The sequence below is a fragment of the Oncorhynchus tshawytscha genome, linkage group LG01 (genome assembly GCF_018296145.1).
Source record: "Oncorhynchus tshawytscha isolate Ot180627B linkage group LG01, Otsh_v2.0, whole genome shotgun sequence".
Taxonomy (NCBI): Eukaryota; Metazoa; Chordata; class Actinopteri; order Salmoniformes; family Salmonidae; genus Oncorhynchus; species Oncorhynchus tshawytscha.
Window position 1 is genome coordinate 93320133 of NC_056429.1, and position 144179 is coordinate 93464311.

The 144179-nt window shown below is 43.1% G+C and overlaps 2 protein-coding genes and 1 pseudogene across 3 annotated transcripts in view; 2 read left to right on the forward strand and 1 right to left on the reverse strand.

Moving 5' to 3' along the window:
- Positions 1-35751, forward strand: part of LOC112260213 (protein phosphatase 1 regulatory subunit 21) — a 48013-nt gene extending 12262 nt beyond the window's left edge. Inside the window, exons 12-21 of one of the 2 annotated variants that reach the window (XM_024435150.2) lie at positions 7411-7503; positions 9762-9889; positions 14182-14334; positions 14584-14676; positions 14855-15118; positions 18658-18693; positions 18983-19099; positions 22175-22273; positions 22641-22769; positions 33721-35751. In XM_024435150.2, coding sequence (XP_024290918.1) covers positions 7411-7503; positions 9762-9889; positions 14182-14334; positions 14584-14676; positions 14855-15118; positions 18658-18693; positions 18983-19099; positions 22175-22273; positions 22641-22769; positions 33721-33753 — 1145 coding nt within the window. In that variant the 3' untranslated portion in view covers positions 33754-35751. The remainder of the gene's footprint in view (positions 1-7410; positions 7504-9761; positions 9890-14181; positions 14335-14583; positions 14677-14854; positions 15119-18657; positions 18694-18982; positions 19100-22174; positions 22274-22640; positions 22770-33720) is intronic. The other variant, XM_042327435.1, reaches the window with a different exon arrangement.
- Positions 35752-58021: 22270 nt separating this feature from the next.
- Positions 58022-77200, forward strand: LOC112261495 (annotated as a pseudogene).
- A 2123-nt stretch (positions 77201-79323) lies between these two features.
- On the reverse strand, positions 79324-112413 carry LOC112260207 (lutropin-choriogonadotropic hormone receptor-like). Its single transcript, XM_024435138.2, has 14 exons — positions 112022-112413; positions 111670-111741; positions 95811-95885; positions 94999-95073; positions 94755-94835; positions 94351-94428; positions 93890-93958; positions 93265-93339; positions 90332-90520; positions 90180-90242; positions 89801-90025; positions 89046-89157; positions 81493-81750; positions 79324-81175 (listed from the first exon to the last, which is right to left on the reverse strand). The coding sequence occupies exons 1-14, from the start codon at positions 112237-112239 to the stop codon at positions 80609-80611; spliced, it is 2157 nt and encodes a 718-aa protein (XP_024290906.1). The 5' UTR covers positions 112240-112413; the 3' UTR covers positions 79324-80608.
- Positions 112414-144179: the final 31766 nt, after the last annotated feature.

A 144179-nucleotide genomic window follows, 5' to 3' on the forward strand; every position in this document is an offset into this window, starting at 1 on the left:
TCCCACTGGCCTCAGCTTAGGGAGTTGCGTCGTCCCACTGGCCTCAGCTTAGGGAGTTGCGTCGTCCCACTGGCCTCAGCTTAGGGAGTTGCGTCGTCCCACTGGCCTCAGCTTAGGGACTTGCGTCGTCCCACTGGCCTCAGCTTAGGGACTTGCGTCGTCCCACTGGCCTCAGCTTAGGGACTTGCGTCGTCCCACTGGCCTCAGCTTAGGGACTTGCGTCGTCCCACTGGCCTCAGCTTAGGGACTTGCGTCGTCCCACTGGCCTCAGCTTAGGGACTTGCGTCGTCTTCAGAAAGGATTCACACCCCTTGACTTATTCCACATTTTGTTGTGTTACAGACTGAATTTCAAATGGATTAAATTTAGATTTCTTGTCACTGTCCTACACACTACCCCAAAATGTCAGTGGAAATATGTTTTTAAACAGTTTTATAAATTAATTAAAAATGAAAAGCTGAAATGTCTTGAGTCAATAAGTATTCAAGCCCTTTGTTATGGCAAGTCTAAATAAGTTCAGGAGTAAAACGTTTACTTAACAAATCACATATGTTGTATGGACTCCCTCTGTGTGCAATAATAGTTTTTAACATTTTTTTTTTTTAATGACTATCTCATCTCTGTATCCCACACACACAATTATCTGTAAGGTCCCTCAGTCGAGCAGTGAATTTGTAACACAGATTCCACCACAAAGACTAGGTAGATTTTCCAATGCCTCACAAAGAAGGGCACCTATTGGTAGATGGGTTAAAAATAAATAAAGAGTAGACATAGAATATCCCTTTGATAATGATGTTATTAATTACACTTTAGATGGTGTATCAGTACACCCAGTCACTACAAGGATACAGGCATCCTTCATAACTCTGTTACCGGAGAGGAAGGAAACAGCTCAGGGATTTCACCATGAGGCCAATGGTGACTTTAAAACAGTTATGGCTGTGATAGGAGAAAACTAAGGATGTGTCAACATTGTAGTTACTCCACAATACCAACCTTATTGACAGAGTGAAAAGAAGGAAGCCTGTAGAGAATAAACATATTTCAAAACATGCATCCTGTTTGCAATATGGCACTAACATAATACTGCAGAAAATGTGGCAAAGCAGTTCACTTCTGTCTCGAATACAGAGTGTTATGTTTGGGGCAAATCCATCACATCACGGAGTAACACTCGCCATATTTTCAAGCATAGTGATGACCAAATTATGGGTATGCTTGTAACCATTAACAGCTGGGGTGTTTTTCAGGATAAAAAGAAACTGAATGGACCTAAACACAGGCAAAATCCTAGAGAAAAACCTGATCCAAAACATGCACCTGGTTTACAATGAGGCACGAAAGTAAAACTGCAAATAAAATGTGGCAAAGAAATCTACTTATGTTTGTTGCAAACCCAATACAACACGCTACTGAGTACCACTACATATTTTCAAGCATGGTGGTACCTGAATCATGTTATTGGTATGCTTGTCATTTGCAAGGACTAGAGTTTATGATAGAAATAAACAGAGTAGAGCTAAGCACATGCGAAATCCTAGAGGAAAACCTGGTTCAGTCTGCTTTCCACCAGACACTGGGAGAGGAATTCACCTTTCACCAGAACAATAACATAAACACAAGGCCAAATCTATACTGGAGTTGCTTACCAAGAAGACAGTGAATGTTTCTGAGTGTCCGAGTTAAAGTTGACTTAAATCTACTTGCTAATCTTTTGCAATAGCTGAAAATGGTTGTCTAACAATGATGAACAATCAATTTGACAGAGCTTGAAGAATAATGGGGGAAAAATGTTGCACAATCCAGGTTTGGAAAGCTCTTAGAGACTTACCCAGAAAGACTCAAGCTGTAATCGCTGCCAAAGGTGCCTGTACAAATTATTGACTCGGGTGTGAATACTCATGTAAATGAGGTCTTTCTGTATTTAATGTTCAATAAAGTTGCAAACATTTCTAAAAACATGTTTTCACTTTGTCATTATAGGGTATTGTGTGTAGATGGGTGAGGGGAGAACATTATATTTAATACATTTTAAATTCAGGCTGTAACACAACAAAATGTGGAATTAAGTCAAGGGATATGAATACTTTTTGAAAGTACTGTATCTCAGCCCACTGGCTTAACCTAGGAAATTAGTGCTTTCAGAAAGTATTCAGACCAATACACTTCCACATTGTGTTACGTTACAGCCTTGTTCTAAAATGTATTTTAGACAAAGCATCAATACAGGACTAAGATCTTAATTTTTTCTCTAGTCATACTACTCTGACACTCATCAGATGTGGCAGGGCTTGCAAAATATCACAGACGACAAAGGGAAGCACAGCCGAGAGCAGCCCAGTGACACGAGCCTACTAGACAACCTAAATAACTTCTATGATCGCTTCGAGGCAAATGACACTTAAACATGCATGATGAGAACATCAGCTGTTCCCGGATGACTGTGTAACCACGCTCTCCACAGCCGAAGTGAGTAAGGTCTTTAATCAGGTCAACATTCACAAGTCCACAGGGCCAGACGTATTACCAGGACGTGTACTCCGAGCATGCGCTAACGTCTAGCCATGAAATGCTTTGAAAGGCTGGTCATGGCTCACATCAACACCATTATCCCAGAAACCCTAGACCCACTCCAATTTACATTCCGCACCAACAGATCCACAGATGCTGCAATCTCTTGCACTCCACACTGCCCATTCCCACCTGGACAAAAGGAACACCTATGTGAGAATGCTATTAATTGACAACAGCTCAGCATTCAACACCATAGTTCCCTCAAAACTCATCAATAAGCTAAGGACCCTGGGACTAAACACCTCCCTCTCCAACTGGATACAGGGCTTCCAGACGGGCTGCCCCCCAGGTGGTAAAGGTAGGTAACAACACGTCCGCCACGCTGATCCTCAACACAGGGGCCCCTCAGTGGTGCATGCTCAGTCATCTTCCTTCCACTCATGACTGCATGACTCCAACACCATCATTAAGTTTGCTGATGACGACACAATGGTAGGCCTGATCACCAACAACGATGAGACAGCTTATAGGGAGGTCAGAGACCTGGCCGTGTGGTGTCAGGGCAACCACCTCCCCCTCAATGTGATCAAGACAAAGGAGATGATTGTGGACTACAGGAAAATAAGTACCGATCACGCCCCCATTCTCATCGACAGGGCTGTAGTGGAGCAGGTTGAGAGCTTCAAGTTCCTTGGTGTCCACATCACAAACAAATTAACATGGTCCAAGCACACCAAGACAGTCGTGAAGAGTGCACGACAAAACCTATTCCCCCTCAGGAGACTGAAAAGATATGGCATGGGTCCTTTGATCCTCAAAAGGTTTTACAGCTGCACCATCGAGAACACTGGTTGCATCACTGCCTGGAATGGCAACTTCTCGGCCTCCGACCGCAAGGCACTACAGAGGGTAGTGCGGACGGCTCAGTACATCACCGGGGCCAAGCTTCCAGCTGTCCAGGACCTCTACCAGGCAGTGTCAGAGGAAGATCCCCGCACGGCAAGCGGTACCAGAGCGCCAAGTCTTTGTTCAAGAGGCTTCTAAACAGCTTCTACCCCCAAGCCATTAGACTCTTGAACATCTAATCAAATGGCAATGCATTCACTTTGCATAGTCATTTTAATAACTCTACATGTACATGTTGCCTCGACACCGGTGCACCCGCACATTGACTCTGTACCACTACCCCCTGTAAATAGCCCCGCTATTGTTATTTACTCCTGCTCTTTTATTTCTTACTATCGCTTACTTTTTTGTTGTTGTATTTTCTTACAAGCCCTTACCCAACAATGCAGTTAAGTAAGCGTTTCACTGTAAGGTCTACACCTGTTGAATTCGGCGCACATGACAAATTACACTTGCTATCAGACCCTTTGCTATGAGACTCAATTGAGCTCAGGTGCATCATGTTTCCATTGATCATCCTTGAGATGTTTCTACAACTTGGTTGAAGTCCACCTGTGGTAAATTCAATATATTGGACATGATTTAGAAAGGCACACACCTGTCTAAGGTCCCAGAGTTGACAGTGCTTATTGTTGGGGTAGGTTCCTTTTTGTTTCTTGTCAATCATTGGCTTATTGGTGAAATCAGCAGTCAGACAATATATTTAAGTAAATCAATAAAACCTTTATTAATGCAATTGCAGACAAGTTGACAACGGAAACACAGCACGTATGTTTCAGAGTAAGTTCTGCAACATAAAACAGGTCAAAGTTGCTTTAATATGCTTGCAGTCAACCGCTAGTGATGTAACTGCCTACGCCAACACCTTCTACTCACGAGACCAAGCCCATGCATATACAGTTATACAAACTTGCAGGGGAAAACAGTCCTGTGTTTTCTAAGGGCTCAGCAGTAATCTTCCATTCCCGTGTGGCTTACAATGGTATGTCTGACTTGCCTCTTATCTATTTGCACCCCTGCAGGGGTCTGTGTCTATGTATCTCTTTTAGTCTCGAGGTGCTTTCTCAGACACCAATATCAGAACAAAAGCCAAGCCATGGGGTTGAAGGGCTTGTCCATAGTGTTCTGAGACAGGATTGTGTTGAGGATACAAACATTTCTGCTGCATTGAAGGACCCCAAGAACACCGGGGCTTCCATCATTCTTAATGGAAGAAGTTTGGAACCACCAAGACTCTTCCTAGAGCTGGCCCTCCGGCTAAACTGCACAATCGGGGGAGAAGGACCTTGGTCAGGGAGGTTACCAAGAACCCGATGGTCACTCTGACTTCCATTTCTAGACCTCTGTATCTTCCATAAGGACAACCATCTCTGCAGCACTCCACCAATCAAGCCTTAATGGTAGAGTGGCCAGACGGAAGCCACTCCTCAGTAAAAGGTACATGACAGCCCACTTGGAGTTTGCCAGAAGGCACCTAAAGTCTCTCAGACCATGAGAAACAAGATTATCTGGTTTGATGAAACCAATATTGAAGTCAAGTCAATGCCAAGCTTCACAGCTGCAGGAAACCTGGCACCATCCCTACGGTGAAGCGTTGTGGCAGCATCATGCTGTGGAATGTTTTTCAGCAGCAGGGACTGGGAGACTAGTCAGGATCAGGGAAGGATTAATGGAGCAAAGTACAAAGCTCCTTGATGAAAACCTGCTCCAGAGGGCTCAGGCCCTCAGACTGGGGCGAAGGTCCACCTTCCAACAGAACAATGACGCTAAGCACACAGCCAAGACAGCGTAGGAGTGGTTTTGGGACAAGTCTCTGAATGTCCTTGAGTGGCCAGACTTGAACCCGATCGAACATCTCTGGAGAGACCTGAAAATAACTGTGCCGCAATGCTCCCCATCCAACCTGACATCTTGAAGTTCTGCAGAGAATGTGAGAAACTCCCCAAATACAGGTGTGCCAAGCTTGTAGTGTCATTCTCAAGAAGACTCAAGGCTGTAATCACTTCCAAAGGGGCTTCGACAAAGTACTGAGTAAGGGGTTGAATGTAAATGTGATTTATATATTTCCAGTTGAAGTCGGAAGTTTACATACACTTAGGTTGGAGTCATACCACTCAGGAAGGAGACGCGTTCTGTCTCCATGAGATGAATGTACTTTGGTGCGAAAAAGTGCAAATCAATCCCAGAACAACAGCAAAGGACCTTGTGAAGATGCTGAGGAAACCGGTAAAAAGTATCTATATCCACAGAGTCCTATATCGCTCAGCAAGGAAGAAGCCACTGCTCCAAGACCCGCATAAAAAAGCCAGACTACGGTTTGCAACTGCACATGGGGACAAAGATTGTACATTTTGGAGAAATGTCCTCTGGTCTGATGAAATAGAACTGTTTGGCCATAAGGACCATTGTTATGTTTGGAGGAAAAAGGGGGAGGCTTGCAAGCAGAAGAACACCATCCCAAACATGAAGCACAGGGGATGCAGCATCATGTTGTGGGGGTGCTTTGCTGCAGGAGGGACTGGTGCACTTCACAAAATAGATGGCGTCATGAGGGAGGAAAATTATGTGGATATATTGAAGCAACATCTCAAGACATCAGTCAGGAAGTTAAACCTTGGTTGCAAATGGCTCTTCCAAATGATCAATGACCCCAAGCATACTTCCAAAGTTGCGGCAAAATGGCTTAAGCGCAACAAGTCAAGGTATTGGAGTGGCCGTCACAAAACCCTGACCTCAATCCTATAGAACGTTGGTGGGCAGAGCTGAAAATGCGTATGCGAGCAAGGAGGCCTACAATCCTGACTCAGTTACACCAGCTCTGTCACGAGGAATGGGCCAAAATTCACCCAACTTATTGTGGGAAGCTTGTGGAAGGCTACCAAAAACGTTTGACCCAAGTTAAACAATTTAAAGGCAATGCTACCAAATACTAATTGAGTGTAATGTAAATGTGTAACCCACTGGGAATGTGATGAAATAAATAAAGAATTCTCTCTACTATTATTCTGACATTTCATGTTCTTAAAATAAAGTGGTGATCCTAATTGACCTAAAACAGAATATTTACTAGGATTAAATGTCAGGAATTGAGAAACTGAGTTTAAATTTATTTGGCTGAGGTGGATGTAAACGTATGACTTCAACTGTGTATTTGCGAAAATGTTTAAACCTGTTTTTGCTTTGTCATTGTGTGGAGATTGAGGGGGAAAAACAATTTAATCCATTTTCGAATAAGGCTGTAACGCAACAAGGTGGAAAAAGTGAATGTATCTGAATATCCGGATGCACTGTATCATCTTACTGGCTTTACAAAGTGACTAGGGACAAACTGGAGGAACATTATTTGCTGTGTCTTGTATACGATCTTGAATCATGTATTTGTAATCTTTAGCCTTTAACTAACCTGTAACAAATTGAATAGCTACTGTCTGTAGGACTAGAGGAGAGGGAACATCCTTTCCTCGTGAGTGATGGGGAACATCCTTTCCTCGTGAGTGATGGGGAACATCCTTTCCTCGTGAGTGATGGGGAACATCCTTTCCTCGTGAGTGATGGGGAACTTAAGGAGAGGGAGGATTCAGAAAGGTTGGGGTAAGGCAGCAGACTCATTTCAGTTTCCTTCTGACAATGTAATGGTCTAGAGGAAGCTGGGCTGAGTTGGGGTAATTTTCTCTGGACCCTACTGGGTCTGATATTACATCTGGTAGCTCCAGTACAGTTTCAGGTTGGAAGTTGGGTATAGGCAGTAGTTTTTTTTATTTAACTAGGCAAGTCAGTTAAGAATTTGTTCTTATTTACAATGACGGCCAAACCTGGACGACGCTGGGTCAATTATGCACTGCCTTATGAGACTCCCAATCACAGTCGGATGTGCTACGTCCTGGATTCGAACCAGGTACTATAGTAACGCCTCTTGCACTGAGATGCAGTGCCTTAGACCGCTGCGCTACTCTGGATACGCTACAATGTTTTCACATTGTTTTCCAGGTGTTCGACAGGACGCCATGCCACAGAGCAGTTCCTCTGCTGTCTTCACCCAGCTGGCTGCCTGTCTACACAGTCTTCACGATGCCGTCAAAGGTGAATTATTACTTTAAAAAAATGTTTTTATTAGAAAATATTATAGACTAATGTTCAAGCCACTCTCCTTCGAAATGTTAAGTTTATTGGTTGCGTACACAGTTAAGCAGATGTTATAATGGGTGCAGCGAAATGCTCATGTTACTAGTTCCTAACAATACAGTAAAATGTCACAGGTGTACACACACACAATCCATTTAAAAAACTGAACAAGAAATGTCTGTTCTTCTGTGTTCTGTAGAGATGTTTAAAAGCCCATTTTTATGCTTGATCCGGGAAGCTAGAGGCTGTGTACAGAGGGTGTGACGCAATTGCGGAGCCTCCAGAGGCTTGAGGAGGGCAAATCAAGCTCCCTACCATATCGCCATTTGCCTCCCAAATGTTGAAACAATGCGTAGTGCTTCATATAGCGCCCTACGATTTGTTGACGTGTGTGGGGGCGGTGCATCCTGTACAAACACAAACTCACTTCCTTGATAACTTTATTCACAACAGCTCTGATCTGAGAAAGCAGAGTAAGTGTGAATGTGCTGACTTCTGCTGAGGCCGCATCGCAGTAAATGCTCTACGGCCAATGCAGGCACTGGAATGGCCATAAATGGGCTTTAAGTTGAACCGTTATAAAGCAGTATACATGCTGTCTTCAAGTAAGGTGGAAACGATAAATGTGTCCCCTGTTCCTTTCTTTATGTATGTAGAGATGTCTAAACCCCATCTCTCCTTTCTGTGTCTGTAGAGATGTTTGTGTTCAGTGCCTTCGGAAAGTATTCAAACCTCTTTACCTTTTCCACATTTTGCTACGTTACTGCCTTATTTTAAAATGGATATATTTAGTTTTTTCCCCCTCAACCTACACACAATACCCCATAATGACAAAGCAAAAACATGTTTTTACTAATTTATATAAAAAAATATATTTATAATTTAGATAAGTATTCAGACCCTTTACTTATTACTTTGTTAAAGCACCTTTTTGCAGCGATTTACAGCATTGAGTCTTCTTGGGTATGACGCTACAAGCTTGGCACACCTGTACTTGGGCATTTTCTCCCATTCTCTGCAGATCCTCTCAAGCTCTATCAGGATGGATGGGGAGCGTTGCTGCACAGCTATTTTCAGGTCTCTTCAGAGATGTTCGATTGAATTCAAGTCTGGGGTCTGGCTGTGTCCCTCAAGTACATTCATAGGCGTTTCCCAAAACCACTCCTGCATTGTCTTTGCTGTGTGCTTAGGCTCGTTGTCCTGGTCCTGAGCCCTCTGGCGCAGGTTTTTGTCAAGGATCTCTACTTTGCTCTGTTCATCTTTGCCTCGATCCTGACTAATCTCCCAGTCCCTGCTGCCACCACCATGCTTCTCTATAGGGATGGTGCCTGGTTTTCTGCAGCTGTAACGCTTGGCACTCAGGGCAAATTGTTCAATATTGGTTTCATCAAACCAGAGAATCTTGTTTCTCATGATCAGAGTCTTTAGGTGCCTTTTGGCAAACTCCAAGCAGGCTGTCCTGTGCCTTTCACTGAGGAGTGGCTTTCATCTGGCCGCTCTACCATAAAGGCCTGATTGGTGGATTGCTGCAGAGATAGTTGTCCTTCTGGAAGGTTCCCCCATCTCCGCAGAGGAACTCTGGGGTCTTGGTCATCTCCTTGACCAAGGCCCTTCTCCCCCGATTGCTCAGTTTGGCTGGACAGCCAGCTCCTGGAAGAGTCTTGTTAGTTCCAAACTTCTTCCATTTAAAAATGGAGGCAGTCTGTTCTTGGGGTCCTTCAATGCTGCAGAAATGTCTTGGTACCCTTCCCCAGATCTGTGCCTTGACAAAATCCTGTCTTGGAGCTCTATGGACAATTCCTTCGACCTCATGCCTTGGTTTTTGCACTAACATGCACTGTCAACTGTGGGACATTACGTAGACGGGTGTGTGCCTTTCCAAATCATGTCAAATCAATTGAATATACCACAGGTTGACTCCAATCAAGTTGTAGAAACATCTCAAGGATGATCACTAAAAACAGAATGTACCTGAACTCAATTTCGAGTATCATTGCAAAGGGTCTGAATACTTATGTAAATAAGGTATTTCTGTTTATTTTTAATACATTTGCAAAAATTTCTGTTTTCGCATTGTCATTATGCAGTATTGTGTGTAGATTTCTGAGAATTGTGTGTGTGTGTGTATATGTATATATTTATTTATTTATATATTTATATATATATTTATTTATATTTATTTATAGATTAAGTCAGTCTCTCGCTCTCCTCTATAGAGATGTCTAAGCACTACAGCCAGAAGGCCGGTCTGGAACAGCAGTTGCCTACAGTCACTCAGAAGCTCTGCACCACTAACGAGTGTCTGCTGGCTTCCCTGGGCATGCTCACCAACAGCACCGACAAGGTAGGACCATGTACCACTATTTAGTTACACAAGTGAGATGCTGGGTGTGCTCACCAACAGCACCGGCAAGTTAATACTTAGCAGATACACTGTTATCCAAACCAAGTAACAGCGCTGCCAATGAGTGTCTGCTGGTCATCACTAGTTACCACAACCATGAAGTCATAAACCCTCCCTATTTCTAAAATGTGATTTTAAACCTACCCTTAACCACACTGCTAACCTTATGCCTGACCTTAAAGCAATACTTCAGGATTTTGGCAATGAAGCCATTTATCTTCTCCGGAGTCAGATGAACTCGTGGATACCATTTCCATGGAGAGTGGTAATGTGTTGTATGTTTGGGGCAAATCCAATAACACTTGGTATTCAGGACAAAAAGTGAATTGCTTTGCCACATTTTAGGCAGTATTATTTTAGTGCCTTTTCAAACAAGATGCATGTTCTGGAATATTTATATTATGTACAGGCTTCCTTTTTCACCAGCTCTATTAGGTTAGTATTGTGGAATAACAACAATGTGGATCCATCCTCAGTTTTCTCCGATCACAGCCATTGAACTCTGTTACTGTTTTAAAGACATCATTGCCTCAGGGTGAAATCCCTGAGCGGTTTCCTTCCTCTCTGGCAACTGAGTTAGGAAGGACGCCTGTATCTTTTGCAGTGACTGGGTTTATTGATGCACCATCCGAGGTGTTTATTAATAACTTCACCATGCCTCATAGGGATTTTCCATGTCTGTTTTTTTTATATTTTCACCCAACTACCAATATGTGCCCTTCTTTGTGAGGCATGGGAAAATCTACCTGGCCTTTGTGGCTGAATTTGTTTGAAATTCACTGCTTGAGTGAGGGACCTTACAATTATCGGTATGTGTAGGGTACAGCGATCAGTCATTCAAAAATCCTGTTTAACACTATTATTGCACACTGAGTTCATGCAACTTATTATGTGACTTGTTAAGCACATTTTTTAGTCCTGAACTTATTTAAGGGGAACACAAGGTTTGAATACTTATTGACTCAAGACATTTCAGCTTTTCATGGAGAAGTCCATGGAGAATAAGGGCACCTCCTCCCAGCTGCTCACTGCACTGAGGGTAAGAAACATTGTCACCACCGATAAAACTACAATAATCAATAGTTTCAATAAGCGTTTTTCTCCCGCTGGCCATGCTCTCCACCTGGCTACCCCTACCCCGGCCAACATCCCCCCTGCTTCTCCTTCACTCAAATCCAGGCAGCTGATGTTCTGAAAGAGCTCCAAAATCTGGATTTTCCAACAAGTCAGTTTGTAAAATGTCTACCTTGCTAGAGCTGCCCCGGTCAACTGTAAACTCATAGAACAGGACTGCCGAGTGCTGAAATGCGTAAAAAATTGTCTTTAGGAGCTTCATGAAATGGTTTTCCTCGGTCGAGCAGCACCACACAAGCCTAAGATCACAATGCCAAGCGTGGACTAGAATGGTGAAAAGCTCACCGCCATTGGACTCTGGAGCAGTGGAAACGCGTTTTCTGGAGTGAATCACGCTTCACCATCTGGTAGTCTGACGGACGAATCTGGGTTTGGCGGATGCCCGGTGAACGCTACCTGCCCGACTGTATAGAGCCAACTGTAGTTCGCTGGAGGAGGAATAATGGTCTGGGATTGTTTTTCATGGTTCAGGCTAGGCCCCTTAGTTCTAGTGATTGGAAATATTAACGCTACAGCATACAATGACATTCAATACGAATTTGTGCTTCCAACTTTTTATATATTTTTGTTGTTGATATGATTAGTAGAGTTTAAGTAGTGTCTGGCTCATCAACTGTGCTGATTGGTTGACCACAGAGATGGAGAGCTCAGCTGGGGCAGATGGGAAATGTTCACAGATCCGCACCATATCAGAGTGTTTGCTGCTGGGTTGTTGCCCTCTTACGACCTCCTCCATGTCTCCTGATGTACTGGCCTGTCTCCTGGTAGCGCCTCCATGCTCTGGACACTACGCTGACAGACACAGCAAACCTTCTTGCCACATCTCTCATTGATGTGCCATCCTGGATGAGCTGCACTACCTGAGCCACTTGTGTGGGTTGTAAATTCCATCTCATGCTACCACTAGAGTGAAAGCACCGCCAGCATTCAAAAGCGACCAAAACATCAGCCAGGAAGCATAGGAACTGAGAAGTGTTCTGTGGTCCCCATCTGCAGAACCACTCCTTTATTGGGGGTGTCTTGCTAAATGCCTATACTTTCCACATGTTGTCTATTCCATTTGCACAACAGCATGTGAAATTTATTGTCAATCATTGTTGCTTCCTAAGTGGACAGTTTGATTTCACAGAAGTGTGATTGACTTGGAGTTACATTGTGTTGTTTAAGTGTTCCCTTTATTTTTTGAGCAGTATATATAGTATGTGTATGAGCCCTGCAGGAATTGAACACACGACCTTACCAACTGATCCACACCGAGGCCTTGGAGCGTTGGGCTAACCAACTGATCCACACCGAGGCCTTGGAGCGTTGGGCTAACCAACTGATCCACACCGAGGCCTTGGAGCGTTGGGCTAACCAACTGATCCACACCGAGGCCTTGGAGCGTTGGGCTAACCAACTGATCCACACCGAGGCCTTGGAGCGTTGGGCTAACCAACTGATCCACACCGAGGCCTTGGAGCGTTGGGCTAACCAACTGATCCACACCGGGCCTTGGAGCGTTGGGCTAACCAACTGATCCACACCGAGGCCTTGGAGCGTTGGGCTAACCAACTGATCCACACCGAGGCCTTGGAGCGTTGGGCTAACCAACTGATCCACACCGAGGCCTTGGAGCGTTGGGCTAACCAACTGATCCACACCGAGGCCTTGGAGCGTTGGGCTAACCAACTGATCCACACCGAGGCCTTGGAGCGTTGGGCTAACCAACTGATCCACACCGAGGCCTTGGAGCGTTGGGCTAACCAACTGATCCACACCGAGGCCTTGGAGCGTTGGGCTAACCAACTGATCCACACCGAGGCCTTGGAGCGTTGGGCTAACCAACTGATCCACACCGAGGCCTTGGAGCGTTGGGCTAACCAACTGATCCACACCGAGGCCTTGGAGCGTTGGGCTAACCAACTGATCCACACCGAGGCCTTGGAGCGTTGGGCTATTAGTTAATGGTGTATAATGTCAATGTGTGCTGATGTTTAGTAACGAGAGACAATCTCTCCAGGCCTCTAGGCTAGAGGTTTATGATCAGTTGTGAGGACACTTTAATGGACATGTGCGCATGTGGGCACACACACGATCAGAATACTTGTAGAGCTGTGGTCATCCTTCACGTGATCTAGCTGTGTGTGTGGAGGCTATCATCACCAGAGCATTTTATAGATTTATTTTCTAGGATCTAAAGTAAAAGTCCTGTCCTCAGCTTGACAGGTCACTACTCCAGGAGAGGGTTACAGTGTGTAGGCAGGTGTTCAACAGGGACACACGCTGTTCACTCAGAGGACTGTTTTATTTTGAAGTTAACAAAAGTTATAGATTTGGGTAATGCCTTTTACTACTACTTTAATGTGTTTTCCAAGTTGCCTGAGGGTGTGGATGAGGTAGATACGCAAGCTGGTCTTTTTTGTTATTATAGTTTTAATAGTGAAGAGGGCTGTTTTTAGTCTGCAGTTGCCTGGCTGGTGAATGCACCAGACACAGACTGTGTTTGAGGTATGAGTGATGGAATGCTCAGGGCTGGCTGCTGAGTTGGACTTCCATGACTGTATTCCAGAGTTTTATAAGAAGGATGTTTACCATGAGGTGATCAGACTGGCTCAATTCATCTTTCTCAAGGACCCTCGGACCATCTTCTCCAATATATTTTGAAAAGGAGGCGAGGAGATAAGATGGGTGGAGTCAAGGAAAGATTGAGAAAGAAACTGGGTCAACAGTGGTAGGAGTGTGTGAGATCTGTCTATTCTGTCAACCCTTCCTTGACTTCACCCACTGATCTCCTTAAAGGAACAGTGAAGTTCTGTAGGATAAGTCTGTAAAGGAAAGTTTGTCATGAATGAGATTTTATCGTGAATCTTTCACATTTTAAAGGCACTTTTTCGGCACCATATTCTGGAGTATACAAACTTGATAGATTTGTTGATATTCAAATAGCAGTCTGGACTGCAAAATATAGACCTTGAAGACTCTGTATATGGCTCACCAATACTGTCTTAACACATGAAGGCTTATACATGCTTATAACAAATTTATAAAGCATTGTGCCTATACCTGTCTGCTATAAAGTCTTACCTTAATATGAATGCTGTACCTTTTTACTACAGATTGCTACGTTCTTCAGCAACAACCTGGATTTCTTTACATCTTCGACAGGCTATGGTCCGAGAGGGGGGGTGGGGGTCTTCAACCCCCTGCAGGCAGAGAGCATGCTGGGTAACAAGAAGAAGGCTTCTGACTACATGCAGGCCATCAGAAAGGTCAGTTGTTGCCTGGCTTCGCTGGCCACATCACAGACCTGGGTTCAAATACTATTCCAAAATAACTTACTTATGCTGTGTTAGATTAAGCGTGTCTGGTGAAATAGGATGTGGGAACCAATAGAATAATCCCAAAAGTATAAAGCTCACTCATCTGACACTCCAGGCAGGCTAAAGCAAACCGTGGAACATACACTGTAGTGTTTCAGTATAACAGTGTGTATTTGACTGTCCTGTCTGTGTATCCAGCCCAGAGCTGAGTCTGTTCCATACAGAGAGGCCCTGTTGAACCGCCGTGTTCTAACCAGCTCTACAGAGAGCAGACAGGGACTCACACAACAGGTATTGATTGTATTTCCATGTTCCTTCCTTCTACTCTCCTGTTTGTAAGGACACAGGCCCTAAGTCTGCCTCTATTCTCAAGGTAACCCATTTGGTTGCTGACTAGATAAGTGTTATAGAGAAGTATATAAGTCCTCTTACACCTTTCCCTCCTCCCCTTGACCGTTACCACCGAAAGGTGGTGGCGAGCCAGGAGAAGATCGCTCGTCTGGAGCAGGAGAAGGAGCACTGGCTGCTGGAGACCCAGCTGGGCAGGGTGAGGCTGGAGAAGGAGAGCCAACGCATCCAGGACTTGGAGACACAGCTCTCCTCTGCCCTGGGAGGAGGCAGCCCAGCCTCAGCCCTCTCCCTGGGTCTGGGCAGACCAGCCCTCACCAGCCTGGATGATGGCGAGCTGGAGGAGAGAGGAGTAGAGAAGGATGCTATGATAAGCACCCGTCTGGTACTTACAATCTTCATTTGTTTTTTAAATTTTATTTTGAGTTGCAAGAATCCATCAACAGGGATTTCATAAAGACTGATAACTTTGGAATTTTGCATCCTTATTTTTCTCCAATAGTGTTTTTATTAGGCTTCATCCATGTTTCACTACTTAGTTGTCTGCTGAGACTGGCATGATGTGAGATGAAATCTAGGGTGATCATTCCTCCCTTTCCAACCCTCCCCTTTCCCACCAAATGAGTCACACGTCATCGCGGGAGCACCCATAAAATAGGTTTTAGTGTTTTGGCTTCAGTGAGTTGTAGGGTTGCATATTTTGGAATATTCAGATGTGGGAATTAACGGGAATGTATTAATGGAAATGTATGCAAATACCATTTTAAATGTAGATGTTTTTTGCATTGGACATATTTACCATATTGTATGGAGACAGAAACATTTACCTTGTCATAAGTAGACATAATTGCAAATGATTAAATCATTCCAATCAATTTTTAAAACTATTTAGTCATGACTTGAACTTCCATGTCTTCTCCCTGGACCTCCTCAATGTCCTCCTCTTGAACATCAGACTGAGGCCTCATCTTCACTGTAACTTTCCAAGCTTGTTGAGGGTGTTTCGTTGTCAGGCTCAAAAAGCCTCAAATTTGCCCGGATGTCCACCAATTTTTCAACCCTTGTATTGGTCAGCCTGTTCCATGCTTTGGTGTGTGTGTGTTTCCAAACAAGGACCGGTGTGCTCTGAGGTGGCTGATGTTGGTGGGATTTGGAGGATGGAGGCAACAGGGGAAAGAGCATCAGATCTACAAAGTCCCTTCCACCAGGTGGCTGATGAGATATGTTGGCACAACTGCCATATTGCATCTCCATCCCAAAACCCTTACTTGGAAGTGTACTTCGCCAGACTGTCAAGAACCTTGCCCTCATCCAGGCCAAGGTGGCGAGACATGGTAGTGATGACACCATAGGCCTTGTTGATCTCTGCACCAGACAGGATGCTCTTACCTGCATACTTGGGGTCCAACATGTACGCTGTGGCGTGTGTGGGCTTCAGGCAGAAGTCTTCACGCTTTTTGATGTATTTCAGAATGCAGTTTCCTCTGCTTGGAGCAACAGTGAAGTGTGCAGGGCAGTACGGATTTCTTCTCTTACATCTGTAAGCAGAGTCTGAACATCAGACAGGATGGAATGGTCTCCCTCAATCTGTGCAATGGCTACTGCTATAGGTTTCAGGCTGCTTACCACTCTCTCCCAAAATACATCATCCAAGAGGATCCTCTTGATGGGGCTGTCCATATCAGCAGACTGTGACATGGCCATTTTTTGGAGAGACTCCTTCCCCTCCAGGAGACTCAAACATGATCACACCACCACCCCAACGGGTGCTGCTGGGCAGCTTCAATGTGGTGCTCTTATTCTTCTCACTTTGCTTGGTGAGGTAGATTGCTGCTATATCTTGATGACCCTTCACATACCTAACCATTTCCTTTGTTCTCTTGCAGAGTGTATTCATGTTTTTCAGTTCCATGATGTCCTTGAGGAGCAGATTAAATGCATGAGCAGCACAGCCAATGGGTGTGATGTGAGGGTAGGACTCCTCCACTTTAGACCAACTGCCTTCATGTTTGCAGCATTGTCTGTCACCAGTGCAGATACCTTCTGTGGTCCAAGGTCATTGATGACTGCCTTCAGCTCATCTGCAATATAGAGACCGGTGTGTCTGTTGTCCCTTGTGTCTGTGTTCTTGTAGAAAACTGGTTGAGGGGTGGAGATGATGTAGTTAATTATTCCTTTCCCATGAACATTCAACCACCCATCAGAGATGATTGCAATACAGTCTGCTTTCTCTATTTGCTTGACCTTCACTTGAACTCTGTTGAACTCTGCATCCAGCAAATTAGTAGATAAAACATGTCTGGTTGGAGGGGTGTATGCTGGGCGAAGAACATTCAGAACTCTCTTCCAATACACATTGTCTGTGAGCATCAGAGGTGAACCAGTTGTATACACAGCTGTAGCAAGACATTCATCAGCATTTCTCTGACTAAGGTGTCTGATTCATCATTTTCACCTCGAATACATGTTGAGGAACTTTTGTCAGAGGTTGCTTGTTGTGTGCGCTGAGGGAACTTTATGCACTTGACCAGAGGATTCTGCATCTTTGTTGTGTTCATCACATATGATTTGGCACAGTATTTGCAAATGTACACCACTTTTCCTTCTACATTAGCTGCAGAGAAATGTCTCCATATCAGGTAGTGCCCATGGCATTTTCCTGTAAAGAATAGACAAAAAAAAATACAATTATATGTACAGATAAATAGTTAAGCAGTTAGATTAAACAACTCCTTTGGTAAGATGCATGTTTTAAAATGAAACATGTATGGAAACAGGTGAATTAAGCTAGCTCAGTTAGCAGGCTCAAGCAAGTTAAAACCCACATGGTAGCAAAAACTAGCTAGCAGAAACTTAACAAGTTAAATTATTTAAACACGCTACTATTTGCTAATTAACAAAAAAAGAACGTGCGCCATATAATATATTCACCCCAACCAGTACTGTAATCAAAACTTACAAGACGGCATGTAGTCCTTGGCTCAGCGTAGTAGTGTGGGCTCAATAGCATCTCATTAGTGTGCAAGATCTTGAGAATCAGCTGTACATGTGATGGAAGAATGCACTGTGCATGTAGAGGGATAGTTTAACCAAAATATGCCACAAGACCTAGAATTGCCTTCTGTGTATCCCAATAAAAAGTGTCACTGTTAAAGCTAACTTTTTTGATGAATTTAAGCTACACTCCCAGGCATAACTTCCCATGGAACATTTCTGGAAAGTTTCTGACCCTTTGCAACTCCAGCGAGTTGTATTATCAGTCTCTGGCTCTATCCCAATCATTTCTCCTTTCCCCCCCAAGTATGCACTTGTTCACTATCCTTCACTGATTTGAAAATAACTGATGGGTATAAGAAATGTTGGAAACTCCCTCTAGCTCATGCTTTCACCAATCCAATGTTTTTAGATTTTTGGGAAGTAGTGAACTAGTGTACAATTAAGGAAAAAAATTGATATTATTGGGATGCGTCCCAGATCGATTTGTGTTGTCCTATGGTGGTTCTCATTGTTTGGCATAACAACGACCATAAGAGCTGGCAAGACAGCACAAACAGATCTGGGACCAGGCTAACACCCACTCACTCAGGACACGGTTTGTGCGGTAAGTCACTGGACACTGTTGTCATGTCATTAACAACCAGCTACACTCTTCATTCACAGGCTTTTATAGATGTTATTCCTTTCCAATCCATTTTTGTCAGTGAATATTAGGGGGACCTGTAGTGTTTTATAGGATTTCAGTGGGAGGGAAATGGATTTTATTGGCCTGAGCCCTGATTTGTTTGTGCTGTATCTCCAACAATGACTGTAGAAGTTGGCAAAACAGCACACACAGATCTGGGACCAGTCTTACATTTTATAGCTTTCTCATAGGGAGTTAGTTACTAACTAATGTGTTTCTGTGTTTTACATCTCTCGCATTAGGTTGGCATGTTGACCACAACTCCTACCAACGAGGAAGTAAGTTTGTCTTGTTTTTCTTGACCCAACTATTCTTTAGTCTGATCCTTTTCCCCTCTTTCACGCAACTAGTCTCATTGCTTTCCTGAAAAGATGGACAAATGAACTCATTAATGAACAGATTGTCATACTTTGGAAAATTACACTGACTGCTTGAATGATTGAATAAATGCTTGAATGAATAATATGTATTAACATGCTAATACAACCTTGTTATACTAGTGTAATTACAACACAGATATAACAGCCACTTGATATAAAGTTGTCGTTGGTCTGTCTGTGTGTACAGGTGAGAGACGAGGAGTCCAGAGAACAGCTGATTAAGACTCACTACATGGCCAGAGTAGGAGAACTCACCACACAGCTACAGGTCTCTGACAGCAAGGCGGTTAACTTCCATGCTGAGGTGAGACATGATACACACGTGCGTAAGCACACACTTCTTAAGGATATGGAGCTGTTATTTTGTCGGTGGACACTGGGGAGATATATGGGGAACAAAGTTACACAGTCAAGCTCCATTGAGATGCGGCTCTACAGAAGACCAACTTACTAGTTGGATCAGTCACTCAAACATTTCCCATCACATCTTCCTTCCTTTAATACATACGTACTTTGACTCCAAGTATCGTTTTGTTAAAATAAAAATAGTCTGTGTAGCTGCGCCAAAACTATGGTATTTTTCATCCTATAACTTATCTATTTAAAAAAAAAATAGTGAGCCTAAATGTTTTCAGCTAATTTATTTCCATGACTGATCAAATCTCATTTTCTCATGGCTCTCTCTGTCCCTCTGCAGCAGACATGGTGAGCAGTATGTTTGGAACGTTGAATCGCAATAAAATCACAGTATCGAATCACAATACATATAGGATTGACGCCTAAGTATAGTAATAATATCTTATTGTGAGTTCCCTGGTTATTCCCAGCCCTACATGATATACACTGAGTGTACAAAACATTAATAACACCTGCTCTTTCCATAACAGACTGACCAGTTGAAAGCTATGATCCCTTATTGATGTCACTTGTTAAATCCACTTCAGTCAGTGTAGATGAAGGGGAGGAGACAGGTTAAACCTCTTGCGACAAGCAATCCCGTATCCGGGAGCGTAATCATAGCCTCAAACGCATTATCATAACGCAGCGGACATAAATACCCCTAGAAACTTTTCCTATTCATGAAAATGAAATTAAATGAATATATTCAAACACAAGCTTAGCCTTTTAACAATACTGTCATCTCAGATTTTCAAAATATGCGTAACAGCCAACGCTAGACAAGCATTTGTACAAGTTTATCATGGCATAATGCTATGCTAGCTCTGCTGGCAGCAGGCAACATTTTCACGAAAATAAGAAAAGCAACCAAATTAAATCCTTTACCTTTGAAGAACTTTGGATGCTTTCACTCAGGAGACTCCCAGTTAGATAGCAAATGTTCCTTTTTCCCCAAAATATTATTTTTGTAGGCGAAATAGCTCCCGTTTCATGCTTGGCTGAGAAATCGACCGTAAAATGCTACAACTATAACGCCTAACTTTTTTTCAAAATTTGCTCTTATAACATCGACAAACACGGCAAACGTTGTTTAGGATCCACCCTCAAGGTGTTTTTAACAAATATATTCGTTAATATATCCGTCGAGGCAATTGGTTTCTCATAAGAAGCGATTGGAAAAATGGCGACCTCAGTATTTTACGTGAGATTTTCTGCGGGAGACACCATGTGACCACATGCTATATATGGTCCCTTACAGCCATTCTTCAATGGAAATGCCTAAAAAGACGTCACAATGCTGTAGACACCTTGGGGAATACGTGGAAAACAAAAGCTCATTCGTAGCTCATTCACAGCCATATAAGGAGTCATTGGCAATGAGGCGGTTTTAAAAAATGCGGCACTTCCTGGTTGGATTTTTATCTGGGTTTTGCCTATAACATCAGTTCTGTGGCACTCACAATATCTTTGCAGTTTTGGAAGCGTCAGTGTTTTCTTTCCAAAGCTGTCAATTATATGCATAGTCGACCATCTTTTCGTGACAAAATATCTTGTTTATCTTCTTGCGTCAAGCAATCCCGTATCCGGGAGCGTAATCATAGCCTCAAGCTCATTACCATAACGCAACATTAACTATTCATGAAAATCGCAAATGAAATGAAATAAATATATTGGCTCACAAGCTTAGCCTTTTGTTAACAACACTGTCATCTCAGATTTTCAAAATATGCTTTTCAACCATAGCTACACAAGCATTTGTGTAAGAGTATTGATAGCTAGCATAGCATTAAGCCTAGCATTCAGCAGGCAACATTTTCACAAAAACAAGAAAAGCATTCAAATAAAATAATTTACCTTTTGAAGAACTTCGGCTGTTTTCAATGAGGAGACTCTTAGTTAGATAGCAAATGTTCAGTTTTTCCAAAAAGATTATTTGTGTAGGAGAAATCGATCTGTTTTGTTCATCACGTTTGGCTAAGAAAAAAAAAGAAAATTCAGTCATTACAACGCCAAACTTTTTTCCAAATTAACTCCATAATATCGACAGAAACATGGCAAACGTTGTTTAGAATCAATCCTCAAGGTGTTTTTCACATATCTATTCGATGATAAATCATTTGTGGCAGTTTGGTTTCTCCTCTGAACCAAATGGAAAAATGCACGCAGCTGGAGATTACGCAATAATTTCAACGGAGGACACCAAGCGGGCACCTGGTAAATGTAGTCTCTTATGGTCAATCTTCCGATGATATGCCTACAAATACGTCACAATGCTGCAGACACCTTGGGGAAACGACAGAAAGTGTAGGCTCATTCCTGGCGCATTCACAGCCATATAAGGAGACATTGGAACACAGCGCATTCCAAATCTGGCGCACTTCCTGTATGAAATTTCATCTTGGTTTCGCCTGTAGCATTAGTTCTGTGGCACTCAGACTATCTTTGCAGTTTTGGAAACGTCATTGTTTTCTTTCCAAAGCTGTCAATTATATGCATATAAAGCATCTTTTCGTGACAAAATATCTTGTTTAAAACGGGATAGTTTTTCATCCAAAAATTTTAATAGCGCCCTTTTACTAGCGCCTTGAGACAAATGAGACATGGATTGTGTATGTGTGCCATTCAGAGGGTGAATGGGTAAGACAATGGATTTAAGTGCCTTTGAATGGGGTAGGTGCCAGGCACACTGGTTTGTGTCAAGAACTGCAACGCTGCTGGGTTTTTCACGCTCAACAGTGTGTATCAAGAATGGTCCACCACCCAAAGGACAGAGTGTCTGACAGAGGGAACTGGCTTAGGAAGTGTTTCTAACAAAGTGTATTTAATGTAGCAGTCACTCCAGTTCAAACCCAGACTTGTCTGCCTAGATCTAGTTTCAGTGAAGAGCACCCCATTTACTGACTTCATTAGTTGAAGGAAGTGATCGTCTGTGGATATCTGTTAATTCTCCGTATCTCCTGTGTTGTAACCCCCCCCCCAGTGTCGAGCCCTGGCCAAGCGTCTGGCCTTGGCAGAGAAGTCACGGGAGACACTGACTGAGGAGGTCAAATTGGCTAATCAGAACATCACACGTCTGCAGGTAAACGTCTGTTGTGTAATTTCCAGACTGAAAGAAAGCAGCTTATCCCAGATCCATCCATTCAGCTAGAATACAATCAGCATTATTACATTGGTAGTTGTGTTATGCATATTTGTCCTGAACTTGGTCCTCAATTTATTTGCTGTTTTTTTTGTAAGATTTCCCATTTATTCAATGAAATGCCATTTAGCAGACGCTTTTATCCAATGTGACTTTTAATCGTTCATACATTTTTAAGTATGGGTGGCCCGCGAATTGAACCCTGGCATTGCAAGAGCCATGCTCCAACTGAGACATGGCAAATGAACTTGAACCTTGAACAATCATACTGGCTCTAACTAACCACAACCTGTTCCTCGTCTTTCAGGATGAGCTTGCCACGACCAAGAGGAGTTACAAGGAACAACTTAGTATGATGAGCGACCACCTGTGCAGCATGAATGAGACTCTCAGCAAACAGAGAGAGGAGATTGACATACTCAAACTGAGCGGCAAGGTACAGAGTCCCCTCACACCGCTCCCCCAATGAGACTAACCTGGATAAATTAAGGTTGAATGAAAATGTGCCACCCACGGGTCTAGACAGACAGAGAAGCAGTACTAGGTGAGGTTATGCTGACATGCTGTGTAGACATATCCCAATAACAAACTACCATCCAGTCTGAAGGAAACAGGGAGGCTGGGGATGGGGGGTGGAAGGGTCTGAGGGGAACGGGGAGGTGGGGGATGGGGGGTAGTCTGCTGTTGCTGTTCCCACATGCTTCAAGAGGGCCACCATTGTTCCTGTTCCCAAGAAAGCTAAGGTAACTGAGCTAAACGACTACCGCCCCGTAGCACTCAAATCCGTCATCATGAAGTGCTTTGAGAGACTAGTCAAGGACCATATCACCTCCACCCTACCTGACACCCTAGACCCACTCCAATTTGCTTACCGCCCAAATAGGTCCACAGACGATGCAATCTCAACCACACTGCACACTGCCCTAACCCACCTGGACAAGAGGAATACCTACGTGAGAATGCTGTTCATCGACCACAGCTCGGCATTCAACACCATAGTACCCTCCAAGCTCGTCATCAAGCTCGAGACCCTGGGTCTCGACCCCGCCCTGTGCAACTGGGTACTGGACTTCCTGACGGGCCACCCCCAGGTGGTGAGGGTAGGCAACAACATCTCCTCCCCGCTGATCCTCAACACTGGGGCCCCACAAGGGTGCGTTCTGAGCCCTCTCCTGTACTCCCTGTTCACCCACGACTGCGTGGCCACGCACGCCTCCAACTCGATCATCAAGTTTGCGGACGACACAACAGTGGTAGGCTTGATTACCAACAACGACGAGATGGCCTACAGGGAGGAGGTGAGGGCCCTCGGAGTGTGGTGTCAGGAAAATAACCTCACACTCAACGTCAACAAAACTAAGGAGATGATTGTGGACTTCAGGAAACAGCAGAAGGAACACCCCCCCCTATCCACATCGATGGAACAGTAGTGGAGAGGGTAGCAAGTTTTAAGTTCCTCGGCATACACATCACAGACAAACTGAATTGGTCCACTCACACAGACAGCATCGTGAAGAAGGCGCAGCAGCGCCTCTTCAACCTCAGGAGGCTGAAGAAATTCGGCTTGTCACCAAAAGCACTCCCAAACTTCTACAGATGCACAATCGAGAGCATCCTGGCGGGCTGTATCACCGCCTGGTACGGCAACTGCTCCGCCCTCAACCGTAAGGCTCTCCAGAGGGTAGTGAGGTCTGCACAACGCATCACCAGGGGCAAACTACCTGCCCTCCAGGACACCTACACCACCCGATGTTACAGGAAGGCCATAAAGATCAAGGACATCAACCACCCGAGCCACTGCCTGTTCACCCCGCTATCATCCAGAAGGCGAGGTCAGTACAGGTGCATCGAAGCTGGGACCGAGAGACTGAAAAACAGCTTCTATCTCAAGGCCATCAGACTGTTAAACAGCCACCACTAACATTGAGTGGCTGCTGCCAACACACTGACACTGACTCAACTGCAGCCACTTTAAAAATGGGAATTGATGGGAAATGAGGTAAATATATAAACAATGCTACCTTATATAATGTTACTTACCCTACATTATTCATCTCATATGCATACGTATATACTGTACTCTATATCATCGACTGCATCCTTATGTAATACATGTATCACTAGCCACTTTAACTATGCCACTTTGTTTACATACTCATCTCATATGTATATACTGTACTCTATCAGCTACTGTATCTTGCCTATGCTGCTCTGTACCATCACTCATTCATATGTCCTTATGTACATATTCTTTATCCCCTTACACTGTGTATAAGACAGTAGTTTTGGAATTGTTAGTTAGATTACTTGTTGGTTATTACTGCATTGTCGGAACTAGAAGCACAAGCATTTTGCTACACTCGCATTAACATCTGCTAACCATGTGTATGTGACAAATAAAATTTGATTTGATTTGGTATGGAAGGGTCTGAGGGGAACAGGGAGATGGGGGGGGAAGGGTCTGAGGGGGATGGGGGGATGGGTCTGAAGGGTCTGAGGGGGATGGGTCTGGAGGGGGGGGTATGGAAGGGTCTGAGGGGAACAGGGGGGGGGGGGTATGGAAGGGTCTGAGGGGAACAGGGAGGTGGGGGGGGGGTATGGAAGGGTCTGAGGGGAACAGGGAGGTGGGGGATGGGGGAGTATGGAAGGGTCTGAGGGGAACAGGGAGGTGGGGGGGGGGGTATAAGGGTCTGAGCAGGGTCTGGAGGGGGGGAACAGGGAGGTGGGGGGGGGATGGGGGTCTGAGGGGAACAGGGATGGAAGGGTCTGAGGGGAACAGGGGTGGTGGGGTATGGAAGGGTCTGAGGGGAACAGGGAGGTGGGGGGTGGATGGGGGCAGGGTCTGAGGGGAACTGGGAGGGGTGGAAGGGTCTGAGGGGAACAGGGAGGTGGGGGAACTGGGATGGGGGGGGTCTGAGGGGAACTGGGATGGAAGGGTCTGAGGGGAACAGGGAGGTGGGGGATGGGGGCAGGGTCTGAGTATGGAAGGGTCTGAGGGGAACAGGGAGGTGGGGGGAACTGGGAGGGGTGGGGTATAGGGTCAGGGTCTGAGGGGAACAGGGAGGTGGGGGATGGGGGGGGGAACTGGGAGGGGTATATATGGAAGGGTCTGAGGGGAGGTGGGGGGTATAGCAGGGTCTGAGGGGGGAGGTGGGGGGGGTCTGGATAGGGGGGTATAGCAGGGTCTGAGGGGAACTGGGAGGGGTGGGGTCTGATAGCAGGGTCTGAGGGGAACTGGGAGGGGGTGGGGTATAGCAGGGTCTGAGGGGAACTGGGAGGGGGGGGTATGGGGAGGGGAACTGGGAGGGGTAGCAGGGTCTGAGGGGAACTGGGAGGGGTGGGGTGGGAGGGGTATAGCAGGATCTGAGGGGAACTGGGAGGGGTGGGGTATAGCAGGGTCTGAGGGGAACTGGGAGGGGTGGGGTATAGCAGGGTCTGAGGGGAACTGGGAGGGGTGGGGTATAGCAGGGTCTGAGGGGAACTGGGAGGGGTGGGGTATAGCAGGGTCTGGGAGGGGAACTGGGAGGGGGGGTGGGGTATAGCAGGGTCTGAGGGGAACTGGGAGGGGGGGTGGGGTCTGAGGGGAACTAGGGGTAGCAGGGTCTGAGGGGAACTGGGAGGGGTGGGGTATAGCAGGGTCTGAGGGGAACTGGGAGGGGTGGGGGTATAGCAGGGTCTGAGGGGAACTGGGAGGGGTGGGGTATAGCAGGGTCTGAGGGGAACTGGGAGGGGGGTATATAGCAGGGTCTGAGGGGAACAGGGAGGTGGCGGATAGGGGGTATAGCAGGGTCTGAGGGGAACTGGGAGGTGGAGGAACAGCAAACACGCCTTCTGTCCTGAAACTGCCCAACATACACTTCTGTTAAAACACAGATGAGTATCTTTAAGGGATACTCTGGTATTTTTGCAAAGGGGCCCTAATCTCCTTCCCCAGAGTGAGATTAACTCATGGACACCATTTTTTATGTCTCTGCATGCAGTTTGAAGGAAGTTGCTAACTAGCGCTAGCGCAATTGCTAACAATGGAAGTCTATGGGTATCTGCTAGCATGCTAGTGTGTAGATGGTTATTCCCACACTAGCATGCTAGCAGATACCCATAAATCCACTTCAATTAGTGTGAAAGGATTTAAGCCTTGAACTTGAGACATGGATTGTGTATGTGTGCCATTCAGAGAGTGGATGGGCAAGACAAAAGATAAAGTGCCTTTGAACACGTTATGGTAGTAGGTGCTTGGCGCACCAGTTTGAGTGTTTCAAGAACTGCAACACTGCTGGGTTTTTCATGCTCCACAGTTTCCCGTGTGTATCAAGAATGGTCCACCAACCAAAGGACATCCAGCCAACTTGACACAACTGTGGGAACTATTGGAGTCAACATGGGCCGGCATCCCTGTGGAACACTTTCGACACCTTGTAGTCCATACCCTGACGAATTGAGGCTGTTCTGCGGGCCAAAGAAAATAGCTTCAAGTGTTTTATCCAAATACTGGTGGATTCAACTAATAAAAGAATTGACAACCTGAGGTCCAGGACCTGAAGAACAGTTTGCAGTTCTCCCAGGGTCAGCTCGATGAGTTGAAACAGGAGAATGGCAAGATGTAAGTCAGTGCGATAGGACATCAGTTCTGTGTGTGAATACATGATAACAATGAGGGACAATCAAGGCAGAACAACATGGTTGTGGATGGACTTTCAGAATCTGGATGGAGTGATGATTTCTGATTAAATTGAAGACCACAGGCAGATTGAGGTGAAGTACCGCCCACAGGATTGGAAAACCCACCACCGGCCCAGGTGACAGGCCCAGGCCGATAGTTGTCAAGTTCCTGAGTTTCAGGACAATGTAGCTGTGTGTGAATACATGATAACAATGAGGGACAATCAAGGCAGAACAACATGGTTGTGGATGGAATTTCAGAATCTGGACGGAGTGATGATTTCTGATTAAATTGAAGACCTGGTCTGGAAAGAGCCAAGAACTTGAGAGGAATGTATATCTTCCTTAACTACTACTATCTTGAAGTTGTGTGACAGAAGAGGAAAGAGGACAGCCATGAAAGAGTGTGGGGACATTGCTTACATCTGCTATGACAGGCTCATTGTCCACCCTCCCTCCCAGAAGCCAGGAAGGGGTGAGGGAGCCTATGGGCTCTTTGCTTCAACCCCGCAGCGCGCGCGCACATTTTTTATTTTTTTTATTTTATCTTTATTTAACTAGGCAAGTCAGTTAAGAACAAATTCTTATTTTCAATGACTGCCTAGGAACAGTGGGTTAACTGCCTGTTCAGGGGCAGAATGAACCTTGTCAGCTCGTGGGTTTGAACTTGCAACCTTCCGGTTACTAGTCCAATGCTCTAACGACTAGGCTACCCTGCCACCCCGTGTGAGGTTTAGGAGTATACAGTTGAAGTCAGAAGTTTACATAACTTAGGTTGAAGTCACTTAACTCGATTTTCAACCTCTCCGCAAATTTCTTGTTAACAAAGTTTTGGCAAGTCAGTTGTCATGCACAAAGTAGATGTCCTAAGTCATTTTTCCAACAATTGTTACAGACAGATTATTTTGCTTATAATTCACTGTATCACAATTCCAGTGTGTCAGAAGTTTACATACACTAAGTTCACTGTGCCTTTTTAAACAGCGTGGAAAATTCCAGAAATTGTCATGGCTTTAGAAGCTTCTGATAGGCAAATTGACATAATTTGAGTCAATTGGAGGTGTACCTGTGGATGTATTTCAAGGCCTACCTTCAAACTCTGTGCCTCTTTGCTTGACATCATGGGAAAATCTAAATAAATCAGCCAAGACCTCTGGAAGTCTGGTTCATCCTTGGGAGCAATTTCTAAACACCTGAAGGTACCACGTTCATCTGTACAAACAATAGTACTCAAGTATAAACACCATGGCACCACGCAGCCGTCATACCGCTCAGGAAGGACAGGCGTTCTGTCTCTTAGAGATGAATGAACTTTGATGCAAAAAGTGCAAATCAATCCCAGAACAACAGCAAAGAACCTTGTGAAGATGCTGGAGGAAACAGGTACAAAAGTATCTATATCCACAGTAAAACGAGTCCTATGTCCTATATCGACATAACCTGATAAGGCCGCTCATCATAGAAGAAGCTACTGCTCCAAAACCGCCATAAAAAAGCCAGACTACGGTTTGCAACTGCACATGGGGACAGAGATCATACTTTTTGGAGAAATGTCCTCTGGTCTGAAAAAAATAGAGCTGTTTGGCCATAATGACCATCATTATGTTTGGAGGAAAAAGGGGGAGGCTTGCAAGCTGAAGAACACCATCCCAAACGTGAAGCACAGGGGTGACGGCATGTCGTGGGGGTGCTTTGCTGTAAGAGGGACTGGGGCACTTCACAAAATAGATGGCATCACGAGGAAAGAAAATTGTGGATATATTGAAGCAACATCTCAAGACAACAGTCAGGAAGTTAAAGCTTGGTCGCAAATGGCATACTTCCAAAGTTGTAGCAAAATGGCTTAAATACAACAAAGTCAAGGTATTGGAGTGGCCGTCACAAAGCCCTGACATTAATCCTATAGAAAATGTGTGGGCAGACCTGACCTACAAACCTGACTCCGTTACACCAGCTGTCAGGAGGAATGGGCCAAAATTCACCCACTTTATTGTGGGAAGCTTGTGGAAGACTAACCGAAACGTTTGACCTAAGTTAAACAATTTAAAGGCAATACACTCAATTAGTATTTGGTTGCATGTAAACTTCTGACCCACTGCAAATGTGATGAAAGAAATAAAAGCTGACATCAATCACTACTATTATTCTGATATTTCACATTCTTAAAATAACGTGGTGATCCTAACTCACCTAAGACAGGGAATTTTTATTAGGATTAAATGTCAGGAATTGTGAAACATTTACACCTTAGCCAAACAAACTGAGTTTATGTAACTTCCGACTGCGTATTCAGAGCCGTATCCCTGTAATGCTTAGAGAAGATCTTATGTCAAGTGTTATTGAAGTGTTGTGGTTGCAGGTTCACCTGGCACATCTAAAGCCTTTTCTTTTGGGGTGTTGCTATAGGCTAACAGTCCATATCTAAATAATGTGTGAAATGATTGATATTGTATGTGATGTAAACAGAGGTCTACTTTCTTGTGGACCTGAATATTGACTGGTTTTCATCAAGTTGTCCGCTCAAGAGGAAGCTTCTTACTGTAAACAGGGCCTGTAATCTGGTTCAAATGTTTTAATCAATGTACCAGGGTGTTTATAAACCCTACAGGACCAAGATCACCACATGTAATACTGAAGAAATGTGTTCTAAAGCTGTATCCTTACTCATTGGATGCAGTGATCACAATATTGTGGCTATATCCAGGGAAGCTAAAGTTCCAAAAGCTGGGCCAATATTACTGTATAAGAGATCATACAAAAGATTTTGCTCTGACTCTTATGTGGGTGATGATAAATATTATTTGTTGGTCAGATGTGATTTAATAAGGAGAATCCAGCTGCACTTGATGAATTTATGAAATTGCTTCTTCAAATGACTGATTAAACATTCACTTGTTAGAAACTGACTAACAGCTGTCCAGGCTCCATGGATTGAGGAATTGAAAAACTGTGGCTAATACATCTGGCTGCACTGCAAATTGAGAAATTCTGAGACTAAAGTCCAAAACAAAAGAAACTGTACTATGAAGCCAATATCAATGATATGAAGAATGATGGAAAATAAACTTTTGAGCACTTTAAATGAAATTATGGGCAGAAAGACATTCAACTCCATCTTCAATCAAATCAGATGGCTTATCACAAAACCATTTGATGTTGCCATTTCTGATTACTTCATTAGCAAAGTGGGCAAACTTTAGCAGGAAATGCCAACAACGAACAGTGAGCCATCCTTTTCATATACAAGAAAACAAATAATTAAAGAAAAGCATTGCAACTTTGAATATTGTAAAGTTAGTGTGTCGAGGTGGAAAATGGTTATTGATCAATCATGACAAACCTCCTGGGCTTTGACAGCTTAGATGGAAAGCTACTTAGGATGGAAGCTGACTCTATAGCCACGAGAGGTCGACCGATTAATCGGAATGGCCGATTAATTAGGGCCGATTTCAAGTTTTCATAATCTGAGTTTTTGGACACCGGTTTGGCCTATTTTTGTATTTTTTTTTTACACATTTATTTAATCTTTATTTAACTAGGCAAGTCAGTTACGAACACATTCTTATTTTCAATGACTGCCTAGGAACGGTGGGTTAACTGCCTTGTTCAGGGGCAGAAAGACAGATTTTTACTTTGTCAGCTCGGGGATTCAATCTTACAACCTTATAGTTAACGCTCTAACCACCTGATTACATTACACTCCACGAGGAGCCTGCCTGTTACGCGAATGCAGTAAGCCAAGGCAAGTTGCTAGCTACCATTAAACGTATCTTTATAAAAAACAATCAATCAATCATAATCACTAGTTAACTACACATGGTTGATATTACTAGTTTATCTAGCGTGTCCTGCGTTGCATATAATCGATGCGGTGCGTGCTCGTGAAAAAGGACTGTCGTTGCTCCAATGTGTACCTAACCATAAACATCAATGCCTTTCTTAAAATCAATACACAGAAGTATGTATTTTTAAACCTGCATATTTAGCTAAAAGAAATCCAGGTTAGCAGGCAATATTAACCAGGTGAAATTGTGTCACTTCTCTTGCGTTCATTGCACGCAGAGTCAGTGTGTATGCAGTTTGGGCTGCCTAATTTGCCAGAATTTTACATAATTATGACATTACATTGACGGTTGAGCAATGTAACAGGAATATTTAGACTTATGGATGCCACCCGTTAGATAAAATAAATAATTAAATGTCTTGTTTTTGAGATGATCGTTACCAGATTCTACCATATTAATGACCTAAGGCTCCTATTTCTGTGTGTTATGTTATAATTAAGTCTATGATTTGAAAGGGCAGTCTGACTGAGCGGTGGTTGGCACCAGCAGGCTCGTAAGCATTCATTCAAACAGCACTTTCGCCAGCAGCTCTTCGCATTGCTTCAAGCCTATCAACTCCTGAGATTAGGCTGGTGTAACCGATGTGAAATGGCTAGCTAGTTAGCGGGGTGCACGCTAATAGCGTTTCAAACGTCACTCGCTCTGAGACTTGGAGTAGTTATTCCCCTTGCTCTGCATGGGTGACGCTGCTTCGAGGGTGGCTGTTGTCGATGTGTTCCTGGTTCGAGCCCAGGTAGGAGCGAGGAGAGGGATGGAAGCTATACTGTTACACTGGCAATACTAAATTGCCTATCAGAACATCCAATAGTCAAAGGTTAATGAAATACAAATGGTATAGAGAAATGATCCTATAATTACAACCTAAAACTCCTTACCTGGGAATATTGAAGACTCATGTTACAAGAACCACCAGCTTTCATATGTTCTCATGTTCTGAGCAAGGAACTTAAATGTTAGCTTTCTTACATGGCACATAATTCACTTTTACTTTCTTCTCCAACACTTTTTGTTTTTGCATTATTTAAACCAAATTGAACATGTTTCAATATTTGAGGCTAAATTGATTTTATTGATTGATATTATATTAAGTTAAAATAAGTGTTCATTCAGTATTATTGTAATTGTTGTTATTATAAATGTAAAAAAATCGTCATCTGCTTTTTTTGGTCCTCCAATTATCGTTATCGGCGTTGAAAAATCATAATCGGTCGACCTCTAATAGCCACTGCTATCTGTCATATCTTTAATCTGAGCCTAGAGGAAAGATTTTGTACTCAGGCCTGGAGGGAAGCCAAAGTAATTCCACTACCCTAGTGGTAGCGGAATGTGGTGAAGTGGCATGGTAAAGCAGCCTTTACTGGTCCTAACAGCAGGCCTATCAGCTTGCTCCTATCAAACTGTTGTAAAAAATTGTGTTTGACCAAATACAATGCTATTTCTCTGTAAACAAATTAACAACAGACTTTCGGCATGCTTTTAAGAGAAGGGCACTCAACATGTACTGCATTGACACAAATGACTGACTGCTTGAAAGAAATTGATAATAAGAATATTGTGGGAGCTGTACAGTTAGATTTCTGTGCAGCCTTTTAATATTTTTTTTTTTTATTTGACCTTTATTTAACGGCCGGCTGCAACACAGCGCAGGATCGAACCCGGATCTGTAGTGATGCCTCAAGCACCGTGATGCAGTGCCTTAGACCGCTGCACCACTCATGAGTGGAAACCCTTAACAAGAGTTGCAGTCTGTTTTGGAATGGGTGGCCAGTAATAAACTGGTCCTGAACATCTCTAAAACTAAGAGCATTGTATTTGGTACATATCATTCCTTATATTCTAGACCTCAGCTGAATCCGGTAATGAAAGGTGTGGCTGCTGAACAAGTTGAGGAGACTAAATTAATTGACTTTACCTTAGATTGTGAACTGTCATGGTCAAAACAGATTCAATCGATGTAAAGATGGGGAGGTGTCTGTCCGTAATAAAGAGAAGCTCTGCTTTTTGACACCACACTCCTAAAAGCACGTTCTGCAGGCTCTAGTTCTACTTAATTAAGCAGCAGCTGGCCCAGAACAGAGCAGCACGTCTTGCTCTTCATTGTAATCAGAGGGCTTATATAAATACTATGCATGCCGCTCTCTCTTGGCTAAGAGTTGAGAGACTGACTGCATCACTTATTTTTATAATAAATATTAATATGTTGAAAATCCCAAATTGTTTGCATTGTCATCTTACACACAGCTCTGACACACATACTTACGCCACCAGATATGCCACCAGGGTTCTTTTTACAGTCCCCAAATCCAGAACAAATTCAAGAAAGCTTAAGAGTATTGCAGTGCATTCTGGAAAGTATTCAGACCCCTTGACTTTTTTTCATATTATGATATGTTACAGCTTTATTCTAAAATGTATTAAATATTTTTTTTCCCTTCAATCTACTCACACAACCCCATAATGAGAAAGCAAAAAACTGTTTTTTTGGAAATGTTTGCAATTTTTTTTTTTTTTAAAGATATATATATATAAGTATTCAGACCCTTTACTCAGTACTTTGAAGTGCCTTTGGCAGTGATTTACAGCATCAAGTCTTCTTGGATATGATACTATAAGCTTGGCACACCTGTATTTGGGGAGTTTCTGCAGATCCTCTCAAGCTCTGTCAGGTTGGATGGGGAGTGTCGCAGCACCCCCAAAAATTGTAGTTCTGTCCTTGAGCTGTTGTCTATTAATGATCTGTATTATCATGTTTTCTGTGGACCACAGAAAGAGCAGTTGCTGCTTTAGCAAAAGCTAATGGTGATCCTAATAAAATGCTGAAATACCAACTCAATAGTAGGAAGGTGTATAACTTAACACTGTTCTTCCTCTTGCCTTTTCCAGGGAAACTCCAAACTCCTAAAGAAGGGTCGGTAGGAAATTAGTCCATTGGGGAAACTGGTTCCAATTTGGATCAGCAGCGCACCCTTAACTGAGAGAAGGGCTGGACTATGGAACCCCCACCCACTACAGCCCTGCCAGCTCCACACCATACCACCAAGATGGAGGACCCTGTTAGACTTCTCCATCAGAGGGAGGCTATTGGGGAGGGGGTCTCTGATACCACTCTGCTTAAAGGAATTGTCTTTCTGATTGACACAGATAATGACTTTACGTGTCAAGTGCTTCCCAGTGTGTGGCGGAAGCAGCTGCTTGACCCTTTGCACTTTGGTTTGTGGGAGGAAGTGGAAAATGTAAAGGAAAGATTATATATTCCCCCCCACCAACTAGTCAGGTCATGGATGCTGACTAAACGGAATGAAGACCACTTGGCCCTGATGGTTAGTGTGTCTCTTCTCTCTGTGCTAAACAAGGAAATGACAGCGATTTGACATATTCATTAATCAAATTGCTCTTAAGTGGGAGAAGGATATCATGTGAGCAAGTCAAGTGTTAAATTGTGTGCCTGACTGGCTGTCTGGGTTGTTGTCTTTGTCTAATAGGGGGACTGTAGACTGTCATGCCAGGCTTTGAGAGGGACTGCTAATTGTTATAACTTCATTTTATATTTGGACTATTTTTAGATTCAATGAAAGATTATTTGTGCAAAATTGTGACTTTTGAGGGACTATGTTCATTATATTTACCACATTTTACTTGAAGGTCTGCCCCAGATGAAATGAATCAATGAGTGACATTAATTTGACATTAGCCTTGGATGCCCAGGCTTCGCTCTTTAGCGGAGGCCTAAGACGGAGGCTAGACGCACACTTCCATACATTCCCTTAAAGCTGGATCAGCCACATCTGTTTGCGACAACCAACAAAGAAGTTAGTTTTTTTTTTTTTTTTTTACAACGCTCCTCACCTCCGGTTTGTTAACAAAACAAGAACTGCCGTGGGGTGGACAGTAGCGCTGTTTCCCCTACTGAGAATTCCATCTTTATCTAATGTCCCATCTGTCCTCGAACGGATGGAAGAATCTGACAGAATGACAATGACATGGAATAGATCTGACCCGATTACCCAATCAATTCTGACATGAAAGATCTGTTCCACACGTGACATTTCTATTTGAACTAAATGATCTGTAATGTTGCACAAGGTAGAGTTCATAAAATGGTGTCTGTCTGTGATGTTTCTCTAGCAGTTGTAACACGAAAGTGTGTATGGATGTGCACTGAGGAGAACTATGCTTGTGTCCCAAATTACATCCTATTCCCTACATAGTACACAACTTTTGACCATTGCCTTACGGGCCCTGGTCCAATGTAATGCACTAAGGATTAATGCGGTGCCATTTGGGACACAGCATGTCGCACCACAGTCTTCAAACCCATGTATCATGTATGGAGAGAAGGGTTAATGTGAATATAATACATTATTGTACCGTGTACTTTAACAGAAATATACAAAAAAAGAGGCATTCGTTAAAGTTTTCCCATAACTATTTTCCATGATGACCCAATGAAATTACTAGTCGATGATCAATGGAAAAGAGCAGAGAAACAAACTAATCAATCACTCACCTGCATTTAATACTTGATTATTGGGTCCCAGAGAACTGAAAATATTTGCCTATTGCAAGGCAATACACACCCAAAGGTCTGCTCTTTTGAACCTTCTGTAAGACTGATGGTTTGTGTACCCATTACAATTGTATTATCGGCGTGTTGGCAAAGCTAAAGTAGTCTACCCCTTGTCTGACAGTGTAGTGACTAATCTAACAGTTCACAATTAACAGCAGGGTTGTGTTCATTAGGGCACACCGTAGCTAAACTTTTAACAATGGAAAATGAAAGTCCAGTTAGTACGTTGCTGTTTCACTCAGTTTTTGAACATTTGCTTCCATTTTGTACCTCCTGAAAACAACCCTGGATGCTTATTGCTTGTGTGTTCCAGTGACATAGTGTGGCCAATAAAATGTATAATCCTATCCTGTGCATTGTTTTTACCCGTTTAGACTGATTTTTAATCGGCTTGGACAAGTGTCTGCCCAGTGTCTGCCCGGTACTATCCATTCCATTTCAGAATTCGAGGTTTGCCAACATGCCCTATACTACTGAAATCTGTATCTTCACAATGTAATCTGACAGTCCAACAGAATGTACAGTCTTAAATTTACATACACTTAGTTTGGAGTCATTTAAAACTCATTCTTCAACCACTCCACTCATTTCTTGTTAACAAACTTTAGTTTTGGCAAGTCGATTAGGACATCTACTTTGTGCATGACAAGTAATTTTTCCAACAATTGTTTACAGACAGATTATTTCACTTATAATTCACAGTATCACAATTCCTGTGGGTCAGTACTTTACATACACTAAGTTGACTGCCTTTAAACAGCTTGGAAAATTCCAGAAAATGATGTCATGGCTTTAAATGCTTCTGATAGGCTAATTGACATTTGAATCAATTGGAGGTGTCCCTGTGGATGTATTTCAAGGCCTACCTTCAAACCCTGTGACTCTTTGCTTGACATCATGAGAAAATCAAAAGAAATCAGCCAAGACCTCAAAAAAAATGTAGACCACAAGTCTGGTTCATCCTTGGAATCAATTTCCAAATGCCTGAAGGTACCATGTTCATCTGTACAAACAATAGTATGCAAGTATAAACACCATGGGACCACGCAGCCGTCATACCAACTCAGGAAGGAGACTCGTTGTCTCCTAGAGATGAACGTACTTTGGTGTGAAAAGTGCAAATCAATCCCAGAACCACAGCAAAGGACCTTGTGAAGATGCTGGAGGAGACCGGTACAAAAGTATATCCACAGTAAAACGAGTCCTATATCGACATAACCTGAAAGGACGCTCAGCAAGGAAGAAGCCACTGCTCCAAAACCCTCATAAAAAGCCAGACTATGGTTTGCAACTGCACATGGGGACAAAGATTGTACTTTTTGGAGAAATATCCTCTGGTCTGATGAAATAGAATTGTTTGGCCATAATGACCATCGTTATGTTTGGAGGGAAAAGGGGGAGGCTTGCAAGCAAAAGAACACCATCCCAATCGTGAAGCACAGGGGTGGCAGCATCATGATTTTGCTGAAGGAGGAACAAGTGCACTTCACAAAATAGATGGCATCATGAGGGAGGACAATTATGTGGATATATTTATGCAACATCTCAAGGCATCAGTCAGGAAGTTAAAGCTTGGTCGCAAATGAGTTTTCCAAATGGACAATGACCCCAAGCATACTTCCATAGATGTGGCAAAATGGCTTCAGGACAGCAAAGTCAAGGTATTGGAGTGGTCATCACAAAGCCCTGACCTCAATCCTATAGAAAATGTGTGGGAAGAACTGAAAAAGCGTGTGTGAGCAAGGAGGCCTACAAACCTGACTCAGTTACACCAGCTCTGTCAGGAGGAATGGGCCAAAATTCACCCAACTTATTGTGGGAAGCTTGTGGAAGGCTACCTGAAACATTTGACCGAAGTTAAACTATTTAAAGGCAATGCAATCAAATACTAATTGGGTGTATGTAAATTGCTGACCCACTGGGAATGTGATGAAAGAAATAGAAGCTGAAATAAATCACTCTATTCTGACATTTCACATTCTTAAAATAAAGTGGTGATCCTCACTGACCTGAGACAGGGAATTTTTACTCGGTTTAAATGTCAGGAATTGTGAAAAACTGAGTTTAAATGTATTTGGCTAAGGTGTATGAAAACTTCAACTGTACATACAGTGCCTTTCAAAAGTATTCACCCCCCTTGGCGTTTTTCCTATTTTGTTGCATTACAACCTGTAATTTAAATCGATTTTTGGGGGGATTTCATGTAATGGACATACAAAAAAATAGTCCAAATTGGTGAAGTGAAATTAAAAAATTACTTGTTTCAAAACATTCTAAAAAATAAATAACAAAAAAGTGGTGCGTGCATATGTATTCACTCCCTTTGCTATGAACCTCCCAAATAAGATCTGGTGCAACCAATTACCTTCAAAAGTCACATAATAAGTCCACCTGTGTGCAATCTATTTAAGTGTCACATGATCTCAATATATATATGGTCCTCATAGTGCCACTTGCTTAGTGGTGTTGCAGACTCTGGGGCCTTTCAGAACAGGTGTGTGATAGATAGATATATGAGGACCAAGGAGCTCTCCAAACAGCTCAGGGACAAAGTTGTGGAGAAGTACAGATTACGATTGAGTTAAAAAATAACTGAAACTTTGAACAGCCCACGGAGCACCATTAAATCCATTATTTCAAAATGGAAAGAATATGGCACCACAACAAACCTGCCAAGAGAGGTCCGCCCACCAAAACACACGGACCAGGCAAGGAGGGCATTAATCAGAGAGGCAACAAAGAAATCCAAGATAACCCTGAAGAAGCTGCAAAGCTCCACAGTGGAGATTAGAGTGTCTGTCCATAGGATCACGTTAAGCCTTACACTCCACAGAGCTGGGCTTTATGGAAGAGTGTCCAGAAAAAAATAAGCAAACACGTTTGGTGTTCTCCAAAAGGCATGTGGGAGACTCCCCAAACATATGGAAGAAGGTACTCTGGTCAGATGAGACTAAAATTGAGCTTTTTGGCCATCAAGGAAAATGCAATGTCTGGCACAAACCCAACACCTCATCACCCTGAGAACAACATCCCTACAGTGAAGCATGGTGGTGGCAGCATCATGCTGTGGGGATGTTTTTCAACGGCAGGGACTGGGAAACTGGTCAGAATTCAAGGAATGATGGATGGAGCTAAATACAGGGAAATTCTTTGGGGAAACCTGTTTCAGGCTTCCAGAGATTTGAGACTGGGACGGAGGTTCCCCTTCCAGCAGAACAATGACCCTAAGCATACTGCCAAAGCAACACTCAAGTGGGAAACATTTAAATGTCTTGGAATGGCCTAGTCAAAGCCCAGACCTCAATCCAATAGAGAATCTGTGGTATGATTTAAAGATTGCTGTACACCAGCAGAACCCATCCACTTGAAGGAGCTGGAGCAGTTTTTCCTTGAAGAATGGGCAAGAATCCCAGTGGCTAGATGTGCCAAGCATAGAGAGACACCGCAAGAGACTCCCCCCCACACAAATCTATTTGAATTCTAGTCTGTAAGGCAACAAAATAGGAAAAATGCCAAGGGGGTGAATACTATCTTAAGCCACTGTATGAATGAAATAAGAGCTAGCTCAATATTATTTGTTTTGTGTTAATACTGTAATGAACTGGCTAGATCATAAAGGAACAATTGTCCAGGCAGAGGATTGAGTTAACGAATTGACGGTCTATTAACCCAACTTAACACAGGCTACTGTTTGGCCGTAGCCCACGCCAATTAACTGAAAGGTACCCTACAAACCAACCGTGACCTTCTCTTGTGAAGCACAAACGTAATAGAGAGAACAATGGCTAAACGTGGTCTTAGCCTCCAATGCTCCATCCCCCTTCCCAAACCACCCTCCACCAGGATGCCCGGCATCAGAACATTCCAGGCATTCCCGTGATTGGCAGATAGCAGGTTGATTGGCATGTCGGACCCCGCGAACACTTGGTACTGGTAAGTACAACACAACCCACTAATAGCCTAACACATAACACACGGCTGTCTGTGCGGGTCGCTACAACACTAATACGTCTGTTGTTAGGGCTACTAATAATGACTCACCAAAGTTAAACTTCAGGCTTCTTCAGGATATAGTTTTGACAGGCTACTGAGTACTTGTGAGAAAGATAATCGTAAAGGTAACGTCAGCTGTATTTCATCGCAGATTTCGGAACACAGTTGTGTATTTAGGGGGAATTAAGGTGAGTTTCAGTCATCGATTTTCTTGAAAACAATTCCTGTCGCTAGCTAATAATGTATAATAAAGGGCGGTAATAATTTATAGTTAGCTGGCTAAAAAACATTGGCCATGGTGTCAAACCAGCATGACTTCTGCCGTGTACAAAACAACTGGAAACTCGGAACTGGGTCATCTCAGACTTCAGTGAGTTCAACACAACTGCGAACTCAGATTTTTTTTAAAAGAGCTGAACTCCGACTGGGAAAATCCGTTTTGAACGGTCATCCAACTCAGAATTCCATTTCGGGAACTCGGTCCTCTTTCTAGAGCTCTGACCGGAAGAACACTGACATCATGATTCAATCTTGTTTTTCCCCCAGAGCTCCCAGTTGTCTTGAAAGCACCGTCAATCCAGAGAATGCCAGACTTTGATGACAAAAGTTTGACAAAATGTGCCCACAAGGACTGCAGCACCACCTTCCTGTTCAAGTGAGCATAGCACAAGGTGAGTCCAAAAATGTATTGTATGCTGCTGCATAAATTATATAATATGCCATTGAGATGTGTACAGTGCCTTCGGAAAGTATTCAGACCCCTTGACGTTTTCCAAATTTTGTTACATTAAAGCCTTATTCTAAAATGGAATAAATAATATTTCCCCATAATGACAAATCAAAAACGTCTTTTATAAATCTTTGCTAATTTATAAAAATAAACAGTAGGCTAAGTTATGAGGGGGAAAGGGACAAAATTATTTGACTGGACATGACTTGGAAAGGCACACACCTGTCTATATAAGGTCCCACAGTTGACAGTGCATGTCAGAGCAAAAACCAAGCCATGAGGTTGAAGGAATTGTCCAAAGAGCTCCGAGACAGGATTGTGTCGAGGCACAGATCTGGGGAAGGATACCAAAACATTTCTGCAGCATTGAAGGTACCCAAGAACACAGTGGCCTCCAACTGAGCAAACAGGGGAGAAAGGCCTTGGTCGGGGCGGTGACCAAGAAACCGATGGTCACTAACAGAGCCAGTACGTCACTGGGGCCAAGCTTCCTGCCATCCAGGAGCTATATACTAGGTGTCAGAAGAAGGATATCATACTTGAGTGAAAGTGAAGATACCTCAATAGAAAATGACTCAAGTAAAGGTGAAAGTCACAGTAAAATAGTACTTGAATAACAGTCTACAATCATTCTGAGCTTGCTGCTACATCACCATGTCGGTGTCAATGACTGATTTCAACTGTATTCCTACACTTTGCACTTCAAAATAAATCTCAGCTCGGTTAAAAATACACACAAGAATAACTCTTGTTTATCATAGTGATTCAGGAGTAACATTAAAACAGAATAATATTCCCCACCAACATTAGACAAATATACAGAAAACCCTCAAAATACCGAAACAGGTACATGAAGTCAATGATGAGAGAATTTGATATCAATATTATGAGATTGAGATTAACTAAAATAGCAGTGCAGATGGTACTCTTTTGCTAAGTGTAGAGATGTATTATTGGTAATGATTATGTAGGGGACTTCTGAGAATGCTAGCTCCTGAGTTCCTCTGTGGAGATGGGAGAACCTTCCAAAAGGACAACCATCTCTGCAGCACTCCACCAATCAGGCATTTATGGTAGTGGTCAAATGGAAGCCACTCCTCAGTAAAAGGCACATACCAGGCAACTTGGAGTTTGCCAAAAAACACCTAAAGGACTCTCAGATCATAGGCAACAAGATTCTCTGGTCTGATGAAACTAAGATTGAACTCTTTGGCCTGAATACCAAGTGTCACATCTGGTTGAATCCTGGCACCATCCCTACGGTGAATCATGGTAGTGGCGGCAGCATGCTGTGGAATGTTTTTCCGTGGCAGGGAATGGGAGACTAGTCAGGATCGAGGCAAAGTTGAATGGAGCAAATTACAGAGATGTCCTTGATGAAAACCTGCTCCAGAGGGCTCAGGATCTCAGATTGGGGCGAAGGTTCACCTTCCAACAGGACAACGACCCTAAGCACACAGCCAAGACAGCACAGGAGTAGCTTCGGGACAAGTCTCTGAATGTCCTTGAGTGGCCCAGCCAGAGGCTGGACTTGAACCGGAACATACATCTCTGGAGAGACCTGAAAATAGCTGTGATGCAACGCTCCCCATCCAGCCTGACTGAGCTTGAGAGGATCTGCAGAGAAGACTGGGAGAAACTCCACAAATACATGTTCCAAGCTTTTAGCGTCATACCCAAGAAGACTCAAGTACTGAGTAAAGGCTCAATACCAATGTAAATGTGATATTTCATGATAGTTATTTTTTCATGAAAACATTTCTAAAAACCTGTTTTTGCTTTGTCATTATGGAGTATTGCGTGTAGATTGATGAGGGGGAGAAAAATGTTTTAGTCCATTTTAGAATAAGGCTGTAACATAAAATGTGGAAAAAGTCAAGGGGTCTGAATATTTTCAGAGTGCACTGTGTTCCCCTTTCATTTGTCCTACGGTTCTGTCTTGTTGTTATGGGAGAATACTGTAAGAACGGTCCATATTGAATTCGGTTGCTGTACAGTTCAAAAGTGCTAAACAAATAGTTATTGACTACGTCTGCCCTAGCTCACTCATTATCTTAATCAAAATTACGGATTGCCTCTTATCCGCTCGTCATCCCCTTATGCCATAGTTTGTACATCTCAAATGTCAGTAGAAACCAGATTTGTTTAAGCAAGTCAGCCATATCAGCCATGTTTTTTTTTAAAAGGCAGTAAATGAGCCTGAATGAACTGTTTCGCTGCTAGATGAGGCTCCGCTGATAGCCATGTGTAGCAGTGGTAAGGATTCACTCCATGGTGCAGAGAAAGCTTTATGTAAGCCAAAAACAGTTTGTGGGCACCATTTCTCACCGTTATAATGCAATGATGTATTGTTTAGTGTTGTGTAATGGCTTTGCTGGCATGCATCTAAAACATTTTGTTGAGTTTGCCCCACCAAGATTTACATGCTAAAATCATCACCGGATGTTCATACGACTCCATGAGAAACAGGGTAGCGGGTCACAGGGATCGAGAGGGCTGATGCTAGTGTGGGACAGTGAGGCCATAGTGAAGTAGAAGACTGTAGAGAACACTCACCAAGGGAGGGGTCAGTGGTAGGATGGGAGGGAATTTGTAGATAACTGTCATTGAAGAGTACTGTCATCTGAATCTGGTCCCGGCAAGAACCACACCATCTCGCTCTTTCACACGCGCACACATATACACATGCATGCAAAAGGTCATCATACACACTAAATCAAACCAGACATAAAACAATTAGAGGTCGGCCGATTATGATTTTTTTTCAACGCCGGTACCGATTATTGGATGACCCCAAAAAAAAGCAGATACTGATTAATAGGCCGATTTTTATATGAATATTTGTAATAAATGACAATACAACAATACTGAATGAACAATGAACACTTAATTTAACTTCATATATAAATAAAATCAATTTAGTCTCAAATAAATAAGGAAATGTTAAATTTGGTTTAAATAATGCAAAAACACAGTGTTGGAGAAGAAAGTAAAAGTGCAATATGTGCCATATAAAAAAGCTAACGTTTAAGTTCCTTGCTCAGAAGTTCAGCAGTTTTGCCTCCCCCTGCTGCCTCACAGAATTGCTCTCCCCTGTACTGGCTGTGGCCAAATTCTTTTCTTTTAGGCTTGCCACATATCTTGCAGGGGAAAGCAACAGGTATCCTCCTCTTCCTCACAGGTCCATTACCAGCCTTCGCATCTCTCCTCCTCAAATCTGTGGACCTGGCCAGGGGGAGGCCTTTTACGAGGGTGGATGAGGCAGCAATTCTAGCATTAGGGGGTTTGCTTGTTGGTAGGTGCCGCTTAGCTGTCCTCTGAGCTCCCTTGTTGTTTCTGGATGGAGCTGGCTTCAGGTTCTTGTCTACAGAGGGACACACAGGTAGTAGCTTATTATAACACATTACACAAAGGGAAATTGCTATAGTCAAACACACAAATGTGAATTTAAGAGAACTCACCTTTGGGGGGGGGTGTCTGTTCAGAACTGGGGGCAAACATGGACGGCTGAATTTCAGGTGTGAGGGAGGGGAGGGGGGGGACAACCCGGTTGGAGCTGGTATCGGTTTCTTGTCTACAGAAGGACAAACAGGCATTAGTGTCTTAATGAACACAGTATATTGCTATATTTAAACATGATTGTTACAGGTTATTTCAACGAACACATTCATTTTTTGGGTAATTTATTGTTTTTCTTTTCATTAACAAGTTGTATTGATTATTTATTGTTTGAATTGTTTATTTTTATAAGATTTAACTACATTTATGGAATAAAAAAAAATATAATAAAAAAAAAAATAAAGACCTCTCCATTGAGGAGGTTCCTGTTCAGAACTGGAGGCCGCCATGGATGGCTACATGTCAGGTGTGGAGGTGGGTCCTTGTGTTTTCAGAACTGGAGGCCGCCATGGACAGCTACATGTCAGGTGTGGAGGTGGGTCCTTGTGTTTTCCAACACGCCGCTGGGCTCTCTCCTCTCTTTCCCTCAGGTGCCTTTTTATTCTGTCACACTCCAGTTGGGCCTTTTGCGCTTTCCTCCTCCTCCTCCTCAAGGTGTTGAGCTGCCTTATCCAGCCTATGTAGCTGTGATAACCAAAATAAAGAATTAGCCGATACACTGAAAGGGTGGATAACAAATATTCCGATATATAGAAACTAATGTTAAAACATGTTACCTTCTTTGTTTACGGTCTGTAGAGTTATAGACTGCATTGATGATAGTCCCAAAGCCTGCCCTATTGAAACCTCTATTCATCTTGAGTAATAGATCTTGGGAAACTGAGACTATTCTTGAGACTCTCCCTAACTACAACAAGTGAAGATGTGCAGCAACCAATCAGAGATTAGTGGGCATCGCTGGGGTGGGTAGACTCCCTGCTGTCACCTGTAGTATCTGCTGGTCATCTCAAATCTCTGAGTAGAACCTGACTTTTTTTGTTGTGTGTTACAACTCTGTAAACAGTGTGTTTATTGACTAAGACAATTATGACTGATATACTTGTCTTTTTATTTGTTGAACATTAAAGAGTGTATGACAAATAAAAATGAATTTCAAGGGAGAAAAAGTGCTTGCATTGAATTATTTATTTCACAGGGAATAGCATGATGTCCCCTACACCTACTGTACAAGTTAAGGTGATTTAAAATGAGATAAATGTACAAGAGAGTAACAATGAATGTCGTAAAAAATAAATAAACGAGAAATAACATATGTAGAAAAACTACTTTAAAATGTACACACCAGTCAGAGTTTACTGGCCCTGGCTAGCACCATGCTGGGACCTCATGAGTGCCAGCCACTCCTCCACAGTTTGGCTGCCAGAGGTAGTGGCACAGAATTGCACAGTACCATACATACTGTGTCCAAATTCAGAAGTTTGGCTTATGCTCTCTGACTCTAGTCCCAGACTCCACCTCCTCCTCCATTTGGTGGTCCTGGAGACATTGGTTCCACCAGCAGGAGGGGGAAGAGGAGTGGAGGTCAAGGGCAGGTCTTGGGAGACTGGAGTTGTAGGGAGGGAGGTGATAGGCAGACTGGGTGGCGGTAGAGTTGGCAGTGGCTGACTAGTGGCTGTTCTGCCACACTGTGTAGCCTGCCCCATTCTGTCCTCTGGCAGTGGTGATGTGCTCCTGACTGCAGCGTGGAAGGGATCTGACTCCTCCCTCTCTGCAGTCATGCTGTCCCGGGTCTGGAGCAGGGTCACTCTCTCCAACACTGTCAACCAGTGAACTATACATAAAATATACCAAAATATTAAAAAACTTACCACTGTGTCAAGGTCAACTTGTTGACCTCGAACAGTTGCAGCATTGTCGGTATTCAAGTTTGAGCTGCCCAGCATGATGATCTTGATTCTCCTGTAGTCCCCCAGGATGGCAGCCTACCTGCTGACCCGGTTTCCAAGCACCATCTTGCCAGCAGGATGTTTGTGGCACAGCTCAACAAAAACGGCCTCCACTGTCCTGCTGGTGTTGAGCCACTGAGCAGGTCCACAGCCTTGCCCAAGCAGGGAGCTGAAGGTAGATTAATTAACAAAAGGGAACATCACGTTAATGAGAAATACACTCATGTCTTTATGTGTGTAGTGAGTTTAGAACAATGTGCAGTACGTACTGCTTCAAATTCTCTTCCCCCTTCACAGTTGAGGTCTTCGAATTGTTGAAGCGCTCCTGCAGGACTCGGTCCCGGAACGTCTCGGGGTAGGAGACTGCCGCCTTGTCTCTCTCTGGAAGATTTCCCCAGAGAGCCATGATCTCCTCTATGTGCCTATTAGAGATCCATTGCCCCTCCAGCAGCCTCACCAGACTCTTGGCCAGGAGGACCACGTGCTGGTATCCACCCCATCAGGTCCTATGTACTCCTGGAAATAGAAGAGTCATGGGGAAGGGTTGGATTACTAGTCAGATTAATAGTTAACGAATGGAAGGAAACTTAAGCAATGTGAGCTGTTTAGGATGTGGATAGGCAGTCATCCTCTTGTGTCCTGACTGGCAGCGGGTGCAGTGTCCACCTCCTCAGTAGTGTCATCAGGGGGTGTGATGACAGGTACCTGGGATGGGTTTAGTGGGCTCAGTGGGCGGTGGAGTGGCCTTCCTGAGTGGACGGACTGGTGGGAGACTGTCACGATCGTTGTGTGAAGCGGACCAAAGCGCAGCGTGGTAGAATACATTCCTTTTATTGAATGACGAAAAACACGACCTAAACTGAACAAGCTAACAAAACAACAAACGAACGTGACTGCTAATGAAACATAGTGCTAACATGCAACTAGACATAGACAATCACCCACAAACAAAAAGTGAAACCCAGGCTACCTGAGTATGATTCTCAATCAGAGACAACAAATGACACCTGCCTCTGATTAAGAACCATACTAGGCCGAAACATAGAAATCCCAAAATCATAGAAAAACAAACAGACTGCCCACCCCAACTCACGCCCTGACCATACTAAATAAGGACAAAACAAAGGAAATAAAGGTCAGAACGTGACAGGAGACTGTCATTGAGCACGTGCAAGGAGATGGTGGGGTCATCCTCCTCCTCAAGCCTCCCAGGTCGTCCTCCGCTCTCTCTCCTCCCTCAAATACATTTTTTATTTCAACCTTTATTTAACCAGGTAGGCTAGTTAAGAGCAAGTTCTCATTTACAAATGCGACCTGGCCAAGATAAAGCAAAGCAGTTCGACACAAACAACAACAGAGTTACACATGAAATAAACAAACTTACAGTCAATAATACAGTAGGAAATATATATATATACGGTGTGTGCAAATGAGGTAAGATTAGGGAGGTAAAGCGATAAATAGGCCGTAGTGGCGAAATTATTATAATATACCAAGTAAACACTGGAGTGATAGATATGCAGAAGATGAATGTGCAAGTAGAGATACTGGGGTGCGAAGGAGCAAGATAAATAAATAAATACAGTATGAGGTGCAGGTGCAGTGATCTGTGAGCTGCTCTGACAGCTGGTGCTTAAAGCTAGTGAGGGAGATGACATCGCCGAAGTCGAGGATCGGTAGGATGGTTAGTTTTATGAGGGTATGCTTGGCAGCATGAGTGAAGGATGCTTTGTTGTGAAAAAAGAAGCCGATTCTAGATTTAAATTTGGATTGGAGATGCTTGATGTGAGTCTGGAAGGAGAGTTTACAGTCTAACCAGACACCTAGGTATTTGTAGTTGTCCACATATTCTAAGTCAGAACCGTCCAGAGTTGTGATGTTGGACGGGCGGGCAGGTGTGGGCAGCGATTGGTTGAAGAGCATGCATTTAGTTTTACTAGCATTTAAGAGCAGTTGGAGGCCACAGAAGGAGAGTTGTATGGCATTGAAGCTAGTCTGGAGGTTAGTTAACATAGTGTCCAAATAAGGGCCAAAAGTATACAGAAGGGTGTCGTCTGCGTAGAGGATCAGAGAATCAGGTGTCCCGTCTGGGACATCCGGGTCCTTACCGAGGTTGGACTCCAGCTTCTGGTCACCATCGGTCTGGGAGAAGAGCTACTTGACCCCAATGAGTTCCCCTTAATAAACAGAGACAACCAAAAAGAGAGTTGTACATAAACAGAACTGCACATGTTTTAGTGTGTGTGTATAATTATATAATTTATAAATGCATACCAGTGTACTTTGCAGGCCTTGTGTGATCCTTGACAAGACTGCAGCCCATGAGCTTCTGGCTCAACTCATTGATGGTGTACTGGGCTACACCATCATAGCAGTGCAGGGTGTGCTTCTGCTCGGTCTCCTCCGCCCCGCTCATGTGGCGACGACAGTGCCGAGCCATCTCCTTCGGGCTGATCCTCTTCATCACCTGTGCATCGCTGAGCCCGGTGATGTGGCTCTCCTTGAATTCCCCTCGCTTGGCCTCCCACAGGCGCTTCACACCTACACACCTACACTCTACACCAATATGCAGGAGGTTGGCTGCTGCAAAAAGAGAGCCTACAGAGGATGGCTCTCTGTGGTCACTCCCTGAGCAAAACGACGGATGAGGTGCCACACATCCAGCCAGACGATGAGCTCATCCCACTGGCTGCCATCTTCCCCTTTCCCATCAGGGCGCAGCAGTCCCGGTCGACATAGAGCAGCTTAGGAGGTGCCACTCCAGCTCTACTGTAGTGCTGCTGTAGGCCAGCTGCCATGTCGAGCAGGCCCTCTCCTTCGCTGTCAGTGAGGACCGTAAAGAGCACCTAGCCGTACTCATTGCCCACGTTTGTGGCCCACGCTGCTGTCCCGTGTGCTGCCCCAGCTAGTTTCTTGGTCACCTGAGGGCCGTCAAACAAACAGACAGGCAAGACAGACAAACACACAGTCATGTCAGTGAGTGGACACTAAGTTTCATGACTACAATACATATATTAAGTCATTATAAAATAAGTAATAATAATTTATTATTCATTTGATTGTCTCTAATTAGTATTATTTCTGGTCAAAACATCTTAAATCACCTTCTTGGTTGAATCCATCTTCAGGATGGACCCAAAGGTGGAGGTGACTCTGGCCTTGAAGTCCTCTAGTTGGATGACGGGTGACGTTGAAACACTTTGATAAGGGAAGGAGGGGCTTGGGGAAAGAGTGACTTTGAAACACTTTGATAAGGGAAGGAGGGGCTTGGGGAAAGGGTGACGTTGAAACACTTTAATAAGGGAAGGAGGGGCTTGGGGAAAGGGTGACTTTGAAACACTTTGCTTTGTTTGGACAGTTCCTGATAAGAGATCAAAGGTCAGACATTCAGATCAAATAGCTAATTAACATTTCAATGGGGCTTTGAAACATCAAAACCTCAGTGTTGACAAGAACCTACTGACCACCTCTTTCTCTCACTATACTTTTTTTGTTTTGGTTCAAGACATCCAGCGAGCATCCTGCTAACTTCCTCTTACAGATGCGGCACTCCAGGTATTCTGTCCCCATATAATACCAGTCATCCACGTCAAGCTCCCTCCAGACCGTCTTGTACACCCCACAGCCTGTGAGCTTTTGACGCTTGCACTGTGGCTGGGTGCTAACAAACTTAAAGGCCCAAAGGCGGTAGGGCATCCAGAGGCAGAACGGCCGGAGGAAGTAGGAGGTGGGAGAAGCTGGAGGCTGATGGCTGATGTTAGGAGGCAGAGGAGGGGAGTACCACAGCTCGAGCTGGCTTTTCAGGACACATTTGAGCTGCTTGTCCCTTGTGAAAATGGCCTGACTGACCCACTCTTGCTGCTCCTTTGGGAGAGTCTACTTCCATCTCTCAGGGAGAAGCACCTGCAACAGAGCAGAGAATCAATACATTGCTTTTCCATCCCCACACAACCAAAAGTGAAATGAAATAGCCAAATCATAGGTGAGATGAGACGTTTACCTGAGCGTCAGCAGCAGGCTGCACTGGTCCAGCTGTTGGCTGGGAGGTTGACCGGAGCTGAGGAGGGGCAGTAGGAGCTAGCACAGCAGGGGGGGGTCTGTAGGAGCTAGTACAGCAGGGGGTGCGGTGTCTGTAGGAGCTAGCACAGCAGGGGGTGCGGTGTTTGTAGGAGCTAGCACAGCAGGGGGTGCGGTGTCTGTAGGAGCTAGCACAGCAGGGGGTGCGGTGTCTGTAGGAGCTAGCACAGCAGGGGGTGCGGTGTCTGTAGGAGCTAGCACAGCAGGGGGTGCAGTGTCTGTAGGAGCTAGCACAGCAGGGGGTGCGGTGTCTGTAGGAGCTAGCACAGCAGGGGTGCGGTGTCTGTAGGAGCTAGCACAGCAGGGGGTGCGGTGTCCAGGAGCTAGCACAGCAGGGGGTGCGGTGTCTGTAGGAGCTAGCACAGCAGGGGGTGCGGTGGTAGTAGGAGCTAGCACAGCAGGGGGTGCGGTGTCTGTAGGAGCTAGCACAGCAGGGGGTGCGGTGGCAGTAGGAGCTAGCACAGCAGGGGGTGCGGTGGCAGTAGGAGCTAGCACAGCAGGGGGTGCGGTGGCAGTAGGAGCTAGCACAGCAGGGGGGCGGTGGGAGTGGGAGCAGTAGGAATTGCTACAGGAACACAGGAGTTAGTCTCACAAAATATTTCAGAGAAATAAGTGAAATAATTCAAATTAGAATAGAGCTTCAGCTTCAAAACATGTTTACAGCCTGTTGACAGCCAATGCATTTTGGTTTAGTTTTGATCAGTGTTGGTAGAGATTAGGAATCTAGGTTAAACACAATCTACATTTAAAAGCTACATACGACAGATATATAGTGGGTAGACATCTACAAGCAAGGTATAGGCCAAGCAAAGTGATGCAGACTGAAATACAGGTTGGAATGGTTGCAAGACAAGACAAGCTACAATAAACATATCATTCCACAAAAAGATGAGGAAGGCTTTTTCTGTGGCTGTGTCCCTGCGCTGGACATAGACCTTGAAGTCGCCCATTGAGGTGCCCGGCTTTACTTGGTATTTCCTGAACCAGGCCATGTAGCTGTATTGAGATAAAGGGAAAAAAACAAGTCCCAAACAAGCCAAGAAGTGGCTTAAAGAGATCTTAACAATGGTAGTTAGAATGTAAGGTCACTATACCTCTTCCTCTCCTTGTCTTTGTCCTCAGAAAGCTATTTGTAGGTAAGGGACTTGTGGTTCCCAAAGCCAACAAGGCGCGAGTCCTCCTGGTCCTCGAGTCCTCCTGGGGGGGCAAGGTCCAATCCCGTTCCCTGCGTTTCTCCACTACCTTCTGGATCTCAGGAAACAGGTTAGCATACCTCTCCAGATGGTTGGGAACATTTTATAAATTGTATTGCGATTGACTGATTTCATGTTTATGTCATTTTTTAAGAAATGACAACTACTTAAGGAAAAGAGTACCAGTCAAACTGGTCCTTGTTGGCCATTTCAGGAGACATGTCTGTGCCCCCCATCTCCCGCTCTTGCTGGTGAGAAGCCAAGACCATGAAGGCATAGCCGACATCGTGGCTTAGCAGCCACTTGAAGGTTTGACCACGGTATTTGCCGAACTGGATGGCACTCTCACTGTCCACCAGTCGGCTATCATCTGGGTCACCCTCTCTGGCTACCACACAAGCCTTTTCTTCGCCTTCACTTGTCATGGCTTCAGCACTCGGACTACACCTGTACACTCTTCCTCCTGGATGGTCCTTGCAACCCTGGCAGCCTCTTCAGATGGGCACCAGAGGACTCCAGGAGGAAAGCAGGGGTGTGATCGTAATCCATTCTTCCTTTCATTAAGAGAGGTTATTCACACACACACACACACACACACACACACACACACGTTACTTGTTGACAGCGATACACAGTGGACCACATAGCTACGCTGCTTACAGTAGAGCCCATACAGCGTTCAATGTCAATTTGATTCTACATATAACGTTAGCTAGCTGGCACGTGTGCGTTGTATATATAGTACACTGTAAGTTAAATCAAATCAAATTTGATTTGTCACATGCACTGAATACAACAGGTGTAGTAGACCTTACCGTGAAATGCCTACTTACAAGCCCTTAACCAACAATGCAGTTTTAATAAAAATATGTACTAAATAAATTAAAGTCCAAAAATAAAAGTGCAACAATAAAATCACAATAACGAGGCTATATACAGGGGGTACCGGTATCGAGTCAATGGTCAATGTGGGGGGATACAGGTTAGTTGAGGTAATATGTACATGTAGGTAGGGGTAAAGTGACTGCATAGATAATAAACAGCGACTTGGACCACACACCCACACCACTGAATAGCAGGCTAGTGACTGCTTTGCAACGCTTGCATCTAGCCACTGATTCCTACCAAACCACTTTGTTGAATTTATAATTGTATAATGTTTATGGCCAATGAGCACCGGAAGGCTTTTTTTAAAATAATTTATTTTCTTATGAAAAGAATTTGCCAGTAGATTGTCGACATGATTCATGAAGCTGACTGCTTGTCTAGCCTGCTAGCTAAGATTTTGAAAGTAACGATGTTGACATGATCGGTACAATCAAAGCTATGGTAAATGTAACATGATTTGACATAATTGTATCTGTGGCATGACCTTGAGCCTTGGATGGGCACTTCTAATGTAACTCTATGGCAGCACCCAAGAGGCTTGAATTTTAGAGCCCTCCCAGTAGATTTTGTGGTGACATAGTGTCCCAATGAGTGACAGAACACTGAGTCAATAATGGCTCGACTAGAGAACATTACCAACCCCTACACTGGTTGCCACACCACCACAGAAAGCACTGAGCGAGGTGGAAACTCAAGAAAAGCAAAAGAGACCATTTTTTGTATGCAGCTTTATTAATTCAATGATTTGTAAAATATTTGTTTACATTGTTTGCAAACTGATGTGACACGTATTCATAACAAAATAACATGCAAAACAGGCAACAACAACAAAAATGTAACCTGCCTTGAAAGAAGGGGCGCGCCACTGTAAACATCTGCCAGACTGCAACTCAAATCTCTGTTTTACTCTCTTTAGATGTTCTTATTTGGTCATAATTTATTACATAGCCTCTCCAGTCTCCATAGCCTGTAATTAGGCCTACACTGCTGATGTAACCTAGTTGACGAGCCTGGGGTTTGGGAAGAGGTTTATTGACAGACACATTCTGTCCTGTCCCTGTCCTAATCCGTGAGTGTGACGGTGTGAGTTGACGGGGATCGGGGAAGAGGCTATTTGACAGTTGTTCTAAACCAATTTCTCACAAGTCAATCCCCTGGAAAGGAAAAAAGATTCAGATCTGAAAAATGTACTTTATTAGGCTACTTTTGTATTACTGTTGTATGAAGTTAAAGGACGCAATATTGTATTCATAAAGCTTCCAATTAGGCTTATGACAACAATGTATCTATCCAGCTGATTGCAGTGAAAACGATGTAACGTAACATTTAAGGAGGCTAATGTCTGTTTGCACTAGAAACATTGTAGGCTAATGTTTTCGTTTTCTCTCCAACACCGTGCAAAGTTGTCTATTCTATTCAGGGCAAATCAAATCTTGACTATCTTAAACATGTACTTTTCTTGAACAAAATAAGAGTGGAATTTGCTTTAACGGAATCAGCATATGCATTAACAATTTACCTGAATCTCAGTCATATTATTTGCTGAAAAACTAGTATGGGTAGTCAATTGAGGTAAAGACAGTTTCAGCTTGGATATTCGTGCTTTCAAACCACTTGAGCCACAGACTCCAATTAAATGTAATCGTATTTTAATGATTTGGACATTAATTCGCTTTCCAAAGCTAATAAAGATGTGTAAATGTGAGCAGCTTTTTGTAGTCCTAGTTTAATTAGTTAGGGAAAGTACAAACTTCTTTTACTTTGAATTTCAGAAGCTCCTTGGTCATGTGACCTTCTTGACTCTAACAAGGTTAAGAATGTCCACTGACTACATATTGCACACCTTTTAGCTTGTTCATTTTCATCTCACTAAGTTTTACATGAATTTTTCAAAATGTTACATTTCAATATCTCCTTGGGCATGTGACCTACTGACATCAAACAAGGTTCAGAACGTCCACTCAGTGGGCCTTGACATTGCACACCCTTTAGTTTGTCCATTTATCATTTCACATGTTTTCACATGAATTTTTCAAACATTCAAATTTCAATATCTCCTTGGTCATGTGACCTACTGGACTCAAACAAGGTTCAGAATGTCCACTCAGTGGGCCTACGCATTGCACACCCTTTAGTTTGTCCTTTCCCCCATTCGCCAGAGCGAGAGACCCCAGTTCACAGAGCAAAAAAGTTTGAGGTTGAAATGAAAGGGTCCGGGTGCACCGCCGCTGCTGAATCGACGGGAGGGGAAACCTCAATCCCCCGCCGGGGCGCAGAGCGGTTGGCTAGGTACCCAGAGCAGGGCAAGGGTCCTGGCTGAGATCCAAGCTCTTGATGTTGGATACGGAGGCGGGAAGACCCGGTTCACTGGCAACCCCAGATCCCCTTCAGACGTGGCCGACTCACCTGCCCAAAGGTGCACCATGTGGCCTAACGGCGAAAGGGGTTGTGTTGCCGGTCGGGCGCAACATAGGGGACATGGAGATGCGGGGAACCGAGCTCGGTGGGACCGGAAGTCACCCTCCAGGCCAAGAAGCCTGCGCAGATGGAAGGGAGAGGTGGGGGGCATGAGCCCCCTACCCAGCCCACAGCAGCGTATTGTTTTTGGTGCAGTACCGTAGAGCCCCTACTGCTGCTCGATCATCCTATTTTTCTAACTTAATTGAGGAAAATAAGAACAATCCGAAATTCCTTTTTGATACTGTCGCAAAGCTAACTAAAAAGCAGCATTCCCCAAGAGAGGATGACTTTCACTTTAGCAGTGATAAATTCATGAACTTCTTTGAGGAAAAGATTATGATTATTAGAAAGCAAATTACGGACTCCTCTTTAAATCTGTGTATTCCTTCAAAGCTCAGTTGTCCTGAGTCTGCACAACTCTCCCAGGACCTAGGATCAAGAGAGACGCTCAAGTGTTTTAGTACTATATCTCTTGACACAATGATGAAAATAATCATGGCCTCTAAACCTTCAAGCTGCATACTGGACCCTATTCCAACTAAACTACTGAAAGAGCTGCTTCCTGTGCTTGGCCCTCCTATGTTGAACATAATAAATGGCTCTCTATCCACCGGATGTGTACCAAACTCACTAAAAGTGGCAGTAATAAAGCCTCTCTTGAAAAAGCCAAACCTTGACCCAGAAAATATAAAAACTATCGGCCTATATCGAATCTTCCATTCCTCTCAAAAATGTTAGAAAAGGCTGTTGCGCAGCAACTTACTGCCTTCCTGAAGACAAACAATGTATACGAAATGCTTCAGTCTGGTTTTAGACCCCATCATAGCACTGAGACGGCACTTGTGAAGGTGGTAAATGACATTTTAATGGCATCGGACCGAGGCTCTGCATCTGTCCTCGTGCTCCTAGACCTTAGTGCTGCTTTTGATACCATCGATCACCACATTCTTTTGGAGAGATTGGAAACCCAAATTGGTCTACACGGACAAGTTCTGGCCTGGTTTAGATCTTATCTGTCGGAAAGATATCAGTTTGTCTCTGTGAATGGTTTGTCCTCTGACAAATCAACTGTAAAATTCGGTGTTCCTCAAGGTTCCGTTTTGGGACCACTATTGTTTTCACTATATATTTTACCTCTTGGGGATGTTATTCGAAAACATAATGTTAACTTTCACTGCTATGCTGATGACACACAGCTGTACATTTCAATGAAACATGGTGAAGCCCCAAAATTGCCCTTGCTAGAAGCATGTGTTTCAGACATAAGGAAGTGGATGGCTGCAAACTTTCCACTTTTAAACTCGGACAAAACAGAGATGCTTGTTCTAGGTCCCAAGAAACAAAGAGATCTTCTGTTGAATCTGACAATTAATCTTAATGGTTGTACAGTCGTCTCAAATAAAACTGTGAAGGACCTCGGCGTTACTCTGGACCCTGATCTCTCTTTTGAAGAACATATCAAGACCATTTCAAGGACAGCTTTTTTCCATCTACGTAACATTGCAAAAATCAGAAACTTTCTGTCCAAAAATGATGCAGAAAAATTAATCCATGCTTTTGTCACTTCTAGGTTAGACTACTGCAATGCTCTACTTTCCGGCTACCCGGATAAAGCACTAAATAAACTTCAGTTGGTGCTAAATACGGCTGCTAGAATCCTGACTAGAACCAAAAGAAAATTGATCATATTACTCCAGTGCTAGCCTCTCTACACTGGCTTCCTGTCAAAGCTAGGGCTGATTTCAAGGTTTTACTGCTAACCTACAAAGCATTACATGGGCTTGCTCCTACCTATCTCTCTGATTTGGTCCTGCCGTACATACCTATACGTACGCTACGGTCACAAGACGCAGGCCTCCTAATTGTCCCTAGAATTTCTAAGCAAACAGCTGGAGGCAGGGCTTTCTCCTATAGAGCTCCATTTTTATGGAACGGTCTGCCTACCCATGTCAGAGACGCAAACTCGGTCTCAACCTTTAAGTCCTTACTGAAGACTTATCTCTTCAGTGGGTCATATGATTGAGTGTAGTCTGGCCCAGGAGTGGGAAGGTGAACGGAAAGGCTCTGGAGCAACGAACCGCCCTTGCTGTCTCTGCCTGGCCGGTTCCCCTCTTCCCGCTGGGATTCTCTGCCTCTAACCCTATTACAGGGGCTGAGTCACTGGCTTACTGGGGCTCTCTCATGCCGTCCCTGGAAGGGGTGCGTCACCTGAGTGGGTTGATTCACTGATGTGGTCATCCTGTCTGTGTTGGCGCCCCCCGGTGGGTTGTGCCATGGCAGAGATCTTTGTGGGCTATACTCAGCCTTGTCTCAGGATGGTAAGTTGGTGGTTGAAGATATCCCTCTAGTGGTGTGGGGGCTGTGCTTTGGCAAAGTGGGTGGGGTTATATCCTTCCTGTTTGGCCCTGTCTGGGGGTGTCCTCGGATGGGGCCACAGTGTCTCCTGACCCCTCCTGTCTCAGCCTCCAGTATTTATGCTGCAGTAGTTAATGTGTCCGGGGGCTGGGGTCAGTTTGTTATATCTGGAGTATCTCTCCCTGTCCTATTCGGTGTCCTGTGTGAATCTAAGTGTGCGTTCTCTAATTCTCTCTTTCTCTCTCTCTCTCTCTCTCGGAGGACCTGAGCCCTAGGACCATGCCCCAGGACTACCTGACATGATGACTCCTTGCTGTCCCCAGTCCACCTGACCGTGCTGCTGCTCCAGTTTCAACTGTTCTGCCTTATTATTATACGACCATGCTGGTCATTTATGAACATTTGAACATCTTGGCCATGTTCTGTTATAATCTCCACCCGGCACAGCCAGAAGAGGACTGGCCACCCCTCATAGCCTGGTTCCTCTCTAGGTTTCTTCCTAGGTTTTGGCCTTTCTAGGGAGTTTTTCCTAGCCATCGTGCTTCTACACCTGCATTGCTTGCTGTTTGGGGTCTTAGGCTGGGTTTCTGTATAGCACTTTGAGATATCAGCTGATGTATGAAGGGCTATATAAATACATTTGATTTGATTTGATTTGGAGCACAGTCCCGCGCTGGCGGCTGACAACCCGTTAATGATTCTTCTGCAGGTTCACCTATGTCGATGGTTACCAAACTTTTCATAGTCCTGTACCCCTTCAAACATTCAACCTCCAGCTGCGTATCCCCTCTAGCACCAGGGTCAGCGCACCCTTAAATGTTGTTTTTTGTAAGCCTGCCACACACACACAGACTATGATACATTTATTAAACATTAGAATTAGTGAGTTTTTGTCACAACCTGGCTCATGGGAAGTGACAAAGAGCTCTTATAGGACCAGGGCATGAATAATAATATAATAATCAATAATTTTGCTCTTTATTTAACCATCTTACATATAAAACCTTATTTGTTCATCGAAAATTGTGAATAACTCACCACAGGTTAATGACAAGGGTGTGCTTGAAAGGATGCACATAACTCTGTAATGTTGTATTGGACAGAGTCTTTCTTAAATCATTTTCCACACACAGTCTGTGCCTGTATTTAGCTTTCATGCTAGTGAGGGCCGAGAAACCACTCTCACATAGGTGCAGTTGAAGTTGGAAGTTTACATACACTTAGGTTGGAGTCATTAAAACTCGTTTTTCAACTGGCAAGTCGGTTAGGACATCTACTTTGTTCATGACACAATTAATTTTTCCAACAATTGTTTACAGACAGATATAAGGCTACTCAGTGGATATTCTGAAAGTAGTTTGAGGGTTGTAGGTCATAAGGCTAAGGAGCTATTGACATTTGAATATTTTAACATTTATCGTAAAATCTCACGAGAAGCACAAACAAAAGGGTGTGTAGGCCCACTGAGTGTACATTATGAACCGTGTTTATGGTGTGTGGGTCACATGACCAAGGCGCTATTGAATTTCAAATATTAAAATAAATTATTTTAAATAATGTGAGATGTAAATCAAGCTAGCTGTGTATGCCAGCTAGAACCAGTTTCGAAAGTTTTAGGAATAATGTTTAAAGAGATATTGAAATTTGAAAAATGTTATTTGTCACTATGTTGACGGTCCCGAACTGCTGTTGGTGGACGTAAGGAAAACTACAGGTGAATATCCTTCGAATATCCAACCTGAATCTGTCTTTACCTCAGTCGAAAGTCATAGTTTGAATGACTAAACAACGAAAACAGGTAAAAAAGCACAGGTAGGATAATTCTCCTTTTGTGACATCGTTCCTGCCCTGATGTTGAAGCTAGTTTCCTCCGGCGGTATAGTAATGAGTCATGGACCATCACAACACGGTTTCATTTTTACAGAGACCTTTGTACAGTCTGTGTTGTAACAATACATGGCAAAACAACAATTGTCTCTATGACAGAGTTTCACTGAAAAATGGGCTGCGGTAAGTCTGCATGCAACATTTTCTCATGTCATTTTAGTTCATCTGGCATGAAGGAAAATATTACAACTAAATAAAGTATAATACCCATTGATTATTGAAAACATAAAGATGACACATTAACTTAGTTCAACTGTCTTACCACATCAGAACCCAAACTATAAGCTTGTCTTAATCCTTTGTTTGTAAATGTAAACAAAAACTCAACATGTGGTTAAACTATAATGTTGATATCATGGATGGTCAGTCCTTCCCTCCATAGTTGTATTAATGAGTTTGAGAGTGGTTCCATTTCTCCAGCCCCATCCCTCAGCTGTTTATGAAGTCAGTGGTGGGTGTATGCTTTGTTTTTGTTTGAAATGCAGATTGGCCCTTTAATCAAGTAATTGATTTGTTCTAATCAAGCCATGCTGATTTAAATTTCCTGGGGACATCTAGAGGACAGTGTCAGCACAGGGTCAACACAGAATTTCACACAAAACATATGCATGCACACACACACACACCCAGGCACACACACACACAAAACCAACACACACACAGAACAGTTTTTGCAGAGGTAGGGACTGTAGTCTATTTTATTCCCTGTTGAAATGGGTCATCACACAATTAATTCAGCACAATAGCAGGGGGACTTGCAGTGGACAGTAGCACTTACAGGGGGCATGAATCTATTCAGTCACAGCAGGGAGTCTTTGATTCCAAATTAAATGGGATATTCTTCTATTAAGAATTCTGTAAAAGTTCTGGAGCAAAACGATATGCAAAATGATATGCTCAAACACTCAAAAAAGGAGTCTAATAGATATTCATGTAAATTCACTGAACAAGTTAAATAAGGTCATGATGACAACTTTTAAAGGGGCAATCTGGGATTCGACCTGCCACTTGTTTTGGTAAACACCTGAGTGATGGGGCTGGAGAAATGCAACCACACTCAAATAATGCATATACAGAGCAATGGATGCAAGTAAGAAAATGAATATGTCCGTGACGCAACTCACCTCCCATCACCTCCGTCTGACAGTTTTACAGACTACACAACCAGACGGTTCTTTATTTAACAAGGGAAGTCACATTGAGGTGGATCTTTTTCTAAATGTGGCTTGTTTGTCACTTACTCAAGTCATTGTCTTGTAGCTATTTGAAAAGAGTCTGTTGGGAAATGCATTACCTGAAGTTAAAAAGTTCCATAGCCATCGTGTAGGAGCTTTGGTGTTTCCCTGTCTTTATCTTCATTCACAGCGGCAGCAGCACTGTCTCTCTCATTTCAAGTCATTATAAAAGGATGATTTATATCATGTGAGACAAACATTACTGGAGAGCGAGCTGTCATATGATGCAAACATTATGATCCGATGCTTCTTATTTAGTTATCAGACCACTGAGCAGGCTTGCCCTTACAAAATAGGCCCGTACAGTAAAGGTGGTTTCACAGACACCACCTTCTTAATTTTAGTCCTTGACTAAAAAACTATTTAGGATTAGGTTTAATCTGTGTCTGGGGAAAAAGCCATCTAAAAGTTCAGGTTTCAATCATAACTCTGCTAACATGAGCAACCAGACATGAGTGACATCTACAGTACAGTGTAATCAATGTGGTATATATTGTCTGTGAACCCAGTGACAGTGAGTTGTGTGGGAGCAGCAGAGTAGGCTGGTATTTACTGTGTGCATGTTGCTCTGTCCCTTAGGAATGATAGGAATGTCTTTCTTCTGCCTCTGCTGATTTAGCAACTTTCATTCCCCCTGCTACCAGCCTGGTCCTGAATCCGTTTGCACTCTCATGCCAACTCCTGCTACCTTGACAATACATCTGGGACCAGGCTATTTCTCTGCTCCATCTCTTTGTAACAGGCTGCTGGAGGTGGCAGTACTGTCTGGGAGTGAAATTGCCTGCAGGAGTTTGCCATTATTGGCCTGGGGCAAGGTTCAGTTAGCCTCAATACAAGGTTCTTCTTCCCTAAAAGCCACATTCTGTCAATTCAACAGGCCTGAATCAATGGGATTAATTGAAATAACCATTAAACAGCAGGGACAATGGCAAAATATGGCGTTAAGGCTGATGCACTTTTGAAACCATAGCTCAGTTAGCCTGTGGTCTACAAGGTTCAATCTTTCTTGGAACACTGCTAGATCAAACCACAGTTCAGTCCATAAGATGGAGGGAGAAGCTGAGGGTGAACCCTAATAGACATACCTGCCATATCTAACTTCCTTAGTCCTCATTAGAACGACCCAGCTCTCCAGGCCTTGACAGCCCCATTACCATGCTGGGCCCAGTATGTATAATTTGGGCTCCTGAGTGTCTAGGGCACTGCATCTCAGTGCTAGAGGTGCCACTACAGATCCTGGTTCGATTTCAGGCTGTATCACAACTGGCCGTGATTGGGATAGGGAGGTGCACAATTGTCCCAGTGTCTGTTTGGATGGTTTGGATGGTGTAGGCCATTATTGTAAATAAGAATTTGTTCTAAACTGACTTCCCTAGTTAAATAAAAATACAAAAGTCTCAGAGTAGAAGTGCTGATCGGGGATCAGGTCCATGTAATCTTATTCATTAAGATCTAAAAGGCAAAACTGATTCTAGATCAGCATTTCTACTCTTAGACACTCCCTTGGGCTCCTAAATCCCCTGAGCTCCCTCCATAGTTATTTATAGCATGAAAGGAACTTTTCCAGTCCCACTAGTTGTCTTCATACATACTGTAGGCTGAAACCCATTGGCTGTGGTAAATGTAATAGTGTGGGTAGGGAGTTGGTAAGGAGACATAGATTGCAGAATAACTACTGTGCTTAGTTTATTTTTCATAAGTTAGGCCTGTATCTCTGTGGTAGGTTGGTGGCTGTGATGGATACAGATTGAAACCGGTGTTTTGCTTCTGTTGACTGGGAATCAATTGCTAGATTGTATGATGATTACAGCGTGTCTGCTCTCCATTGTGCTGGGGTGAGGTAGTCTGGCATTGCAAGACATTACAGTATTCTCTAAGATTTTTACGACACTTTTCACTTTTCAGATTAATCTGAGCCAAAATCCCATTAAAATCTACTAAAAGGTGCTCAAATGTCGATTTTGAAAACTGCCCAATCTGGCAACACTAACTGTAGGAGAGGTCTCTTAGACAGAATACTCACTAAGGGGGATTGTGAGGTTATGTATTGGTGTAAATAAGAGATGCCTGATACAGTATATTTCATAGCAAATGCATCAATATACAATACCTGCCAGAGGACGCTGGTGGGAGTCACTATTGGAGGACGGGCTCATTGTAGTGGCTGGAATGGAATTTTATAGAACGGTATAAAACACATCATGCATATGGAAACCATATGTTTGATTCTGTTCCATTAATTCCATTCCAGCCACTACAAAGAGCCTGTCCTCCTATAGCTCCTCCCACCAGCCTCCACTGATACCTGTAGATTCTAGAGAAAAACATTGTATGCTGTTACTCTGTATGTTCTAATCTATGACAATGTTCTATTCAGCTTTTCAGCAGGGAAGGCCTCTGTGGTGGAGTCTGAGGATAACGTCAACAACAGAACCAGCCATGTGCTCCATGAACAATCCAAACTGGGTGACCTTCGAGGATGAGTGTGCTATATCTACGTCCCCTTTTTTTGCCTCAACACCCCTAAAGATCCCAGGGAGTGGGACAAAGTTGGCCTCAACACCCCTGAAGATCCCAGGGAGTGGGACAAAGTTGGTCTCTACACCCTTGAAGATCCCAGGGAGTGGGACAAAGTTGGCCTCAACACCCCTGCAGATCCCAGGGAGTGGGACAAAGTTGGCCTCAACACCCCTGAAGATCCCAGGGAGTGGGACAAAGTTGGCCTCTACACCCCTGAAGATCCCAGGGAGTGGGACAAAGTTGGCCTCTACACCCCTGAAGATCCCAGGGAGTGGGACAAAGTTGGCCTCTACACCCCTGAAGATCCCAGGGAGTGGGACAAAGTTGGCCTCTACACCCCTGAAGATCCCAGGGAGTGGGACAAAGTTGGCCTCTACACCCCTGAAGATCCCAGGGAGTGGGACAAAGTTGGCCTCTACACCCCTGAAGATCCCAGGGAGTGGGACAAAGTTGGCCTCTACACCCCTGAAGATCCCAGGGAGTGGGACAAAGTTGGCCTCTACACCCCTGGTGACTTCACCAGGGGCAAAGATAGGGTCACCCCCTTCCTATGCCTCTACAGCCCTGAAGACACACCCAGGTAGTGGTACTGCTCCCATTGGGAGATCCATCCTGGAGCTTCAGCAGTTCCCTTGAATTCAGCTCCCCTCCAATTTGAACATCAATGGAAGTTCCTGTGTGCCCTGCAACACTCCTCTCTGCACGCCGGTAAGGGAGGCTCCTCCTAGCAGTGCATTACCTTTCCATTGCAGGTCCTGGAATCAGCACGACTTCTTCCGTAGTTTCTCTAGTTCTGCCTCTGCCACCATGCATTCTTCTTCTCCCCCAGGCCTAGACCAGGCCACCCACACAGGCACCACTCCACATCCCCAGAGTGACGTCTCGGTCTCTGATGGCCCCGGTCCCTTCCCCTCCTTCCAGGGGGACCCGGGGCATTTCAACCCATTCTGGGAGAGGGCTGGTGGGCATAGCATGGACTCTGGGAGCTCCTCTTCCGACTGAGGGTGGAGGTTCTAGTCTGCCTCGCTTCTTCATCCAGCCGAAAGACAGCAAAGATCCTCCTCGACCAGACCACCTCCAGAACTCCTACTTCTACATCTGTCACAAGCTGGAGGGCCTGCAGGCTGAGGAAGACAACGATACAGAGGAAGGATTAGGGATGGATAGAGGGGGAGGAGAGGAGTAAGAGACAGGGAGGACGTCAGGGAGGGACCATCAACAGCCTTTGTCTCTCACAGTCTGTTCCTTAGCGAGAAGAGATACGGCTGGTCTTTAATGCTGAGGATCCCGGAGAAGAAAAACCGAATGTCGTCCCGACAGTGGGGCCCCATTTACCTGCGTCTGCTGTCTGGAGGGGTGCTCCAGATGTACTATGAGAAAGGACTGGAGAAGCCCTTCAAAGAGTTTTAGCTGCAGCCTCACTGCACTGTTTTCAGATCTCAAGCTGGAGAGCAACGGAGAGCCTCGCAACATCCAGACAGTGAAGGTGGAGGATGTGTCTTACACAGAGAAGAAGCGCTACCACCACAAGGTAAGAGGGCTTTTTAAAAACAATTTTTAATCACGTTTTTAAAAAAAACATGTTTTTAGCTTGGCGTTTAATCAACAATCAACAATGTATGAAGTTTGATTTGATTTGAAGCTGGAGGTGTCCCACGAGGCTGAGGTGGAGCAGCTGCTGAAATTTGGAACCACGGAATACGGCGACATGGAGGATCTGTTAGAGACCATGGAGGAGATTCTTAGGCTGACTCCGCCCCTGTCGCAAAAACGGCACTACGAGGAACAACGACCTAGGGCTCCTCTGCTTCGACGCCAGCTACGGCTCTGAGGAGGTTGGGTGTTCGTTTCTTAACACACATATCAACACATACATACAATTTAACCTGCATATCAAAAGACAACACAATTAGTAGAATCATCCAGGGTGACACCAAAAGGTTGACTTAGGTCTATTTCAATTGTGGTCCTTTAATTTCCATTGTGGTCTTTCAGGACGACCTCCTTGAGGGCTGGATGGAGATCAGTGACTGACACTTCCACAAGTGCATCAATGACTTGGTGTTCCACAGGTCCCGGCTGCTCAAGTTCTCTCCTCCGGATGCCTGTAGAGTAGAACTGATGCGCTACAAGACAGTCAGTGCTGTTGAGTCACAGCCGGTCATGCAAGTTACCGTGGGGACAGTTAAGTATGAGGATGTGTACTCGGTCATGGTGTGGAGGATCGACAGACTGCATGCTAAGAACATGGGTAAGGATTAAGAGGAATAGTCTGGCTGTCTTTGATGATCGATTGATGATGGTCTATTGATAATCCCTTTTTGTATGGAATGCTGGCTTATTCTGATTTGGCTTTATTTTACATGTTACATTTACCAAAACATGTTTCAATATAGGCTATGTTAAAATGTAACTTATGTTCCCTAATCAGTTTAGCTAAAATACATAAAGTCTTTATAGTATTAGGGTTTGTTATACTACAGCTTGGCTAGAAAACACAATCTCCCTTTTTCCTCTCACAGCAGTAGAAAATCCCCATACCTTCTCCTGTAAATTAGAGCTTGGTTCAGATCAGGAGATCCCCACTGACTGGTATCCGTTTGTCACGATGGAGTGTGAGATGGTAGGGGCTGTGGTCTCACAGACCAGAGTGACGTCACTGGGCACAGATAGTGACGTTCAGCCTCAGAAACATGTCACCGGAACAGGACCCACTATCATTGTCAGGTAAGGCCTGAGATATTATTATATTAGATAACAAGTTTAATATATATAATGTGTTGTATATATAATACTGTTTAATATCTATAATGCTGTGGTTGATCTTAATTTTGTTTGTTTCTATTTTGCTCTATTTTTGTTAGTTCCAAAGCAGAATCATGATTTGCGACTTATTAGGGGAACTTGGTATATATTTCATCCAACACATAATATTGTCTGATATAGCATAGTTATTACTGTGACACCAGCTGACAAGGTTGGTCCCATACTGTCGTCTAGCAAACCCTTCTATCATTGTCCTGCTCCACTGGGCAGACACTGGTTGAATCAACATTGTTTCCATGTCATGTCAATCAAATGATGTTGAACCAACGTTGAATAGATGTTGAATTGACATCTGTGTCCAGTGGTGCCATAGGGGGTATTCCATAATGAAACTAAACCATATTGGTCTGTCCTTTTTGTAGGTGGAAATTGAGAAGAAGTGGATTGAGACAGAAGCACATAGGCAATCAGGCTGCACACCACAGTAGTGATGATGATCAAGTCTCACATTACCATACTTCCAAGTCTCGTTCATCGTGAGGAAGCCTTCGAATCGAGACAAAACACAGGATGCCTTGATACAAGGACATCTTTAAAAGTGACCTACATGTGGCTGATGAACACTTGTTTTTATATTGTTTTTATAGTAGCGCAGCGAGCTAAGGCACTGCGTCTCAGTGCTAGAGGCATCACTACAGACACCCTGGTTCAAATCCAGGCGGTATCACAACTGGCTGTGATTTGGAGTCCCATAGGGCGGCGCACAGTTGGCCCAGCATCCTCCGGGGAGGGTGTGATTGTAAATAAGAATTTGTTCTTAACTGACTTGCCTAGTGAAATGAAGGTTAAAATAAAATCAAAAGGTTGACATTCCATAATATTGTTTGGCCCTTTTGTATCCCTGTATGTATGGATATTAACATGTTATAACTTAGCCTGGGTGCCAGACATGACAATTCTGTAAGGAGTTGGCAAGAGAGCAGAAACAGACTGGCATCCAGCCATGGAAGAATCGAAGTAGGCTACAAAAAAAAATATATATTATTATTATTATTATTGGAGGAACTAACAACCCAACACACAGCCCTACCATCACAATGCACTTTACAGTTCTCTCAGAAGATTATACATTGACAGGAGGTTGCAGAAGCTCTTTATAAAAGAGGAAATACCTTGTAGACATTCACAGGGCCAGTTTCCCGGTCACAGATTAGGCTAAGCCTTGTCCTGGACGAAAAAGCACTTTCAATGGAGGTTCTTGTTGAGATTGCTTTACAAATCAAATCAAATTTTATTGGTCACATACAAGTGTTTAGCAGATGTTATTGCGTGTGTAGCGAAATGCTTGTGCTTCTAGCTCCGACAGTGCAGTAATATCTAACAAGTAATATCTACACAACATATACACACAAATCTAGTAAAGGAATGGAATTAAGAATATACAAATATATGGACGAGCAATGTCAGAGCGGCATAGAATAAGATACAGTAGAATAGGATACAGTATATACATATGAGATGGGTAATGCAAGATTGGTTGCTAGTCCAGGACAAGGATCAATCTGTTTGAGAAACTACCCCATAGTGTTTAGGCTTAGTTCCAAAAACTGAGTGTATTTTAAATTTTAAGGAAAAATTGGGTAATTATATAAAATGTTGATCCCCTAATTTGTTGTTTAGCTAGCTTTTGTTGTTTAGCTTTGTTGTTTAGCTAGCTAACCATGGCCTTTTTCCACAGCTAAGCATGCAAGCTCTCATCTCTTATTTTTCCATAGGTCAATATCTTTGAAGTATGGTTATGTAATCCTAGAAATGCAGGAATGGCCTGCACTCACATATAAAACTATATATATTTTTTTTTTATTGTATGTATGTGTATATGACTTCAGTGCTAGTTATAACTAAAACAAATTGAATACGTTTGCATTTTATGCATGCGTTTCTGAGAAGAGGGAGGAGTTGAACAAATGTAGAGGTCAAAGGTCACACCTGTGTTGCAGTCGACAGCCTGCAGTTTGAAGTAGCTAGCTGTTTTTAGTTATTGAAACCAAGGTCCGCTATATCAATGTCCACTTAGGAAAGAATTACAGAAACCACAGATCTGTTAATATTGAAATAGAAAATTCCTGTCAATATTTTCTGTTTGTCTGCTAGCTAACGTTAGCTATTTTGCTTACCTCGCGCTAGCTAGCGAGACCAATTCACCATCTTAGACCCTCGAAATGCTATCAAATTCAAGTCATGTGGTAAGGAGCAAGTTGCCCATAAACCGATCATTATGTTGTTGTTTTGGTTACTTAGTAACTTGATAATGTGTCTCGACATAGCCATGTCACTAACTTTACTCTTCTTGATTGCCAAACTGTCAATCAGCCAAATAACTAGTTGTTAACGCTAGCTAACTTGACTACATACTGTTAACTAGCTAACTAATAATCCTTCGTGCTTCCCTGTATCCTCCTTGAAAACCCCTCCAGCCGAAGCTCTACCTGTCCATCATAGATGATGTGATTGAGAGCATGCGGGAGGTGTTTCTGGATGAAGGACTGGAGGACCGTGTCCTTGATGACCTGAGACAGGTGAGTGGGACTTCAAGGATTTTGATAAGCACGATCTTCTCCCCTACGGCAGAGGCCGGCAGATGGCGATATCGACTCAACACCGCCAGCCTTTGTGGTACTTCTCCCCGTTCTTCTTGCTGACGTTAGTCCTCTCTGACTGGAATGACTTCACTTTGTTACACACAGTGGACTTAACTGCCTGCCCTCTTCACAAAAAATAACTGTATTCATAACGTATATAAATACTGCAGAATATACAGTATCACATTGAAGTGATGAAATCAAGAAAAGAGCATAGACCCTACTGCAGTAATACTACTGCTGTGTAACTGGAACTGCAATCATATTTGGAATGGCTTTTGTCAAATCAACTAACTAGCAAACCAACATTTAATCTGTAGCTCTGGGAGTCAAAGATTATGCAGTCCAAAGCAGTGGATGGCTTGGCCCTCATGAAGAACACCATCAACTCATCCAACTTTGTGCTGCAGCTCCCTCCAAACTATGGACAGACTTTTTCAAAACCTGCAGGTAATGTTTTTATGTCCAAGGGTACTTCCCAGATATCTCTCCTTCCTACCAAAGTGTGCAATTGTTCACTTCCCTTCACTGGAAATGACTGATAAAGGAAATATGGTGGAAACTCCCTCCATGCCTCCACCAATCCAATGCTTTTAGATTTGTTGGAAGAAGAGTGTAAACTTCAGGAACATTAGATATTATTGGGATGCACCCGAAGAACAACTCACCCATTGCTATCTAGGCCTATTTCACAAATCAATGAGTTGATCCACCATATCGGGTAATTGTTGCATTTTCTACAGTGTGTGAGTTAATCAGGCCAATTGATTATTGCATGCAGATCGCTACGTATTTAATTGATTAAGCTAATCATTCCATTCCTCCTTTCATCCCCAGCCTCTATGGTGATCCCTGCAGGTCAACACGTCCAGAGTTTCACTGCTAAGGCAAGTTACACAAAACTGTCGTACATTTTATGTACTTAACATTTGTTGTGCAGTACATAATATCTGCAAAATGTTATTTGGAAGAAGAGCTACTGGCAGCCTGTAGGCGGGGAGGCCCCACTGGCAGCCTGTAGGCGGGGAGGCCCCACTGGCAGCCTGTAGGCGGGGAGGCCCCACTGGCAGCCTGTAGGCGGGGAGGCCCCACTGGCAGCCTGTAGATGACACTGTATCGCAGTGCTAGAGGTGTCACTACAAATCCGGGTTCGATCCCGGCTGTGTCGCAGCTGGCAGCGACCGGGAGATTCATGAGGCGGCACACAATTGTGCAAAAACAATGTGTATTATGTTGGCGCCAAAACCTGATTTATATGCCAAGTTGTCGGCACCAATGATCAGAGCCGGGCCGGCAGCAGTGATCAACACCAATGATTTGTTTTGTGGCAGTAAGTAAGCTGTTTTAAGAGGATTGTTTGTTTTTACAATTACATACCGTATCGATATCCAGCGTTCACCTGGCCAGTCTGTCATGGTGTTCCTAATGTTTTGTACACTTGGTGTATATCTGCTACACTACTACATTTTTTTTCAATTGACTGATTTCCTTTTTTGAACTGTAACTTGTTAATATACTTTTATGCATGCATTTATTTTTGTTCTGTTTTTAAACAACTTTTGGAACGCTCAATCTGAGCCAGCCATTAAAAAGGTATGGGCCACAGATCTAAGTGAATCTGAACATCCCTTTAACTGGAACAGAATATGGAAAAATAATACTTTGGTATCCTGTAATCCCAACCATCAATTTATAAATTAAGTTTGTTCAGACTGTATTTAACACACCTGTTTTTATATGAAATGGGGGACTAAAAACCAACCTGTTGCTAGGCGTGGTGGAAAAAATGTTTTCCATGTGGGGGTTTGGATGGAGACATGATGGGGAGCTGGGGGTGATGTTGGGCTTGGGGGAGGAATGGGATGGGGAGCTGGTTGTGACGTCGGCCTGTGGGTGATGTTGGGCTGGGGGGGAATGGGACAGGGGGCTGGGATTCATATCTTTTTGTTTATTTTTTTCTTTACCAATTGTATTTTTACAAAATCCTGTGTGATCATTTCTCTATGTACTGTACCAGTCACAAGTTTGGACATACCTACTCATTCAAGGGTTTTTCTTTATTTTTACTATTTTCTACATTGTAGAATAATAGTGAATATATCAAAACTATGAAATAACACACATGGAATCAAAAAAGTGTTAAACAAATCAAAATACATTTTAAATTCTTCTAAGGTCCAATATGTGTAAAGCATCTCATTGTGTTGCAGAACAACGGTGGGACTCTGGCCACCTTCTCTCTTCCTCCCGGGATGACCTACCCAGTCCAGATCCCTGCAGGGGTCACACTGCAGACGGCCTCTGGTAAGAAGGGCCACAGCATGCTTAAACCTCCATACACGCACGCGTTTTGACAAACTTAATTTAAAAAGAACATGAGTCACTCTGTTTGACCACTTATAATATACACTCCTTTGACACTGGTATAGTTCTGGGCAGAATTAATAGTATATTAAAATGTGGTAAGTCCCCATTTGGATAAAGCCGTGTCCTCAGAGAATGCGCAGACCTGCTGGCTGGTGTGTTTACGGACATATTCAATCAATCCTTATCCCAGTCTGCTGTTCCCACATGGTTCAAGAGGGCCACCATTGTCCCTGTTTCCTAGAAAGCTAAGGTAACTGAGCTAAACGACTACTGCCCCGTAGCACTCACTTCCGTCATCATGAAGTGCTTTGAGAGACTAGTCAAGGACCATATCACCTCCACCCTACCTGACACCCTAGACCCACTCCAATTTGCTTCCCGCCCCAATAGGCCCACAGACGATGCAATCGTAACCACACTGCCCTAACCCATCTGGACAAGAGGAATACCTATATGAGAATGCTGTTCATCGACTACAGCTCAGCACTTAACACCATAGTACCCTCAACTTGTCATCAAGCTCGATACCCTGGGTCTCGACCCCGCCCTGTGCAACTGGGTACTGGACTTCCTGACGGGCCGCCCCCAGGTGGTGAGGGTAGGTAACAACATCTCCACTTCGCTGATCCTCAACACTGGGGCCCCACAAGGGTGCATTCTGAGCCCTCTCCTGTACTCCCTGTTCACCCACGACTGCGTGGCCATGCACGATTCCAACTCAATCATCAAGTTTGCGGACGACACTACAGTGGTAGGCTTGATTACCAACAGCAACGAGACGGCCTACAGGGAGGAGGTGAGGGCCCTCGGAGTGTGGTGTCAGGAAAATAACCTCACACTCAACGTCAACAAAACAAACGAGATGATCGTAGACTTCAGGAAACAGCAGAGGGAGTAGCCCCCTATCCACATCAACGGGACAGTAGTGAAGAGGGTAGTAAGTTTTAAGTTCCTCAGCATAGCCATCACGGACAAACTGAATTGGTCCACCCACACAGACAGCGTGGTGAAGAAGGTGCAGCAGCGCCTCTTCAACCTCAGGAGGCTGAAGAAATTTGGCTTGTCACCAAAAGCACTTTCAAACTTGTACAGATGCACAATCGAGAGCATACTGTCGGGCTGTATCACCGCCTGGTACGGCAACTGCTCCGCCCACAACCGTAAGGCTCTCCAGAGGGTAGTGAGGTCTGCACAACGCATCACCGGGGGCAAACTTCCTGCCCTCCAGGACACCTACACCACCCGATGTTACAGGAAGGCCATAAAGATCATCAAGGACAACAACCACCCGAGCCACTGCCTGTTCACCCCGCTATCATCCAGAAGACGAGGTCAGTACAGGTGCATCAAAGCTGGGACCAGGAGACTGAAAAACAGCTTCTATCTCAAGGCCATCAGACTGTTAAACAGCCATCACTAACATTGAGTGGCTGCTGCCAACATACTGAATCAACTCCAGCTCACTTTAATAATGGAAAGATTGATGTAAAAATATATCACAAGCCACTTTAATTACCTTTTGTGACTAGGGGGCAGTATTTTCATTTTTGGAAAAATAACGTTCCCGTAGTAAACAGGATATTTTGTCAGGACAAGATGCTAGAATATGCATATAATTGACAGCTTAGGATAGAAAACACTCTAAAGTTTCCAAAACTTTAAAAATATTGTCTGTGAGTATAACAGAACGGATGTTGCAGGCAAAAGCCTGAGAAAAATCCAAACAGGAAGGGACTCTTATTTAGAAGGCTCTGCGTTCCTATGCGTCCCTATTGAGCAGTGAATGAGATATCAACCAGATCCCTTTTTCAATGGCTTCCCTAATGTGTCTAGTGTCACAATACATTGTTTCAGGCTTTTATTTTGAAAAATGAGCCTGTACGTCAACATTGCGTCAGTGGTCAGCTGAAGTCTCTCAGAGTGTTTGGTGCATAAAGGACAAATGCGGCCATTGTTTCTCTCTATCCTATTAAGAAGCCACCAGTCCCGGTTGATATATTATCAATAGATATTTGAAAAACACCTTGAGGATTGATTCTAAACAACGTTTGCCATGTTTCTGTCGATATTATGGAGCTAATTTGGAATATTTTTCGGCGTTTTCGTGACTGCAATTTCCGGGCGATTTCTCATCCAAACGTGAAGAACAAGCGGAGCTATTTCGCCTACAAAAATAATATTTTTGGAAAAATGGAACATTGGCTATCTAACTGGGAGTCTCGTGAGTGAAAACATCCGAAGCTCATCAAAGGTAAACGATTTAATTTGATTGCTTTTCTGATTTCTGTGACCAAGTTACCTGCTGCTAGCTGGACAAAATGCTATGCTAGGCTATCGATAAACTTACACAAATGCTTGTCTAGCTTTGGCTGTAAAGCATATTTTGAACATCTGAGATGACAGGGTGATTAACAAAAGGCTAAGCTGTGTCTCAATATATTTCACTTGTGATTTTCATGAATAGGAATATTTATGTCCGTTGCGTTATGCTACTTAGTGTCAGTCGACGATTACGCTCCCTCATACGGGATGGGGAGTCACTAGAGGTTTTAAACAATGCCACTTAATATAATGTTTACATACCCTACATTACTCATCTCATATGTATATACTGTACTCGATACCATCAACTGCATCTTGCCTGTGCCTTTCTGTACCATCACTCATTCATATATCTTTATGTCCATATTCTTCATACCTTTACACTTGTGTGTATAAGGTAGTTGTTGTAAAATTGTTAGGTTAGATTACTCGTTGGTTATTACTGCATTGTCGAAACTAGAAGCACAAGCATTTCGCTACACTCGCATTAACATCTGCTAACCATGTGTATGCGATAAATAAAATTAGATTTATTTGATTTGGCTATGGATACACATTTCTAGAATGGATCCTTTTACTTATCGATTCCTCTCCTCTGCCTCCCTAAGGCCAGCTTTATAAGGTCAATGTCCCAGTGATGGTGACCCAGACTCCAGCCGGTCATCGCCATCTCTCCCAGGTCCAACCCAGGCAAGGGGTACCTGTAGTGGAGTGGAGAGATCCCAGCTCAGCTTCCCAGCAGTCAGCCACAGTGGTCCCTTCTACTGTCCTAAAGACCATGGCCCTTCCGAAGACTGAACCTTTTTCCCCACAGCCTGTGGCTCCTCCCAGAGCGGATCCTCAGACCACAGAGCAGAAGAGCCTGATTCCTCCGGTCCAGGTGAATCACCATCTTGATGGTTTTTATTGTAGCACTTTGGGTTTTGCAAATGTGTTTTACAAAAAAATAATGTATTTTTCCCCAGCCACCTAATGAGAAGCCTTTACTACCCCAACCTGTGGTCCAGCCCCCAGTTCAGGAGAATAATTTTGTTCAGCAGCCACAGGTTCCTTCAGCTCAGGCAACCTTTTCTGGTCAGACTCCAGTGTCCTTCCAGCCCCCAGCCCAACTGCCATCTCACCCCCCAGAGAGCCCCTTCGACAGTGGTGATTTCAATCTGGATGGGATTGATTTTGACAGTCCACAGCCACTAGACATGAGCCTGTCCTCCAGCTCTGCCCACATGCCAAGCCTTCAGGTAAATAATTCCGCCATATCTTCTTCAAACAGTCAACCATCTCATGTTTTTACAGTGGCAAGACAGGGTACTGCTATATTTCAGAAGACATAGGCTTACTCACAAATGGCACCCTATTCCCTATATACTGCACTGCTTTTGATCATGGCCCATAGGGCGCTGGTCAAAAGTAGTGTACTATAAATATAGGGCAACGGGTTCCATTTGAAAACAAGAGACCTGAGCCAAGGTTCAACATACAGCTTATATAATCATGTTTGTTTTTACCCAGGTCAAGATGGAGACGACCCTGTCTGAAGGGTCAGGGTTTATGGGTCAGGGGTCAGAGTTTGAGGCCAGAGAGATGGTGAAACAGGAGGATCATGGAGCGGTGGCTGATATGACAACCCACCTGGAGGGTCTACCTGTGGATTCTACCAAGGTAAGACAGGAGATGGGACTAAGGCCCAATTGCAAATCCAATCCCTAGAACCTTGTAGATTTGAGAGGATTTCATACTGTAGGTTTAACCAATCTGGTTAAACTCACCCCTAACCTGTCAGAGGGCTAGGTGGAGTGTTTGTCATATTGCTAACACCAGTCAAATTCTCTCAGATCTCCATGAGTATTTAGGGCATCTGGTCTCAATTGGTAGTTCATAACACTTCCTGTTCCATCTTCCACAGCTGGAGATGGCCCTGTTGAAAGACTACAACTACAATGATGCTCTGGCAGACATCATCCAGCTGGACGGGCCTGCAGACAGCAGCTCTGAGGAGGTGGAGGAGTTGGAAGGAGGTGTGCAGCATTGTCAACAATAGTTATGCTAGGGAAGTGATTGCTTTGTTACCTAACAATTGCTGCATCATTCTAATAGGCTGCGTTTACACAGGCAGTCCAATTCTGATATTTGATTCACTTTTCACTGATTGGTCTTTTGACCAATCAGATCCATTCTGAACAAGATCTGAAAGATGTGAAAAGAGCTGATGCGATTGGTCAAAAGAGCAGAATGGTCTGCCTGTGTAAACGCAGCCATAGATGAGTTGAACAAGCTAAGAGTGTGGTTACAGGTGCGATGGGAGAAAATGAGTTCCTAGGAATGATGACTGTGGAGGCTCTCCAGGCCCTACAGGAGGTAGATGGCAGCAGTGATGATGGCATCTCCAGCTCCAGTGGTGACAGTGTGGGGATGGATGAAATCACAGTGGAAGAGGTAAGAAAAGGTTATTGAGGAAAAGAGATGCATCCTGTCCTTTTTGTTTTTCAAAATGACTATTTGGGTCTGGTTACCTGGACACAGATCAAGCCCGGGCCTGTCTGGTTACCTGGACACAGATCAAGCCCAGGCCTGTCTGGTTACCTGGACACAGATCAAGCCCAGGCCTGTCTGGTTACCTGGACACAGATCAAGCCCGGGTCTGTCTGGTTACCTGGACACAGATCAAGCCCGGGCCTGTCTGGTTACCTGGACACAGATCAAGCCCGGGCCTGTCTGGTTACCTGGACACAGATCAAGCCTGGGCCTGGACAAACATGCATTTTAAATGGAGAATCTCCCGATGCTGCTGAACCTGTACCAAAATCTGTAGTTGGTGTTGTTGCATCATTTGACAATACCTAACGGTATTTGGGTCCTGTTATGCCTTATTGGCATGAACAAAACCAGAGATTAACCTAGTTTAAGTCAGTGTGCTGGAGGAGGATGTGAAGTCTGTTGGATGTCTTTGACTGCTGAGCTGTCTCTGACATGTTGACTGCCTCTGAATATGTTGACTCTGTCTCTGATGTTTGTATTTGTATTTATTAGGGATCCCCATAGCAGCTACTCTTCCTGGGGTCCAAACATATTAAAATATGTTGACTGTGCCTCTGACACCTCACCACTATACAGAGCTGTCATTGACATCTGGGTTGAGGGTGTTTCAGATGGGGAATGCAAGGTTAAAACTATGTTCTGCTTGTTCTATAAATCAAAACAGCTAAATACCTTAGTAGACATTTTTATCCAAAGCCATAAAGTGTCTGCATTTTCAGTACTTGATCCCACAACCTTGGTGCTAATCATGAGCATCCAGTGTCCCATATAACTCTCTCTCTTCCCCCCTCTTTATCTCTAACTATCGCTCGCTCACTCCCTCTCTCCCCCCCGCCTCTTTCACTGTCCTCCCTCATCTTTCTGTCCCCTTTTTCTTTCTCCCTCCCTGATAGGATCCTTTAAACTCTGGGGATGACGTGAGTGAGCAGGACATTCCTGATCTCTTTGACACTGACAATGTGATAGTGTGTCAGTATGATAAGGTATGCTTCAGCTTCCTAGTGTGTCAGTATGATAAGGTATGCTTTAGCTTCCTAGTGTTGTAAATACGGTATGCCTCAGCTTCCTAGTGGTGTAGATAAAACATCCTCTTCCTTTATCTTTCATATTGATGATGGGTGTAACATATATTGATTAAACAATATATAGATAGAATACAAGCATTGATTTCTGAACCTTTGATTTCTAATGTCTTCCTGGTAAAAACAGATTTCTAATAACTGTGTATAGTGTGTATGACACACACACACTACCGTTCAAAAGTTTGGGAAATGAAGGCTATTCCATGGGAGAAATTGCCAAGAAACTTAAGATCTCGTACAACCCTGTGTACTATTCCCTTCACAGAACTGCGCAAACTGGCTCTGACCAGAATAGAAAGAGGAGTGGGAGGCCCCGGTGCACAACTGAGCAAGAGGACAAGTACATTAGAGTGTCTAGTTTGAGAAACAGACACCTCACAAGTCCTCAACTAGCAGTTTCATTAAATAGTACCCCCAAAACACTAGTCTCAACGTCAACAGTGAAGAGGCGACTCTGGGATGCTGGCCTTCTAGGCAGAGTTCCTCTGTCCAGTGTCTGTGTTCTTTTGCCCATCTTAATCTTTTATTTTTATTGGCCAGTCTGAGATATGGCTTTTTCGTTGCAACTCTGCCGAGAAGGCCAGCATCCCAGAGTCGCCTCTTCACTGTTGACGTTGAGACTGGTGTTTTACGGGTACTATTTGAAGGGAGTAGTACACAGCATTGTACGAGATCTTCAGTTGAATATATATTTTCATAGTTTTTTATACTTTCAAGATGATTGATTGATTGATCAATGTCCATGCTTTCTAATGACTGTATAGTAATGATGTGTGTTTGTTACCACTTCAGATTCACCGCAGTAAGAACCGGTGGAAGTTCTATCTGAAGGATGGGGTGATGTGTTATGGAGGAAAGGACTATGTCTTCTCTAAGGCTGTCGGCGAGGCAGAGTGGTGACTGGGTTTCTGTTATGTTCCAATGTCCATACGAGAATAGTTCAGAGGCGAAGAGGGGTTTCATACAATACCTCTTGGGATGCAATGGTAGTACATTCTAAGTAGCATGCTAGTGTGAATATTGGAACAGAACCTTGGTCTGTATTTCACCCATGTGGATACAGCCTTGACTTAGTCTTAAATGTGTCCAACGAGGTGCATAAAACATGAATATATAGAGAGAATAATATCATTTGAAGTTAATGGGGAAAACCACAGTTGTTCAGTGAGCTAGAACATACAATAATCTATGCAGGCTTCTAATCTGAAGAAAAATGTCTGGACGAGTAATGTGTCCGTCCCACACGGCAACCTGTTCCCTATATAGTGCACTACTTTTCACCAGCCACCACAGTGCACAAAGGGCTTTTTGAGTTGTTCATTTTGTTTATGTAACTATTTATTTATATTTTTGTATTTGTTGTGTAATGCCATTAAAGGAGCACTGAGCACTAAGTTGGTCCAAACGCAGAGCTTAGTCATTTTTAATGGTGCTCTCTTTATTGTTTATATGTACCAAATCCATTCATGGTATGGTTGCCTGGTCTGCAATGTAAATTCAAATACCTTATTCTGTTTTCACTGACAATGAAATATAAGCATTAATATGAACCCTGCTGCTGTTTAGTTTTTGAAGGTGAATGTACATAGACTAGGAAAAATGTCACTTCATAGCTATGTTTCCCTCCAATTAGCAACAGATTTTCATGGGAGGATTCAAAAAATCCTCTTTCTGAAATATGCACGTTTTCCCACCAATGTGGTTTCCACCAATATGATTTGTTGCAGATAAATATCAGTGCGTGATGACAGTGTGCACAATGTACCGAACAAAAATCTAAAGTTCAACGTGTTTCCATCGCATTTTCAACTCCACCAATTTAGTTGTGTCACAAGCTGTTTTTTCTAAAGAGCATGTGCTCTAGCCGATGACCAGTGGTAGAAAAGTACCCAATTGTCATACTTGAGTAAAAGTAAAGATACCTTAATAGAAAATGACTCAAGTGAAAGTCACCCAGTAAAATACTACTTGAGCAAAAGTCTAAGCTTTTAAATATACTAAAGTATCAAAAGTAATAGTAAAAATATACTTAAGTATCAATTATAAATAATTTCAAATGGTTTTTTATTTTTTTACAGATAGGCAGAGGCACATTCCAACACTCAGACATAATTTACAAATGAAGCATTTGTGTTTAGTGAGTCTACCAGATCAGAGGCAGTAGGGATGACCAGGGATGTTCTCTTGATTAGTGTGTGAATTATACAATTTTCCTGTCCAAATGTAATAAGTACTTTTTGGCGTCAGAGAAAATGTATGGAGTACGAAGTACATGTAGTGAAGTAAAAGTTGTCAAAAATAAATAAAGTACAGATACTTTAAAATAGTTTTTGGGGGTATTTTTACACCACTGTAGCCAACAGCTCACAAATAGTGTCGGCTATCGATCATCATGTCACCATAATAAGACCCTCAATATTTATTCTAAAAGAGCATCAAGATCACTGCACTTCTACCACCCTGTAAAGTTCATAACTTATTTCATCTGTAGCCTAATAAACTGCATGCTTTCCCGAATCGTAGTGGGATGATCACACAACATATCATGTGACTCCAAGTTTACTTCGGTAAGATTGTTATTATATCCATATCTGCGCATAAAAGCATTTCCATTGCTATTTCTTACATAATTAATTTTAGAGACTAAGATCCCACAATGTCCAACGAACAAATAATCTCTGCATTTAACATTTTTTCCTGAAACTTCCTGTATCTTTGACAGCTGTTGTGATTTTATTTTTGATATACGGTATGACTAAGCACATTTCATTCTAGTTATGTGAGTGGTGTTCACAGGTTGGTATTCTGCTAAGGCCCTATTGGTCAGCATGTTCTCCAGTTAGTCGCCACTGACTTTTCTATAGTAAATGTTCCAGCACACACACCTCAAGGGCTGGGCCCATGTTGACATTAAGACACAGAAACACCGCTGTGACTGTCCATGCTGCTCTGTTCGGGACGCTTTTCTGTTTTTGTAGAGTTTGGTTAGCGTAGCTAGCTACATTAGCTTATGAGGTGGATCTCACATTTCACTGTTAGTGGAACACAAACACTCATTGGAAGAAACTTGCAGTAAGGAGAAACTCAAGGAATACTACTGAAACTCAACAGACATTGGGTATTATAGTTGGGCTGATTCTTGAATCCCATTATTGTGTCAGTAAAGGGAAAAGGTTATGGGAATTGGATGCTTTACATTATCTGTCCCAAATGCCACCTTATTCCCTATATAGTGCACTATTGACTAGGGCCCTATACGGAATAAGTTGCCATTTGGGACATAGCCTGTCTTTGCATACAGGTTCATGTGATCAAAAATATTAGCTGCTCAGCTTACTTAATTGAAAGCCAAACAAAGTTTAGCAAATAGCAGGAAGTCAATTTCCAATAAAATTGAGATTGAGTAAATTCTGGTTAAATTGTCTATGCAGCACACAGATTCTTGGGATAGGGCAGAGTCCATGGAGACATCAACTGGGTACAACACCAGGGAAACGCATCTCACACACAGAATTACAAAAATATAGTTTATTACAAGTTTCAATTAAACATAAGGGAAATGCACGTGTTGACATTACTCTAAGCTACCAATGCATCAGACTTAAGGTAAATACAAACTGGCCTTCCTTTAAAACATACGTAAATACAAACTGGCCTTCCCCTTTAAAACATACGTAAATACAAACTGGCCTTCCCCTATAAAATGTACACATGCAAACTGACCTTCCCCTTTCAAATGTACACATGCAAACTGGCCTTCCCCTATAAAATGTACACATATACAAAACGGGCCTTCCCCTTTAAAATGTACACAAGGAAAAATACAGTATTAGCAATGAAAAGGTTGTGCTATAACTTGTTGGGCTCCAATCTGCCACATCAAGTTACAAACAATGCACTTTACTTTTTACATTATTACGCTCAACAACAATACTCTAAAACACGTTCACGCCAAACCAGCATGGCAGCTTGGAGGCCGGCAGCAGCTCCTTCCCTGATATGGCCTGCCCAGAGAACTCCCATGTGCTTGTCTTAATTTTTTTAATTTAACCGTTATTTAACTAGGCAAGTCAGTTAAGAACAAATGCTTATTTACAATGATGTCATTTACAATGACGGGAAAGGGGGATACCAGTTGTACAACTAAATGCATTCAACTGAAATGTGTCTTCCGCATTTAACCCACCCCCTCTGAATCAGAGAGGTGCCGGGGGGCTGCCATAATCGACAAGGGAGGGGCACAGATGCTCAATCACCTTGTTACAGCAGAGATTAAGGCTATGGCCACATTGAGGCGTGGCTTGTGCAAGCCAGAAAAGCTCATAGAGGCAGGAGCCTCTCTTATTTCTGTAGTGTGAGGCAGCTTAATGTACAGTACAACCTTTGGACAGAACGCTAGCCTATCACAGGGCCTGGACAACGAGATGCATAAACAAGGATGAAATTGTATATGACGTACATCATTGCCCGTTTTTTCTCATCAAAAGTTGAATTGAATGCTTTGTGTATTTTTGACAGACAATCTGTTGTCATTCATCTGGATAACGGATGACTCCCATTGAAAAACCATTGGCTCAATCTGGAATTTTCAGGGTGTGTTCTCTGCCCAGGCGTTGCTGACGCATGCCAGATCTTACAATGTCTGGATAGGCATTTTACGTATTAGCTAACCACATGTTACAGCGATCTGTCAGTTGACGACACTGTCAATGATGTGGCACGCAGCCATTGGTTGATGCAACGTCTGAGCAGGGCCACGCGACCAAAATCTCAATGTGGCTGTACCCTTAGTTCTGACTGACTGAGACTAGTCACACACTCCACCTCCCTTGCTGAGGAAGCATCCCTGCATCTTGATGTGGTAGGCATAGAACCTGAAAGAGTGAGGCTTTCTGGGGGATGTAGACCTACCCTTAGGCGATATAGTGTTTGTTGCCAGGTTCTGTGCCCTGTAGAACTCCGCTCTGGCATGGCAACAACTACAGCGACTCAACAATAGACACAAATCCTTCCGAAATGCTCGAGTAAATATGGTGTAGAGGAAGGGGTTACAGAGGGAGTTGATTGGGTAGAAGAGGACGAGGAGGATCTTGGAGTGGGAGATGGTGATGAGGGGCATGTGGAGACCCGCCGAGATGGCAAAGAAGGAGATGGGTGCCATGCAGAGGAAGTTGGTGAAGATGAGGATGGCCATGCGCTTGGCGATCCTGGCGTCGCCGTGGCGGGTTGCTAGGTCGGGGTTGTGGATGGACATGTAGATACGTACGTAGCAGCAGCAGATGATGAAGAAGGCAGCGACGTTGAGGAGGAGGAGGGCTACAACATACACCTGAGAGGCTAGGGACTCGATGTCCATGGGCAGGCAGATCGACACCTGGAAGAAAATCAAATATAAATATATATAAACTCCTTTTAACAACAGCAATTGTCATTTAGTTATTTTACAGCGAAAATAAAAAGGCTGAATTTTCATCTACTATATAACACCATGGTTGTTGTGTGTAAATGTAATGTTTGTAAATCTGGGCCTGTATTCAAAAAGCAGCCGAGTAGGATAGGATCAGTTCCTCGTCCTGGACTAAAGAGCAATGGAGATTGAAAGGGCTTTATAGTCCAGGACGAGGCTTCATCTGTGTCTGGGAAACCGGCCCTTTGTAAATATGGGCCCTAAACGTAAAACATTCTGCTGACCTTAGTGTAGCTGCTGACCCCCAGGATGGGAAGCAGAGCGGCCAATAGGGAGAAACCCCACCCTCCAGCCATCAAGATCACCACATGCCTCAGCCGCAGCCTCTTGTTGATGTGCATGGCGTTGGTGATGGTGTGCCACCGCTCTAATGTTATCATGGTCAGCGTGTAGACAGATAGCTCGCTGGCGAACACCGTCAAGAACCCCGCCACGCCACAGCCCCCGCCCGTCTGCCAGTCCGTAGCGTGATTATAGTACTCCTACAATACAATAGAACTGTATTATTGGTTATAGACTAGAACTTCTACAATACAACTGTATTATTGGTTATAGACTAAGACTCCTACAATACAATAGAACTGTATTATTGGTTATAGACTAGAACTTCTACAATACAACAGTATTAGTGGTTATAGACTAGAACTCCTACAATAGAACTGTATTATTGGTTATAGACTAGAACTCCTACAATAGAACTGTATTATTGGTTATAGACTAGAACTCCTACAATAGAACTGTATTATTGGTTATAGACTAGAACTTCTACAATACAACAGTATTATTGGTTATAGACTAGAACTCCTACAATACAATAGAACTGTATTATTGGTTATAGACTAGAACTCCTACAATAGAACTGTATTATTGGTTATAGACTAGAACTTCTACAATACAACAGTATTATTGGTTATAGACTAGAACTCCTACAATACAATAGAACTGTATTATTGGTTATAGACTAGAACTTCTACAATAGAACTGTATTATTGGTTATAGACTAGAACTCCTACAATACAACTGTATTATTGGTTATAGACTAGAACTTCTACAATACAATACAACTGTATTATTGGTTATAGACTAGAACTTCTACAATACAACTGTATTATTGGTTATAGACTAGAACTTCTACAATACAACTGTATTATTGGTTATAGACTAGAACTTCTACAATACAATACAACTGTATTATTGGTTATAGACTAGAACTCCTACAATACAACAGTATTATTGGTTATAGACTAGAACTCCTACAATACAACTGTATTATTGGTTATAGACTAGAACTTCTACAATACAACAGTATTATTGGTTATAGACTAGAACTTCTACAATACAATACAACAGTATTATTGGTTATAGACTAGAACTCCTACAATACAACTGTATTATTGGTTATAGACTAGAACTTCTACAATACAACAGTATTATTGGTTATAGACTAGAACTTCTACAATACAATACAACTGTATTATTGGTTATAGACTAGAACTTCTACAATACAACTGTATTATTGGTTATAGACTAAAACTCCTACAATACAATAGAACTGTATTATTGGTTATAGACTAGAACTCCTACAATACAACTGTATTTTCGGTTATAGACTAGAACTCCTACAATACAACTGTATTATTGGTTATAGACTAGAACTCCTACAATACAATACAACTGTATTTTCGGTTATAGACTAGAACTTCTACAATACAACTGTATTATTGGTTATAGACTAGAACTCCTACAATACAACTATATTATTGGTTATAGACTAGAACTCCTACAATACAATAGAACTGTATTATTGGTTATAGACTAGAACTCCTACAATACAATAGAACTGTATTATTGGTTATAGACTAGAACTCCTACAATACAACTATATTATTGGTTATAGACTAGAACTCCTACAATACAATACAACTATATTATTGGTTATAGACTAGAACTCCTACAATACAATAGAACTGTATTATTGGTTATAGACTAGAACTCCTACAATACAACTATATTATTGGTTATAGACTAGAACTCCTACAATACAATAGAACTGTATTATTGGTTATAGACTAGAACTCCTACAATACAACTGTATTATTGGTTATAGACTAGAACTTCTACAATACAACTGTATTATTGGTTATAGACTAGAACTTCTACAATACAACTGTATTATTGGTTATAGACTAGAACTTCTACAATACAACTATATTATTGGTTATAGACTAGAACTCCTACCATAAAATACAACGTTAGTGTCCAAATCGGAAAGAGTCATTACAGAAATACACTGAACTAAAATAGAAACGCAACCATTTCAAAGACTTTACTGGGTTACAGGTCATATAAGGAAATCAATCAATTGAAATGAATTCATTGGGCCCTAATCTATGGAGTCCATGTGGCTGGGAATACAGATATGCATCTGTTGGTCACAAATACCTTAAAAGTAGGGGCGTGGATCAGAAAACCAATCAGTATCTGGTGTGACCACCATTTGCCTCATGCAGCGCGACATATCTCCTTCACATTGAGTTGATCAGGCTGTAAAACAAGAAGCTCCCACGCTCAGGTCTGTTCGACGCTGGTCCGATCAATCTGATTCCACGCTTCAAGACTGCTTCGATCACATGGATTGGGATATGTTCCGCATTGCGTCTAACAACAACATTGACGAATACGCCGATTCGGTGAGCGAGTTCATTAGAAAGTGCATCGGCGATGTCGTACCCACAGCAACTATTAAAACATTCCCAAACCAGAAACTGTGGATTGATGGCAGCATTCGCGTGAACCACTGCTTTTAACCAGGGCAAGGTGACCGGAAACATGACCGAATACAAACAGTGTGGCTATTCCCTCCGCAAGGCAATCAAACAAGCAAAGCGTCAGTATAGAGACAAAGTAGAGTTGCAATTCAACGGATCAGACACAAGAGGTATGTGGCAGGGTCTACAGTCAATCACGGATTACAAAAAGAAAACCAGCCCCGTTGCGGACCAGGATGTCTTACTCCCAGACAGACTAAATAACTTCTTTGCTCGCTTTGAGGACAATACAGTTCCATTGATAAGGCCCGCTACCAAAACCTGCGGACTCTCCTTCACTGCAGCCGACGTGAGTAAAACATTGAAACGTGTTAACCCTCGCAAGGCTGTAGGCCCAGACGGCATCCCCAGCTGCGTCCTCAGAGCATGCGCAGACCAGCTGGCCGGTGTGTTTACGGACATATTAAATCAATCCTTATCCTAGTCTGCTGTTCTCACATGCTTCAAGAGGGCCACCATTGTTCCTGTTCCCAAGAAAGCTAAGGTAACTGAGCTAAACGACCCTGGGTCTCAACCCCGCCCTGTGCAACTGGGTACTGGACTTCCTGATGGGCCGCCCCCAGGTGGTGAGGGTAGGTAACAACATCTCAGGGCGGCAGGGTAGCGGCAGGGTAGCCTAGTGGTTAGAGCGTTGGACTAGTAACCGGAAGGTTGCAAGTTCAAAACCCCCGAGCTGACAAGGTACAAATCTGTCGTTCTGCCCCTGAACAGGCAGTTAACCCACTGTTCCTAGGCCGTCATTGAAAATAAGAATGTGTTCTTAACTGACTTGCCTAGTTAAATAAAGGTAAAATTAAAATTTTTAAAATTAAATCTCCACCCCGCTGATCCTCAACACTGAGGCCCCACAAGGGTGAGTTCTGAGCCCTCTCCTGTACTCCCTGTTCATCCATGACTGCGTGGCCATCAAGTTTGCGGACGACACTACAGTGGTAGGCTTGATTACCAACAACGACGAGACGGCCTACAGGGAGGAGGTGAGGCCCTCGGAGTGTGGTGTCAGGAAAGTAACCTCGCACTCAACGTCAACAAAACAAAGGAGATGATTGTGGACTTCAGGAAACAGCAGAGGGAGCACCCCCCTATCCACATCGATGGGACAGTAGTGGAGAGGGTAGTAAGTTTTAAGTTCCCGACGTACACATCACGGACAAACTGAATTGGTCCACCCACACAGACAGCGTTGTGAAGAAGGTGCAGCAGCGCCTCTTCAACCCCAGGAGGCTGAAGAAATTCGGCTTGTCACCAATAGCACTCACAAACTTCTACAGATGCACAATCGAGAGCATCCTGTCGGGCTGTATCACCGCTTGGTACGGCAACTGCTCTGCCCACAACCCGTAAGGCTCTCCGGAGGGTAGTGCACAACGCATCACCGGGGGCAAACTACCTGCCCTCCAGGACACCTACATCACCCGATGTCACAGGAAGGCCATAAAGATCATCAAGGACAACAACCACCCGAGCCACTGCCTGTTCACCCCGCTATCATCCAGAAGGCGAGGTCAGTGCAGGTGCATCAATGCAGGGACAGAGAGACTGAAAAACAGCTTCTATCTCAAGGCCATCAGACTGTTAAACAGCCACCACTAACATTGAGTGGCTGCTGCCAACATACTGATTAAACTCCAGCTCAATTTAATAATGGAAATTGATGTAAAAAATGTATCACTAGCCACTTTAAACAATGCCACTTAATATAATGTTTACATACCCTACATTACTCATCTCATATGTATATGTATATACTGTACTCTTATCATCTACTGCATCTCTCCATCTTTATGTAATACATGTATCACTAGCCACTTTAAACTATGCCTGTAACGGCCGTTGTCGGTGGAGGAAGGTGAGGACCAATGCGCAGCGTGGTACGTGTTCAACTTTTTAATAAAGTAAACTGAACACTGAAAAACAAAACAACTAAGAAACAACCGGAACAGTTCTGTCTGGTGTAGACACACAAAGACTGAAAACAAAACCGACGCAACACAGGTGGAAAAAGGCTACCTAAGTATGATTCTCAATCAGAGACAACTAACGACACCTGCCTCCAATTGAGAACCATACCAGGCCAAACTCAAAAACCAACATAGAAAAACGAACATAGACAACCCACCCAACTCACGCCCTGACCATACTAAAACAAAGACCTAAATAAAAGAACTAAGGTCATATTTACATACCCTACATTACTCATTTCATATGTACTGTATATACTGTACTCGATACCATCTACTGCATCTTGCCTATGCCGTTCTGTACCATCACTCATTCATATATCATTATGTACATATTATTTATCCCTTTACACTTGTGTGTATAAGGTAGTAGGTGTGGAATTGTTAGGTTAGATTACTCATTGATTATTACTGCATTGTCGGAACTAGAAGGTCAAGCATTTCGCTACACTCACATTAACATCTGCTAACCATGTGTATGTGACAAATCAAATTTGATTTTGATTTGATTCAATGGCTGTGCGAAGTTGCTGGATATTGGTGGGAACTGGAACATGCTGTCATACACATCAATCCAGTGCTTCCCAAATATTGTCAATGAGTGACATGTCTGGTGGTGAGAATGCAGGCCGTGGAAGAACTGGGAAATGTTTTTAGCTTCCAGGAATTGTGTACAGATCCTTGCGACATGGGGCCGTGCATCATCATGTTGAAACATGAGGTGATGGCGGCGGGTGAATGGCACGACAATGGGCCTCTGGATCTCGTCACGGTATCTCTGTGCATTCAAATTGCCATCGGTAAAATGCAATTAAATTGTGTTCGCTGTCCGTAGCTTATGCCTAGCCATACCATAAACCCCAACGGCACCATGGGGCACTCTGTTCCCAACATTGATATCAGCAAACCGCCTGCCCACATGACACCATACACGCTTTCTGCCATTTGCCCAGTACAGCTGCAACCGTGAATCATCCGTGAAGAGCACACTTCTCTAGCGGGCCAGTGGCCATCAACGGTGAGCATTTTCCCACTAAAGTCGGTTATGACGCCGAACTGCAGTCAGGTCCCACCCAACTCTGATGAAACTGTGGGTTAGCATAACCAAAGAATTTCTGCACAAACTCTCAGAAACCGTCTTAGGGAAGCTCATCTGTGTGTTCATCGTCCTCACCAGAAATTCTTTGGTTATGCTAACCCACAGTTTCATCAGCTGTCTGGGTGGCTGGTCTCATAAAACACACTTTACATGTTGTGTATATATACACTGCTCAAAACAATAAAGGGAACACTAAAATAACACATCCTAGACCTGAATGAATGAAATATTCTTATTAAATACTTTTTTCTTTACATAGTTGAATGTGCTGACAACAAAATCACACAAAAATGATCAATGGAAATCAAATTTATCAACCCATGGAGGTCTGGAATTGGAGTCATACTCAAAATTAAAGTGGAAAACCAAACTACAGGCTGATCCAACTTTGATGTAATGTCCTTAAAACAAGTCAAAATGAGGCTCAGTAGTGTGTGTGGCCTCTACGTGCCTGTATGACCTCCCTACAACGCCTGGGCATGCTCCTGATGAGGTGGCGGATGGTCTCCTGAGGGATCTCCTCCCAGACCTGGACTAAAGCATCCGCAAACTCCTGGACAGTCTGTGGTGCAATGTGGCGTTGGTGGATGGAGCGAGACATGATGTCCCAGATGTGCTCAATTGGATTCAGGTCTGGGGAACGGGCAGGCCAGTCCACAGCATCAATGCCTTCCTCTTGCAGGAACTGCTGACACACTCCAGCCACATGAGGTCTAGCATGGTCTTGCATTAGGAGGAACCCAGGGCCAACCGCACCAGCACATGGTCTCACAAGGGGTCTGAGGATCTCATCTCGGTACCTAATGGCAGTCAGGCTACCTCTGGCGAGCACATGGTGGGCTGTGCGGCCCGCCAAAGAAATGCCACCCCACACCATGACTGACCCACCGCCAAACCTGTCATGCTGGAGGATGTTGCAGGCAGCAGAACGTTCTCCACGGCGTCTCCAGACTGTCACGTCTGTCACATGTGCTCAGTGTGAACCTGCTTTCATCTGTGAAGAGCACAGGGCACCAGTGGCGAATTTGCCAATCTTGGTGTCCTCTGGCAAATGCCAAACGTCCTGCACGGTGTTGGGCTGTAAGCACAACCCCCACCTGTGGATGTCGGGCCCTCATACCACCCTCATGGAGTCTGTTTCTGACCGTTTGAGCAGACACATGCACATTTGTGGCCTGCTGGAGGTCATTTTGCAGGGCTCTGGCAGTGCCCCTCCTTGCACAAAGGCGGAGGTAGCGGTCCTGCTGCTGGGTTGTTGCCCTCCTACAGCCTCCTCCACGTCTCCTGATGTACTGGCCTGTCTCCTGGTAGCGCCTCCATGCTCTGGACACTACGCTGACAGACACAGCAAACCTTCTTGCCACAGCTCGCATTGATGTTCCATCCTGGATGAGCTGCACTACCTGAGCCACTTGTGTGAGTTGTAGACTTCGTCTCATGCTACCACTAGAGTGAAAGCACCGCCAGCATTCAAAAGTGACCAAAACATCAGCCAGGAAGCATAGGAACTGAGAAGTGGTCTGTGGTCACCACCTGCAGAACCACTCCTTTATTGGGGGTGTCTTACTAATTGCCTATAATTTCCACCTGTTGTCTGTTCCATTTGCACAACAGCATGTGCAATTTATTGTCAATCCGTGTTGCTTCCTAAGTGCACAGTTTGATTTCACAGAAGTGTGATTGACTTGGAGTTACATTGTGTTGTTTAAGTGTTCCCTTTATTTTTTTGAGCAGTGTATTTTTCTACAGTGTATAAACATTGGAAAGCAAGCATCACAGGGTCAGCCAGAGTGCAGCCCTTCTGGAGCAGTTTAGGAGTTGTGGTAAGTGGTGGTAGGTGTTTGAACTACCACTCCCAGTGGTAGGTGGTTGGACTACCACTACCGTACCTTGCGGGAGTGGTAGTCCATGGCTGCAATGAGGAGGAGGTAGAGCCCCATGCAGAGATCTGCGAAGGCCAGGTTACACATCAGGAACTGGGAGACATTAAGCTTCTGGTGACTGGTGAGGAGAATGATCAAAAATGTTAAAAAGATCAGCAATCACTTGAATATATTTAGCAATTGAAACATTGTTTTAATGATATTGTTTTAATGATTTTTTTTCACCTTAACCATATTGTTTTAATTATATTTATCTTATTTAATTAAGCAACATGTCTTAGTAAACCACACACTGTAATGTGGATAAGAGATGAGCATGTTCTTTCCCATAGAATTAAATAGATTAAATTGATCCCTCTTGTAATGCGCAGATGATTACGGGTCTCGTCCCGTGTGGTATCATTGTTCGCTTGTGTATTTATTCGAGGTACTCTCAACTCTCACTCCTTTGTTTGGGTCTCAAGCCCATGTTTTGTATACGTGTTTGTTTGGTCTTCATCCCTGTGCCTTTACATGGCACGCTGTAATTTGGGTGAAATAAAAAACCCTATTACGCATTTCTGTGCCTGTCTCCCAATCCTTCACACGTGACAGTAGCAGGTTAGGAGATTATTTTAGCTAACCTTAAGCCTTTTCCTAACCTTAACCTAATTATCCTAACCTGCTCTGTTCATTCAACTAACCTGCTGCGTAAGTTTTCCTAACTTGCTACTAAGACACTTCCTGTCGTAGCTGTACACCACCTAGTCAAAACCCTTTACCTGGTGATCAGTACAATCAGCACGGTCATGTTCCCAGCCACAGCGAACACAGTAATGAGCCAGGTGACTGCACGGAGGAAGGAGTACCCCAGCAGGTCCTCACAGGGGTTGAAGGCATCAGGCTCTGGGGTGCACTGGAAGGGTCCAGGACACAGGCTCAGCTGCAGGTCTGGGTATTGGAGGTTGATGTCGTACAGGTCTGTTACATTGTCTGCTGATGGGTCCCTATAGAAAAGGGGAAGACAACATTGAGCAGAGAATTTGAGACCAAAAAAAGAAAAGAAAATGTGCAATCAATGGTTAAAAAACAGCCTGTCAATAGAGACGGCTACATGTGTACAGAACTTTCCCCTGATACATGGTGCAATAATTGTCTTACATGATTTTATCGTCATCGCACAGCCTTCTGAGGTTCGGAGAGAGTGCAAGGACAACTTTTTCCCTTTGGATGGATAAGGAGAAAAACAGGAAGGTTATAGTAGACTCTTGAATGTCAAACTGTGTGTGTACCAATATGTGATGTGTACCTACCTGTGTTTGCGTCGCCAGGTGTGGAAGGCACAGCAGTGGCTGGGGTAAGTGACCTCTGCCACCTCTAGCTCTAAGAGGCTTTCCAGAGGGGGTAGAGTCTTCAGGTAAGGGGTAGAACGGGCAATCAGGACCTTCAAATGTCCCAAGCCTCGACGGGGGAGGGTGTGGAGAGCTGTGGAGGAGATGTCACTGGACGACAAACATACAGTAAACACCAGTGTTTTTTACAATAGAAACAATAGAAACTTAATTGTCTATAGTTATGGCAAACAACTGAAAATTGTCTTCTGTTCTCTTCACCCCCCCATGGATGAAAAGAAATGAAAGCTCATCCTTTGTTCAAAAATGACTTTTTTGCCTTCATACAGATTACAACTTTTCATTTCCAACTAATTGAAAATGAAATTATCGCCGTTTCTTCAACAAGCCATACAAAGCTGGGTACAATTTCAGTTTTATCCTCCAGAAAATATAACAAATATTACAACAAATGGTATGGTTAAACTCAGATATATTGATTAATATAAAAACATTCGTTATGGAAAAAAAATTTCAAAATGTTATTATATTTATTCATGATATTACAAATAGAAATGGAGCAGTTATGTCACATATGCAGTTGAAAATATCTGGGAATATCTGCTCAATCCAAATTTACAACCAACTGATTGCAGCACTACCACAAAAATGGAGGAGGCAAGTGGAAAAGGGAGAAGGAATGGAACTTGTTTGCCTGCCAAATATTAAAGATACAAATTGGCTGAAAGGAACTGGCTTAAATAGAAAAATATACCAATTTCATCTGAGGATAAAAATGTTGACAGCTTCGCCATACAGGTTGCAAAATAAATGGGAGGAGATTTTCGATGTACCAATTCCATGGCATATGGTTTATGAACTGGTACAAAAAACTACACTTGACCCAACAGAGTTTTTCAATTTAAAATATATAATATTCTTGCCACCAATAGAATGCTATATATATGGGGCATACAACAATCTCAGCTCTGTAGATTTTGCCGTGAAGAGACAGAATCAACAGATAAAATGAAAACATAAAAAAACTGCAATGGATGGAGAGTATGTTGTGGGGCCTTGATCAAGGTCCCAACAGTAGGGGATTGTTGTTAGGATGTGAACCCAGCAGCACTCCAGTTGCCAGAGCAATATCCCCCTTTTTTCCCTCATGGTCCGGCCCGGGATTCCAACAGGCAAACAAGTCTAACTCCTTAGTCACTGGGCTACTTACCACCCCAGAGCTAACCCTAACCTTTCACCCTAACATACTTTAATTAGGGCTGCAATCCCATTAACGGGATGATATGACAACAGCCAGTGAAAGTGGAGGGCGCCAAATTCAAAACAACAGAAATCTCATAATTCAAATTTCTCAAACATACATGTATCTTATACCATTTTAAAGGTAATCTCGTTGTTACTCCCACCACAGTGTCCGATTTCAAATAGGCTTTACAGCGAAAGCACCACAAACTATTATGTTAGGTGACCACCAACTCACAGAAAAACAGCCATTTTTCCAGCCAAAGAGAGGCACAAAAAGCACAAATAGAGATAAAATTAATCACTAACCTTTGATGATCTTCATCAGATGACACTAATAGGACTTCATGTTACACAATACATGTATGTTTTGTTTGATAAAGTTCGTATTTATATTTAAAAAAATATGAGTTTACACATGAGTTTACAAACATACAGTGATTTTGCATAGCCACATCAATTCAACAGAAATACTCATCAATGTAGATGGATATAAAAGTTATACACATGGAATTATAGATATACCTCTCCTTAATGCAACCACTGTGTCAGATTTGTTCGATAATGTCCATTATTTATGTCCAAGTAGCTACTTTTGTTAGCGCGTTTAGTACACAAATCCAAACGCTCGTGCAGGTCCATCTGAACGTCGGCCGAAAAATTAAAAAAGTTATATTACAGGTCGAAGAAACTTGTCAAACTAAGTATAGAATCAATCTTTAGGGTGTTATCATAAATCTTCAATAAAGTTCCAACCGGAGAATTCCTTTGTCTGTAGGAAAGCCATGGGACGCAGGTCGCTATCATGTGAATTGCGCGTGACCAGCCCATGGCTCTCTGCCAGACACCTGGCTCATTCAGCTCCCATTCAGCCTCACAACACAGTAGCTGCCTCATTCATGTTTCTAAAGACGGTTGACATCTAGTGGAAGCCCTAGGAAGTGCAACTTCATACATACCCCACTGTGAATTCAATAGGGGCTGGGTTGAAAATCGATCAACCTCAGATTTCTCACTTCCTGTTTGGATTTCTTCTCAGGTTTTTGCCTGACATATGAGTTATGCTATACTCACAGACATCATTAAAACAGTTTTAGAAACTTCAGAGTGTTTTCTATCCAATACTAATAATAATATGCATATATTAGCAACTGGGACTGAGGAGCAGGCCGTTTACTCTGGGCACCTTTTCATCCAAGCTACTCAATACTGCCCCTGCAGCCATAAGAATTTATTAACATTATATATTTTTTTAAAGATATTAACAAAGTAAAGCAGGATGCAAAAAATGGATCAGTAGTAAGATGTTGTCTATGTAATCTTTGTTAAATGTATAACTAATGTGTATGTTTGACATTGTCCGTTATAGGTAGTGAAACAGGAAATACTGGGGCTCTGTGGAGGTCAGTGTGGCAGGAAAGATGTGAAACAGGAAATACTGGAGCTCTGTGGAGGTCAGTGTGGCAGGAAAGATGTGAAACAGGAAATACTGGGGCTCTGTGGAGGTCAGTGTGGCAGGAAGGGTGGGAAACAGGAAATATTGGGGCTCTGTGGAGGTCAGTGTGGCAGGAAGGACGTTTATATTATAAGAATGGACTATTATACTGAAGGTGAATTTTACATTATTGTTGTCAAAGGAAGTATTCACTTACAGCATCATTGGCCCTGAGGCCCCCTCAAAGGCATCTTCATGGATGTTCCTCAGATACCTGTTTCCTTTCAGAATCCTACACAAGAAAACAGTCAAATACATGAGATGAGGTCATGTTTGTCTTCATCACAGATGAGCATAAGCCATGACAGTTATATACTTGCAATAAATGAGTGAAATATGGGCGTTTTGCTTTTGGATTCTGATATTTGTCCCTTTTTTTGTTTTTTCTTCTCTAAAACCTACACTTTTCTATGGATGCCCAACTGATCCTCATCTCAACTAACTAACTTATTAAGCTTTGTTTGTTTAGACTCCTTGAAAGCGATTCTGGCGAGAGCAAGACGGCGCTGACGCCTCAGCGTGGCAAGGGGGTAAAATAAACAACGGGGCACCCAATCAATGTTTTGTCTCACAAGACATTTATTTACTGGTACATTGAGTTTCTTTGATTAACCCAAGCCTTCGACACAACTCTGAAACAACAGCAAAACAGGCTTAGAAAAACTCACATCTGCAGCTCCTGCTGAGAGAGAGGATGTGTGTGTGTTTCAGGCACTTTGTTGTAACAACTGAAACGCAGCAGCAGCGGAGAGAAATGTTGATTGTTTGAGGGGAATACATACAGTTTATCCAGATTTGTTCCGTTGAAAGCGTGTGACCTGATTTCCTTGAATCCATTTTTCATAATTTTCCTGGAAGAAAAACATTTCTAAGCATTTCATTTGAATTGGTTGTCAATGTCAGCTTCGCCGATTTACAATTGCTTGCAGACATACAACAGAAAAGGATTAAAAAACATAATTTACAAGTGCTGTCCTAAACCGGTCCTAAACCGGTCCTAAACCTGACAATTATAATGGTTACTGCAACCAATTAGATGAGGTTAAATGAAATCAGCAGTGAAACGATTCTTAGGTTACATGAAACGCCTAGATGAGAGAACTCTCTAATCAATGATCTAAACACATGCTGAGAAAATTAAAGCCCACAAAACGAGTCATTTGCTCAAGAAAGTATGGCTGTTTGGAGTATGGCTGTTTGGAGTATGGCTGAAAATAAGTAATAGTATTGTACTGATACTCACATGTACACACTCTCCTCTGTGATACCTTGAAAGGCATTGGCAGGTATGCTGTCGAGATGCATGTTATCTCCCAGCTCACTGAACACAGAAATGAGGAGGAGAGGATAAGAGAGAAAAGGGGAGAAGAGAAGAGGAGAGGTGAGATGAGCAGAAAGAAGCAAAGAGTAGAGAAGAGATACTAAATATCAGTGCCTGGCCACTGAACATGTCATGTCACAGACCAGGGTCAGTTCCTTTTCAGTGAGAAAAATTGGAATTGAAATTGCAGGGCAACACTGGGGTTGAGTGTATATTATCTTAAAATGGGTGAAGCTATATTATCATAACATATGATTTTAAAATATAAGGTAGACCAACATCAACTTGTAATCCAGTTTCAAGTGGGTCAAGTTCTGGATACGTACAGGAAGAAGTTATCCAGTATCACCAAAGAGGACATGGTGGAGAAGTCAGGAAAATGTATTATTCCTGTGTTACAGATACTCCTGGGAGAGAGAAAAGAGGAGAAGGTGGGAAAGAGGAGATGAAGAAAGAAACAGAGGTAAATATATATATATATATAAATTGAACATTGACAAACAGGTATTGTACCTGGAATTACAGTTGTATGGTAACTAACAATATACTATACTTGTAATAAAGGCTTACAGGTATCTCAGCCTGGGCAGATCAGTGAAGGCCCCCTTCTCTATACTGATCAGATTTATGATGTTCTGTATCTGTCTAAGGAATAACAGAAAACAGAACAATATTAACATTTATTTAAAACAAAGTTAACATTGATTTCCAATAGCCCAATCAAGTAACATATATTTTTACTCATGAGTGAACTTGTGACTCATACTTTTAAATGTTTTTGTTACAGTAATGTTATATCTAGGAATGAAGAGGATAAAGTAAGTAAATTATATTCTGCATGCATTGTTGTGTTCAAGGCAGACTAATGGATTTAGATAATGGCTCATTTAAGGCAGACTAATGGATTTAGCAAATGGCTCATTCAAGGCAGACTAATGGATTTAGATAATGGCTCATTCAAGGCAGACTAATGGATTTATAGATAATGGCTCATTCAAGGCAGACTAATGGATTTAGCAAATGGCTCACTCATGGCAGACTAATGGATTTAGAAAATGGCTCATTCAAGGCAGACTAATGGATTTAGATAATGGATCATTCAATGTGGATTAATGGCTTTAGATAATGGCTCATTCAATGCGGACTAATGGCTTTAGATAATGGCTCATTCAAGGTTCAATGAACCACAAATCTTCACATTAACCAGTGTATTACAGTAACATCAGAACTTATCAGGGTAGGAGACAACACAGTCTAATCCATGGCCTCCAATGGAACAAAACGTTATCTCACCAACTGAAACCTTGACAATTTTGAGATGAAAGTTCTGTAATTTGTGTGTGTGTGTGTGTGCGGCGTGCGTGCGTGCGTGAGACACTTACATCTCAGCCAAGCTGTGGAGAGAGAGGAATGCATGGTTTCTTATGTTCCTGATGCAGTCACTCTGAGAGATCTCACTGTGGCAGAAAAATACACAGCATAATGTACATTCCCATTCTAAAGGAATATCCGTTAATCATCGAATAGAGATTATGCAGAGCGTAGACTGCAAATGGAAGAGTGAAATAATAAGTATTGTGATGTGGTCAAGGTGACTAGGCTCAGAGAGGAAGAGAAGCGTTATGACACTTCTTTAAAAAACAAATAAATGCAGTGAGGAAGGCTCTAGTGACATGCCCTTGACTGTTTCCTGTCTTCCTGACGATGCCCTTGCTACCCTCCAACCCATCCTCCATCCCAAACCAACCTCCCACACCCTCTCAACCCCCTTCTTCTAGTGTTAATTATACCTTTTATAGATCTCCATACGTTTGACCTTTCCGAGCCACCGTACCGCCGACTGATCTGTAATTAACCAACACTTTCCATTTAGATACCCATTTAGATTCCATCTTAAACCAGAGAATAATTAAACCTAGCGACCCACTATGCTTATATTTTCCCTCAGCCCGTGTGTGTTGTGTGTGTATGTACCTTCCCTCTTAAGTTGTTGTATACCATCTTAATTAGCATTACTTTTGGAGAACGATTAAAAAGCCATTTCAGTGCATCATCATCCTTGGACTAAAGTGAGTGAGTCCAGCCAATGTGAGTCATCCATGACAAGACAAGACCATCTGAACTCCGCAATAGCAAACTGGCCAGTGTGACCTAGGACTAGACTCAATCAGATTGACATAGCAGTTATTTTGGAGGTGTCCGAGGTGGAACTGTGTTAGAACTGTCAAATCCATAAGCGGTTCGTTACGTTACCTGATCGCGGACACTGCCATTGGATGCAACAAAACATGCATTAGCCTAACATCAATGGGTTGACATTGGAGTCATTATTTCTATAATTTATAGAGACAACACTTTCTAGTGACTTCTAACGTGGTGGAAAATAAGGAAGGGAGTGGTTGTGACTTCTAATATGGTAGGGTTGATAAGGAAGGGAGTGGGTTGTGACTTCTAATATGGTAGGGATGATAAGGAAGGGAGTGGGTTGTGACGTCTAATATGGTAGGGATGATAAGGAAGGGAGTGGGTTGTGACTTCTAGTGTGGTAGGGTTGATAAGGAAGGGAGTGGGTTGTGACTTCTAATATGGTAGGGATGATAAGGAAGGGAGTGGGTTGTGACGTCTAATATGGTAGGGATGATAAGGAAGGGAGTGGTTGTGACTTCTAATATGGTAGGGATGATAAGGAAGGGAGTGGTTGTGACTTCTAGTATGGCAGGATGACAAGGAACGGAGTGGTTGTGGCTTCTAACGTAGTAGGATAATAAGGAAGGGAGTGGGTTGTGACTTCTAACGCAGTAGGATACTAAGGAAGGGAGTGGGTTGTGACGTCTAATATGGTAGGGATGATAAGGAAGGGAGTGGTTGTGACTTCTAATATGGTAGGGATGATAAGGAAGGGAGTGGGTTGTGATGTCTAATATGGTAGGATGACAAGAAAGGGAGTGGGTTGTGACGTCTAATATGGTAGGGATGATAAGGAAGGGAGTGGGTTGTGACTTCTAATATGGTAGGGATGATAAGGAAGGGAGTGGGTTGTGACTTCTAATATGGTAGGGATGATAAGGAAGGGAGTGGGTTGTGACTTCTAATATGGTAGGGTTGATAAGGAAGGGAGTGGGTTGTGACGTCTAATATGGTAGGGATGATAAGGAAGGGAGTGGGTTGTGACTTCTAATATGGTAGGGATGATAAGGGAGTGGGTTGTGACTTCTAATATGGTAGGGTTGATAAGGAAGGGAGTGGGTTGTGACTTCTAATAAGGTAGGGTTGATAAGGAAGGGAGTGGGTTGTGACTTCTAATATGGTAGGATGACAAGGAACGGAGGGGTTGTGACTTCTAACGCAGTAGGATAATAAGGAAGGGAGTGGGTTGTGACGTCTAATATGGTAGGGATGATAAGGAAGGGAGTGGGTTGTGACTTCTAGTGTGGTAGGGTTGATAAGGAAGGGAGTGGGTTGTGACTTCTAATATGGTAGGGATGATAAGGAAGGGAGTGGGTTGTGACATCTAATATGGTAGGGATGATAAGGAAGGGAGTGGGTTGTGATGTCGAATATGGTAGGGATGATAAGGAAGGGAGTGGGTTGTGACTTCTAATATGGTAGGGTTGATGAGGAAGGGAGTGGGTTGTGACTTCTAATATGGTAGGGATGATAAGGAAGGGAGTGGGTTGGGATGTCTAATATGGTAGGGATGATAAGGAAGGGAGTGGGTTGTGACTTCTAATATGGTAGGGCTGATAAGAAGGGAGTACTTCTAGTATGGTAGGGTTGATAAGGAAGGGAGTGGGTTGTGACTTCTAATATGGTAGGGATGATAAGGAAGGGAGTGGGTTGTGACGTTTAATATGGTAGGGTTGATAAGGAAGGGAGTGGGTTGTGACTTCTAATATGGTATTGATGATAAGGAAGGGAGTGGGTTGTGACGTCTAATATGGTAGGGATGATAAGGAAGGGAGTGGTTGTGACTTCTAGTATGGCAGGATGACAAGGAACGGAGTGGTTGTGACTTCTAACGCAGGATAATAAGGAAGGGAGTGGGTTGTGACTTCTAACGAGTAGGATACTAAGGAAGGGAGTGGGTTGTGACGTCTAATATGGTAGGGATGATAAGGAAGGGAGTGGTTGTGACTTCTAATATGGTAGGGATGATAAGGAAGGGAGGTGATGTCTATATGGTAGGATGACAAGAAAGGGAGTGGGTTGTGACGTCTAATATGGTAGGGATGATAAGGAAGGGAGTGGTTGTGACGTCTAATATGGTAGGGATGATAAGGAAGGGAGTGGGTTGTGATGTCTAATATGGTAGGGATGATAAGGAAGGGAGTGGTTTGTGACTTCTAATATGGTAGGGATGATAAGGAAGGGAGTGGGTTGTGACTTCTAGTGTGGTAGGGTTGATAAGGAAGGGAGTGGGTTGTGACTTCTAATATGGTAGGGATGATAAGGAAGGAGTGGGTTGGGATGTCTAATATGGTAGGGATGATAAGGAAGGGAGTGGGTTGTGACTTCTAGTGTGGTAGGGTTGATAAGGAAGGGAGTGGGTTGTGACTTCTAATATGGTAGGGATGATAAGGAAGGGAGTGGGTTGTGACTTCTAATATGGTAGGGATGATAAGGAAGGGAGTGGGTTGTGACTTCTAATATGGTAGGGATGATAAGGAAGGGAGTGGGTTGTGACTTCTAATATGGTAGGGATGATAAGGAAGGGAGTGGGTTGTGACGTCTAATATGGTAGGGATGATAAGGAAGGGAGTGGGTTGTGACTTCTAATATGGTAGGGATGATAAGGAAGGGAGTGGGTTGTGACTTCTAATATGGTAGGGTTGATAAGGAAGGAGTGGGTTGTGACTTCTAATAAGGTAGGGTTGATAAGAAGGGAGTGGGTTGTGACTTCTAATATGGTAGGATGACAAGGAACGGAGGGGTTGTGACTTCTAACGCATTAGGATAATAAGGAAGGGAGTGGGTTGTGACGTCTAATATGGTAGGGATGATAAGGAAGGAGTGGGTTGTGACGTCTAATATGGTAGGGATGATAAGGAAGGGAGTGGGTTGTGACATCTAATATGTAGGGATGATAAGGAAGGGAGTGGGTTGTCGTCTAATATGGTAGGGATGATAAGGAAGGGAGTGGGTTGTGATGTCTAATATGGTAGGATGATAAGGAAGGGAGTGGGTTGTGACGTCTAATATGGTAGGGATGATAAGGAAGGGAGTGGGTTGTGATGTCTAATATGGTAGGGATGATAAGGAAGGGAGTGGGTTGTGACTTCTAATATGGTAGGGATGATAAGGAAGGGAGTGGGTTGTGACTTCTAGTATGGTAGGGTTGATAAGGAAGGGAGTGGGTTGTGACTTCTAATATGGTAGGGATGATAAGGAAGGGAGTGGGTTGTGACGTCTAATATGGTAGGGATGATAAGGAAGGGAGTGGGTTGTGATGTCTAATATGGTAGGGATGATAAGGAAGGGAGTGGGTTGTGACTTCTAATATGGTAGGGATGATAAGGAAGGGAGTGGGTTGGGATGTCTAATATGGTAGGGATGATAAGGAAGGGAGTGGGTTGTGACTTCTAGTGTGGTAGGGTTGATAAGGAAGGGAGTGGGTTGTGACTTCTAATATGGTAGGGATGATAAGGAAGGGAGTGGGTTGTGACATCTAATATGGTAGGGATGATAAGGAAGGGAGTGGGTTGTGACGTCTAATATGGTAGGGATGATAAGGAAGGGAGTGGGTTGTGACTTCTAATATGGTAGGGTTGATAAGGAAGGGAGGGGTTGTGACTTCTAATATGGTAGGGATGATAAGGAAGGGAGTGGGTTGTGACGTCTAATATGGTAGGGATGATAAGGAAGGGAGTGGGTTGTGACTTCTAATATGGTAGGGATGATAAGGGAGTGGGTTGTGACTTCTAATATGGTAGGGTTGATAAGGAAGGGAGTGGGTTGTGACTTCTAATAAGGTAGGGTTGATAAGGAAGGGAGTGGGTGTGACTTCTAATATGGTAGGATGACAAGGAACGGAGGGGTTGTGACTTCTAACGCATTAGGATAATAAGGAAGGGAGTGGGTTGTGACGTCTAATATGGTAGGGATGATAAGGAAGGGAGTGGGTTGTGACTTCTAGTGTGGTAGGGTTGATAAGGAAGGGAGTGGGTTGTGACTTCTAATATGGTAGGGATGATAAGGAAGGGAGTGGGTTGTGACATCTAATATGGTAGGGATGATAAGGAAGGGAGTGGGTTGTGACGTCTAATATGGTAGGGATGATAAGGAAGGGAGTGGGTTGTGATGTCTAATATGGTAAGGATGATAAGGAAGGGAGTGGGTTGTGACGTCTAATATGGTAGGGATGATAAGGAAGGGAGTGGGTTGTGATGTCTAATATGGTAGGGATGATAAGGAAGGGAGTGGGTTGTGACTTCTAATATGGTAGGGATGATAAGGAAGGGAGTGGGTTGTGACTTCTAGTATGGTAGGGTTGATAAGGAAGGGAGTGGGTTGTGACTTCTAATATGGTAGGGATGATAAGGAAGGGAGTGGGTTGTGACGTCTAATATGGTAGGGATGATAAGGAAGGGAGTGGGTTGTGATGTCTAATATGGTAGGGATGATAAGGAAGGGAGTGGGTTGTGACTTCTATTATGGTAGGGATGATAAGGAAGGGAGTGGGTTGGGATGTCTAATATGGTAGGGATGATAAGGAAGGGAGTGGGTTGTGACTTCTAGTGTGGTAGGGTTGATAAGGAAGGGAGTGGGTTGACTTCTAATATGGTAGGGATGATAAGGAAGGGAGTGGGTTGTGACATCTAATATGGTAGGGATGATAAGGAAGGGAGTGGGTTGTGACGTCTAATATGGTAGGGATGATAAGGAAGGGAGTGGGTTGTGATGTCTAATATGGTAGGGATGATAAGGAAGGGAGTGGGTTGTGACGTCTAATATGGTAGGGATGATAAGGAAGGGAGTGGGTTGTGATGTCTAATATGGTAGGGATGATAAGGAAGGGAGTGGTTTGTGACTTCTAATATGGTAGGGATGATAAGGAAGGGAGTGGGTTGTGACTTCTAGTGTGGTAGGGTTGATAAGGAAGGGAGTGGGTTGTGACTTCTAATATGGTAGGGATGATAAGGAAGGGAGTGGGTTGTGACGTCTAATATGGTAGGGATGATAAGGAAGGGAGTGGGTTGTGATGTCTAATATGGTAGGGATGATAAGGAAGGGAGTGGGTTGTGACTTCTAATGTGGTAGGGATGATAAGGAAGGGAGTGGGTTGGGATGTCTAATATGGTAGGGATGATAAGGAAGGGAGTGGGTTGTGACTTCTAATATGGTAGGGCTGATAAGGAAGGAGTGGGTTGTGACTTCTAGTATGGTAGGGTTGATAAGGAAGGGAGTGGGTTGTGACTTCTAATATGGTAGGGATGATAAGGAAGGGAGTGGGTTGTGACGTCTAATATGGTAGGGATGATAAGGAAGGGAGTGGGTTGTGCGTCTAATATGGTAGGGATGATAAGGAAGTGAGTGGGTTGTGATGTCTAATATGGTAGGGATGATAAGGAAGGGAGTGGGTTGTGACTTCTAATATGGTAGGGTTGATAAGGAAGGGAGTGGGTTGTGACTTCTAATATGGTAGGGTTGATAAGGAAGGGAGTGGGTTGTGACGTCTAATATGGTAGGGATGATAAGGAAGGGAGTGGGTTGTGACGTTTAATATGGTAGGGTTGATAAGGAAGGGAGTGGGTTGTGACTTCTAATATGGTAGGATGAACAAGGAACGGAGTGGTTGTGACTTCTAACGCGGTAGGATAATAAGGAAGGGAGTGGGTTGTGACTTCTAACGCAGTAGGATACTAAGGAAGGGAGTGGGTTGTGACGTCTAATATGGTAGGGATGATAAGGAAGGGAATGGGTTGTGACTTCTAATATGGTAGGGATGATAAGGAAGGGAGTGGGTTGTGATGTCTAATATGGTAGGGATGATAAGGAAGGGAGTGGGTTGTGATGTCTAATATGGTAGGGATGATAAGGAAGGGAGTGGTTGTGATGTCTAATATGGTAGGGATGATAAGGAAGGGAGTGGGTTGGGTAGGGATGATAAGAAGGGAGTGGGTTGTGACTTCTAATATAGGGTTGATAAGGGATGACTAATATGGTAGGGTTGAGGGGAGTGGGTTGTGACGTCTAATATGGTAGGGATGATAAGGAAGGGAGTGGGTTGTGACGTTTATATGGTAGGGTTGATAAGGAAGGGAGTGGGTTGGGTAGGATGAACAAGGAACGGAGTTGTGACTTCTAACGCGGTAGGATAATAAGGAAGGGAGTGGGTTGTGACTTCTAACGCAGTAGGATACTAAGGAAGGGAGTGGGTTGTGACGGGGATGATAAGGAAGGGAGTGGGTTGTGACTTCCAACGCAGTAGGATAATAAGGAAGGGAGTGGGTTGTGATGTCTAATATGGTAGGATGACAAGAAAGGTAGTGGGTTGTGACATCTAATATGGTAGGGATGATAAGGAAGGGAGTGGTTGTGATGTCTAATATGGTAGGGATGATAAGGAAGGGAGTGGGTTGTGACTTCCAACACAGTAGGATAATAAGGGAGAGGGATGGGACACAAATGCATCCACTCACCGATATGTCAGCTCATACCCGTTACACCTCCAACACGCCAAAACATCTGCTATGATGTTGGCCAATGCTGGTTAACGCTTGTAAACACTTGATCTGATTGAATCTAGGCCCTAGTGTTGATTTTTCAGTGTAACATTTTGTGAGTTGCAAAGCAACACTGGCTCAGAGAGCGTAAAATTGACTTTATCGATATACTACATATATATGCTATATACACTATATATCCACTTCTGGACCCTAATTCTAAGTGGTAACTGGGCCACGGAGAAAGCAGTAACCTTGTAGATGTGGACCGGAATACATGTGGTGTCTGGTCTGTCCTTACCTTGATGAGCTCATAAGCTTGGGGTGAACTTCTCTTGGAGAGTGATCAACGTATTATGGCAGAGAGCTATAACACACGCAGGGTTCGGTTCAATATTACTCAATGATGAACTGATTAACTTATATAAAGAGATAATGATAGCTAAGAGGGGTGGAATAGACCTCAATCAAAACCTCAACCAGTCACTAATTGAGTTATCAATAAGGGGACAGCTGCATCCTGACCAGATCAGATTAGGGTAAGCCTGGTCCCCTGACGATAGGAAACAGGTAAGAGTAAACAGATCTGGAACCAGGCAAGATTAAGCCACCCCCCCTGATAAAATACCATAATAGGAGTCTTACTAGTTGGCTTGTGAGAAGCTAGGGGTCCTTGACTTCAAGCCAAGCTGGGGTAAAGCTGTCACCCCAGATGAGTGTATGACTCAGTTATGAATGCAATGCATTGGGGTGGATGGGATATGGATGTAACTGGAATGAGGTGGTGGCCCCTCGACCCCTTCCCTGTCCTTAGCTACACATGCTCCGTAAACAACAGGTGTAGACTAACAGTGAAATGCTTAATCACGAGCCCTTCCCAAAAATACAGAGAGAAAGAAAATAGAGAAGTAATAGAAAAGTAAAACACATAATAATAAAAGTAATAATAGATACACAATGAGTAATAATATTTTGACTATATACAAGGGCTACCAGTACTGAGTGGATGTGCAGGGGTACAAGGTCATTGAAGTAGATATGTACATATACCTAGGAATAAAGTGACAGATGGTCAACAGTAGCAGCATCGTGTCTGATGAGGCAAAAACGTTAGTGCAAAAAGAGTCAATACAGATAGTCCGGGTAGCTATTTAGTTAACTTTTTAGTAGTTTTATGGCTTGGGGGTAGAAGCTGTTCAAAGTCTTGCTGGTTCCAGACTTGGTGCATTGGTACCGTTTGCTGTGCGGTAGCAGAGAGAACAGTCAGTGACTTGAGTGGCTGGAGTCTAACCATTTTTAGGGCCTTCCTCTGACACCATCTGGTATAGAGGTCCTGGATGGCAGGGAGCTCAGCCCCAGTGATGTACTGGGCCATATGCACTACCCTAAGTAGCCCCTTGCGATCGGATGCCAAGCAGTTGCCATACCAAGGGTAGCATTCCAGAGGGACATCAGAGACTGTAACGTTCTATGCTTCACGGAAACATGGCTCACTGGAGAGACGCTATCCGAGGTGGTGCAGCCAACGGGTTTCTCCACGCATCGCGCCGACAGAAACAAACATCTTTCTGGTAAGAAGAGGGGCGGGGGCGTATGCCTTATGACTAACGTGACATGGTGTGATGAAAGAAACATACAGGAACTCAAATCCTTCTGTTCACCTGATTTAGAATTCCTCACAATCAAATGTAGACCGCATTATCTACCTATTATCTATTATCTACTAGAGAATTCTCTTCGATTATAATCACAGCCGTATATATCCCCCCCCAAGCAGACACATCGATGGCTCTGAACGAACTTTATTTAACTCTCTGCAAACTGGAAACGATTTATCCGGAGGCTGCATTCATTGTAGCTGGGGATTTTAACAAGGCTAATCTGAAAACAAGACTCCCTCAATTTTATCAGCATATCGATTGCGCAACCAGGGGTGGAAAGACCTTGGATCATTGTTACTCTAACTTCCGCGACGCATATAAGGCCCTGCCCCGCCCCCCTTTCGGAAAAGCTGACCACGACTCCATTTTGTTGATCCCTGCCTACAGACAGAAACTAAAACAAGAAGCTCCCACGCTGAGGTCTGTCCAACGCTGGTCCGATCAAGCTGACTCCACACTCCAAGACTGCTTCCATCACGTGGACTGGGAGATGTTTCGTATTGCGTCAGATAACAACATTGACGAATACGCTGTTTCGGTGTGCGAGTTCATTAGAACGTGCGTTGAAGATGTCGTTCCCATAGCAACGATTAAAACATTCCCTAACCAGAAACCGTGGATTGATGGCAGCATTCGTGTGAAACTGAAAGCGTGAACCACTGCTTTTAATCAGGGCAAGGTGTCTGGTGACATGACTGAATACAATCAGTGCAGCTATTCCCTCCGCAAGGCTATCAAACAAGCCAAGCGCCAGTACAGAGACAAAGTAGAATCTCAATTCAACGGCTCAGACACAAGAGGCATGTGGCAGGGTCTACAGTCAATCACGGACTACAGGAAGAAATCCAGCCCAGTCACAGACCAGGATGTCTTGCTCCCAGGCAGACTAAATAACTTTTTTGCCCGCTTTGAGGACAATACAGTGCCACTGACACGGCCTGCAATGAAAACATGCGGTCTCTCCTTCACTGCAGCCGAGGTGAGTAAGACATTTAAACGTGTTAACCCTCGCAAGGCTGCAGGCCCAGACGGCATCCCCAGCCGCGCCCTCAGAGCATGCGCAGACCAGCTGGCCGGTGTGTTTACGGACATATTCAATCAATCCCTATACCAGTCTGCTGTTCCCACATGCTTCAAGAGGGCCACCATTGTTCCTGTTCCCAAGAAAGCTAAGGTAACTGAGCTAAACGACTACCGCCCCGTAGCACTCACTTCCGTCATCATGAAGTGCTTTGAGAGACTAGTCAAGGACCATATCACCTCCACCCTACCTGACACCCTAGACCCACTCCAATTTGCTTACCGCCCAAATAGGTCCACAGACGATGCAATCTCAACCACACTGCACACTGCCCTAACCCATCTGGATAAGAGGAATACCTATGTGAGAATGCTGTTCATCGACTACAGCTCGGCATTCAACACCATAGTACCCTCCAAGCTCGTCATCAAGCTCGAGACCCTGGGTCTCGACCCCGCCCTGTGCAACTGGGTACTGGACTTCCTGACGGGCCGCCCCCAGGTGGTGAGGGTAGGCAACAACATCTCCTCCCCGCTGATCCTCAACACTGGGGCCCCACAAGGGTGCGTTATGAGCCCTCTCCTGTACTCCCTGTTCACCCACGACTGCGTGGCCACGCACTTCTCCAACTCAATCATCAAGTTTGCGGACGACACAACAGTGGTAGGCTTGATTACCAACAACGACGAGACGGCCTACAGGGAGGAGGTGAGGGCCCTCAGAGTGTGGTGTCAGGAAAATAACCTCACACTCAACGTCAACAAAACTAAGGAGATGATTGTGGACTTCAGGAAACAGCAGAGGGAACACCCCCCTATCCACATCGATGGAATAGTAGTGGAGAGGGTAGCAAGTTTTAAGTTCCTCGGCATACACATCACAGACAAACTGAATTGGTCCACTCACACAGACAGCATCGTGAAGAAGGCGCAGCAGCGCCTCTTCAACCTCAGGAGGCTGAAGAAATTCGGCTTGTCACCAAAAGCACTCACAAACTTCTACAGATGCACAATCGAGAGCATCCTGGCGGGCTGTATCACCGCCTGGTACGGCAACTGCTCCGCCCTCAACCGTAAGGCTCTCCAGAGGGTAGTGAGGTCTGCACAACGCATCACCGGGGGCAAAACTACCTGCCCTCCAGGACACCTACACCACCCGATGTTACAGGAAGGCCATAAAGATCATCAAGGACATCAACCACCCGAGCCACTGCCTGTTCACCCAGCTATCATCCAGAAGGCGAGGTCAGTACAGGTGCATCAAAGCTGGGACCGAGAGACTGAAAAACAGCTTCTATCTCAAGGCCATCAGACTGTTAAACAGACACCACTAACATTGAGTGGCTGCTGCCAACACACTGTCAATGACACTGACTCAACTCCAGCCACTTTAATAATGGGAATTGATGGGAAATGATGTAAATATATCACTAGCCACTTTAAACAATGCTACCTTATATAATGTTTACATACCCTACATTATTCATCTCATATGCATACGTAGATACTGTACTCTATATCATTGACTGCATCCTTATGTAATACATGTATCACTAGCCACTTTAACTATGCCACTTTGTTTACATACTCATCTCATATGTATATACTGTACTCGATATCAGCTACTGTATCTTGCCTATGCTGCTCTGTACCATCACTCATTCATATATCCTTATGTACATATTCTTTATCCCCTTACACTGTGTATAAGACAGTAGTTTTGGAATTGTTAGTTAGATTACTTGTTGGTTATTACTGCATTGTCGGAACTAGATGCACAAGCATTTCGCTACACTCGCATTAACATCTGCTAACCATGTGTATGTGACAAATAAAATTTGATTTGATTTGATACCGCCAGTCAATATGCTCTCATGGTGGTAACTGTAGAGCATTTTGAGGATCTGAGGGCCCATGCCAAATCTTTTCAGCCTCCTGAGTGGGAAGCGGCGTTGTAGTGCCCTCTTCACAAATGTGTTGGTGAGTTTGGACCATGATAGATCCTTAGTGATGTGGAAACTGAGGAACTTAAAGCTCTCGACCCGCTTAAACCTCAGCCCCGTTGATATGAATAGGGGTGTGCCCTCCGTTTCCTGTAGTTCATGATCAACTCCTTTGTCTTGCTGACGTTGATGGAGAGGTTGTTGTCCTACCAGCTCTCACAGTCTCACATCAGAAATAGACATTCATACATTTTTCTCAAACGTCAATATCTAAGTAATTCCAAACGTCAAATTTTTAAGTGTTTAAGGTTAGGTTTAGGCATTAACTACACATTTTTAAGGTCAGGTTTAAATCAGGCATTAACTCCAAATTCTTAAATTCAGGCATTAACTCCAAATGGTTAAGATAAGGGTTAAGGTTTGGGATAGGCTTAAAACAAATATTTTAAAAACGACTTTCTATCACTTGATTCAAACTTACGCCCATCCGCCATTCCCGTCCACAACGTCAAAACCGAAATCTACTTGAAGGAAACAGCGCTCACTGTTAACCCTAGCGGTCAGCTTCCACTATGGTGTTGAACACTGAGCCGTAGTCAATGAATAGCATTCACACATACTGTAGGTGTTCCTTTTGTCCAGGTGGGAAAGGGCAGTGAGGAAGACATGTTCTTGTTATGACTGTGGAATGTTGTTGTCTCTCTTAGCTAGCTACCTTAAAGATAAAGTAAGTCAAATCACAGTCTAGCAGATTAATTAATTACCAACAACAGCTGCAAATTCCAATAAAACTAAATCACATTTTGAAGTTGACTTTCCTTGATTTGTCTAACAACACTGTCATGAATCTAGCAAATAAGTTTTGTTGGCCAGAATGCAGCATTTATTTATTTTCACAGCAAAAACATTTGTTAGCACATTTCTCACACTGGCTTTAGTCACAGAGGGAGCAGGCCTCCCCAGACAAGTACAGGGGGGGTTGCTTAGCAACACATGCCTTGGTGGGAGACAATGTGTTCATAGCATGACAAATTCCCATCATTTGTGAATCTGTTTGGACCGAACAGCTAGCGTGACAGCTAAAACGTCTTTGAAAAAATATGATTTTAGCTAATTGGGAGAAGCATCTAACAAAATAACGACATTATGGCATTCACTAAATATAAACGAATAAAATATAATAGAAATTTGGGTACATTTGTCGAAAAACTCTAACTTACTCAACCTTTAAGATGAATGCACTAACTGTAAGTTGTTCTGGATAAGAGTGTCTACTAAATGATTAAAATGTAAATAGTAAATTCACATTCGCAGCTTTAGTTCAGTGTGCCAACACAGTCTTGTATCACACAAGAAACCAGGTTTTGATACCCAATCAGTCACATTCTGAGACTTTATTGTGTGTCTATGAGATTCAAAAACAAAAGTGATTAATGAAATTCATAGTGAAAACTTCAATGGTAAATGGCTGTGCGATTCTCTTTCTATCCACACAATGCCTCATATTCAGACCAAGACCCTCTATGCATATTAACTGTGTGTGTTTAAGTTAACACCTATACAAATACACTACTGACATATAAGGCAAAACACACAAAATCTTACCAGATATTAATGAGATACAAATAATCTTCCTATTCAGTACAAGATTCTTATTCGCTTTTCATGATTATATTCCATATGGATTGGCTTGTGCAAGCTAGAATGGGTTTCTGTAGCATGAGGCAGCTTGATGTATAAGTAAACCCCCTGGACTGGATGTTAGTCTATCACAGAGCTTTAACCCCAATCTATCTCCTTAATGGGGTGGCAGGGTAGCCTAGTGGTTGGACTAGTAACCGGAAGGTTGCAAGTTCAAACCCCCGAGCTGACAAGGTACAAATCTGTCGTTCTGCCCCTGAACAAGACAGTTAACCCACTGTTCCTAGGCCGTCATTGAAAATAATAATTTATTCGTAACTGACTTGCCTAGTTAAATAAAGGAGATGCTTTGGGTCCCGTTTTTACAATCTTTGGAATGACGCGGCAGAAATTGAACTCGCAACCTTCCAGTCGACACTCTTACCACAAGGCCACCGAGTTGGTTCACCAACCATGCTTAGCAGTATTTCCCCTATAGTAACCAACAATTTGTTGATATGAATTGACATGCTTTTTATCTCCTAAATAGCGGGTGACAAGTAATAATACATCACAAATAAAAGAACGCCAAACTACTTCTCTAAAAGGATATGTGTTGCTAACTCTTCAAAAGCTACGCATTCAAAGTGGACATCTCCTTTCCTCTTCTTAACATGCATTTAGAGTCATTTTTCATACAATATCACACTTTTCACAACAGCTACCAGCCGTATGTGTTCCGCAACACAAATAAAACAAGTATATAAATGTGCACAAGTGGAGTTTAAACAGACCTAGTACACTGAAAAGGCAGAGTTCAACAGAAAACAGGTAACGTCACTAGGGCTAATAATGGCACTCTGACGATATACAGTTGAAGTCGGAAGTTTACATACACCTAGGTAGGAGTCATTAAAACTCGTCCTTCAACTACTCCACAAATGTCCACTCCACAGTCATGGCTCTAGAAGCTTCTGATAGGCTAATTGACATCATTTGAGTCTATTGGAGGTGTACCTGTGGATGTATTTCAAGGCCTACCTTCAAACTCAGTGCCTCTTTGCTTGACATCATGGGAAAATCAAAAGATCAGAAATAATCCAAGACCTCAGAAAAAGAAATGGTAGACCTCCACAAGTCTGGTTCATCCTTGGGAGCAATTTCCAAACGCCTGAAGGTACCACGTTCATCTACACAAACAATAGTACGCAAGTATAAACACCATGGGACCAGGCAGCTGTCATACCGCTCAGGAAGGAGACGCGTTCTGTCTCCTAGACATGAACGTACATTGGTGCGAAAAGTGCAAATCAATCCCAGAACAACAGCAAACAACCCTGTGAAGAAGCTGGAGGAAACAGTTACAAAAGTATCTATATCCACAGTAAAACGAGTCCTACATCGACATAACCTGAAAGGCCGCTCAGCAAGAAGCCACTGCCCCAAAACCGCCATAAAAAAGCCAGATTATGGTTTGCAACAAATATCGTACTTTTTGGAGAAATGTCCTCTGGTCTGATGAAACAAAAATAGAACTATTTGGCCAGAATGACCATCATTATGTTTGGAGGAAAAAGGAGGAGGCTTGCAAGCCGAAGAACACTATCCCAACCGTGAAGCACAGGGGTGGCAGCATCATGTTGTGGGGGTGTTTTGCTGCAGGAAGGACTGGTGCACTTCACAAAATAGATGGCATCATGAGGCGGGAAATATATTGAAGCAACATCTCAAGACATCAGTCAGAAAGGTAAAGCTTGGTCGCAAATGGGTCTTCCAAATGGACAATGACCCCAAGCATACTTCCAAAGTTGTGGCAAAATGGCTTAAGGACAACAAAGTCAAGGTATTGGTGTGGCCATCACAAAGCCCTGACCTCAATCCTATAGAACATTTGTGGGCAGAAATGAAAAAGCGTGTTTGAGCAAGGAGGCCTACAAACCTGACTCAGTTACACCAGCTCTGTCAGGAGGAATGGGCCAAAATGGGCTTTGGGCTACCTGAAACGTTTGGCCCAAGTTAAAGAATTTAAAGGCAATGCTACCAAATACTAATTGAGTGTATGTAAACTTCTGACCCACTGGGAATGTGTTGAAAAGAAATAAAAGCTGAAATAAATAATTATCTCTATGGTTATTCTGACATTTCACATTCTTAAAATAAAGTGGTGATCCTAACTGACATAAGACAGGGAATTTTTACTCGAAAATGTCAGGAATTGTGAAAAACTGAGTTTAAATGTATTTGGCTGAGGTGTATGTAAACTTCAGACTTCAACTGTATGTCATGGGTGAAAATGGCTTAATAAATACATGTATTTGATAGATTGAAACTCACATTCTGGACACGTTGATCAGTCCCCTGAAGGCATTGCTTGAAACTTCTGTCAATGGCAGATGAATTAGTCTTCTAGAAATAATACACAAAGAAAAAACGTGTTTTAAAACGTAAGTTATTATGATGAAGACAAAGCACACCAGTAGGTACTGTACTGATGCCCTCATTGTAAATACACATTTGTTTCTTAATCGACTGGTTGAATTGAAAGGTTAAATTTAAAAAACAAATAATAAATAATCAGCTCGACAAACGTGCATTTTAACAAACACTGTATACATATTGACGCTATAATTTCAAAATATCTGCACAATTCCTCCTCAAAAACTGAATAGAATTGTAGCCTACTTACACGTTTCGAATAAACGAAGGAGCGACTCGGGACCTTAGTTGCGTTTCCCTCGTGCAGCTGAGTTTCTCTCCCGTTTCTCTCCCGTTTGTGGTACATGTATCGCTCTTCATTGAACATTCGCAAATGGAAGGACAAGTAAAAGTCCAGCAGGAGCGCACATTCAGGACACCGGACAGCGCGAGAAGAACCCACACCGTCCGCGGGGCTGGTGCCATCATGGAAGTCTATGCTACCTGGGCACTTTGTCAACCGCTCCCCCTTCCCCCAACTGTCACTTTCTCCAGAGAAAACCAATAAAACCGTCTTCAGGCACTACTTGACAAAGAGGAGAAAAGAGAGGACTGGTATCGTTTCCACCTGCCTGCGCTCGTGCTGTACTTGTACCTACTGTATCTTGTGTGCGTCACTCCGTCATTAGTCACTCAGCACTCAACAAGGTTACAGTTAGAGCCCAGTCCTGACAGGGTCACACCATAACCACTCTACTCTCCCTCCAACCCAAATTCATGGCAGTTTAATGTGTTATACATTAAATCATGTGAACATGAGTGTGGTTTTATGAGGGGTGTATGAAACCTTGGCGAGGCAGCTGTGTGGCTATATAACCCTCATGAATTTAACCTTCAGGCCTGTCAAGCAGTGGACTTCTTCCTTAGAACCTCAAATAGTCAGTTTAAACTAGAGACTTTTTGTTGTTGCATGGGCGGTGTTTCAATCCATCTCTCCACCTATGCTGGCCTTCCGCATCTGCGGTGCAAAGTGTCCGAGCTACAGTGGTGTTTGTCAGACAATGAGACATCCCGAAAATCGGTCTTCACAAAAACGGCTGTAGCGTTGGAACGGTTTGGCCTACAAAAAAATATGATCACTCCCACTCTCACGACAGTGGTCTTTACTTTATGACTCCCACAAGCCCCACATGATTATTCTGAAGTCTGTACCATCCACATGCCAACTTCTGTTTGTAAAGTCTGAACCGTTTGGGCTACAAACTAATGTGACCCCACTGTGGAAAGATAATATTCTCAGCAACACAATGATGTTCTCCGTTTTGCTCTACCACCCCCCACAATCCATAAAAGTTACCAGTACTGGTTTAAAAAACGAATGGAAGTATGGAGGTAGTTTTGTGTCTACCCCAAAAAAGAGGTTAAATATGTGTAAAAATATATATATTTCCTGAGTTCTTTTAAATCTCCTAGATATAAGACAGACACTTAAAAAAACTTTAAAAAGTGACATATTTATAATATTTAGTCCTAGAGATTAACTGCTCATCTCTTCATTGGACCATTCAGACCAAGCATGTTTTAAAAACGTCATTGTACTGTGTATACCCATGTGTATCCTGTGCATATGACAAATAAACTTGACTTGAGACGGAGTGGAGGGACACAGGCGATCATACACATGGTACAAAAAAATGAATGAATTCCAATTTCCACTGTTAAAACCCCCGAGAGTCGATGTCCGCTCCCCCTCAGAAAACAAATTAGATGCACCGGTTTGAGTGTGTCAAGAACTACAACGCTGCTGGGTATTTCATGCGCAACAGTTTCCCTTATGTATCAAGAATGGTCCACCAACCAAAGGACATCCAGCCAACTTGAAACAACAGGGGAGAGCATTGGAGTCAACATGGGCCAGCTTTTGACACCTTGTATTCCATGCCCCGGCAAATTGAAGCTGTTCAGAGGGCAAAAGGGTGAGCAAGTCAATAGTAGGAAGGTGTTCCTAATGTGTTGTACAATCAGTGTATATGGAAGTAGTTTAGTGTCAATATGTTTAGTTAAATATGGGTAAAAGTAGTTAAATTGACAAAAGTACAAAAGTTAAATTAGTGTATTCGGCTATTTCAGCCATACCCGTTGCTGACAGGTGATTCAAATTTAGCACACAACCATGCAATCTTCATAGACAAGCATTGGCAGTAGAATGACCTTACTGAAGATCGCACTGACTTTCAACGTGGCATCGTCATATGATGCCACCTTTCCAACAAGTCAGCTTCATGAAATGGGTTTCCATGGCCAAGCAGCCACACACAAGCCTAAGATCACCATGCGCAATACCAAGAGTCGGCAGGAGAGGTGTAAAGCTCACTGCCATTGGACTCAGGAGTAGTGGAAACACGTTCTCTGGAGTGATGAATCACGCTTCACCATCTGGCAGTCTGAAGGACGAATCTGGGTTTGGTGGATGCCAGGAGAACGCTACCTGCCCCAATGAAAAGTGCCAACTGTAAAGTTTGGTGAAGCTGAAATAATGGTAAGGGGCTGTTTTTCATGGTTCCAGTGAAGATAAAACTTAATGCTACAGCATACAATGACATTCTAGACGATTCTGTGATTCTAACTTTGTGGCAACAGTTTGGGGAAGGTCCTTTCCTGTTTCAGCATGACAATGCCCCCGTGCACAAATCAAGGTGCATACAGAAATGGTTTGTCGAGAGCGGTGTGGAGTAATGGAAGCAAGTCCCCGCGGCAATGTTCCATCAAGTGGAAATCCTTCCCAGAAGAGTGGAGACTGTCGTAGCAGCAAAGGGGAGACCAACTCCATATTAATGCCCATGGTTTTGGAATGAGATGTTTAATGAGCAGGTGTCCACATGCATTTGGTCAAGTAGTGTATTTCCTTATCTTTCTTGTATCTCTCAGATATATGACAGACATTTTAAAACAAACATCCTTTAGATTTATTTTTTCCATGTATGAATTCAGTATGTTTCTATTTGCTAATAGCAGTAAGGCCAAATTCAATGTTTAATCAAATTATTTTTTTAATTTTTGGGGGGGGATACTTAAAGGGGTGCTAAATTTTTTTATCAAAAAGCTAAATGATCCCTGGTACGACCGTCTTTAAAAAATTCCATCCGGCTTAGACTCTTAATGATTAAGAGAGGAGTTTTATTTAGCAATACCACAGTTTAACGGTTTGGAACAGATGCACATGGCCAAAGATAAATAATAAAAGACACAGTTTAATGAAATTTGCTCAAATTTGAGGCAAACGTCCACAGGTAAAGACAAGCTTAAGGGCCCGTGTATATAAATAATATTATAAACTGGGTGGTATGAGCCCTGAATGTGTCACGTCCTGACCTTAGTTCCTTTCTTATGTCTCTATTTTAGTTTGGTCAGGGCGTGAGTTGGGGTGGGCATTCTATGTGTTGTTCTATGTTTTTGTATTTCTGTGTTTGGCCTGGTATGGTTCCCAATCAGAGGCAGCTGTTTATCATTGTCTCTGATTGAGAACCATACTTAGGCAGCCTGTTTGCCCACTATGATTTGTGGGTAGTTGTTTTCTGTGTCTGTGTTTTACCATACAGAACTGTTTCGGTTTTAATTGATTTCTCTTGTTCTTTTGTATTCAGTGTTCGGTGATTTCATTAAAACATGGACACTTACCATGCTGCGCATTGGTCCGATCTTTCCTACTCCTCATCAGACGAGGAGGAGATTCGTTACAGAATGCTGATTGGCTGACTCTGCGATGCGTCGTACCTAAGAACAGCCCTTAGCTGTTCTTAGTCCATATACCACACCCCCTTGTGCCTTATTGCTTAAATTTATAAATTGGGTGGTTTGAGCCCTGAATGCTGATTGGCTGACAGCCATGGTATATCAGACTGTATACCATGGGTATGACAAAACACTTATTTTTACTGCTCTAATTCCGTCGGTAAACAGTTTACAATAGCAATAAGGCACCTTGTGGGTTTGTGATATATGGCAAATATACCACGGCTTAGGGCCGGGAGGGAGGAGAGGTGGAAGGGAGGAGAAGTAGAAGGGAGGAGAGGTAGACAGTAGGAGTGGTGGAAGGGAGGACAGGTGGGAGGGAGCAGAAGTGGAAGGGAGGAGATGTGGAAGAGGAGAGGTTGAAGGGAGGATATATGGAAGGGAGGAGAGGTAGAAGGGATGAGAAGTAGAAGTGAAGATGAGAGATGGAAGGGTGGAAATGGAGGATAGATGGAACAGATGAGAAGTGGAAGAGAGGATAGTAGAGGGGGGGAGTGGAAGGGAGGAGAGACGTAAGGGAGGAGAAAGCCGGAAGTCCTTAATTTTCATCCAGTCAGAAGGCATCGGTAATGCTAAGAGCCTGTCAGTACGTAGAGAGAGGAAGGAGAGTGAGAGGGCAAGAGAGAAGAGGGGGCTAAAGAAAGGCTGAAAGAGGAAGAGAAGAGAGAGAGAAGAGAGAGAGAGAGAGAGACGAAATGAAGGAGGAACAGAGAAAGAGAAAGAGCCTTGACCTGAGCAGGCACACCTAGTTCTTCTGAGAGGTAAATCTAAAAGTACTGACCAATAATGCACGGCAGTTCTCATTTAGCCCATTAGAGGGCCTTGAGTTGCTACACACACACGGTCTTTGTGTGTGTGCGTGGCTTACATGATTTTTTGTAGATCAACATTTTTGTGGAAGGTACTACACCGTGCACAGACCCCCTCCTGCACTCAACTTTGTGGAGATATGTTGAGTTTCCTTGTAGGCCTATTTGTCAGGGAAACTGTGAAGCCAGCTATATATATACAACCTGATCCTGTTTAGGAGTCTTTAATTAAAGAATGTGAAACAATGTTGTTTCTTTTTTATCCTTTTCATTACGTCATGCAGAGGTTCTTTATATGGCCTAAAATAAATGTGTTCATATGGGCAGAATATTATCAATAGGTTATAGCATACCCAATTTTTATCAGTTGTGAAAATAAAACATTTGATGTGAAAAAAATGTTTCTGGTAATACGTCAACATTTCAATGACAAAATACTGGATGGATGGCTTCAATAGTTCAGCAGTCGAATTGCAAGACTTTCATATGCTAATAATCAAAATATTCTGCTTAAAAATATCTGCTACAGTACCCTCCCTCAGTATTCATTATTCTCAGAGGAGCAGAACAATGGAACCCAAATGTATCCTCTCTGTGTGGGTAAAAAAAAGTCCTGTCACATGAAGGCTACACCTACAGACCTGAACCGAACAGTTTTCGTACATAGGACGCCGCTACAGTAACGGGTTGATAGCAACAATTGATATCCTTTCAGACAATTAAAAAAGTGCTGCATCTCAAGCATCTGTCTATACCCTTTCACACAGTAGATTTCAAATCAAATCAAATGTATTTGTCACATACACATGGTTAGCAGATGTTAATGCGAGTATAGCGAAATGCTTGTGCTTCGAGTTCCGACAATGCAGTAATAACCAACGAGTAATCTAACCTAACAATTCCACAACTACTACCTTATACACACAAGTGTAAAGGGATAAAGAATATGTACATAAAGATATATGAATGAGTGATGGTACAGAACGGCATAGGCAAGATGCAGTAGATGGTATCGAGTACAGTATATACATATGAGATGAGTAATGTAGGGTATGTAAATATAAAAGTGACATTGTCACGTTCTGACCTTAGTTCTTTTATTTAGGTCTTTGTTTTAGTATGGTCAGGGCGTGAATTGGGTGGGTTGTCTATGTTCGTTTTTCTATGTTGTTTTTTGAGTTTGGCCTGGTATGGTTCTCAATCAGAGGCAGGTGTCGTTGGTTGTCTCTGATTGCGAATCATACTTAGATAGCCTTTTTCCTGCCAGTCTGCACAGTGCGATATCAACCCAGAGCATATCGAACTGCTTTTTCTCTACCACATCTCCCGATTCCTACCGCAAGCTCTGAACCTTTACAATGGATCATCGCAGCTAGCTAGCTGCTATCCGAGTGGCTACTCCTGGCTAACGTCACTGTCCCAATGCAAGCACCAGTTAGCTTGGAGCTATCCTAGAGCTAATCCCATCTCCCGGCTAGACAAAGAGATCCATCAGACAATTCCTGGGATTCAATACCTCTTTTGCAAATTGGCCTGGACCCTTTGCTGCCGACACGGATCCCCGCCGATCCATCACGACTGGTCTGCCGACGTAACCGTTCGAGGGGGTTTCAATAGGCTTTTCCATTGTGAAGTCCCCCTGAGGCCCGTCTGCTAGCCTGCTTGCCCCAGCCTGCTAGCTGTCTGAATCGCCGTGTCTCCAGCTTGCCTAGCTACTCACTGGACCCTATGATCCCTATGATCACTCACATGCCTCTCCCTAATGCCAATATGCCTTGTCTATTGCTGTTTTGGTTAGTGTTTTAGTTAGCCTTTAGCCGTACTCTTATCCTACTTCTCCTCTGTTCCTCTGGTGATGTAGAGGTTAACCCAGGCCCTGCAGCCCCCAGGAAAACTCCCATTTCCCATCACTCCCATATCCCTCTCATTTGTTGACTTCTGTAACCGTAAAAGCCTTGGTTTTATGCGTTAACATTAGAAGCCTCCTCCCTAAGTTTATTTTATTCACTGCTTTAGCAAGCTCCGCCAACCCAGATGTCCTAGGCGTGTCTGAATCCTGGCTTAGGAAGGCCACCCAAAATCCTGAAATTTCTATCCCTAACTATAAAGTGCTGCATCACAAGCGTCTGTCTATACCCTTTCAGACAGTAGAATTCTGCTCTGGCATAGAAAGATAGAACTACCAAAGGGGGCGCAGTTGCAATCTACTGCAGAGATAGCCTGCAGAGTTCTGTCATACTATCCAGGTCTGTGCCCAAACAATTCGAGCTTCTACTTTTAAAAATCAAGTCTCTCACCTTTGCCGGTTGTTTATAGACCCCCTTCAGTCCCCAGCTGTGCCCTGGACACAATATGTGAATTTATTGTCCCCCATCTATCTTCAGAGATCGTACTGTTAGGTGACTTAAACTGGGACATGCTTAACACCACGGCCATCCTACAATCTAAGCTAAATGCCCTCAATCTCACTCAAATTATCAAGGAAACTACCAGGTACAACCCTAAATCCGTAACCATGGGCACCCTCTTAGATATCATCCTGACCAACTTGCCCTCTAAATACACCTCTGCTGTCTTCAACCAGGATCTTAGCGATCACTGTCTCATTGCCTGCGTGTGTAATGGATCCGCGGTTAAACGACCACCCCTCATCACTGTCTAACGCTCCCTAAAACACTTCCGTGAGCAGGCCTTTCTAATCGACCTGGCCCGGGTGTCTGGAAGGATATTGACCTCATCCCTTCAATAGAGGATGCCTGGTTGCTCTTCAAAAGTGCCTTCCTCACCATCTTAAATAAGCATGCCCCATTCAAAAAATGTAGAACTAAGAACAGATATAGCCATTGGTTCACCCCAGACTTGACTGCCCTTGACCAGCACAAAAACATAATGTGGCTTTCTGCATACAACTTTTCAGGGAAGTCAGGAACCAATATACTCAGTCAGTTAGGAAAGCTAAGGCTAGCTTTTTCAAACATAAATTTGCTTCTTGTAGCACTAATTCCAGAATGTTTTGGGACACTGTAACGTCCATGGAGAATAAGAGCACCTCCTCCCTGCTGCCCACTGCACTGAGGGTAAGAGACATTGTCACTACTGATAAAACTACGATAATCGATAGTTTCAATAAGCAATTTTGAATGACAGTCATCCAATGTGCTGTAATATAAATAAGGTCATGCTCCTAAAAAAATAATATTGGCCTCATCTTAAACGGTCCTGACTGCCACTGCACTGTACCACATGGTGGCGTAGTTTCAAAACAAGAGTCTTCACTCAACGTCAGCACTATTTAATCTCTGAGGTCAAGTTCAAAGAGAGTAAGAGAGAAACCACTTTAGGAGGAGCCCTCCAGTTGCTGTAGATTGTTTATTGTGCATGTCTTCCATCCTCTGCACTTATCCAGCTGCTCTCTCTCTCTCTTGTTAGTGTCATTCGCTGTGAGATTGTGATTCGGTGCTTTTGTGTCTAGCTGTTGTTGCACTGCCTTAGTAGACGTCATGACAGCCCCAGGCAGACCCTGATGGTTAGCAGCCCTCTTCATAATACTTCACAGGCTGGGTCTCTTGGACTGACTGCGGCTCTCTCCCATGCAAACCTTGGTTCAAATACTATTTGAAGTCTTTCAAATACATTGAGCGTCTGCTTTATCCTGCATGTCACCTCGTAAACCTCGTAAACCCAGAAGAGAGATGTTCCTCCCGTCGTAGCTCCACCCCCCTTTTTCTGCAAGTTGCTGGCAATACTTTGGGCCAAATGTCCCCTCTACTTCTGAAATGTGAAAGATGCAAACACCAGTGAAACAATGATGTCCAAATGATCAGTGACGGAAAAATCTTCCCAGCAGAACAAAGTTTGTCATTAGTTGTCACATCACAGTCTATTGAAAGCAATACGATATAATTCATGTTAAGTGCATCTGTACACAAAAGATTAGCGATAGTGATATAGTGATTTGAACCCAGGTCTGCTCTCTCATGCCACTTACTTTAACTATCCAATGAAAATCTAACTTTTAAAAGTTCATATTCTGTTCACTCATACTGTCACGGGCGTTGTAAGAAGTAGACCAAATTGCGGCGTGGTGAGCGTACATTTCTGTTTATTTAGGTAAATGTCGCCAACAAACCAAAGACCGTGAAGCTTAACATAGGCTATAATGCCTCTAACAAAGTCAACTACCCACACTGAAGGAGGGAAAAGGGCTACCTAAGTATGATTCCCAATCAGAGACAACGATAGACAGCTGTCCCTGATTGAGAACCATACCCGGCCAAAACATAGAACTAAAGAAACATAGAAAACAAAACATAGAATGCCCATCAAATCACACCCTGACCAAACCAAAATAGAGACATAAAAAGGCTCTCTCAGGTCAGGGCGTAACACATACCCCCAAAAATGTGTTGACTCATCCTATACTAGTATTTGTGGCCAAAGCATAAATTGGAGAAAAACACACCAAAAACCCTACCTCAAACAAGTATCTCAAACTTGCTATTTCCTCAAAAACGATTATTATTATTATTATTATATATTTTTTAACCTTTATTTAACTAGGCAAGTCAATGCTTGCTATTTCCTCAAAAACGATTATTATTATTATTATAATATATTTTTTAACCTTTATTTAACTAGGCAAGTCAGTTAAGAACAAATTCTCATTTACAATGACAGCCTAAGAACATTGGGTTAACTGCCATGTTCAGGGGCAAACTTCAAGTCTCGCTGTTTGACTCCGCACTCTGCACCTGCCTGGTTGACTGCCTCATCAGAGAGCAAAACACAGATTTTCATGGAAAACAAGGTATGTATTGATAAAAGCAGTTAATAAAATAAGTTGAGTCATGCTCTAAAAACAGCTAGAATGATCCCACCTATAACTATCTAACAAAAACGACTAATGTTAGCTTTAGTAGCCTAGCTAACTAACATTCTAGGTTGATGCAATCATGTAGCCAGTAGCTAACGTTAATCATTTTGAGTAGACTCACTGAATAAATGTGTTTGGCACAGGATAAAGAAGATGAAACAATCTGCTGCTGCTACCCAAGGCCAAGGGATACTGAAGTTCCTGAAAAGGTTATTCAGACAGTTTGTTAGTCAAGTAATGTCGGACATTTATTTTATTTCCACTGATGGTGGTTATAAAGAAATGTTTTTGGCACAAATTTCACTGTCTTAAAAGTAAAGAAACGTTAAATTCCACCACGGTGCAGTTGACACAGACAATTTGAACACATTTCTCCAACCCTAACAGATGGATGGTTAATGCAGAAAGAGAGAATTTATGGATTCTATCACCACCATCATTTTCACACATACAGAGACAGGGATCCATCATGACCTCAGTCCTTTTCGGCTAGCTAGTACATAGTGACACCTACTGATATGAACTGGTAATGCAGGTTTGGTTAGAATAGAGTGCAGTAGAACAAGTAATATTCAATAAAATCTACTTAATAAAAAACATAGATGATTTAATGATTATGGATTATACAGCCAATCAGTTCCTGCAATGAGTGCCAGGGAACAAACCCATGGGGGGCCAGGTGGAGACTAGGAAAACAACACAAGGCTACTGGTATTATGATTTAAGAAAACACAAAAACATTAAAAAAGTATAGTGTTAAATGTAACCCTGCCTTGTTACAGTCTACTGTCTATAGTGTTAAATGTAACCCTGCCTTGTTACAGTCTACTGTCTATAGTGTTAAATGTAACCCCGCCTGGTTGCAGTCTACTGTCTATAGTGTTAAAAGTGACCCTGCCTTGTTACAGTCTACTGTCTATAGTGTTAAATGTAACCCTGCCTTGTTACAGTCTACTGTCTATAGTGTTAAATGTGACCCTGCCTTGTTACAGTCTACTGTCTATAGTGTTAAATGTAACCCTGCCTTGTTACAGTCTACTGTCTATAGTGTTAAATGTAACCCCGCCTGGTTACAGTCTACTGTCTACAGTGTTAAATGTAACCCTGCCGTGTTACAGTCTACTGTCTATAGTGTTAAATGTAACCCTGCCTTGTTACAGTCTACTGTCTATAGTGTTAAAAGTAACCCTGCCGTGTTACAGTCTACTGTTAATAGTGTTAAATTTAACCATGTCGTGTTAGTCTACTGTCTATAGTGTTATAAATGTAACCCTGCCTTGTTACAGTCTAGTGTCTATAGTGTTAAATGTAACCCTGCCTTGTTACAGTCTACTGTCTATAGTTTTAAATGTAACCCTGCCTTGTTACAGTCTACTATCTATAGTGTTAAATGTAACCCTGCCTGGTTACAGTCTACTGTCTATAGTGTTAAAAGTAACCCTGTCGTGTTACAGTCTACTGTTTATAGTGTTAAATGTAACCCTGCCTTGTTACAGTCTACTATCTATAGTGTTAAATGTAACCCTGCCTGGTTACAGTCTACTGTCTATAGTGTTAAAAGTGACCCTGCCTTGTTACAGTCTACTGTCTATAGTGTTAAATGTAACCCTGCCGTGTTACAGTCTACTATCTATAGTGCTACAGTGTTACAGTCTACAATCTACACTGCCTTGTTACAAAGTCTACTGTGTATAGTGCTACAGTGTTACAGTCTACTATCTACACTGCCTTGTTACAGTCTACTGTCTATAGTGTTAAATGTAACCCTGCCTTGTAACAGTCTACTGTCTATAGTGTTAAATGTAACCCTGCCTTGTTAGTCTACTGTCTATAGTGTTAAATGTAACCCTGCCTTGTTACAGTCTACTATCTATAGTGTTAAATGTAACCCTGCCTTGTTACAGTCTACTGTCTATGGTGTTAAATGTGACCCTGCCTGGTAACAGTCTACTGTCTATAGTGTTAAAAGTGACCCTGCTTTGTTACAGTCTACTGTCTATAGTGTTAAATGTAACCCTGCCGTGTTACAGTCTACTGTCTATAGTGTTAAAAGTGACCCTGCCTTATTACAGTCTACTGTCTATAGTGTTAAATGTAACCCTGCCGTGTTACAGTCTACTGTCTATAGTGTTAAAAGTGACCCTGCCTTGTTACAGTCTACTGTCTATATTGTTAAATGTAACCCTGCCGTGTTACAGTCTACTGTCTATAGTGTTAAAAGTAACCCTGCCTTGTTACAGTCTACTGTGTATAGTGTTAAAAGTGACCCTGCCTTGTTACAGTCTACTGTCTATAGTGTTAAATGTAACCCTGCCGTGTTACAGTCTACTGTCTATAGTGTTAAAAGTGACCCTGCCTTATTACAGTCTACTGCCTATAGTGTTAAATGTAACCCTGCCGTGTTACAGTCTACTGTCTATAGTGTTAAAAGTGACCCTGCCTTGTTACAGTCTACTGTCTATATTGTTAAATGTAACCCTGCCGTGTTACAGTCTACTGTCTATAGTGTTAAAAGTAACCCTGCCTTGTTAGTCTACTGTCTATAGTGTTAAATGTAACCCTGCCTTGTTACAGTCTACTATCTATAGTGTTAAAAGTGACCCTGCCGTGTTACAGTCTACTGTCTATAGTGTTAAAAGTGACCCTGCCTTGTTACAGTCTACTGTCTATGGTGTGTTAAATGTGACCCTGCCTGGTAACAGTCTACTGTCTATAGTGTTAAAAGTGACCCTGCCTTGTTACAGTCTACTGTCTATAGTTTTAAAAGTAACCCTGCCGTGTTACAGTCTACTGTCTATAGTGTTAAATGTAACCCTGCCTGGTTACAGTCTACTGTCTATAGTGTTAAATGTAACCCTGCCTTGTTACAGTCTACTGTCTATAGTGTTAAAAGTGACCCTGCCTTGTTACAGTCTACTGTCTATATTGTTAAATGTAACCCTGCCGTGTTACAGTCTACTGTCTATAGTGTTAAAAGTAACCCTGTCGTGTTACAGTCTACTGTTTATAGTGTTAAATGTAACCCTGCCTTGTTACAGTCTACTATCTATAGTGTTAAATGTAACCCTGCCTGGTTACAGTCTACTGTCTATAGTGTTAAATTGAACCCTGTCGTGTTACAGTCTACTGTCTATAGTGTTAAATGTAACCCTGCCTTGTTACAGTCTAGTGTCTATAGTGTTAAATGTGACCCTGCCTTGTTACAGTCTAGTGTCTATAGTGTTAAATGTAACCCTGCCGTGTTACAGTCTACTATCTATAGTGCTACAGTGTTACAGTCTACTATCTACACTGCCTTGTTACAAAGTCTACTGTGTATAGTGTTAAATGTTAAAAAGTCTCTTCACAGTAGAACAGTACTATAAAGAGCCATGACTACATGGAACTCAAACGAGCAGTAAAATCAAATTTAAAAAAAACTTTAAAAAAGTGCACCTTATGAAACAACAAGCACTGTGAAAAGACACACACATACACAGGCACAGACACACGCTAATACACGCTATACATTTTGTATTGTTGATATGTTATGGTAGAGTAGTTGTGTAATAATGTGTTGTATTATAGATCTGTAGTGGTGTAATAATGTGTTGTATTATAGATCTGTAGTGGTAGAGTTGTGTGTAATAATGTATTGTATTATAGATCTGTAGTGGTAGAGTTGTGTGTAATAATGTATTGTATTGTAGATATGTTGTGGTAGAGTAGTGTGTAATAATGTATTGTAGATATGTTGTATTAGAGTAGTGTGTAATAATGTATTGTATTATAGATCTGTAGTGGTAGATTAGTGTGTAATAATGTGTTGTATTATAGATCTGTAGTGGTAGAGTAGTGTGTAATAATGTGTTGTATTGTAGATATGTTGTGGTAGATTAGTGTGTAATAATGTGTTGTATTGTAGATATGTTATGGTAGAGTAGTTGTGTAATAATGTGTTGTATTATAGATATGTTGTGGTAGAGTAGTATGTAATAATGTGTTGTATTATAGATCTGTAGTGGTAGATTAAGGTGTAATAATGTGTTGTATTGTAGATATGTTGTATTAGAGTAGTGTGTAATAATGTGTTGTATTGTAGATATGTTATGGTAGAGTAGTGTGTAATAATGTGTTGTATTATAGATATGTAGTGGTAGAGTAGTGTGTAATAATGTGTTGTATTGTAGATGTGTTGTGGTAGAGTAGTGTGTAATAATGTGTTGTAGATATGTTGTATTAGAGTAGTGTGTAATAATGTGTTGTATTGTAGATGTGTTGTGGTAGAGTAGTGTGTAATAATGTGTTGTATTGTAGATGTGTTGTGGTAGAGTAGTGTGTAATAATGTGTTGTATTGTAGATGTGTTGTGGTAGAGTAGTGTGTAATAATGTGTTGTATTGTAGATGTGTTATGGTAGAGTAGATGTGTAATAATGTGTTGAATTCTAGATGTGTTGTGGTAGAGTAGTGTGTAAGAGAGGTTGGAATCAAGTATGATTCCAAGGTACTTAAAATCAGATACCACCTGGAGCTTCTCCCCTGACACATAGACATCTGGTTCAGTAGCATCTGATGCCCTCTTTGTGAAGAACATGCAAACAGTTTTTTTCACATTGAGATGTAAACACGAGTCACTGAGCCACTTTGGAACCTGGACCATTACAGTAGTGAGTTCTTGTGCAGCTTGTTTGCTCTTTGCATGCACATAAATCGCTGTATCATCTGCATACATTTGAACTTCAGATGGACAATTTTGTGATGAGAATCTCATGGTTAACAGTATCAAAAGCCTTCCTTAGGTCCAGAAACACAGCCCCAACAACGCCCCTTTGTCCATCTTAGACTTCACATTTTCCAGAAGAAAGCAGTTGGCCGTTTCCGTGGAGTGTTTCACTCTGAAGCCAAACTGCATGGAGTGTAATGTGAAGGGGCTGTTGTTGAGGTGAGCAATCAGTTGTTCTGCTACACACTTTTCAACAACCTTTGACACCACAGGTAGTATACTAATGGGCCTGTAGTTACGTCAGCAGGGTTGCCTGATTTAAAGATGGTCGTTATTACGGCCGACTTCCATACCCTTGGAACCACCCCGAGACCAATAGATGTGTTGGTGACCTTAGTAATGGGGCCAATGAGTGACTCTTTGTAGTTTTTAAGAAAGGTATAGTCCAGCCCAAACACATCTTTGGCTTTAGAATTCTTTAGTGAACTAATCACCTTGTTCACCTTTGACTCAGAAACCTCCTGTAACGGGTTTCTTCCGCTGAAGGAGTGGAGGACCAAAATGCAGCGTGGTTAGTGTTCAACATCTTTAATATAGACGATAAACGAGAACACTACAAAATACAAAACAACAAATGTGAAAACTGAAACAGACCTATCTGGTGCAATGACACAAAGACAGAAGACAATCACCCACAAAATACCCAAAGAACATGGCTGCCTAAATATGGTTCCCAATCAGATACAACGACAGACAGCTGCCTCTAATTGAGAACCAATCTAGGCAACCATAGACATACAAAATTACCGAGAAAGGAAACAGCCCCATAAACATACAAAACCCTAGACCAAGAAAAACACATAAATCCCCCATGTCACACCCTGACCTAACCAAAATAATAAAGAAAACAAAGATAACTAAGGCCAGGGCGTGACAGTACCCCCAATGGTGCGGACTCCCGGCCGCACACCTAAATCCATAGGGGAGGGTCTGGGTGGGCGTCTGTCCACGGTGGCGGCTCTGGCGCGGGACGTGGACCCCACTCCACCATAGTCTTTGTCCGCTTTAGTCTCTTCCTAGGAACGGCGACCCTCGCCACCGACCTAGGATTGGCAACCCTACTAGAGGGCCCCACTCCACTAAACAAACTTCTCCGGACTGAGGGGCAGCTCCGGACTGAGGGATAGCTCAGGACTGAAGGGCAGCTCAGGACTGAGGGGTAGCCCAGGACTGAGGGGTAGCCCAGGACTGAGGGGTAGCCCAGGACTGAGGGGTAGCTCAGAACTGAGAGGTAGCTCAGGCTGGTTGACGGCTCTGGCAGCTTCTGGCTGACGGCTCTGGCAGCTCCTGGCTGACTGACGGCTCTGGCGGATCCTGGCTGACTGGCGGCTCTGGCGGCTCCTTGCAGACTGGCGGCTCTGGCGGCTCCTTGCAGACTGGGGGCTCTGGCGGCTCCTTGCAGACTGGCGGCTCTGGCGGCTCCTTGCAGGCTGACGGCTCTGGCGGCTCCTTGCAGACTGGCGGCTCTGGCGGCTCCTTGCAGACTGGCGGCTCTGGCGGCTCAGAACAGACGGGAGACTCTAGCAGCTCTGGACAGGCGGGAGACTCTAGCAGCTCTGGACAGGCGGGAGACTCTAGCAGCTCTGGACAGGCGGGAGACTCTTGCTGGCAATTGCTGGCAATACTATGGGCCAAATGTCCCCTCTACTTCTGAAATGTGAACGATGCAAACACCAGTGAAATAATGATGTCCAAATGATCAGTGACGGAAAAATCTTCCCAGCAGAACAAAGTTTGTCATTAGTTGTCACATCACAGTCTATTGAAAGCAATACGATATAATTCATGTTAAGTGCATCTGTACACAAAAGATTAGCGATAGTGATATAGTGATTTGAACCCAGGTCTGCTCTCTCATGCCACTTACTTTAACTATCCAATGAAAATCTAACTTTTAAAAGTTCATATTCTGTTCACTCATACTGTCACGGCGTCGTAAGAAGCAGACCAAATTGCGGCGTAGTGAGCGTACATTTCTGTTTATTTAGGTAAATGTCGCCAACAAACCAAAGACCGTGAAGCTTAACATAGGCTATAATGCCTCTAACAAAGTCAACTACCCACACTGAAGGAGGGAAAAAGGGCTACCTAAGTATGATTCCCAATCAGAGACAACGATAGACAGCTGTCCCTGATTGAGAACCATACCCGGCCAAAACATAGAACTAAAGAAACATAGAAAACAAAACATAGAATGCCCATCAAAATCACACCCTGACCAAACCAAAATAGAGACATAAAAAGGCTCTCTCAGGTCAGGGCGTGACACATACCCCCAAAAATGTGTTGACTCATCCTATACTAGTATTTGTGGCCAAAGCATAAATTGGAGAAAAACCACACCAAAAACCCTACCTCAAACAAGTATCTCAAACAAATGCTTGCTATTTCCTCAAAAACGATTATTATTATTATTATTATATATTTTTTAACCTTTATTTAACTAGGCAAGTCAGTTAAGAACAAATTCTCATTTACAGTGACAGCCTAAGAACATTGGGTTAACTGCCATGTTCAGGGGCAAACTTCAAGTCTCGCTGTTTGACTCCGCACTCTGCACCTGCCTGGTTGACTGCCTCATCAGAGAGCAAAACACAGATTTTCATGGAAAACAAGGTATGTATTGATAAAAGCAGTTAATAAAATAAGTTGAGTCATGCTCTAAAAACAGCTAGAATGATCCCACCTATAACTATCTAACAAAAACGACTAATGTTAGCTTTAGTAGCCTAGCTAACTAACATTCTAGGTTGATGCAATCATGTAGCCAGTAGCTAACGTTAATCATTTTGAGTAGACTCACTGAATAAATGTGTTTGGCACAGGATAAAGAAGATGAAACAATCTGCTGCTGCTACCCAAGGCCAAGGGATACTGAAGTTCCTGAAAAGGTTATTCAGACAGTTTGTTAGTCAAGTAATGTCGGACAATTATTTTATTTCCACTGATGGTGGTTATAAAGAAATGTTTTTGGCACAAATTTCACTGTCTTAAAAGTAAAGAAACGTTAAATTCCACCACGGTGCAGTTGACACAGACAATTTGAACACATTTCTCCAACCCTAACAGATGGATGGTTAATGCAGAAAGAGAGAATTTATGGATTCTATCACCACCATCATTTTCACACATACAGAGACAGGGATCCATCATGACCTCAGTCCTTTTCGGCTAGCTAGTACATAGTGACACCTACTGATATGAACTGGTAATGCAGGTTTGGTTAGAATAGAGTGCAGTAGAACAAGTAATATTCAATAAAATCTACTTAATAAAAAACATAGATGATTTAATGATTATGGATTATACAGCCAATCAGTTCCTGCAATGAGTGCCAGGGAACAAACCCATGGGGGGCCAGGTGGAGACTAGGAAAACAACACAAGGCTACTGGTATTATGATTTAAGAAAACACAAAAACATTAAAAAAGTATAGTGTTAAATGTAACCCTGCCTTGTTACAGTCTACTGTCTATAGTGTTAAATGTAACCCTGCCTTGTTACAGTCTACTGTCTATAGTGTTAAATGTAACCCCGCCTGGTTACAGTCTACTGTCTACAGTGTTAAATGTAACCCTGCCGTGTTACAGTCTACTATCTATAGTGTTAAATGTAACCCTGCCTTGGTACAGTCTACTGTCTATAGTGTTAAATGTAACCCTGCCTTGTTACAGTCTACTGTTATAGTGTTAAATTTAACCCTGCCTTGTTAGTCTACTGTCTATAGTGTTAAATGTAACCCTGCCTTGTTACAGTCTACTGTCTATAATGTTAAATGTAACCCCGCCTGGTTACAGTCTACTGTCTACAGTGTTAAATGTAACCCTGCCGTGTTACAGTCTACTGTCTATAGTGTTAAATGTAACCCTGCCTTGTTACAGTCTACTGTCTATAGTGTTAAAAGTAACCCTGCCGTGTTACAGTCTACTGTTAATAGTGTTAAATTTAACCATGTCGTGTTAGTCTACTGTCTATAGTGTTAAATGTAACCCTGCCTTGTTACAGTCTACTGTCTATAGTGTTAAATGTAACCCAGCCCTGTTGCAGTCTACTGTCTATAGAGTTAAATGTAACCCAGCCTTGTTAGTCTACTGTCTATAGTGTTAAATGTAACCCTGCCTTGTTACAGTCTACTATCTATAGTGTTAAATGTAACCCTGCCTGGTTACAGTCTACTGTCTATAGTGTTAAAAGTGACCCTGTCTTGTTACAGTCTACTGTCTATAGTTTTAAAAGTAACCCTGCCGTGTTACAGTCTACTGTCTATAGTGTTAAATGTAACCCTGCCTGGTTACAGTCTACTGTCTAGATTGTTAAAAGTAACCCTGTCGTGTTACAGTCTACTGTTTATAGTGTTAAATGTAACCCTGCCTTGTTACAGTCTACTATCTATAGTGTTAAATGTAACCCTGCCTGGTTACAGTCTACTGTCTATAGTGTTAAATTGAACCCTGTCGTGTTAGTCTACTGTCTATAGTGTTAAATGTAACCCTGCCTTGTTACAGTCTAGTGTCTATAGTGTTAAATGTGACCCTGCCTTGTTACAGTCTAGTGTCTATAGTGTTAAATGTAACCCTGCCGTGTTACAGTCTAGTGTCTATAGTGTTAAATGTAACCCTGCCGTGTTACAGTCTACTATCTATAGTGCTACAGTGTTACAGTCTACTATCTACACTGCCTTGTTACAAAGTCTACTGTGTATAGTGCTACAGTGTTACAGTCTACTATCTACACTGCCTTGTTACAACGTCTACTGTGTATAGTGTTAAATGTTAAAAAGTCTCTTCACAGTAGAACAGTACTATAAAGAGCCATGACTACATGGAACTCAAACGAGCAGTAAAATCAAATTTAAAAAAAACTTTAAAAAAGTGCACCTTATGAAACAACAAGCACTGTGAAAAGACACACACATACACAGGCACAGACACACGCTAATACACGCTATACATTTTGTATTGTTGATTTGTTGTGGTAGAGTAGTGGTGTAATAATGTGTTGTATTGTAGATATGTAGTGGTGTAATAATGTATTGTATTGCAGATATGTTGTGGTAGAGTAGTGTGTAATAATGTGTTGTATTGTAGATATGTTGTATTAGAGTAGTGTGTAATAATGTGTTGTATTGTAGATATGTTGTGGTAGATTAGTGTGTAATAATGTGTTGTATTGTAGATATGTAGTGGTGTAATAATGTATTGTATTGCAGATATGTTGTGGTAGAGTAGTTGTGTAATAATGTGTTGTATTATAGATATGTTGTGGTAGAGTAGTGTGTAATAATGTATTGTAGATATGTTGTATTAGAGTAGTGTGTAATAATGTGTTGTATTGTAGATATGTTGTGGTAGAGTAGTGTGTAATAATGTGTTGTATTGTAGATATGTTGTGGTAGAGTAGTGTGTAATAATGTGTTGTATTGTAGATATGTTATGGTAGAGTAGTATGTAATAATGTGTTGTATTATAGATCTGTAGTGGTAGATTAAGGTGTAATAATGTGTTGTATTGTAGATATGTTGTATTAGAGTAGTGTGTAATAATGTGTTGTATTATAGATCTGTAGTGGTAGAGTAGTGTGTAATAATGTGTTGTATTGTAGATATGTTGTGGTAGAGTAGTGTGTAATAATGTATTGTAGATATGTTGTGGTAGAGTAGTGTGTAATAATGTGTTGTATTGTAGATATGTTGTATTAGAGTAGTGTGTAATAATGTGTTGTATTGTAGATATGTTGTGGTAGATTAGTGTGTAATAATGTGTTGTATTGTAGATATGTTATGGTAGAGTAGTTGTGTAATAATGTGTTGTAGATATGTTGTATTAGAGTAGTGTGTAATAATGTGTTGTATTGTAGATATGTTATGGTAGAGTAGTGTGTAATAATGTATTGTAGATATGTTGTATTAGAGTAGTGTGTAATAATGTGTTGTATTGTAGATGTGTTATGGTAGAGTAGTTGTGTAATAATGTGTTGTAGATATGTTGTATTAGAGTAGTGTGTAATAATGTGTTGTATTGTAGATATGTTATGGTAGAGTAGTGTGTAATAATGTATTGTAGATATGTTGTATTAGAGTAGTGTGTAATAATGTGTTGTATTGTAGATATGTTATGGTAGAGTAGTGTGTAATAATGTGTTGTATTATAGATGTGTAGTGGTAGAGTAGTGTGTAATAATGTGTTGTAGATATGTTGTATTAGAGTAGTGTGTAATAATGTGTTGTATTGTAGATGTGTTATGGTAGAGTAGTTGTGTAATAATGTGTTGAATTCTAGATGTGTTGTGGTAGAGTAGTGTGTAAGAGAGGTTGGAATCAAGTATGATTCCAAGGTACTTAAAATCAGATACCACCTGGAGCTTCTCCCCTGACACATAGACATCTGGTTCAGTAGCATCTGATGCCCTCTTTGTGAAGAACATGCAAACAGTTTTTTTCACATTGAGATGTAAACACGAGTCACTGAGCCACTTTGGAACCTGGACCATTACAGTAGTGAGTTCTTGTGCAGCTTGTTTGCTCTTTGCATGCACATAAATCGCTGTATCATCTGCATACATTTGAACTTCAGATGGACAATTTTGTGATGAGAATCTCATGGTTAACAGTATCAAAAGCCTTCCTTAGGTCCAGAAACACAGCCCCAACAACGCCCCCTTTGTCCATCTTGGACTTCACATTTTCCAGAAGAAAGCAGTTGGCCGTTTCTGTGGAGTGTTTCACTCTGAAGCCAAACTGCATGGAGTGTAATGTGAAGGGGCTGTTGTTGAGGTGAGCAATCAGTTGTTCTGCTACACACTTTTCAACAACCTTTGACACCACAGGTAGTATACTAATGGGCCTGTAGTTACGTCAGCAGGGTTGCCTGATTTAAAGATGGCCGTTATTACGGCCGACTTCCATACCCTTGGAAACACCCGAGACCAATAGATGTGTTGGTGACCTTAGTAATGGGGCCAATGAGTGACTCTTTGTAGTTTTTAAGAAAGGTAGAGTCCAGCCCAAACACATCTTTGGCTTTAGAATTCTTTAGTGAACTAATCACCTTGTTCACCTTTGACTCAGAAACCTCCTGTAACGGGTTTCTTCCGCTGAAGGAGTGGAGGACCAAAATGCAGCGTGGTTAGTGTTCAACATCTTTAATATAGACGATAAACGAGAACACTACAAAATACAAAACAACAAATGTGAAAACTGAAACAGTCCTATCTGATGCAATGACACAAAGACAGAAGACAATCACCCACAAAATACCCAAAGAACATGGCTGCCTAAATATGGTTCCCAATCAGATACAACGACAGACAGCTACCTCTAATTGAGAACCAATCTAGGCAACCATAGACCTACAAACTACCTAGAAAGGAAACAGCCCCATAAACATACAAAAAACCCTAGACCAGGTGAAAACACATAATTCCCCCATGTCACACACTGACCTAACCAAGATAATAAAGAAAACAAAGATAACTAAGGCCAGGGCGTGACAGTATCCCCCCCAAAGGTGCGGACTCCCGGCCGCACACCTAAATCCATAGGGGAGGGTCTGGGTGGGCGTCTGTCCATGGTGGCAGCTCTGGTGCGGGACGTGGACCCCACTCCACCATAGTCTTTGTCCGATTTAGTCTCTTCCTAGGAAAGGCGACCCTCGCCGCCGACCTAGGATTGGAAACCCTACTAAAGGGCCCCACTCCACTAAACAAACTCCTCCGGACTGAGGGGCAGCTCCGGACTGAGGGATAGCTGAGGACTGAAGGGCAGCTCAGGACTGAGGGGTAGCCCAGGACTGAGGGGTAGCCCAGGACTGAGGGGTAGCTCAGAACTGAGAGGTAGCTCAGGCTGGTTGACGGCTCTGGCAGCTTCTGGCTGACGGCTCTGGCAGCTCCTGGCTGACTGACGGCTCCGGCGGATCCTGGCTGACTGGCGGCTCTGGCGGCTCCTTGCAGACTGGCGGCTCTGGCGGTTCAGGACAGACGGGGAGACTCTAGCAGCTCTGGACAGGCGGGAGACTCTAGCAGCTCTGGACAGGCGGGAGACTCTAGCAGCTCTGGACAGGCGGGAGACTCTAGCAGCTCTGGACAGGCGGGAGACTCTAGCAGCTCTGGACAGGCGGGAGACTCTAGCAGCTCTGGACAGGCGAGGCGCACTGTAGGCCTGGTGCGTGGTGCCGGCACTGGTGGTACTGGGAAGAGGACACGCACCTCAGGGCGAGTGCGGGGAGGAGAAACAGGGAGTACTGGGCTCTGGACACGCACAGGAAGCCTGGTGTGTGGGGCTGCCACCGGAGGGCTGGTGCGTGTAGGTGACACTGGATAGACCAGACCGTGCAGGTGCACTGGAGCTCTTGAGCACCGAGCCTGCACAACCATACCTGGCTCGATGCCCACTCTAGCACGGCCGATACGAGGAGCTGGAATGTACCGCACCGGGCTATGCACCCACACTGGAGACACTGTGTGCTCCACAGCATAACACGGCACCTGCCCGGTCCGCTTGCTCTCTGGTAAGCACAAGCAGTTGGCGCAGGTCTCCTACCTGGCTTCACCATACTCCCTGTGTGCCATACTCCCTGTGTGCCCCCCCCAAACATTTTTGGGGCTGACTCTCGGGCTTCCAGCCCTGCTTCCGTGCTGCCTCTTCAAACCGCCGCCTCTCCGCTTTGGCTGCCTCCAGCTCTGCCTTGGGGCGGCGATATTCCCCCGGCTGCGTCCAGGGTCCATCTCCATCCAGTATCTCCTCCCAAGTCCAATAGTCCTGATTGCGCTGCTCCTCCTGCCGCTGCCTGTCACCACGCTGCTTTGCCCTGTTTTGGTGGGTGATTCTGTAACGGTTTTCTTCCGCTGAAGGAGAGGACCAAAATGCAGCGTGGTTAGTGTTCAACATCTTTAATATAGACGATAAACGAGAACACTACAAAATACAAAACAACAAATGTGAAAACCGAAACAGTCCTATCTGGTGCAATGACACAAAGACAGAAGACAATCACCCACAACATACCCAAAGAACATGGCTGCCTAAATTTGGTTCCCAATCAGAGACAACGACAGACAGCTGCCTCTAATTGAGAACCAATCTAGGCAACCATAGACATACAAAACTACCGAGAAAGGAAACAGCCCCATAAACATACAAAACCCTAGACCGGGCCAAACACATAAATCCCCCATGTCACACCCTGACCTAACCAAAATAATAAAGAAAACAAAGATAACTAAGGCCAGGGCGTGACACCTCCCTTATGATGAAGACAGGTTGAGCTTCATTCACTAGCACTGAGCCCAACAAACCAGTGTAGGTGTTCTGTGTCAGCACCCTGACAGAGTCAATAACGTAGGAATTGAAGGCTATTGCTATTTCGACTGCATACTGTGTAAGATTGTTATTCACCGTGATTTCTAGTCTTTTTGCAGTGTAACTATGGTCTTTCCCTGTTAACTTTGCATTTTCAAAATAGTTTAATTCACTCTTAGGTATTCTTAGTTGATCCGGCTTTGTAACAGAGAGGTTAAACATGCTCTTAGACAGCTTTCTGGCTATAAGTGTCAGATTATGGTCAGATATCCCAGTAACCATATTGAAGGATTTAGTCACTCTCTCTGGTTTATTACTGAACACCAAATCAATCTGTTTTAGAGCAACAAGTCACCCTGGTTGGCCCTTTAACTAGCTGTGTAAGGTCAAAGGTATTAGTGATCCATTTGAGGGATTTCCTACAAGACTTGTCTTCATAATTAATGTTAAAATCTCCCATTATGATGACCTCTTTCCCAAAATCACATTCCCTAAGCATGTTATTAAACTGATCAAAAAACACACTTTGTTGGAAGGTGGTCTATACATTCCAATAAGGGTAAAATACATTTTATTTTAAATTTTTACCTTTACTTAACCGGGCAAGTCAGTTAAGAACACATTCTTATTTTCAATGACGGCCTGGGAACAGTGGGTTAACTGCCTGTTCAAGGGCAGAACGACAGATTTGTACCTTGTCAGCTCGGGGTTTGAACTTGCAACCTTCCGGTTACTAGTCCAACGCTCTAACCACTAGGCTACCCTGCTGCCCTGAGATGTTGTTACCTACCCTCACCACCTGGGGGCGGCCCGTCAGCAAGTCCAGTACCCAGTTGCACAGGGCGGGGTCGAGACCCAGGGTCATTTAGCTCAGTTACCTTAGCTTTCTTGGGAACAGGAACAATGGTGGCCAAAAAACTATCCAGTGGTAGGAGGGTTGTACCACAGGAAACCACACTCTAACCATGCTCCAATAAACATATGGTTCTTTAAACAACGGATTACCTCATTTTGATAAAAGTATTCATAGGCTACTATTTCATCCCTCTATGAGAATATAAAATCTAGGGTTGCTAGCCAAGCCGGCTGGTCAATTCGATTGGCACCGCTGCCAGCCAAACCCACTGTCCATTTGATTGTCAGGTTGGTTGTTATGCAGGGAATGCACTGCTGGCGCTGTCCATGGTGCTGAATTCATCGTATCAATCATCATGCTCATCAATCAGAGTTATGCTATAGGTTACACACCTACTGCCAGACCATTTTAGAGAAATGGGAGTAATTGTAATCATAACACTGACAATGTATTTATTTCAACCCCCACTAGACAATGCTACAGTATGCATGCTAGCGACTGCACAGCTAAAACAATCACTTCAAACTGAAGCCGGAGAGACAGCAAACCAGCTGAATTTCTATTCATTTGATTTGTTATCCTATTGACAAAATCTCATCTCGATATGTTCATTCTCTATGCGACGGTGGAGATCCCTATACCTTTGTAAAAACAATTTTGCTGAGGTCAGAGAGGCAAGCATCAACGTTTGTACAAACCCTTGTTGTTTCAAACCAAATGCAAGGCAAGAAGCAAGGGGAAATAAGGTCTAGATGCTTTTTCACAGTTAATGAATTGCCTGGCTGGGCTGATGGGGTTGATCAGTGATTTCTCAGATAGAACAGAAAAATAGCTGCCTATTTTTGCATCACAGGCCTACCAGTTAGCATGACTAAAAAAGCAACCAGTTGTAGAAATAAACTTTTTGTGCTAAGTGGGTGCTCTCCTGTTGGATCGCATAGATGGCTATTGCCACCTTGCAAATTATATGCCAATCTTGCATTACGTTTCTTTAGTATTACATTACTACTGCATTACCTTACGGAGCAAATATACAGTATACAGTGAGGGAAAAAAGTATTTGATCCCCTGCTGATTTTGTACATTTGCCCACTGGCAAAGAAATGATCAGTCTATAATTTTAATGGTAGGTTTATTTGAACAGTAAGAGACAAAAAAATCCAGAAAAACGCATGTCAAAAATGTTATAAATTGATTTGCATTTTAATGAGGGAAATAAGTATTTGACCCCTCTGCAAACATGACTTAGTACTTGGTGGCAAAACCCTTGTTGGCAAACAAAGAGGTCAGACGTTTCTTGTAGTTGGCCACCAGGTTTGCACACATCTCAGGAGGGATTTTGTCCCACTCCTCTTTGCAGATCTTCTCAAAGTCATTAAGGTTTCGAGGCTGATGTTTGGCAACTCAAACATACATTGTGAGACTTCAGGCGTTGTATCAATATGTGTGTGTGTGTGTCTTGCGTGCGTGCGTGCGCATACACACATTTAAGACTGAAGAGAGTGAGCCAGGGGGAACCAGACTAATGGAAGAATGGAAGACATAAAGCAGAGGAGAGGAGACAGAGAGAGAATAGAAGGGCACAGAGAAAATAATGATTTGACCTGAGGGCGTCTGAAAGAGGGATGCATCACAATTCCCTGGACTGCCTTGGGGTTTGAATGAATCTCAGGTGAGGAAAGACATATTAGAATGGATGGTATTTCTTAGTCCTACTCTCTCTGGGCCTGGTTAGAGGAGTATCATCTCTGTTAAGGTCAGACCTGGCTTCAAATCGGATTTGTTTACTTTCAAATCCTTAGGCTGCTCTTTATTAAGCTTGCCTAACGCAATGAAGCCTATGTAGTAGTCCCAAATGTGAAAACCCCACTCATCCAGCATCCCAAATATTTGAAAGGAAATAAATACTATTTGAAACCAGGTCTGGTTGCATTCCACATAATAGATACAGGACTGGGTTCAGATTCATAGCAGTTCGCCATAGGATAGCCTGATACCAGATCAGTTCAGGCTGTCTGGCCAACTTGCCAAGACAGTCCAAACAGATCTGGGACCAGCTACTTTAGGGTCATCTATCCAAGAAATCTTCTCCTCTCCGAATGAAACTGAAAGGGGAGCAGCAGGTGGAGGAGTGGAGGAGGATGGTCAGGAAGCCCTTCTCCTCCTTATTTATTTGGTAGACCACTGAAACAGAATGCCAATCGTATTTCTGTAACCAGGGTAGATAATTGACCAGAACCAAGTGACTAAAGACAATAAGCTCTGTCTGACAGCACCACAGAGACAGACATACCAAGGGCATGGGGCACTTCACCATGTTTAACCTCATATTAATTATCTGTGGAACCAGGTGAAAGAAATGACATTTTCTATAAATGTATACATTTTCCATTTAAGATCTGCCTAAATCAGTGTGTTGTATTATTTTTTTAATGGTATTTATTTAGAATGATAACAAAACAATATACACTGAGCATACAAACAATTTGAAACACCTCCCTAACATCAATGTGGTCAGGCATGGACTCTACAATGTGTCAAAAGTATTCCATAGGGATGCTGGCTATTGTTTGACTCCAATGCTTCCCACAGTTGTGTCAAGTTGTCTGGATGTCCTTTGGGTGGTGGACAATTCTTGATACACACTGGAAACTGCTGAGCCTCAAAAAGCTAGTAGCGTTGCAATTCTTGACACACTCAGACTGGTGCACACTGGTTCCTACCACCATATCCCATTCACAGGCACTTCAATCTTTTGTCTTGCCCAGTCATACTCTGAATGGCAAACAAACATAATCCGTGTCTAAATTGCCTTGAGATTTAAAAATACTTCTTTAACCTATCTCCTCCCATTCATCTACACTGATTAAAGTGGATTTAACAAGTGACTTCAATAGCTTTCACGTGGATTCACTTGTTCAATCCGTCATGGAAAGAGTGTTCTTAATATTTTTGTTGCACACAGTGCATGTGTCGGCAAGAAGTCACCAGATTGCGCTATCTCAGTTCTAAGAGGAAGGTTAGAAGGCTGGTGATATCTCAGCTCTAAGAGGAAGGTTAGAAGGCTGGTGATATCTCAGCTCTAAGAGGAAGGTTAGAAGGCTGGTGATATCTCAGCTCTAAGAGGAAGGTTAGAAGGCTGGTGATATCTCAGTTCTAAGAGGAAGGTTAGAAGGCTGGTGATATCTCAGCTCTAAGAGGAAGGTTAGAAGGCTGGTGATATCTCAGCTCTAAGAGGAAGGTTAGAAGGCTGGTGATATCTCAGTTCTAAGAGGAAGGTTAGAAGGCTGGTGATATCTCAGCTCTAAGAGGAAGGTTAGAAGGCTGGTGATATCTCAGCTCTAAGAGGAAGGTTAGAAGGCTGGTGATATCTCAGTTCTAAGAGGAAGGTTAGAAGGCTGGTGATATCTCAGCTCTAAGAGGAAGGTTAGAAGGCTGGTGATATCTCAGCTCTAAGAGGAAGGTTAGAAGGCTGGTGATATCTCAGCTCTAAGAGGAAGGTTAGAAGGCTGGTGATATCTCAGCTCTAAGAGGAAGGTTAGAAGGCTGGTGATATCTCAGTTCTAAGAGGAAGGTTAGAAGGCTGGTGATATCTCAGCTCTAAGAGGAAGGTTAGAAGGCTGGTGATATCTCAGCTCTAAGAGGAAGGTTAGAAGGCTGGTGATATCTCAGTTCTAAGAGGAAGGTTAGAAGGCTGGTGATATCTCAGCTCTAAGAGGAAGGTTAGAAGGCTGGTGATATCTCAGCTCTAAGAGGAAGGTTAGAAGGCTGGTGATATCTCAGCTCTAAGAGGAAGGTTAGAAGGCTGGTGATATCTCAGCTCTAAGAGGAAGGTTAGAAGGCTGGTGATATCTCAGCTCTAAGAGGAAGGTTAGAAGGCTGGTGATATCTCAGCTCTAAGAGGAAGGTTAGAAGGCTGGTGATATCTCAGCTCTAAGAGGAAGGTTAGAAGGCTGGTGATATCTCAGCTCTAAGAGGAAGGTTAGAAGGCTGGTGATATCTCAGCTCTAAGAGGAAGGTTAGAAGGCTGGTGATATCTCAGCTCTAAGAGGAAGGTTAGAAGGCTGGTGATATCTCAGCTCTAAGAGGAAGGTTAGAAGGCTGGTGATATCTCAGCTCTAAGAGGAAGGTTAGAAGGCTGGTGATATCTCAGCTCTAAGAGGAAGGTTAGAAGCCTGGTGATATCTCACTTCTAAGAGGAAGGTTAGAAGCCTGGTGATATATCTCAGCTCTAAGAGGAAGGTTAGAAGGCTGGTGATATCTCAGCTCTAAGAGGAAGGTTAGAAGCCTGGTGATATCTCACTTCTAAGAGGAAGGTTAGAAGCCTGGTGATATCTCAGCTCTAAGAGGAAGGTGAGAAGGCTGGTGATATCTCAGCTCTAAGAGGAAGGTTAGAAGCCTGGTGATATCTCAGCTCTAAGAGAAAGGTTGGAAGGCTGGTGATATCTCAGCTCTAAGAGGAAGGTTAGAAGCCTGGTGATATCTCACTTCTAAGAGGAAGGTTAGAAGGCTGGTGATATCTCAGCTCTAAGAGGAAGGTTAGAAGCCTGGTCATATCTCACTTCTAAGAGGAAGGTTAGAAGGCTGGTGATATCTCAGCTCTAAGAGGAAGGTTAGAAGGCTGGTGATATCTCACTTCTAAGAGGAAGGTTAGAAGGCTGGTGATATCTCAGCTCTAAGAGGAAGGTTAGAAGGCTGGTGATATCTCAGTTCTAAGAGAAAGGTTAGAAGGCTGGTGATATCTCACTTCTAAGAGGAAGGTTAGAAGGCTGGTGATATCTCAGCTCTAAGAGGAAGGTTAGAAGCCTGGTGATATCTCACTTCTAAGAGGAAGGTTAGAAGCCTGGTGATATCTCAGCTCTAAGAGGAAGGTTAGAAGCCTGGTGATATCTCACTTCTAAGAGGAAGGTTAGAAGCCTGGTGATATCTCACTTCTAAGAGGAAGGTTAGAAGCCTGGTGATATCTCACTTCTAAGAGGAAGGTTAGAAGCCTGGTGATATCTCACTTCTAAGAGGAAGGTTAGAAGCCTGGTGATATCACAGCTCTAAGAGGAAGGTTAGAAGCCTGGTGATATCTCAGCTCTAAGAGGAAGATTAGAAGGCTGGTGATATCTCAGCTCTAAGAGGAAGGTTAGAAGCCTGGTGATATCTCACTTCTAAGAGGAAGGTTAGAAGCCTGGTGATATCTCACTTCTAAGAGGAAGGTTAGAAGGCTGGTGATATCTCAGCTCTAAGAGAAAGGTTAGAAGGCTGGTGATATCTCAGATCTAAGAGGAAGGTTAGAAGCCTGGTCATATCTCAGCTCTAAGAGGAAGATTAGAAGCCTGGTCATATCTCAGCTCTAAGAGGAAGGTTAGAAGCCTGGTCATATCTCAGCTCTATGAGGAAGGTTAGAAGCCTGGTGATATCTCAGCTCTAAGAGGAAGGTTAGAAGGCTGGTGATATCTCAGTTCTAAGAGGAAGGTTAGAAGGCTGGTGATATCTCAGCTCTAAGAGGAAGGTTAGAAGGCTGGTGATATCTCACTTCTAAGAGGAAGGTTAGAAGGCTGGTGATATCTCAGCTCTAAGAGGAAGGTTAGAAGCCTGGTGATATCTCACTTCTAAGAGGAAGGTTAGAAGCCTGGTGATATCTCAGCTCTAAGAGGAAGGTTAGAAGCCTGGTGATATCTCACTTCTAAGAGGAAGGTTAGAAGCCTGGTGATATCTCACTTCTAAGAGGAAGGTTAGAAGCCTGGTGATATCTCACTTCTAAGAGGAAGGTTAGAAGCCTGGTGATATCTCACTTCTAAGAGGAAGGTTAGAAGCCTGGTGATATCTCAGCTCTAAGAGGAAGGTTAGAAGCCTGGTGATATCTCAGCTCTAAGAGGAAGATTAGAAGGCTGGTGATATCTCAGCTCTAAGAGGAAGGTTAGAAGCCTGGTGATATCTCACTTCTAAGAGGAAGGTTAGAAGCCTGGTGATATCTCACTTCTAAGAGGAAGGTTAGAAGCCTGGTGATATCTCAGCTCTAAGAGGAAGGTTAGAAGCCTGGTGATATCTCAGCTCTAAGAGGAAGATTAGAAGGCTGGTGATATCTCAGCTCTAAGAGGAAGGTTAGAAGCCTGGTGATATCTCACTTCTAAGAGGAAGGTTAGAAGCCTGGTGATATCTCACTTCTAAGAGGAAGGTTAGAAGGCTGGTGATATCTCAGCTCTAAGAGAAAGGTTAGAAGGCTGGTGATATCTCAGCTCTAAGAGGAAGGTTAGAAGCCTGGTCATATCTCAGCTCTAAGAGGAAGGTTAGAAGCCTGGTCATATCTCAGCTCTAAGATGAAGGTTAGAAGCCTGGTCATATCTCAGCTCTAAGAGGAAGGTTAGAAGCCTGGTCATATCTCAGCTCTAATAGGAAGGTTAGAAGCCTGGTCATATCTCAGCTCTAAGAGGAAGGTTAGAAGGCTGGTGATATCTCAGCTCTAAGAGGAAGGTTAGAAGGCTGGTGATATCTCAGTTCTAAGAGGAAGGTTAGAAGGCTGGTGATATCTCAGCTCTAAGAGGAAGGTTAGAAGGCTGGTGATATCTCAGTTCTAAGAGGAAGGTTAGAAGCCTGACGGTGCAGTGCTTTGTAAAATGATTCACCCCCTTGGCATTTTTACTATTTTGTTTCATTACAACCTGTTTTTGCAATGGATTTTTTGGGCGATTTCATGTAATGGACATACATAAAATAGTCTGAATTGGTAGTGAAAAAACCCACAATAAAACAAAAACAACTGAAAAGTAGTGCGTGCGTATGTATTCACCCCCTTTGCTATGAAGCCCCTAAATGAGATCTGGTGCAACCAATTACCTTCATAAGTCCCATTATTAGTTAAATAAAGTCCACCTGTGTTCAATCTAAGTGTCACGTGATCTGTCACATGATCTCAGTATATATACACCTGTTTTGAAAGGCCTCAGAGTCTGCAACACCACTAAGCAAGGGGCACCACCAAGCAAGCGGCACTATGAAGACCAAGGAGCTCTCCAAACAGGTCAGGGACAAAGTTGTGGAGAAGTACAGATCAGCGTTGGGTTATAAAAAATATTTGAAACTTTGAACATCCCAGGAATCACCATTAAATCCATTATTAAAAAATGGAAAGAATATGGCACCACACCAAACCTGTCAAGTGAGGGCCGCCAACCAAAACTCACTGACTTTACTGAGATTACTGCACCTGTACATAGCCCACCTATAATTTAGCCCAAACAACTACCTCTTTCCCTACTGTATTTATTTTATTTATTTATTTATTTTGCTCCTTTGCACCCCATTATTTTTATTTCTACTTTGCACATTCTTCCACTGCAAATCTACCATTCCAGTGTTTTACTTGCTATATTGTATTTACTTTGCCACCATGGCCTTTTTTTTGCCTTTACCTCCCTTATCTCACCTCATTTGCTCACATCGTATATAGACTTGTTTCTACTGCATTATTGACTGTATGTTTGTTTTACTCCATGTGTAACTCGATGTATGTGTCGTTGTCTGTGTCGAACTGCTTTGCTTTATCTTGGCCAGGTCGCAGTTGTAAATGAGAACTTGTTCTCAACTTGCCTACCTGGTTAAATAAAGGTGAAATCAAAATAAATAAAAAAACTTATATGAGACTAAAATTGAGCTTTTTAGTCATCGAGGAAAACGCTATCTCTGGCGCAAACCCAGCACCTCTCATCACCCTGAGAACAACATCCCCACAGTGAAGCATGGTGGTGGAAGCATCATGCTGTGGGGATGTTTTTCATCAGCAGGTACTGGGAAACTGGTCAGAATTTAAGGAATGATAGAGTGTGGCCTTGGCTATATGTAAATAACATCTGAGTGTTGGAGTATGCCCTTGGCTATATGTAAATAACATCTGAGTGTTGGAGTGTGCCCTTGGCTATCTGTAAATGACATCTGAGTGTTGGAGTGTGCCCTTGGCTATATGTAAATGACATCTGAGTGTTGGAGTGTGCCCTTGGCTATATGTAAATAACATCTGAGTGTTGGAGTGTGCCCTTGGCTGTATGTAAATAAC

Coding starts and splice junctions, on each gene's coding strand:
- LOC112260207 (XM_024435138.2), bottom strand. CDS start 112,239: ATGATGGCACCAGCCCCGCGGACGGTGTGGGTTCTTCTCGCGCTGTCC. Junction 93,340..93,889: donor GGAACAAATCTGGATAAACT/GTATGTATTCCC, acceptor TTTCTTGTGTAG/GATTCTGAAAGGAAACAGGT. Junction 89,158..89,800: donor CTGATTGTACTGATCACCAG/GTAAAGGGTTTT, acceptor TCTCCTCACCAG/TCACCAGAAGCTTAATGTCT.